Source organism: Gossypium arboreum, chromosome 11, assembly GCF_025698485.1.
Source record: "Gossypium arboreum isolate Shixiya-1 chromosome 11, ASM2569848v2, whole genome shotgun sequence".
Classification (NCBI taxonomy): Eukaryota; Viridiplantae; Streptophyta; class Magnoliopsida; order Malvales; family Malvaceae; genus Gossypium; species Gossypium arboreum.
Genome location: NC_069080.1, coordinates 2,628,193 through 2,769,760, shown reverse-complemented (window position 1 = coordinate 2,769,760; position 141,568 = coordinate 2,628,193). Strand labels below are relative to the sequence as shown.

General features: G+C 31.9%; 17 protein-coding genes and 2 pseudogenes across 22 annotated transcripts in view; 10 read left to right on the top strand and 9 right to left on the bottom strand.

Moving 5' to 3' along the window:
• Positions 1-2,193, top strand: part of LOC108464331 (serine/threonine-protein phosphatase PP2A catalytic subunit-like) — a 3,239-nt gene extending 1,046 nt beyond the window's left edge. The window contains exons 2-7 of the mRNA XM_053021113.1: positions 250-364; positions 788-896; positions 976-1,053; positions 1,410-1,601; positions 1,688-1,835; positions 1,920-2,193. Coding sequence (XP_052877073.1) covers positions 250-364; positions 788-896; positions 976-1,053; positions 1,410-1,601; positions 1,688-1,835; positions 1,920-1,960 — 683 coding nt within the window. The 3' untranslated portion in view covers positions 1,961-2,193. The remainder of the gene's footprint in view (positions 1-249; positions 365-787; positions 897-975; positions 1,054-1,409; positions 1,602-1,687; positions 1,836-1,919) is intronic.
• Positions 2,194-2,988: 795 nt separating this feature from the next.
• Positions 2,989-5,652, bottom strand: LOC108462166 (probable myosin-binding protein 5). The gene is made up of 2 exons (XM_053021111.1): positions 4,721-5,652; positions 2,989-4,075 (listed from the first exon to the last, which is right to left on the bottom strand). The coding sequence occupies exons 1-2, from the start codon at positions 5,427-5,429 to the stop codon at positions 3,174-3,176; spliced, it is 1,611 nt and encodes a 536-aa protein (XP_052877071.1). The 5' UTR covers positions 5,430-5,652; the 3' UTR covers positions 2,989-3,173.
• Positions 5,653-17,513: 11,861 nt separating this feature from the next.
• LOC108464353 (transcription factor MYB1R1-like) lies at positions 17,514-19,562 on the bottom strand. Its single transcript, XM_017764619.2, has 3 exons — positions 19,030-19,562; positions 18,721-18,929; positions 17,514-18,164 (listed from the first exon to the last, which is right to left on the bottom strand). The coding sequence occupies exons 1-3, from the start codon at positions 19,334-19,336 to the stop codon at positions 17,742-17,744; spliced, it is 939 nt and encodes a 312-aa protein (XP_017620108.1). The 5' UTR covers positions 19,337-19,562; the 3' UTR covers positions 17,514-17,741.
• A 9,433-nt stretch (positions 19,563-28,995) lies between these two features.
• On the top strand, positions 28,996-32,952 carry LOC108464616 (uncharacterized). Its single transcript, XM_017764984.2, has 4 exons — positions 28,996-29,203; positions 29,413-29,589; positions 30,253-31,539; positions 32,638-32,952. Exons 1-4 carry the CDS (start codon positions 29,189-29,191, stop codon positions 32,668-32,670), a joined length of 1,512 nt encoding a protein of 503 aa, XP_017620473.1. The 5' UTR covers positions 28,996-29,188; the 3' UTR covers positions 32,671-32,952.
• A 3,194-nt stretch (positions 32,953-36,146) lies between these two features.
• On the top strand, positions 36,147-40,269 carry LOC108461879 (MOB kinase activator-like 1A). Of its 2 annotated transcripts, XM_017761850.2 has the most exons (7): positions 36,147-36,322; positions 37,286-37,334; positions 38,295-38,403; positions 38,688-38,781; positions 38,942-39,075; positions 39,273-39,436; positions 39,992-40,269. In XM_017761850.2, exons 1-7 carry the CDS (start codon positions 36,300-36,302, stop codon positions 40,064-40,066), a joined length of 648 nt encoding a protein of 215 aa, XP_017617339.1. In that variant the 5' UTR covers positions 36,147-36,299; the 3' UTR covers positions 40,067-40,269. The 2 variants fall into 2 exon arrangements, with proteins under 2 accessions (XP_017617339.1, XP_017617340.1); XM_017761851.2 differs by lacking the exon at positions 38,295-38,403 and having other exon boundaries at positions 36,150-36,322; positions 37,270-37,334.
• A 1,417-nt stretch (positions 40,270-41,686) lies between these two features.
• On the top strand, positions 41,687-43,820 carry LOC108461580 (uncharacterized). Its single transcript, XM_017761458.2, has 3 exons — positions 41,687-42,205; positions 42,934-43,101; positions 43,423-43,820. Exons 1-3 carry the CDS (start codon positions 42,140-42,142, stop codon positions 43,627-43,629), a joined length of 441 nt encoding a protein of 146 aa, XP_017616947.1. The 5' UTR covers positions 41,687-42,139; the 3' UTR covers positions 43,630-43,820.
• Positions 43,821-45,536: 1,716 nt separating this feature from the next.
• On the top strand, positions 45,537-49,072 carry LOC108464341 (26S proteasome non-ATPase regulatory subunit 13 homolog B-like; annotated as a pseudogene).
• A 273-nt stretch (positions 49,073-49,345) lies between these two features.
• LOC108464340 (glycerol-3-phosphate acyltransferase, chloroplastic-like) lies at positions 49,346-54,132 on the bottom strand. 3 transcript variants are annotated; one of them, XM_053021678.1, is made up of 13 exons: positions 53,868-54,132; positions 53,486-53,657; positions 52,609-52,706; positions 52,113-52,199; positions 51,883-51,980; positions 51,662-51,719; positions 51,339-51,440; positions 51,193-51,254; positions 50,989-51,099; positions 50,812-50,890; positions 50,613-50,732; positions 50,438-50,536; positions 49,346-49,836 (listed from the first exon to the last, which is right to left on the bottom strand). In XM_053021678.1, the coding sequence occupies exons 2-13, from the start codon at positions 53,589-53,591 to the stop codon at positions 49,702-49,704; spliced, it is 1,155 nt and encodes a 384-aa protein (XP_052877638.1). In that variant the 5' UTR covers positions 53,592-53,657; positions 53,868-54,132; the 3' UTR covers positions 49,346-49,701. The 3 variants fall into 3 exon arrangements, with proteins under 3 accessions (XP_052877638.1, XP_052877637.1, XP_017620090.1); XM_053021677.1 differs by lacking the exon at positions 53,868-54,132 and adding an exon at positions 53,729-53,789 and having other exon boundaries at positions 53,486-53,599; XM_017764601.2 differs by having other exon boundaries at positions 53,486-54,132.
• Positions 54,133-75,480: 21,348 nt separating this feature from the next.
• LOC108464486 (thioredoxin reductase NTRB-like) lies at positions 75,481-77,276 on the top strand. Its single transcript, XM_017764812.2, has 2 exons — positions 75,481-76,727; positions 76,988-77,276. The coding sequence occupies exons 1-2, from the start codon at positions 75,668-75,670 to the stop codon at positions 77,056-77,058; spliced, it is 1,131 nt and encodes a 376-aa protein (XP_017620301.1). The 5' UTR covers positions 75,481-75,667; the 3' UTR covers positions 77,059-77,276.
• Positions 77,277-79,379: 2,103 nt separating this feature from the next.
• Positions 79,380-84,139, bottom strand: LOC108461261 (heat shock factor protein HSF8-like). Its single transcript, XM_017761048.2, has 2 exons — positions 83,550-84,139; positions 79,380-80,949 (listed from the first exon to the last, which is right to left on the bottom strand). The coding sequence occupies exons 1-2, from the start codon at positions 83,859-83,861 to the stop codon at positions 79,822-79,824; spliced, it is 1,440 nt and encodes a 479-aa protein (XP_017616537.1). The 5' UTR covers positions 83,862-84,139; the 3' UTR covers positions 79,380-79,821.
• A 6,926-nt stretch (positions 84,140-91,065) lies between these two features.
• On the top strand, positions 91,066-95,077 carry LOC108463900 (alpha,alpha-trehalose-phosphate synthase [UDP-forming] 5-like). The gene is made up of 4 exons (XM_017763892.2): positions 91,066-91,383; positions 91,847-93,919; positions 94,125-94,398; positions 94,504-95,077. The coding sequence occupies exons 2-4, from the start codon at positions 91,932-91,934 to the stop codon at positions 94,834-94,836; spliced, it is 2,595 nt and encodes an 864-aa protein (XP_017619381.1). The 5' UTR covers positions 91,066-91,383; positions 91,847-91,931; the 3' UTR covers positions 94,837-95,077.
• Positions 94,355-98,507, bottom strand: LOC108463901 (inositol-tetrakisphosphate 1-kinase 1-like). Of its 3 annotated transcripts, none has more exons than XM_053021123.1 (2): positions 96,798-98,507; positions 94,355-95,490 (listed from the first exon to the last, which is right to left on the bottom strand). In XM_053021123.1, exon 1 carries the CDS (start codon positions 98,168-98,170, stop codon positions 97,061-97,063), a length of 1,110 nt encoding a protein of 369 aa, XP_052877083.1. In that variant the 5' UTR covers positions 98,171-98,507; the 3' UTR covers positions 94,355-95,490; positions 96,798-97,060. The 3 variants fall into 3 exon arrangements, with proteins under 3 accessions (XP_052877083.1, XP_052877082.1, XP_017619382.1); XM_053021122.1 differs by having other exon boundaries at positions 94,355-94,880; XM_017763893.2 differs by having other exon boundaries at positions 94,355-94,859.
• Positions 98,508-102,035: 3,528 nt separating this feature from the next.
• On the top strand, positions 102,036-103,122 carry LOC108462164 (uncharacterized membrane protein At4g09580-like; annotated as a pseudogene).
• Positions 103,123-104,265: 1,143 nt separating this feature from the next.
• On the bottom strand, positions 104,266-105,582 carry LOC108462163 (uncharacterized). Its single transcript, XM_017762147.2, has 3 exons — positions 104,943-105,582; positions 104,689-104,861; positions 104,266-104,592 (listed from the first exon to the last, which is right to left on the bottom strand). The coding sequence occupies exons 1-3, from the start codon at positions 105,519-105,521 to the stop codon at positions 104,472-104,474; spliced, it is 873 nt and encodes a 290-aa protein (XP_017617636.1). The 5' UTR covers positions 105,522-105,582; the 3' UTR covers positions 104,266-104,471.
• A 2,728-nt stretch (positions 105,583-108,310) lies between these two features.
• LOC108464589 (zinc finger CCCH domain-containing protein 12-like) lies at positions 108,311-110,676 on the top strand. Its single transcript, XM_017764954.2, has 2 exons — positions 108,311-109,783; positions 110,191-110,676. The coding sequence occupies exons 1-2, from the start codon at positions 109,045-109,047 to the stop codon at positions 110,460-110,462; spliced, it is 1,011 nt and encodes a 336-aa protein (XP_017620443.1). The 5' UTR covers positions 108,311-109,044; the 3' UTR covers positions 110,463-110,676.
• A 134-nt stretch (positions 110,677-110,810) lies between these two features.
• Positions 110,811-112,103, top strand: LOC108464590 (RING-H2 finger protein ATL29-like). Its single transcript, XM_017764955.2, has one exon. It carries the CDS (start codon positions 111,037-111,039, stop codon positions 111,910-111,912), a length of 876 nt encoding a protein of 291 aa, XP_017620444.1. The 5' UTR covers positions 110,811-111,036; the 3' UTR covers positions 111,913-112,103.
• Positions 112,104-112,224: 121 nt separating this feature from the next.
• On the bottom strand, positions 112,225-113,501 carry LOC108463172 (E3 ubiquitin-protein ligase Os04g0590900-like). The gene has a single exon (XM_017763118.2). The coding sequence runs from the start codon at positions 113,291-113,293 to the stop codon at positions 112,358-112,360; it is 936 nt and encodes a 311-aa protein (XP_017618607.1). The 5' UTR covers positions 113,294-113,501; the 3' UTR covers positions 112,225-112,357.
• Positions 113,502-115,171: 1,670 nt separating this feature from the next.
• LOC108461896 (33 kDa ribonucleoprotein, chloroplastic-like) lies at positions 115,172-121,943 on the bottom strand. The gene is made up of 4 exons (XM_017761873.2): positions 121,498-121,943; positions 121,288-121,386; positions 115,879-116,169; positions 115,172-115,543 (listed from the first exon to the last, which is right to left on the bottom strand). The coding sequence occupies exons 1-4, from the start codon at positions 121,855-121,857 to the stop codon at positions 115,430-115,432; spliced, it is 864 nt and encodes a 287-aa protein (XP_017617362.1). The 5' UTR covers positions 121,858-121,943; the 3' UTR covers positions 115,172-115,429.
• A 4,437-nt stretch (positions 121,944-126,380) lies between these two features.
• On the bottom strand, positions 126,381-127,933 carry LOC108461730 (protein RGF1 INDUCIBLE TRANSCRIPTION FACTOR 1-like). The gene is made up of 4 exons (XM_017761653.2): positions 127,735-127,933; positions 127,444-127,641; positions 127,056-127,271; positions 126,381-126,975 (listed from the first exon to the last, which is right to left on the bottom strand). The coding sequence occupies exons 1-4, from the start codon at positions 127,735-127,737 to the stop codon at positions 126,754-126,756; spliced, it is 639 nt and encodes a 212-aa protein (XP_017617142.1). The 5' UTR covers positions 127,738-127,933; the 3' UTR covers positions 126,381-126,753.
• Positions 127,934-141,568: the final 13,635 nt, after the last annotated feature.

Genomic DNA, 141,568 nt, shown 5'->3' with positions numbered 1-141,568 from the left:
TTCAAAAATCTAGATTTGAGGCACTCGGCTGTAATTTCACGATGATGGTAATGTAGAAGATAGTGGAGAGTCTTTAGATTGAGTTTCATTAACAATCTAGTAATGATGGTTCACTGTTTGTTTTTCTCTGATATGGTCTTCTCCGGCCTTTTTCTTGCCTTACATTGCAACAAATCATGAATATTGATGCATCTTTAGTAGTTGATTTGCATGTAGCACTAACTTATGTCTTGTTCTTGTTGTATGCAGATCGAGGATATTACTCTGTGGAGACTGTCACTCTTTTAGTTGCACTGAAAGTTCGTTATAGAGATAGAATAACTATTTTAAGAGGAAATCATGAGAGCCGGCAGATAACTCAAGTGTGCGATATACATATTTAGTGTTTTTCTCCTTTTTCATTTTGTAATTGCACTAATAGTATTGTTTTTTGCCACCTTAATTGATTTCTGCATTTTGGAGCCAAATAGTATTCGTGCACATTCTCTGGGGTACTTTAATTTTCTTAGATAGCATATGTTAGTGTCGGTAAAATGAAAATTGAAAATGTAAATAATAAGGTTTTCCTGCAAGAAAGTTTGCTTGATTCGTTCATTGTAACTTTTGACAAGGCAAATTAATCACCGCTTGTAAAAGAGATTGGAGAATCAGAGCATGGACACTAGTTAACCTGCAACACATACCAGATAAACTAATGTTTCATGATAAGCTAGTATTAAGGGTTGAAGTTTTTTAGTGATTTTGCCAAATCAGTCCGTGTTCAATAACCAATTACCACTCTTTTCAGGTATGGCTTTTATGATGAATGCTTGAGAAAATATGGAAATGCTAATGTCTGGAAGTATTTCACTGACCTCTTTGATTATTTACCTCTCACTGCCCTGATTGAAAGTCAGGTTTGAATTCTCTGACACTTTCATGTTGATTACTTCCAAATCTCAGCTGAGTGCTGATAACTATTCATATTCCTTGCAGATTTTCTGCTTGCATGGTGGACTATCCCCATCTTTGGATACATTAGATAACATCCGTGCTCTGGACCGCATACAGGAGGTAAACCTGTATAAAGTTTATAGTTTTAAAAGTAGATTGTCCGCCTTGTTAAGAGCCCTATAGTCTGTGCCATAAAACATTATAATACATACATAGTGCATTATTAAGTATTCCATATAGAGTTAATGGGTATTATCTTTTGAAAATAGGTGGGTTAGACTGTTTACGAGTTAATGAATTGCTGCCTGTCTTTGTTAATGTCAATCCTAAAGATTCTAATAATAGTGTTGATGCTTATATGGTAAAGTCACAACAGCAACATCTATTAAACTTGTAGGCACTCTCTTTTCACTGTATTTTCCAAAGCCTAACAGGCATCATCAAATCAAGTATTTTCACATTTATTGGCCGTGTAGGTCCCTCATGAGGGTCCAATGTGTGATCTCTTATGGTCTGATCCTGATGACCGATGTGGATGGGGAATATCTCCTCGGGGGGCTGGGTATACCTTCGGACAGGATATTTCTGGGCAGTTCAACCACACAAATGGGCTCACTCTGATTTCTAGAGCTCACCAGCTTGTTATGGAAGGATATAATTGGTCCCAGGTTTGTGGATTCCTCATCAAAATAGAAGCATATGTTGCATAGTTTGTTTTCATAGATTGTGTATGTTAACATCTGTATTATTGTAGGACAAGAATGTGGTAACAGTGTTCAGTGCACCAAATTACTGCTACCGTTGTGGGAATATGGCTGCAATACTTGAGATTGGGGAGAATATGGAGCAAAGTTTTCTTCAGTTTGACCCAGCTCCACGTCAGATCGAACCAGAGACCACGCGTAGAACCCCTGATTATTTTTTATAATTCCCGTAGCGTACGTCCGACCAGCTAAAATTTCATATTTCCTGTTGTGTTTTTGTAGATGTGTTTTACAACAATCAGAGAGTTCTGGCATCTAGTTGAGGGAAGGACAAAAGAAACCATTGCTGTTTTTTCTTCTTTTTTTTTATCATTCTTTTGGTTGTTCTGCTGCTGCTGCATTCATATGAGTCTCTATAGGTTTCATTTGTAGAATAAGTTTTTTTTTTCCTTTAATTTTTTTTCTGTGTTTCGAGTTTAAATCATCTGGGGTGATTAAAGTGCATGTTCCATTTTGTAAAATGTTGATTATATGTGAGAGATGTTTCTTTGTGGTACATGATTTCCCAAACTTGTTAATTTTTTTAACTGAATTGTAGCTCAATTTTGAAATGCAAGCGTTAAGTCAGTTCCTTGGTGAATTGCTTTTACTTTTAAACGTTTCAGTGGGGTGTTTTGCAGAATGAAATAAAACCCAGTATTTGAAATGGATTTCTCTTTGGTTACCCCCCCCTTTTTTTGTAGCGATATTTATAAATTGTTACCTATATTCACATTGTATTTGTAGGCACATGTTTGTTTTTCCTCCCTGGTGCAACCTAATCCTCTAGTTAGGCAACGGTTTTTCTAATGCACTATATAATTATTCATGTTTTCCCATTTATTTATTTTCTATTATTTTCCAACCAAAGTCGACATCGACATCAACAGTGGAGGAGTTTTTGAGGGCGGAAATCATGGAGTTTTCTTGTTCGGGTGAAATATAACAAGGGAAGATGGTGGTGACATCATACCGAGTGGAACTACGGTAAATCATTGTATTTTCTTTTTTCTAAGTATAAAAAATTAAAATTTAATGGGTATAGCAATGGTGTTGATTGATATTTTTAAAGAGAAACAAATTTTCTTTTGTTTTAGCAAGTTTAATTAGCATCCTGTTAAGGTTTTAATTGTTGAGTGATAATTTTGATCAATTTTTCTAGCTGTAGTGACTAAATTGATAAAAAAATTAGGGTTACCAAAATAAAAATGATGTTATTTTAGGTGAACCTCAAGTATAATTTACCCAAATAATTAGTATAATGCAATAAAATAAATTAATAATTAAGATCTAAACCATGATAAATAATATATTTAAATAACGTCCATGTGATATGAGTTTAATTAAAAACATACAAAAATACTACTATCTTTACTCGATCTTAATAATAGAAATAAGAAAATCTCAACAATACAAAGGTTACAAGCAATGGAGCTCAGAAAAAGGCTCTTCCATATTACAAAAAACCAGAAACAAAAGGCCATCAAAGCCCAACATCTAACTACGCTCCTGCTCTTCATCCATGTCGTCATCATTAATCTCACTCGTATTCCTTTGAAACCTTCCCATTGATGAAATATGCATTTTCTTTTCTAGTATTTTCAACCGGTCCATTTGACGCATTGCTTTCTTGGGTAAGTCAACGGTTTCGCCTCCGGTCTTCTCTGGCGTCGGACTCGGATTCGAATCGGAAACTTTCTTGGGTTTGTTCATGGCTTCCGCACCGATCTTGTCCTGGTTGATGGGATTCGATACGGATTGATTTTGAGTCTCCGGTTTATCCCCAGCAGGGACGGTAGATTCCGGTTTACCATTGGAGGATGAAAGCGACGACGTTTTCAACACTTGATCTCCTTCAACGTTCACTTCTCCTTGCTTTTCGAAATCGCCTTCTTGTAAGCGTCCGTATTTCTTTCTGTAAGCTTCGAGTTCGGCTTCTAACTCATTGAGTTCATCTTCTCTTTTGGCTACTAAATTGATCATCTCTTCAAGTGCTTCTTGATCGTATTCGGCTTGTTCTTCCATCATTCTTTGGTACTGTAAGGCTTCCATTTGGACGGCGGCTTTCTCGGTTTGTAACCTGGTGATCATCGCCATCGCGTTGTAAGCCGCTACGGCGGATGCACTTCGTTCTTCGTCAAGCTCCATGTACAATGCCATTAGTGATTTACGATCCATGCGAGGACTGCTGGGGACTTGGCCTTCGCCGATCTCTGACGCGAACTCGGTTTTTTGAAGCAGTACTTTCCTCGGAGTTCGGGTCCACCGAGGACTGTTTGATGCCGAGTCCGATAAGGGGATCCCGAAGAACCTGTTTCCTTTCATAAAGTTGGGGGTCTTATCTTCTTCATCACCTTCTGGCATCGATGGCAGTGTACCACCCTTGCCATCATCCTTCACTGTTAAACATTCATCACCAACATATAAAACCAATATTTTCAAAATGGTTTATATATTATATAAATTGACCCAAACTGTATTATATTAATATCTTCCGAAAATATTGTATAAAAGGGTTAATTATATGAATTGGATCTTATTTTATTAATCTAACCATTAATTTAAATATTATCGATTAAATATTAATTTAGTGAACACCAATACTGCTGCAGCAATAAACAAAAAAGGGTTTAAGTAAACCTCAATTTATTATTTTTCCTATTTAATTGATGTTTTTCTTTTATAATAATAGTTTACATTAGAATCATCAACATTAAATATTAATTAAAATTCAATATTGAATACACCTAAAACACATATATCAAAATTTCAATATATTTAGTATATGATCAACTTATATATATATATATATATGTGATATATTAACACTCAAATACAAATAGTTCTTGTAGTAAATATATTCATGTTTAATATATTTTAAATATGCTAATTGTTAGACCCAAAGTTAAAATGTAATATAAAAAAGCTTACTGAAGTTTAATAATTAATAACAATTTATAATTGTTATAATAGGAAAAGTTTGATGCAATTAACCTAATAGAAACAAACCTAATGCATGCATCGTTTAAAAAGTTTAAACTTACGTGGCTTTTCAAGTCCCTTTGAGCGATCATTATCCTCCTGGACCTCTGGTTCATCCGGTTTAAGCTTGAGCTCCGTATATTTAATAGCCGGAGCCCGAGGAGATGGCGAAGGTGCTAACGAAGACATGGAAGAATTCTTTCCTTTAGAGCCATTAGAACCTATAGATTTCACCTTCAATGGTTGCCCACAACAAGTACACCGATGATCATTACTCTTCTCAAAAACCACTTCTTCATCCTTTTTAGCACCACCAGGCAAAGACAATTGAACTTCATTATCTTCATCAACCAACAACTGATCAATATCCTTATGCAAGATCCCCAACAAGGATTTGTACGTATCACAATCGGTTTCTCTCTCGGTTGCAAAAGACAAGAGACAACTCTCGCACAAGCTCCGTATGTCGGAGAGCTTCTTATGAGCATGACAAAAAGCAAGACACGACACGTTCTTCTTATGGTTGTCGCAAATAGAATCGTTGTAATAGAAATCGGTTGATCGGCCAGCTAGGAGACGGTCAAGCCTGGTACAAAGCAAGCAAGGGATCGGCAACTCAAAGAACTTGGCGAATTCATTGGCGAATAATGCGATGAAGCCGTCGATGAACAACATGAAGATCATAATCCATTCTAACAATGCGTAAATGAAGAAATTGGGGACTGCACCCAGCTGTTGTTCTACGAATTGCTTAAATGATCGCTTCGCCATCTCCAAAATATATAAAGAACCCAAAAAACCAAATATTATATTTATATAAAATGTATAATTAATTATTGAGAAGGGAGATCATGACAGGGAGACCAATATCATGAACCCCCTCTCTCTTTTTTGGTTGCGGGAGACAAAGAGAGAAAGAAAATGGAGGTTAATGTGGAGTTTAAAGGAAACAAAGATTAGGGTTGGATGAGTTTTTTTTTCTTCTTTTGACTATAAATAAGAGAATGCTTATGAGGGAATTGAGATTGTTAGGAAAATTTTGGACCTCAAAATGGGGTATTTTCATGCACTTTCCAACCAATTGTAAGCTTAATTTAAGGGTTTTTCTACATGGAAAATTTACCAATTTGTTAAAAGGGGAGGTGGGAATCATCCTAAAATGGGAAAGAATGTTGGGTTTGTATGTATGTAGTATGTAGGTGTTTATGGGATATAATAAATTTGTATTATGTATTAGTTACTTACCTATTTTCATGCATGAGTTGCATAAATCTCTACAAAGGAATTGGCCGCAAAATCAAATATTTTTTTTTTGTTTTTTTAGAAATCATTTCGTCTAAATATATAATGAACAATTAAATTAAGCATAAAATATATCTAATTAAAAGTCACACAAAATCTTAAATATGAAATGTCAAAATTTTCTAGACTCATATTTACTATTAAACTTAAATTTCATTTGCTTTAATTTCTATCATCATGTTATAACATAAATTTGTACAAAAAAAAAATTTAGGAATGTTGTTGTTATACTCTTATAAGAGAAAGACTCGTGATAGAACATGGAATAATTTGCAGACAACTTTTCAACGAGAACATACGCACATAACCCTCCATTGAGAACAATTCATAATGACTCTTTGCTCAAGACAACTCATAAAGAACCCTTCGCATATCCTATCTGAACTGACTTAAAAATTACCGCTATGCACCTCACGAGGATCACTTCATGACCATCCTCCGTGGGGACCATTGAGACCAAGTGTGTAGCCAGGGGGCTGGCAAGGATCCCAACCCCCTAAAATGGAATATTTTTCAATTAAGTTCTTTAAATTTTTAAAATTTTAAATTAGTAAAGGTAAAATTGCACTTTGACCTCTCTTAAAAATGATAAAAATTTGATTCAATCATTTAAAAATTATAAAGATATAAGCTATTAAAATAGTGAAATTGTATTTTTACTATCGTAAAATTTAAAATTTAATTTCGGCCTCCCTAAAAAAATTTTCTACCTTTGACCTTAATTGAAACTCAATAGCCTTGTATACCCTCAAAGAGGAAAATGTCAAAACAGATCACACAATACACTATATAGCAACAATTGGCCTGTAACAGACTATCATCTGATGGACCACACGATCATGCCTACTTACATACTATCAATTATGTGTCATTATATAAGATATGACCCTCTATGTATATACCCTAGAGAGACTAAAGATCCCCTTTTTCTCAAGAACAACCCCAACTAATAGTCAAGTATCTCTCTTCTTCTCCTTCTCCTTACTACTTCAACTCCAACTCTCCGCGTTATCACTGCTATGTTTTCCTCCTTGTTGAGCAATAGTATCAACTGTTGTCTTATTTTTTATAAAGATTTTTATATCTGATTTTGAGTATCCCAATCCAAAATTTATTCCAACTGTTTCGTGCAATAAACTTCTAAGAAATAAGATGTTTTAACCATGTCAATGGAGACAAGTCCAATTGCGTCACTCATTTGTCTTAATCATGTTTTGAGAGGATCGAAACAAGGATCGTATCAAACACGTGTTCGAAGTGTCCCTGCTTCGTAGACTTCCACGGTGCTGAACTCAGCCAAATCACGTTTTAATTATTCTCCAACAGTAATTAATGTCCAACGAACAACCGTTTCTACAAATGTTGTTTACTTGTACGTCCAAACATTTGAAAATTAAATAAGATGCTACCAAAAGCACTGAAGTACCTCATGCCTGGTTGCCTTGCGAGACACATCAGATTCTGTCTTAAAATTCCTTATACAAGTGATGAAGTTATAGTGGAAAGCAGCTTACCAACGAATCTCATTCCATATATATGACTTTTTATATTTTACTTGAAAACAACTACCAAAGATGCTGATTGCTCAATGCTATCCACAAATGCTTTTTTGTTGCCAAACAAGATTAGTGTCAATCTAGAATCACACCAAATCTTTCATGTAAATCATGTTGTTCAATTATGACAAATATTTTGATGGGAAGTAATTGAAATTACCGAAAATCGTGGAAGTTCAATAGGTGCTATTTTTTCCTCAATAAACACAAATAGGTAATTATGGTAAATTCATAAACACAAAATCAACTATAATAATAGCAAAATGAGACAAGAATTTTAAGTGGAAAATCTTTTAAAATAGAAGGTAAAAATCACAGGACTTGATAACACACTAAAAAGTTCTATTGTATACAAAGGTCTTGCTATAAAATCACAATATAAAATTATTATTGTTGAAATAACACAATCTCACGTCTATTATAAATAAATGTGGTTTGTCTAATTTAAATGATTTCAAATTTTGTCAACTTTTCATAAGACAAATTTTCCTTATTCCTATTTGTCTCATTATGGAGCATTTTCAAATCCAATAATCAATGCTCAAAAATTAAATCAAATTGAGACTCCCAGACCCATCACAACTGTCGTAAAGATTTTGACTTGGGTTTTTATTAATTAATTTATATCATTTGTAGTGAAATTTTAGACATGTCCATGCTTCATTGGATTCATATTAGACTACAATTGGGTACCCTTATACTCACTCAAATGCCTATAGAAAAGGACTTAATTGTCGTGGAATGAGCAAAGGGATCCATCCAACCAACTTTAACAAAGTTAATCCATAATGTTCCATGGCTATAACATAGCTGAACCCACGTAATGAATCTACTGACTCAATTCTCTCGAATTGCTTGGAAAACACGTTTCGTTCCCAGCCTTATTTATACACCACATGTTTATCTAAATTACCTTTTATCTTTAATTCAATTATAATATTTGTGAGTGGAGTCTGTAACAAATATGATCGAGAAAAGAAACGAGAGATCCCTTTGTGAGAAATCAATGAAGATGGTGGTGAACATCATTAGACTCTCATCATTTTCGATCGCCAAGATGAGTCTCGGAGAACCAACGACAGCAACAACCAAAAGCCCCGAGCCGACGACCGGTTCAGACACGTTCACCGACGGACCGTCTCGATTTTCCGGGAGCCACAAGCAGAGTAGGTCAAAGCCTTATTCGTTCATGATGGAGCCAGCTGCAAGCGAAGAGAATGAATCGAGGATGGTTCGTGAAGAAAAAGAACATAGCGATGGCCGTTTTGCTGCGTATATAAGGAAAGTACATGAGAAGAATCGAAGAAATTCGCATGAAGCATCAAAGCATTCATCCTATATACTGCCACCTCCACCCACTCCATTAAGAAGAAGGAAGTAACCTTTCCTTCATATGCACCATTGAATTTCAGTTTCTGGGCTTTTTTATATATAAATAAGAATGTTTTGTTTAATAACATGAACATGCAAAGTTTTTTTTGGTTCTTTTTTTTTTTCCTCCATGTTAATCCGTAGTCCTCAGGGCGTAGAGCTTGGTTAAATGGTGTAATATCCATTTTAGCCCCTCTTAAAGTTAATCTTTTAATTTAATTCCTTTTAGCCTTTTAATCAAATAGAGAAATTGTATTTTTGGCTCCTTTCAAAAGTTAATTAGTTTAAGTCATTTTAATAGAAGGTTTTTAGGTAGGCGCTCCAAAAAAAGGGGTTGGAAATGGAGGACATGGTTATTTAAATTAGACTAAAACAAAACCTTAGAGAAAGAGATTGAATTGATTGAACCGTGAATTGTGTTGAATCGCGGTTGAAGTATGAGTGGGTTAAACCGGGTATTTTATGTTTTAAGGCCAAAATTCTTGGCCCAAATAAGAAGAAAAACCCAACCCTAAATTCACTAACTCACTAACTCAAACCCAACCCAAATTCAAAAAAATAAATCTGTATTGTTATATAATTGATGTAGTCACTTTGTTAATGTTTTTAAAATTTTAATTCAATTTGAACCGTATAATGGATGTTTAAGTTATTATTTTTATTTAAATGTATTTATAATTTAAAAAAAAATTAATTTTTTTTAGAATATTTCCTTTTTTTTTTTAAATAGTGAACTGTCAAATTAACAGTTAGATCAATTAGATTTAATCGAACGGACGATCAAGTCAATTAAACTAATTAATCAAAAATTAATGATACTAACGATTCAACCATCGATTCAATTTTAAATAGAGCTAAGCACAGCTTATTAAAGCATTATGAATCACAAAATCTAGTATACACAGTCCCTCCAACCAAGGGTTTACATATAGGTAAAGGCCTGGATCTTCAATTGGTGCAATCTTGGCCGTAAAACCTGCTACTGAGTTCACCTCTCACGTGCCCATGCTATTAGATTTGGTCCCTTCATCCCTCATTATCAGTTTCAACCACAACATTCCTAATTTCCTATACCCTTTTGTCCCATGCTAAGAACAGGCCATTAAAGACAACCCATACTCACGGTACATGTAACAGTCTAATTTTCAGTAGTGTCGGAACAGTGATTTGAGATCACTAAATCCAACAAATGAGTAGGAAATATTATTAATTTAGTGAGTATAAGTTAAATGTGAAGTTAGGAAAAATTTTGAAATAGTGAATAGTGTACTAAAATAAATATTAAAATAATTAGAATCGAAAACGAGGTATCGAGACCTCGAGAATTTTAAATCGAGCCATAAATATTTTTATAAATATTTATGGAGTGTTAATATGTTAGTATTAAAGTTTTGTCAAGAAATTTTAAAGTTCTGATAGTTAATTGAGCAAAAAGGACTAAATTGTATCAAATGCAAAATTATCGAAAATGATTAAATAGCTTAACTGATAAAATAAAGAGGGTTTAAAAGGAAAATAGACCCAAGTTCTATTTGGACTGGACGGCAAGGGCATGAAATCAGCAAGAAAATAAGGAGAATTAAGGGCAAAATTGAAAAATTACAAAATTTACTTAATAAAGCTAGGACTAAAGTGGAATTATCTAGATTTCTCTTTATTTTTTCTACATTCTCATAAGAAAAACGCCATGGAAGAGTTCCCTTAAGCTGGTTTTTCATATTTTTACTTCAAGTAAGTTCAATTCTTGATTATTTCTTGAAATTTTTGTGTTTTTGTGACTTTTACAACTAGGTCCACTTGTTGAATTCATTAGTTTTTGATTCTATGAAAGAAATTGAAAGTTTCTATGAATATGTGCTGGAAGTATATGATGATTTGGCATGGAATTAGAGCTCTAAATTGTTTATATGTTGATTTTATTGAAAGAATTGAATAGAAAGTGAATGTTTGGGACCTAATTGTAAAAGAGTTTGAAGTTAGAGTTTTATGTGGAAATTCTGAATTTCAATAGTTATGAAATAACTTATAATGTTTATTAAAAGTATTAATTGAGAAAATTATCTTAATTGAGGGGTTAATTGAGCAAGGACTGAATTGTATGAATTGTGAAATTTGGGGCAAAATGGAAATTAACATTTTGCACTAAAACTGTTTTGGATAGCAGCAGTAGTCTAACTTTGAAAAATCACAAAAAATTGTATAAATGGAATTAGAGGATCAATAAAATATTAAATTAAAGCTTATTGAGTCTAGTTTCTTATAAAAGAAATTATGTAACCAGTGGAATTGTAAATCATGAGATATGATAAATTTTGTGAGACAAGATTAGAATGATTTCGGGTTCCCCTGTTCTGACTTTGTAAAATCATAAAAAATTGGATAAAAATAATTAGGGGCTTAAATTTATATTTTTAGGATCCTGAATGAGTCTATTTTCAATAGAAACAAACAGGAACATCATTTAAATCCTGTACGAGGAGATAATTAATTTTTAGTGAAGAAGGGTTAGAACTGTCAGACAGCAGAACAGGGGAGACTTCAATGAATAAACTGTATTAATTGGCCTAACCAAAAATAATGAAATTTTTATGGTAATAAGACATATGAGTCTAGTTTCTGGGAAATTTTATGGATATTAATTTGGAGTTTTGTAGCTCAAGATAAAAATAATTTAGTGACTATGATACGGATAGATAGCTTGAATATTTACATAAGTAAATAGTGAAAATTATGGATAATGTTACTTACAAGTGTGTTATTTATACCAAGGATGTGGATGGAGAGGAGGAGGAGGAAAAATATACAAATATATATATAAATGGCTCCTGTATAAATTGATCACATGCCCGATTATAATCGATAAGTGTTGAATTAGAAACGATATAATGTTTTATTTGGAATATTTATTATGAAATTATGATCATCGCTATAATACAAAAATCGAACTTGTGAGTTTATATAACTAAATTTAGTGATCATTTGTTAATATTATTAAATTTCAATATTATTTTATGAATGGTGATTAATATTTATGTATGTTAATTGTTGAAAATAAGTAAATTATGTACAAAAGTTATGAAATTGAACTGAGAATTTCGGAGGAACGGAACGCAGGAAATGAGTAAGATCTTTCAGTGAAAAAGATGAATTGACGGTAAATAACCCAAGTAAACTGAGATTCAGCATTTGTTGCGAATTCTCGTGTTTGCTTTCCGTTTAGCTCTTATGAGCTTCCGTTAACTCATATGAGTTTCGGTTAACCCTTTTGGGGTTTCAGTTCAACACTTATGTGCTTCAGTTAGCCTTCGGGCTTCCGTTTAGCACTTATGTGCTTTAGTTAGCCTCCGGGCTTCCGTTTTAGCACTTATGTGCTTCAGCTAGACTTCGGGCTTTAGATCATGATGTACTCAAATCCGTAAGCCGTTCCTTGAATGGACAAGTTGGTAAGTCGTAAATGTAACGTGTGGAAAAATGAATGTAAGTAATGTTATCATTATTATTATTGAGCTCAATTAGGTGATTTTGTCATTCAAAGATTGTGTTTGACAAGATATGTTAGTAAATTATGAGTATGTGAATCAAAGTGACAGAATTTAAACACCTAATGAGGTTGAGCTCATTCACACGAATTTGTCATTTGAAATTGTGATTGACAGGAAGAAACAGTGAATTGTATGCTTATCAATGGTTACACATAATTATCTAGAAAACAAGAAAAAATTACGGTTATTGATATATGAAAACGTGAGACATTGATATATGAATGTGGAATATATTTGATAAATATGTTCATTCTTAATTATGGAATTATATATTTAAATTATCTGTAAGTGTTTTGTACTCCTCAGTAATGTCTCGTACTCTATTCCAGCGACAGATACGGGTAAGGGTGTTACAGTACAACTATTTAATCATACACCATAAGTCAAGTGTCCTCGGAACAGTGTTAGAATTGTTTTGTATACGTTAAAATGTGCTTCTTTCACCTAAATTTGGATGCAAAGACACAACGAATATGGAGATTCTACTCAATATGTGTACAGTTTATGTTTCAACTATTTAAATCGTAGGATAATGAAAAATTAATAGCCCTATGATTTTTTATTTTTTTGTATTTTTTAATTGGGAATCACAATCTTTTTATTGTTTGTAAAATATAAAAATATGCTCAAACACACAATTTTTTAATAAAATTGTAATAAATTTTGTCTGTTAATCAAACATTTATCAATGAATCAAGTTTCCAAGATTCTTTTAACTTTTGATATATATATATATATATGGTTAAGGTGATGCAGAAGATAATATTTACTAATTTTTCAATTGTATCAATAATTGACTAAAGAAACAGCTTAATTAAAAGCACATCTGATTGAATCTACCTGTGTGATGTATTAAAATAATGTTTTCTTAATTAAATAATAAAAAATATCTCCATAGGGTTTGTGTCGGACTAAGTAAAAATTTTTAGGTTCGATTTTGAAATATAGGCCTAAAATTTTGTCCAAGTCCGATCCAGATAAAAATGTTAAAAACTTGAGCCCGAACCGAACGTATTAAAAATTTTATATTACCTTTTATATAATTTTAAAAATATATATAATACATCAAATATACTAAAAACATTAAAATAAGTGTTTCCAAATAAATGAGAATTTTTTAAAAAATATATTTAAAAACACTAAAATAAGTACAACTTAGCAAGCAAATACATTTAAAATAGTAGTAAAATTAATAATAAGACAATAGTTATATAATATCCGATAATAACAACAAAATAGTAGCAATATAATAACAAAATAATAGCAAAACAATGAAAAACACGACAAAACAATAAAAAAAGTAACATATTTTATTTTATTTTTTTACAAATTTAGACCGGGTCAAACCTAGGCTAAAAAATGCTTACTCAATGACTGACTTATTTAGAAAATAAATTTTTTTTGTCTAAATCTATTTTTTAAGTCTATATTTTTATCTAAACTCTTTCACTTTTTGAGCAGGCCATAAAGAAATCTACCTAAGAAGTAAAATCAAACCCATCGAATAAAAAAATTAAAATAAAATGGGGACTTGACTCATCCACTCAAAGACTTTAGGTTGGGTTAACAAATAAGAAATCAAGGTTTAGATTGACTGAATTGGTGGATTTATTTTTAAAAAAATTAAATATCTTTAAAGTAGTTTTAATATTAAATAAAATAGGTGGTGAAAGGGACAATGAATGATTAAGAAACTTGGAACCCTATACTCCATGATTAATCAATGTCTTCAAAAGGTGTGGGCATCAAGTTTTATATATATGGAATATTTGTTTTTGTTTTCTTCTCTTGTGAAAAAGGGCCAATTATCTTTAACAGAACATCCAGTGTGTTTCACATGACTTTGGTTTAAGTCAAATACGCTTCATGGTCTATATTTATTATTTATGAATAGTAAGTCTTTTGTTTTATATTAATATTTAGGGTAAATTTTAGTAAATTCTTTTTTATCACTCAGCTATAAAAAGTTATAAAATAATCACTCAATTATTTATTTTTGTCTTTTTATCACCAATTAACTAATGACAACTTTTAAAATTGACATAATAATAATTTTAACCCTTAATTTTATAAATTATATCAATTTAGTCCTGATTATAAAAATTAATCCAAAATATTTAGCATTGTGTAATTTGATATTTTTCTCGAGTTTTACTTTTCTTTATGACATTAAGGGTTAATCTTAAAAGAGTAATAAAAGATGAAAATTGTTATATTTTATTTTTGAGTGTTTATGTTTTTTGTATATTTTCAATTAATTTAATTGATAATTTTGTTTTTTAGTTTTTCAGATGAAATGGTGTAAAATTACAATAAAAAAGATCATGTTACATAATGTGTAAATGTTGAGGTTAGATTTTTAAAATCAATATTATGTCAATTTTAAAAACTATCATTGTTAGGCTATTAGTGAAAATAAAACAATATTAAATAATTAGATGATTATTTTATAAAAATATATATTAATAATTGAGTGACTATTAATATAGTTTACTCTAATATTTTATATATTATAATTGTTTAAATATGATAAATTATCTTTATTATTAAATCATAATTTAGGTGGACTAGTTCAACCCTTGGATGGCCCAATTACGTTCATCGAAAAGTATAATTTTCGATTTTTTTATGCTTGGATTAGTAGCTTTCATGGTTGTTGAAAACTATGGTTAAAGCTATTTAATTTTATAAAATTATTAAAAATATAAACGTTTTTAAAATAAAATCCATTTTAAAAAATTATTTATTAAAATTTTAATTGTTCGATTAACTCGTAACATTAACATAATAAAAATTTATAAGCAATAATATATAAATCAAAATATTAACTCAAATGAATTTAAATTAAATTTAAATGGGCGTTAAAAAATAAATTATGGGACACTCACATATAAAAATAAAATTAATAAATATATTTAAAATTAATAATTAAAATCCATAAATATATCTTAAAAAGCATAATGCATTAAGTTGAAATTATATGGTATGTATTTTTTATTTTATATAAAAATCTAAAAGTTAGAAACACCTGAGACCCAAAACCATCTCCATTCACCCAGTCACACGTATCATTTTAGTCCCGTAATTAAACAAAGCGAAGTTCACACGTGGAACTGTCTGCTTACTTTAGCATGCTTCAAGTCGTAAGGGCCACGCTTGTGGCAATCAGTGGAAAATTAAAAACAGAGTAAAAGTGATAAAATAAGTTAAATTATATTTTATTTTATATTTAAAAATTAAATAAATTAATTTTTGTGCGTTAAGTTAATGAGTAAATCGATATTTTTATTAAATTTTTTATTGTTAAAAATTTAGCTAATTGAATAATCAAATAGTTATATGTAATATGTCAAGATGTCTTATACTAATGTATATAAATCAATTTTTAACGATAAAAACAGATAGAATTTTTAATAGGATGATCGGTTTACTCTTTGATCTAACATTTATGGTCTAATTTACTCATTTCTTAAGTAATAATAGCAAAATACAATCCAACTCCTAATATAAAAATCTCCATAATACTTTTACTAAAAAATATTATTATTTAATGAATTATTAATTTGTCCATCACAAATTAAATAAAAATGTCGTTTATATTTAAAGAGTAATAAAATAATAATTAAACAAGATATTTGATCTCATTTCTAACTTTATTAACGTTGAACAAAATAAAATAATAATTCATATATTTATCATGCTCATAAAATTTTAAATTAATCTTATACTATATCGATGGAGAATATTATCTTCATCGATATTATATTTGAGGGTTCAAAATTGTTTTTACATTTTAAATGATTAAATTTAGTACTTTAAAAATAAAAAGATTAGGACCCTGAAAATTAATGTTGAATTTAGGTTATGATAGAAATTTATATCACAATCCAAGCGCGTGCGTAAGATTAGTCATTAAAAAAATACTCACTCTAAATCAAGATGACGATGATGGCTGACATGGCACCTGATCAAACTAGTTCACTAATTTAATTTCACACAACGAAAATTTTGAAATAAAAATCTTCTACTAATAATATATGTTGATATATCTTATTATATAATGCTTATGTCTAAAATATTTGTATATTATTATCATACTTTTATTTTATGTCATATTTTAATTACTTTTAATAAATCTAATTTCCAACTTATTAAGTAACCGATTGTAGATGTAAGGCATTGTATACGACATAAAATTAAATAAGAGAAATAAAAATCGACCTAAATAGATGTGTTTAGATAATACATATTAAATATCACAATTAATCAAATCAAACAAAATTCTATCCAATCGGTTTGATTTATAATTAATTTATATTTTATGGATACATAGATTAGTGAACAACTTAAAGTTCTACATAAAAATATATAATTTACAAAAATATCATATACGTGTTATTCGTTATTTACTTGAAAAATTACTTCTATCAAATAATATTTAAAATCATAAAATAAAATTTATTTTATTAAAATAAATTCAAATTTTAAAATTAAATTTAAAAAATCGAAAACTGAATAAAATTAAAAACAATATAAAATATATATCAACAACTAAGAATTGTCGTCGTCGTGATCAGATCAACCCAAATCAACTACAGACTACAGTCATGAATACCATAGAATTAAAAGCACTGTCCCTGCATATCATCTGGGCAATCCAAGGTAACATGCATGACATGACATATCACTACACTACAGGACAAAACAGGACAACCACCCATTTCTGTCTTCAATTCAATCCATTGATGCAGAAAAATAAATCCACCACAAAAGAAAAAAATGAAGACCATCCTCCTTTCCTTATCTCTTTAATAAATAAAACCAAAACAAAATAATGTTTGCTTTCATATGTAAAGACAATAAAGCCACACAAAAAAAAACTCGGTATATATATACAAATTGTCTGATATAACAAAACATTGCATATAGACCACTAATCCACCATGATATTTTTCTTTCATTTTGACCCACCAAGATTTGCAAGATCAGTAATTGAATGGAGGCTGCACTTTGTTATATTCAGTTTATTTTTATTTTCATATATATATATATATATATATATCAACTAGCATAGATCAAAAGACTAAATGAAACATTAATCTAACATAAATAAAAACAGAAAACAACAGAAACAAACAAGACATGACAGTTTTGTTCTGTTTTTAGTCTGTACATGAAAAACAAAGGGATTCAAAAACCAGTTACCTAATTTAAACTTATGTCCTTTTTTTTTTTTTCTCTAAATCCAAATTTAAGCTCTAATAATAATAAGCTTTGTGTCGCTTTTGCTTATTATATAATTATTGTCATTCTTAAGCAACACTGATGATTTTATTGTTATCTCCACTGCTAAAGTTTGGCATCACCTGAAATGGAGAATGCCTGGAAGTTGAAGATGATGATGAATCCATTTGATCGGATTGCAAAGACAGCTTGAGTGACAGCGATAAAGGATCCGTCGCCGGATTTAAGTTTGTGTTGAGATCGGATCTCTGAAGAGCTGGGAAATTTGGAACCGGACGGATGAGATTTGCCGTCGGAACATTGTTATTCAATTGATTCCCCTGTGCTATTGTGAGATTTTCAGTCGGATTCTGAATTGGAACCGGCGGAACTACCTGGTTAAAGGCCATGGGAAAAGCCGCCGGCATAATGGGAAACACATTGGTTTCAGATGGCTGAGTTGAGTTTTCTTGTCGATCAATTCGCTCTTCTTCCATTGGAATCGCCTGCACCTAATCAAATAGTAGCAAAATGGAAAAGGTCAAAATAAAGGCCAGTGAATTAAGAAAGATATTTCCATATTAAATGTCGGAATTCATAATAAATTCTAGATCATCGGTTCTTGGAGTTCTATGAAATAAAATAATGAAAAATAATGTATCTTTTATCAATTTTATCCCAAAAATATAAATTAGAGATATGAATAAATAGCTCATTCGTCAATCGCTTACCTTCGCTATGAATAAATAGATCTGCATGAATTTATCCGGTAACTACCATACATCAATCATATCATAAATACAGTTATTTATCAATTTATTAATATAATTTGATGAAATTAATACAATTAACTTATCACATCAAGTTTCTTTTAGTGGCTCAAATGATAAAATTACCCAAAAAGAAAAGAACAGAAAAATAAATCAAAATTGGTTTTGCTTATCAATTACTATAAGTCAAAGTCGATTAAATCGATCAAATTTATTTTTAAGTTTCTAGATTCATATATTTTCCGAGAAAAACAATGATGAAAAGGACGTTGAGAAAAGAAGTAGTAATTGCGAGTACCGTATCGGTGGTGATATCAAAGAGGCTAGATCTGCGACGACGACGGTTGAGATTGCTTCGTCGGAGAAAGTATTTCTGAGCATGGCTTGCTACTTGTGTCGGAGTTCTAGTCTTCACGAAGTTTCTAGAAATCCCTCTCCAATCTCCTTTCCCTACTTTCTGCAGTCCTACCAGAAACAGCTTATGCTCCTCCTCCGTCCACGGCACCCCTAAATTCATTTTAAAAAAATCGAAAACAAAAAACAAAATCAGAATCGTAAAAATCAAAGGGAAAAAAAGAGGTCAAGATGTAAAAAAACATATATAAACCTCTTTTGCGCTCTCGATTTCCAGAGGAGTGAGGAACGGCATCGTCGGCGGAGGCGTAACCGGCGGTGAGGTTATCATCGCCTTGATCTTTGTTGCTCTTGTTGTTATGCTTGTTCGACTCATGAGGTTGTTCGTATTGAGAAAGGTTGTTCATACTCACACTTTTCCTCATGGAATCAACCACCACTCTGACTCCAAAAAGCATGATCTCTCCACCTCCTCCGCCACCGCCACCGCCACCGATCGGAGAAGAGTTGACGATGGAGGAGGAAGAGGCGGAGGCGCACGTGGCAGGCGGCATCCCCATGTTTTTTCTTTCTTTCCGATTTTTCGCTGGGAAGGAATCTTTGGCCGTACAAGTTTATAGAGAGAAAAGATAAAGAACCGATACTGAAGTCGCGTGGAGAAAACATATACAAAAATATATATAGACTAAGGACAAGTATGAGGTGGCATCACGTTGTGGCGACTGTTTTTCGATCTGCGAAAAAACACGTGGCGTCTAATGGTTGGTTTCTGTATCTTGTCCGCCTATAAATCTCCAAAAAGATAACATAGTGGGCTTTGTTATCGACAAAATAATGCTGCATTGTTATTATGAAAAATTATCCCTTCCTTTTCTTTTCTTTTTTTTTTTTTTTAACCAAAAAACCAAATTTATCCCTTCATTTTCTTCTTTAATTTTAGGCGACACTTCAAATAATTAAATAAAAGCGATAATGTTTTGATTCAGATTTTTTTATAAAGTTATGATTAATTCGTAATATTTAAATATTTAAAATTTGGATTGATATTTTATAATCCAAATAATTAGAATAGAATTTCATCCATCTAAATTGATATAGTTCATTGGTTTTAATTTTTAAAAATAGAGTGAAATTATTTTTCCGATTTTCTTAATTTTTTCTCAGCTTTTTTAAAATTTTTAATATAAATGAAAATATTAGATTCTCAATTAGATTTAATATTGGAATAATTACACATGTATAGAATATATTTAAAAATTTGGACATGGCTTTTTAACAATTTAACTTCAATTATAAAATTTAAAAGAAAAATCAGTGTAGAATTATAAAAAAAAACCTATCTTTTTTCCTTTTTGTTGGCCAGCTATCTTTTCTTTCTTTAATAATAATTAGACTGCTTACATAAAAATATACCATTATAATAACTTCATCATTAAGTTTGCTACATGATATCAATTATATTTTCCCTTTCGTTACTCTGGTTTATATACATTATTAAATAAGTTAATTTGACGATAATTTTTTATTAATATAATAATTTAAATTATTTTAAATAATCATCAACATTATTTAAATATAATAATTTGATTGTTTTATTTTTAATAAAATATCTTAAAATAAATAATATTTTAGTATTAGGTCAAAAGTAATTATCTAACTATTTATTTTATTTGAAATTTTTATTAAATAAATTTGAAGAAGAATAAGAAACCAAATTAAAAAGTATATATTGAAAAATTGTGAGTCTATTTAAACAAACAAGTTGTTTAATAAATATTCAAAAATTTTACAAAATTTTATATATTTAGATTAAATCAACATTATTAAAAATAGTTATAAATTAAAAAAAAGAGGGACATAAAACTACTTTTTATTCTATAAAAAATCTTCAAGATTTTATAATTGTTACTTATTTATTACATGATATAAAAATTTCACTTCTTTTAAGAGACAATAGTACGCACCAACAATATTTTTATACTTGCAATTAGAGAAGGACAATCTGCACATGAAAGTGGTGGGAGCATTTTCCGGGAAATAATATCTTATCCAATCCATTTGTTTTTAATTAATTCAAACGAATCCAGTCAACTTAAATTTGACTTTAAAAAATTTGTCAATTTGCAATATTAGTAACATAATTTATTTTGTGATTAATCGTATTTTAATCTGTTCTTTAACTACACTAAGCAAACTCCCTTTTTTTTTTTTTTTTTCATTTTATTCCCCTAACCTGTTTGCCGACCAAATCATTTTCCTAGCAAGCTCGCTATCACAAACCCAATCTCCTTTTTTTTTAGTTAATTATTAAGGTTGTATTTTGTCAGTGCTTTTACTTTTTTTTTTATTTAATAAACATAACCTTTATTTATTTTGAATTACCTAAAACTATCTAAAACATTTGAACAAAATCTTCCGATTATCTACGGATTTGATTCTGTTCAAAATGTAACTTAACTCGGCATATATTCAATTCAAACTATCAGATTCAATGGTTAAGATTTATAGGTTGTTAATTATTTTACATAATTAATTTTTTTTTTCTACTTGTAATAAGTCAAGCTACTTTTGCCTTCCTGCTTTATTTATTCTGGCTCTCCATCCACTATCATTGGCAAAGTGAGTTCACAATTATTGAGTGTTACTTTTCAGCAATTTGAATTAGTGGTTTGTATTCAGTTTATTCCATCGATTCCATTTTCTTAAATTTAATAAGAATCAAGATAATTTAAAAATTAAATATTGAAGTTAAGTGGTAAATTTTGTTTGATATATTTCTTAAAATTAAGTTTAGAATATGATAAGATTGCTTGTTAATTTTTTTAAATTTTAAATATAAAATATTTAAAAATAATATTAAAAGAAATAAAATAAATTGAAAATAATTATATATTAAATGATAAGTTATTTCTTATCTACTTTTCATTTTTCACACTTTTTATTGAAAAAATAAAATCTATCATTTACTTTTTATTATGGATTATTAAATTGAATATTGGTTAAATTTGGAATGCGACTCAACTTATTCATAAACAAAATTGAATACAATCAATAGATAAAGTTTAACTCTACCTTTTTATATATATTTTCCTTTGTTAATTAATTATTTAATGGGTTTCCTTTGTTGATTAATTGGTTTAGGTAGTGGGTGATAAGCCATCCATTACCTCTCAATAAGTCTATATTCCTCAACTAATCTTGAGATTAAAAATAAAATAATAAATAAAATCAGACAATGAAACGGTGTAGTTCTACTGTGCAAATGTGTTGAGTTGTTGGAATGGATTGTGTTTCACCTGAGCTTATATATAATATTAGTATATTTTATATTTATAAATGGTTATTATTTTTAATTTAATAAATTTTCTTTTATTAAATAATGTAAACATATATTTTAATGTTTATATTATATAGTTATATATTATTATATATTTAATTTTATTCAATGGAAATTATATAATATGAAAAATAGAATAAACAAATATAATACATAACTAAAACCGAGTTCAGCTAAACTAGATCAATCTTAAGTCTTGAAGTCTTGAATGTTGAAATACAATTTTAGATAAGCTACTCTTTTTTTTTTTTTTTTTTTTTTGCAATGTCTATTTTTTTCATCTCATACTTTTATTTAATTTTTCATATTTTAGATAAATATTTAAATTTAGACAAATAACTCGACTATAAACATGTATTAAAACAAACATTTTGAGTCCTGTATTTATATTATTGATAGATTGAAAGTTAATTATTAACTAATTATTATTACCATATACCTCAAATTAGGGGTGAGTAAAATTTGATTCGATTCAAAAATTTGAGTTTCGAGTTACTAAATTTTGAAAATAAGTAAATTAATCTCTCTCTCAACAAAAATTACAAAAGAATAAAATAATTTTAAAATTTATATTTTAAATATTTTATAATATTTTAAAAATAATATATAAATAAAGTTAAAATTTTAAAAATTTCTAAGGTAATAATTTTGGGACCTAAATAAATTAATTAATGAGCTCCAACATGAAATTAGTTATCTTGTAACAAGATTTTAATTTGACATGTTTAATTTTTTAATTTAATTCGAACAATTTCACTCGATTTAAATTTCATTTTACTTGACTCAATTCGAATAAATTTCAAATCAAATTAAGATGATAAAATAGGACTCATCAATTTAATTAACTTGAAAAATTTTACTTGATTCGATGAAATGTTGGGCCTAACTCAAACCAATAAAACATAAATAAGGAATCCACCTGCTTCTATTTTTCCATGCAATTATGAGAAAAAAGTGAAAACCAATTTGGACGAGTCCGCACAGCACATATCAATTGTACGATATTAGTTACAATTTTTTTTATAATTAGTGATGAATTTAATTTTAAAATATCAAAATATAATTTTAGTTTACATTAATTTATAATTTCATATGTTTTAATAAATTAAAGAAAAATTTTAAAGGTCAAAACCTATTAAATTACAATATAATTTAAATTATTTATGATATGATTGAACTGTATTTTTTTTATCCCTTTAGATTCACGTATACTTATTTTAATTTTTAAATGTGTTGAAGTGTTTGTGGTAAATTTGAAAGCCGAAGATCTAAATTTTTGTTTGTAACAGAAAATTTTACTCTTATTAAATCCATTCTTATAAATAAGTTTGTTTCTTTTATAGCATGTCTTTGTATGAAGGCACTACCAAAAAGTTTGTAAGCCTATTGATAGAGGTACCAATAATTTTTGGTGGGATCAAAACAAGGGAAAAAGAAAACTAAATTTCATTCAGAAATTGCGTTTGTCGGAAAAATAAAGGAGGATATAGAATCAGGACATAGATGGAGTTTATATGAGATAACTTTTCTTTTAGCTTTGCAAGTGGTATATTGAGGTGTTTTTTCCTTGTGAATTGTATATAACTCTTGACAAAGAAATCTGACAAAGCCTTGATATGAGGATAATATCTTAATATTGTTGGGTGTTCGATCGGATTGCTCAATAGGCAAGATTTTGAAGACTTGTTTAAAAGGATTCAACCCCTTAATCAATATGAATATATGATTGACCAAATTAAGTTATTAGTCATTATGTTATGCATAAGTTGTAGATTTATTCTTTATATTTTAATTTGATCTTTATTGTATTTCTCGAATTTTGAAATTTTAGAAATGATACAAAACAATAGCAATTAAAATCTCTAGATCAAATTCTACTGGTAATCTCGTATTGTGCATAAATTGTAGATTTAACTTGGTGTTCTTTAATATGATTATATTTAGTTCATATACTTTTCAATTTTGATATTTTAATGTTGACTCAAACAATATCATTAAATTCATTAACTAAAATAATGTGATTTTTTATGTATTATGTAGAGATAACAAGTCGATATATCATTTACACATGAAAATATATTTGCCACATAAGATTTTGAAAATAATATAATTTAATTGATCAAATTTAATAGCTATCATTTAGATTAAAACTGAAATATCACATTTTCAAAAAGTTCAAAAAAAACTATAAGTAACTAAATATAAGTTCAATGATTAAATCAATAAATTATGCATAATATAAGGAAGAATAACAATATTTGACCATATTATTTCTTCTATTTACTTAATTAGTTCTTTTCACTTAAACTTGATAATAGGCTGGGCTGTTCAAAAAATAAGAGGGTTTAAACGAAAATATAAGGCTAAAAAATGGACTTGGACAAAAAATGAAGCTTATTTTCTAAACAGGTCAAGTCTCAGATAAGAGTTTTTCAATCTGAGCCCGGACCAAATAAATTAACTATTTTTCAATAAAGAAATATATATCTTTTTTTGGTGTTTTAGAACTATTTTTTTGTGCGTTTTTACTACTATTTTGCTGTCATTTTTAATATTATTTGAATATTGTAGAACTTATTTTTATTGTTAATTTTATTACAATTTTAATTATAACTATCCTATATAAATATTTTGTAATATATTTGTAATACCCTGAAAACTTTTACAGTAAGATATTATCCTTGATATAGTAAAATAAGGAAATAAAGTGACAAAAAGGGAAATTTTGAGTTATGTCAAAATTGAGAAGTATATTATGATATATTAATTCAAGAAAGGACTAAATTGTAAAAGTGAGAAAAGTTTTGTTGCACAAGAGTAAATACTCAAAATTTGAGGGGTTAAAGTGTAAATATGAAAAAGTTAAAGGACCAATAGTGTAAATATTTTAAGAGTGGAATGATCTAGAAACTAAGGAAAATGGATGAATTAGGACCAAATTGAATAGGTGAAGAACTATGAGGGACTAAATTGCAATTTTACCAAATTAAATGATGACTCAAGGATAGAATTTTAAAAGATAATAAAGGGAAAAATGGTCAATTGGAAGAGAGAGAAATCTAGAAAGCAATGATGATGTTGGAGATATTTTAGATTAAATAAATAAATAATAGTTTATTAATATTTTAATTTAATTTTTAAATGATATTTTATTATTTTATTATTATTTTATTTAGTATATATAAGGAAAGAAAGATGAAGAATCATCATATTTTTCCCATGCACCCAACGTATGAAGAGAAAAGGAAGAAAGAAACTTTCTTTTCTTTACAATTTGGTCCTTCTACCAAAAATTCACCATTTTCACCCAAAAATTAAAAGAATTTCCTTAGCTATCAAGAGAGAAAAATGTTAAGGAGGCTATGGGAAGTTAAAATATCAAGTTGGATTCAAGAAATGGAGGCTGATGGAGAGAGAAAATCAATATGAAGGTTGGAATCAATAGAACAAGGTAAGAACATCATGATTTCAATATATTTTTAAGTTTGATATTATTGAAAAAGCTTGGGATTGATGTTAATGTAGAGTTTCCCTACATATGGTCCTATGTTCTTGATATGTTAATGAAGAGAAATAAGAGAAAGTGGAGAGAAATAGTGTAGAGAAAGAAAATAAGGGTGTTATTAACATGGTAATTAATATCTTGCACTAAAACAGTTCTAGATAGCAGCAGTAATCTAACTTTGAAAAATCACCATAAATTGTAGAAATTGAATTAGAAGATTAAAAAAATATTTAATTAAAGCTTATTGAGTCTAGGTTCTCATAGAAGAAACAGTGTAAGCAATGGATTTGTAAATTTTGAGATATAATGAATTTTGTGAGACAAGGTCAGAATGAATTCGGGTTCCCCTGTTCAGACTTTGAAAAATCATAAAAAAATGAATAAAAATAATTAGGGGCTTAAATTTATATGTATAGAATCCTGAATTAGTCTAGTTTTATTAGAAACAAACTAGAACATCATTTGAATTCTGTACAATGAGATAATTAATTTTTAGTGAAGAAGGGTCAGAACTGTCAGACAGCAGAACAAGGGTGACTTTAATGAATAAACTGACTAATTGGATAAACCAAAAATTCTGAAAATTTTATGGTAAGAATATATGTGAGTCTAGTTTCAGATAAAATTTACATATCTTAATTTGTACTTCTGTAACTCAAGAAATAAATAATTTAGTGACTATGGCTTAAATGGATGACTTTGAATATACATATAAGTAAATAGTGAAATTATTGATAATGTTACTTATAAGCATATTATATAAATTTAAGGATGTGGAATGGAGAGGAGGAGGAGGAAAATATATATGAATATTCAGCAAGCATGACTAATTTACATGTTTTAGGCTTAAGGACTAAATTGAATAAAAGTAAAACTTTATGGGTAATTTTGTAAAAATGTCAAAAATGACCAAATTGCATGAAATGGATTAATTTTATTATTTAAATTACAAAATTGAATGAAATTATTAATTTAGTTCAAGATAGGGGGAAAACATGTTTTAGGGATTAAATTGAAAAGTGTTGAAATTATGGAAAAATTCTGATATTTTATAGAATTCATGGATTGTTATCAATATGTATGAGAATAATAGCTGCAAATAAGGATTAAATTGCAAGAATTTTATTTTCCTGCCCCCAAGGATGAAATCGTCATTAATTAAAAGTTTAGGGGCAAAATGGTAACTTTTTCTAGAGCATTAATTAAATGCATTAGAATATGAAATGAATGAAAATGATGATCAAATTTATTTATAAAAATCCAGACGACTCAAATATGAGACTTGATCGTGGAAAAGAAAAGATATCGGATTAATGAAATTATAAACACAAACAAGCAATGAGGTAAGTTCGTGTAACTTGAATTATATTCTTAAATGCTTGAAATGCATGTTTTTGATATGAATATGATTTGAATGTTCATTATATGAAATTTATGAAACATTGACATATTTGATGGGAAGAAATCCTGGTTGAATGAAAGGAAAATTCGATGGATTTCTGAAAAGGAATTGACGGTAAAAAGGATCTAGCCCGGACGGGTGATCCTATCTGATATAGCCCTCCGAAGAATATGTGGAAAATGGATTTAGCCGGACGGTAATCCGAATTAGGTCTCAATTTAGCCTAGACGGTAATTCGATCCAAGCTCATTAGAGTAATTGTCGTTGCGGAGATTTAGCCTGGACTGATAATCCCGACAATACTCTATGAGTTTATATTACAGGGGATTTAGCCTGGACTGGTAATCTCACTGTAAGGATGAGGTTCGCGGGAGTGTGCTCTCTGATATGAAATGTGTAAGACCATAGTTGAAAGATACCATGGCAACCTGATATGAAATGTGTAAGACCATGGTTGAAAGATACCATGGCAACGTGATATGAAACGAATAAGACCATGGTTGAAAGATACCATGGCAACGTGACGGGAAATGAATAAGACCATGGTTGAAAGATACCAAGGCAACGTGACATGAAAAGAATAAGACCATGGTTGAAAGATACCATGGCAACATGACAGAAAATGAGTAAGACCATAGTTGAAAGACACTATGGCATCATGTCAAAGATAAATAAGACCGTGGATGAGAGACGCTATGATATCTATTGAACAATTGATATTCAGGTAATACGTATTAGATGACGAATGGTTACATGAAATGGTTGTGTGAAATGTTTACAAGAACTGGTCATATGGAAATATATGTACAAAATAGTTGTATGAAATAATTATGAAGATAGATAAACAAAATAAGAATAAGTATATGGAATATAATTTATGTTAAGTTTGATATAAACTTTACGGAATAAATATACTTAAAATATATGGAAATGATGAAACATGAAATATTGATATAATGAAACGATTGATATATACTTATAAAGAAACGGTAATAAAATTAATATGTTTCATGACATGTACATATATGATTATCTTTGATACGTTGATACAAGGAAATTATGTAAGTAAAGACAATTATTAAACTCAAATGCGACATGTCGAGAAAATAAGTATATCAATGTTGAATTTATATGAAATATATGCAAGTATACTAACAATGATGTGGCTTGACACTTAGACAAAGGACAAGCTATTGATTGAATGGTAATATGTTTAATTACAATAAGCATTGAAATGGTAAGTACTTAGATGAAAATAAAATTTAAGATTTTGCGAATTTTTTTTTATAATCTCGATTTAATTCCATTTGGTTTCTAGTGTATGTTTGGGGCTTCGAGGGCCCAATAGAGAGACGTTATGATTATTTTCAAAATCTGAATAATAAATGACTCAGAATTATCTGAAAATATTCAATAAACTCCGGTAATGCCTCGTTACCTATTCTGGCAATGGATACGAGTAGGGGGTGTTACAATATTATCAATTTATTTTAACGTTTTTAAATATATTTGATATATTATATTTTTAAAATTTGTTATATATAATAAAATAATTTAAAAAATTAAAATAATTTGATAAGATCAAATTCAAATTTAATTTCTTTAATTTGAATTGAAAGTAAATAAAATTTGAGACTTATTTTTCAAGCGAAATCTAAATTTAAAAAACCGACCTAAAATTTTGGTAACACATTACCCGAATCCGATCATGAGCACTATTTTCACTTATCTGCCACAAATCCCTCGCACTTCCCAACGCAAAACCACTACATGCATTTAGCCACGTTGATCTCTCGTTCTTCCACGTCATATAAAATAATTTTTTACAAAGTGGGCCTCCCCAGTAGGAGCGCGCCAATTGTTCAATACCCTTAAGGAAGAAAAAGAAGAATAGAACAGGAAAACGATTGGACAGAAGAACCGCACCGGTTCGACCGTTGTTGTGTCAGCTGAAGTGGCGTGTTGGTAAATAAAACAGACAGAAAAGGGTAGTTTGGTAATAACGCGAAGGACTTTCAGTTCCCAACTGACAGCTGCTTCAAGGGAAAGGGAAAAAAAAAAAAAAAAAAAACTAAAAACCAAACAACCTCCCTTTTTATTCTGTTCTTCTTCTTCTTTACAATTTGGTCTGAAAGATACAGCATCTGTTCGATGCATTAGTGGCTACAATGGCCGATTCAGAGGTAAAGTATCTCTACTACTTTTCTTCATAATCTAGTTATTGTTCTTTCTTTTCTTTTTGGGAGCGAATTTTCAATATTTCATTTTTTTTCAAAAATTGCTGGATTTTGTTTTTAAGAAAGAGTTGATTTCGATCCTTTTATTAAAAAATGAGTATTTTTTTTATGTGGGTTTTGCTTCATGTTTTCTGGGTATTTTGTTTTTTGAACAGAAATTGACGGCTTTGAAAAAGGCTTATGCCGAAATAATTTTGAACACGGCTAAAGAAGCGGCGGCGAGGATAATGGTGTCGGAAAGGAAAGCTCTCCGGTACCAGCAGGAGCTGTTCGCGGCTAAAGACGAGGCATTACATATGTTGCTTAGGTTGAAACAGATGTTGGACGCTAAGGTAACTGTTTGGTTTTTAGTATTGTCTTTGTTTCTGTTATTTTTGTTCGTGTCTGATGATGTTTCAGTGCCTATGTTATAATTTTTGTTTCGTTAACTGCATAAAGTTTCATAATGTGGGTTTTCTCTGGTTAATTTGTTTTTGTATCAATTTGCTAAGTTGATTGCATAGAAGTAGTTTCCATTAAATTTGTAACGCAAAAAAGGGAATTTCATATGATTGGTTTGATTGCTTTTAGTAAAAAGCATTTCGAACATTATACACGACAAAGTGAGCTTGAAAGAATTCAACTCACGAATCCGGATTGCATTTTGGTTATGAGGTTGTTTTCTGTTAGTAACTGTATTTGCTTTCCTTTCCTTTCAATGGGTTGCTTTTATGGTGAGACTAATGTATTCATTCATGAAAATTTACTGGTATATGCGCATAAGATTGAAGCAGATAATCGAGATTGTTTATTTTGTATCTTATATTGGAGATCATTTTGTTATCTTGTGATCCATCATATCTTATAAGCTTGAACTTTTATAAATGTTCCCTTCTATTTCAAGGCCATACCCTTGTAAATGTGTGCTTTCAAGGTTATCTATGGAAAACAAATAGTTGGTCCAATTGAGCCAATGCTTAAAACTACAGTATTTTCTGTCTGCTCCGTGATTGTAGGTTAATGAAGCGGAGATGATGTCTTTGAATCAACAGAAAAGAATTGAGGAGCTCGAAGCACAACTAGGGGAAGCCGAGGATATAGTTAGAGATCTTAGAGCAGAGTTGAGAGAAGTACAAGATGAGTTGGAGAAGCTGACTAAAAACTCAATGCAGTGTTCGAGTGAACAAAAATCAGGACAAGATTTTGCTGCTTCTGATGAAATGTCCAATGTAAAAACGATCAGCGATTTCGGGTCTGTTAGATCTTCTCTGCTTGATGCACAGACTGACATTGTGACAGTTTCCGCCATCAAGAGTTCATGTCCGAGTGGAACAAATGTGGGTATTAAGTGTTCTTGTAAGGATAATTGCTACGTCTGTAACCCTGATTTTGCTTCCATAGTGATGAGACGAAAAGAGCCTGACCTGTATAGAAATGGGTGCACTCAGAGGATTCGTGCACTCGAAAGGTGTCTGTTGAATGAAAATAAAGTAGATGACGCAAAGAACGAAAACGCTGGAGAAGATGATGAAAGGAAGGATATGTGCTCGAAATCTTCTCTGAGAACTGACAATGGCAGACTCGAGGAAAGAATGAATGAGTTCAAAACGATGCAAAATGACGTTCACGACATCATCCGAGCACTTCCTCTTGGTCCTTTTCGTAAGAAAAGGAAACGATGTGCTAGATATAAGAAAAATAGAGCTACCTCGCCGATGTATATGTGTGATCAGGTCATAGCAACACGCCAAGAATCTGATCAACTGTGCGCTGAAAGTTTTTCACATGCTGCTGATGAGAATGCTCAATTCGGGGAAGATTCTAGGATCATCAATCATGATGCTCTGAAGGGTTCTCAATCTCCTCCTATCCCCAGTTCGCCTCCGAATGCAGTGAAAGCAGTTACAGAATCAGGATATGAAAAAGTTGACAATGACGAAAACAATGATAAATTGCTGGTAGACAAAAAAGAGTCAACAAGGTTAGACGGTGGATTGGTTGAGAATTTAGGGGATGCATTTTGCAAACCGGATCTTGAGATGGTTGATGTGTCTGCAGTAAACTCGGATGTTAAAGTGTCTGAAGGATCTTCTACTCAATTGGTAAATAATAAGTTTCTCATGTACACAAGAAAGCGGAAGAAGGATCCTTTGAGCAGCCCCGATAGAGATTTCTCACTTGATAATGATAATTCTAAAAGGAAGACAGAGGATAAACAAAACGGTTCTCTAGACTCAGAAAAGTCGACATTGACAACTGAATCATCTCGAGACAGTCGGCGACTGGCACAGGTGGCTCGCCAGGTTGGTTATCAATTTCCGTCAGTGCTTCTTTACACATTATATTTGTGCAGGGGTCGGTGTAGGCATCATCAAGTAGGGCATGTGTGTTGCCATATTAGACAGTGATTAGGTTTGGAGAAGCTTAGATTCTCATAACCTGATATGATAGTGAAACCATCGGTGAATTCGGGTCATAATTTTTTTTTTTTTGGACAAGTGAAGAATCCATTACTCAAGAAGCAGAAAAACCTGCTACATGAACAACATCAGTCAACAAGAAACCATACAAAGCCTATACAAGAAAACAAAACTATGCATTCATGTACTAGATAAGCCCCAATTCAAGCAAAGCTGTTCGTGTTAATGGTGTCCATCCTGTTAATCTGTTTACCATTCAGCTGCATTCTCACCACTTCTTGAATTCTTGAAAGCAAGACCACCGGATTAGAAGGTTTGCCAAAGAGTCTGCCATTCCGCTCACAACAAATGATATGTATAAATGCAGTCCATGGAAGTTTGAGAATGCAATCTATGAGAGACTTACCTTTCAAGTAAGTCATAGCCCAAGTCCCAATAGATCTTATAATACCACAGAGAACCAAAATCAATCCCCAAAACCTTCGGGAGAAGCCACATTCAAAAAAGATGTGGTCTCTTGTTTCAGTAGCTGAGGAACATAGAAGGCAACTGCTATCAGTGTTAAGATCACAAGCAATTAACCTCTCTCTTGTATGTAGCCTGTTCAAAATAGCCATCCATGCAATGAGTGTTTAGGCACATGGAGTGGAAACCAGATAAGCGTCTGCCAAGGCACCTTTTCCCCTTTCATTCGAGTATCCTCCCAGAGCTTAGTGTTAGACACATAAACACCAATAGGGAACAGCAAAATAGGTTCAGCAGCAAGATCCCTCAGCTTAAGGAGTCGCCTCCATGTCCAGCTGCTAGAGGAGTTCAAAGAAACATTCCAGAAAGAATCCCCTTTTAAAATTTTATCTCATTTGATTGTATGTTTTGAGCTGCATTCTTCCAATTTTTAATAATTTGATTTCCTTTCATGATAGCTACAATCCATTGTTTTTATCATAATACCAAAGATGTCTGTTGTTTCCTCTTTTGCAGCTCATATCATTATCGGAAAAGAAGTGGCGGTAGTAAATTGGGCTGCTGTTGGGTGCATGAATACAGGAATGCTGAACTGGAGCAGCAAAAATTGTTGCAGTCCCCGAGTCTGATGGGCTTATTGAGCTGGTGTTTTATTAGAAGAAGATAGATGGAAGAACAAGGAAGAGTTACTATATCCATTTAAGTAAAAACAACGTTGTTGTATGTTTTTGGTGTTGTTTCGGTCTCATTATTATGGAATATATCAACATCTAACTCTTTTGAATTAGCTTTACTAATATGATTGAAGTTGCAGCATTGCTATTGGTTAAAGCTAGGGATGCCAAAATCCGATCAATGTATGAATTTTGACCGATTTGCTCAATTGCTTGTTTCACTCTGCTTTGTAAAACGAAGGGTGGGCCTTGCACTCTTTAAATAGGGAAAATATTTTGTATAATTTCGATTATGAACCAGTAGAATGATTAAATTGTATTTTAATTTTTTCAAAAATTTAAAATTAGTCCCTAAAAATAATTTTATTTTTCGCGCGGGCTAACCACCCTTATTGCCTATATATTTTTATATATTCCTATTATATTTTTAATGTGTATTAGGTATATAAAAAACATCATAAATCTAGAAATATTATATATACATGCATAGTAACTTAATGACAACATCTGACTGTTACAAAGTAGGAGGGCCGGTGATTAACTTGTAATTTTCAAATAGTTCAGTGATCATATTGTAACTTTTAAAATTAAATGACTAATATAAAAACCTACTAATAATTGTGTGACATTGTGTGAAATTTACCCTAAAATCTTTTTCTACAGTTCTTATTTTTAAACAATATATAAAGCTCTTGTTTGCTTTTCAGGTGGAATTTATATCTCCTCGAGAAGTTCATAGAATACTTCGTCCCGGCGGTTTCTGGGTCTTGTCTTGGCCACCGATAAACCACGAGAACCGGTGACGTGGATGGAACACAACCATGGAAGAGTTGAAATCAGATTACGACAATGTGCTTTAAATTGTATGCCAAAAGGGTGACATTGCTGTGTGGCAGAAACCTTCGGATAACGATTGCTACGTTAAAAAACTTGCTGGATCAGATGTGTATCCGGCCATGTGTGACAACAGTCTCGAACCCGATTCGGCATGGTACACTTCGCTCCGACCGTGCGTATTAGTTTTGGACCCGAAACTTACGAAATCAGCCTTGGAATCCCTTCCGAAGTGGCCGGAGAGGTTGCAGCTTGTGGTGTATGATCGGGACCTTATTGGAAATTACCATGATTGGTAATTTCAAATGACCTCTATTATATTTGAAGATGTTGGGTGAAATTAGACTCAATTAAAACGATGCTTCACCCGGTAGACGTTTCTTAAATGGGTTATACTTCTACAGGTTGTAATTTTTTTTTAACAGAGAATTTCTTTTTTGAAAGTTTGCAAATTAATATAACTAAAATACAAATACAAATATATGTTTTAGTAAACACGAAGCATAAAATCAAATTATTACATTACAGACAGATTAAAAATTAGTATAAATTGTAAAATTAAATAAACATAAAGAAATTAAGCAACATTAAGATTGATTAACTAAAGTTCACACATAATAATAATAATTGATGAAATTGAGTCCTACACATATAATTGCATATGATATATCTCATCTAAATAATTAACACTCATGATTTTTCGTGTTTAACAATCGACTTATGAATAGTTTCAATCGAATAATTAATTAAATAAGGAAAAGGTTTTTGTTTATGGTGTTAATTGCCCCACTTGATAATATAAATCCACCATTTTTCAAAAATTACTCATATATTTAAAATAATAGGATCCACTTTTATAGTTTTATAATTTTTATATTTTTATAAAATTAATAATTTAACAATCTAACTGTTATATTTTATATTCTATTTATATAGATTATGAATGCAAAATTTGATGTAAATTTATTTGTTTTATGCAAAAAAACTTTCAGTTGTTCGATAAATATTAATATGTACACTTTTTAGATCAAGATGGTAGATATATAAGGTAGGTAAACCAAATTTTTTTTTTTGGGCTTGGAATTAAGTTGTATAATTTTATGAGAGCTAAAATGCAATTTTATTATTTTAATAATTTATATCTTTACAATTTTAAAAGACTAAATAAAAAACTTATTATTTTGAGGGCAAAGTACAATTTTATCATGTACCAACTTTAAAGTTTTATAAATATTAAAGGACCAAAAGATAAATATACCATTTTAAGGGTAGGGCCATTTCAGCCCTCTAAATTTTAAAAACAAACCAAACTGAAAAACTATTTAGAAAATTAACTATTTTGACGTTTTACATGGGGATTTCTCTGTTTAACATTTGGAAAATTATCTTTTTGAGTGAAGGTGTGATAAAATACAATCCATTAAGAAGAAGATATTATGTTGTTTTTATTTTATTAATCAATTAGAATAGATTTTTTAAATGAATATTTAAATTACTATATTTATTTTTATTTAAAATTATTTAAAATAATATAAAATATTGTATTAATAAAATTAAAATAAAAATATATTATCTTTTAAAATTAATATTTACTTTTATTAAACAATATAATTATATTAAATACTTATATTTATTAATTTATCAAATAATTTTTAATATAAATTTAGCAGTTATAAAATTAAATAATAAAAATCTAATTCTGAATTTTTCACTACTTAAAATTTCACTTTCTCAAACACCCCAAATAATCTAAAACTAATCTATTTTTCTAAAAACAAAATCTATTTAGTATATTCTTAAAGAGAAACCTACATGTTCCTACATTAATTATTTTCATACTAATAAAAAAATATAGGCTTAATATAACATTTGGTACTTAAACCTTACACTTTTTCCTAATTTAGTACTTAAACTTGACAATTTTTCTTAAGTTGGTACTTAAACTTTTTGAGGGTCCAATTTGTTACCTAAACTTGACTTTTTTTTCCTAATTTGGAACCTAATCTTTTTTTGTTCGATTTGGTACTTGTCAAACATTTTACAAACTACTCTAATATACTAACAATGTTTTCTAATGAAGTAGCAAGAATAATCAATATATGATCGACATGTGCACTTTTAGTTTTATTTATTTAATTGATTATTTTATTAATTAAAATAACGAATTTATTTTAATTTGGGTTTTAAAAATATTTATTATTTAATATTAATTGTTAAGAATAGGTCAATACTTTTTTTAACATGAATTTTCTTTAATCTTGACAATATTTTTGTAGCATAACAAAATTTTTTTAACACCGTTAGTGTTTTGCGTAATTTGTATAACATTTAATAAATTTAAGAATCAAATTGAACCTAAAAAAAGTTTAGGTACCAAATTAGTAAAAAGTGTCAAATTCAGGTACAAATTAGGCTAAAAAAAATTTACGTACCAAATTAGAAAAAGGTGTTAAGTTCAGGTACAAAATGTTATATTAAGCCAAAAAAATTATAAAAAAGACAGCTGAGCTGAGCTTACGCAAGGAATAATAATAAATTCAAAAAAAAAAAATAGTAAGAGGAACGAAAGGTGACAAAAGGAAAAATGCCTTTTCAGCTTTTCAAGTCTCCCACCTGAAGAAAGGCAAAAAAAAAAAAAAAAAAAATCAAATCCTCTCTATATCTCTAACCATGAGTCTCTTCGGTCTGGGCAGGTGAGTGTCAATATTTCCATTTTCTTTTTTTAAATTTCTCCTAAAATACTTAATCCTTTTCTATGATTTACATTTTTTTTCTTTTTTGATTTTGCAATGATGCTTTATAGATTATGTGAGATCTGTTATAATTCTATGATCTTTTTGCTGATTTAAGATCAGCAGCGATCAATTCATTATTTTTTTGGCTGCCATTAAGTTTATTTAAAAATTCTGAAAACATTTTTCTCTTTCTTCCTGATTTGTTCTCTGGATTCTTTGATTTATTTGTTTAAACTGCAATCCTATTGTTTTTTGTTAGTGCAATTTGATAATGGTTGTGGTTAGGTGCTCTTTTGATTATTATAAATTTTCTCAAATCTTAAAGCAGGTCAATCACGTCGATCATCAATATTGTATTTGGATTTTTGTATGATAATTAAATTGAAGGCTATACATAACTGATCGTGAATCTCAATGCATGTTGAACTCGCCTGTTGAACTCGCCTTCATGTTCTCATTTAATGATTTGCTCTGATAAAATTAGTTGATTCGATGTTAGAACTACGATTAAAAGCTATGCCGTACGGATGGTTTTCGTGAATGAAGATGTTAGAAAGGTAGAAAAGGTGCACATATTGATTGTTATCTTAGAAAGTATGTGGCCTTGATTGAAACAGATGAGCTTTGCATCTAGGTGCTGAATTTTATCAAATCAGAGTGTATTTTCCGTCTTATAAATATTGTTTTTTTACTTCAAAAAAAAAAAAATCAATTTGATACACCATGCTGTAGATACATGAAATATACTCAAGTTTTTTTTATATAATTCTATGGAAAAAAGCTTTTGAAATTTGAACTTACCTATATTAGATGTATGTATTTCAGACTGCCATTCTCATGTCTGAGAGTATAGCTGGTATTCATGATTTGTGAGTCTTTTCAGTTAACCATTTTCCTGATAATAGATTGCTCTAAAAACAGAAATCAGCGAACATTCCGCCCAAAAAAAAGTGCACCCTCTGGAAGTAAGGTTGGTTATTTTTGTTCCTTTTCCTTATGAAAAATAATTAATATATTTTATTTCTGCTTGTTAGAATTTGATGTGATACGTTCCCTATCATTTTGCTTGAATCTTTGGGATTGTTGATGTGACCGCTGATCACCTTCCCAATTTATTCCCTTGGTAAATGTATATATTTATTAGTAAGAATTTCTTGAGTGTGAACTTGAAACTTTAGCATACTGGTCTGGAGTATTCTACAAAGTGTCCAGATTTAGAATCAAAATAAAAGCAAGCACAGCTTAACAGTTAAGATCTAATGCATCAAAAATCTTAAACAAGACCCTGGAAAGTTGGCTTCATTTGCAAAGCATACTAAGAAGAGAAGCTCCCGAATCCTTGATCTAATTCCTTCTGCTGGCTCTTCTGCTTCTTGGATTTTTAGCTACTTAAATGGTTGTCATTAATACTGAAACTTGCTATTTCTATCTGTAAAGCAAGAATTCCCTTGACCATACCAACAGATGAAAAGAAGAAAAAAAGCTGACTTTACCATTCATATTCCTATTTGATAAATTTCATTGCTTTTGAAGTCACTAATTCAACTAAATAATTTTACACTGTGATGTTCTACTTAAAATTCTCTGTGGCAAAGTGGAAATACTACAAATTTCAATGCTTTACTGACATGCATTATGGTCCTACAGCCTTACCTGTAGGACCAACTCATGGATGTTCGAGGGTCTTATGTACACGTACCATATGCTATAATATTTTTTACTAAATGGGGATCTACCTCTAAGCATGGTTAGTTGTACTGCTGTGTTTTGAACTGGACAATGATGTATAACCTTTTAGAGGTTTCTCTCCATTTCTTCCGAACTGGCTTCTTTATAATCTATATAAATACTTTCTGGACTTCATTCTGCTATAGTAGTGGCTTAGCAGAATTTACAGTTCTCATCCTAGTACTGTAAACATGTAATGCAGGGTGCACAGCTTAAAAAGCACATTGATGCTACCTTGGGCAGTGGAAACCTAAGGGAAGCAGTAAGGTTACCCCCAGGGGAGGATTTACATGAATGGCTCGCAGTCAATAGTATATCTTGCTCCCTCTCTTTCTTTCTAACTCACACCCTGCACGCACATGCAAAGAATCAGAATAATTCCTTATTTATTTAAACTTGTGTATAATTTATCCATGAATATTCGACTTTTGGTGTGGCCATGCTGTAAGTTACTTTCATGAGCTCATTTATTTTTATTGAATTTATTAGCTGATTTTTGATAGAATGTTTTTGTACATTTTCTTTCCTATTTCTAGGTCACTACCTAATTTCATTGGAACTCATTGCTTAAATTTAACTGTTGGATCATTTTCAGCTGTGGATTTCTTCAATCAAGTGAATCTGCTCTATGGCACCCTTACAGAGTTTTGTACTCCTGAGAACTGTCCTACAATGACTGCAGGCCCTAAGTATGACATATTGAGCCAGATTCCTTTTGCCTTTTTCAACAAATTAATCATACAAATCCCAGTCTTAAACTTTTCATCATGCTGTAATACTCTGTTGTTGATTGATTATTTGCTGCTCAACAAAACCCTTGATTATTTGCTGCTCAACAAAACCTTATAGGTATGAATATAGATGGGCAGATGGTGTGCAGATCAAGAAACCTATCGAGGTTTCCGCCCCGAAATATGTTGAATATTTAATGGACTGGATCGAATCACAGCTTGATGATGAATCCATATTTCCTCAAAAGCTTGGTAAAAATTTTCATCATTCATGTGTTTAGTCATCTTTAGTTCTTTGTGATGAAGTCTGACATACCATCATCTAGAGAAAGCTGTTTATCTATACACGATGACAACAATGTTGGATAACATACTCTCCTCTTTAATTTTTTGATTGTGTCTGTGCTAAATACTTGCCTATGTTTAACTGCATATTTCAAATTTGCTAGGTGTAGCATTTCCTTCCAACTTCAACGAGGTCGTGAAGACAATATTCAAAAGACTGTTCCGAGTATATGCCCACATCTATCACTCACACTTCCAGAAAATTGTGAGCCTTAAGGAAGAAGCCCATTTGAACACATGCTTCAAGCATTTCATACTGTTTACTTGTGTAAGTCTTCTTCTGCTTAATAATTAATATATATATTTTTAATTCTCTACCCTCTTTTCCAAGGCAGGCCTTTACCACTATTTGCCCATTTTATACAACTAAATAGAACCCACTTGTTTACCTACTAGTGCTACAAAATAACAGTCATCATGTTGAACAATCCTGTTCAAATTTGTTGCAATATGGATAGAGCTAAACCTTTCTCCTTTTATATGTATATTTACTTATTTATTTTTGTAGTGGGTGATGTTTCGTTTACTATATAATTTGTGAGAACGAAATGCATGCCATATATGTTTAATGGTATTTGTAGAAGAATCTCTTATATAGTCAAGAGACAAGAATATAGGTTGTGGAATGAGAAATCGGCATGTAAATATATATGTTCTTTTTTTTTTCATTTTAAGTAGCAAGACGGCAAACTATGGATCTAGTTTAATTTAAGTGTTGAAATGTTCTCTTAATCTCTGAAACATTCATTAGAAGATACAAGAAACATGCATAGTTGATTAGAAAGTTATTGGTTTAATTCTATTCACGGTTTTGCATCTGCAGGAATTCGGGCTGATCGACAAGAAAGAGTTAGCTCCACTTCAAGAGCTTATTGAATCCATCATAGTCCCTTGCTAAATATATAAGGGTTTAATTCAATTCCAAAATCTCCGTTTTTCTTATGATTTTACATTTTTATCACATATTTTTTATTCAAGCCCTGACAGGCCGGCACCCCCTTGTGTCATGCCAGCTTGATGCTTGCATCGGTTGGACCTAAATCTTCAATATTCTTTTATTTAAATTAATCAAAGGAAAACCAATATGGACATGTCACATAATATGCATACATTACTCTAAAACATGCAATTCTTGAAAAATTCTCTCCTAGTTTTAAGGATTTAATTTTTAATCACTCATACTATTAAGAATCTAATATTCTACCGACTGATTACATGAATGTTGACTTTTAGAGTTCTAGTTTTATTATATATGAATACAATAATCTTGGTAGATGTTGAAAACTGTGGCACCGATCGCCATGTATAGTGATTTGGTCAAAATTATGAGTAGTTGGAAAGGAGTATCTAAGATAGGTCGGGCTGGTGTGGGACAATTTTAGACATTAGGTTATTGGACAGCAAGGCTGCTGCCACTCCATGACCATGACACAACCAGCCCTTCATCCATCGTTTAGGGATGTGATCTTTTTCTTGACATTTCAACTATAGCGAAGTCAGAAATTTTTTTAAGGGAGGTTAAAATTAAATTATAATTTTTATAATAGTGAAAATATAATTTTATTATTTTAATAATTTTTGTTTTTATAATTTTTAAAGGATTAAATTAATTTTATAATTTTTAAGGGGTTAAAATGTTATTTTATCTTTATTAATTTAAAGTTTTAAAAATTTTAAAAGATTTAAATGAAAATTTTCTATTTTAGGGCCAGTGCCCTTCCACCTCTGATATTTCCTATTCCTCTTAACTTAATTAACAGCTTTTTTCTATAGCGACTACTCCCAATCCCATACAGGCTGTAGTAGTAAATTTTAACAACAATAATACTGTCATAAATACTGGTTTAAATATAAAAAAAATGCTTCTTTTTTTCTTTTGAGAAAGGAACGATTCATTAAACCAAATAAATTAGTGCGATACATAGGTAGTTTGTCTATGTCATCCATAGCTAGAGTTGACATGAAGTTGGGAAGTTCAAAATGCACAACGTAATTATCATAGTTTCTAAAAAAGACTAAATTTAATGCCTTTGCATTTAAGGGTATTTGCACAATGGTTGCCTTTTCGGAAAATAATTTGATTATTTTAGGTCTCCAAAAATGTCTTTCATCAATAATTTGAATAAGAATATAGTTTTCGGAGGAATTATTAGTAATTCAACCTAAAAGAAACAACTCAAATTTGGAATTCTGCATTTGTACTTTCATTTGATATAGTTTTATTTCTTTATTTTTATAATATTATCAGTTACTCTAAATAAATAATATCTTTAACTATTCCAATTAAATGCTAACCTTTTCAAAATAAAATCTCAAAATTTTTAAGTGCATAATAAAGGGATTGAAACAATAATTCACAATTTTTTGAGTAAATTAAGATAAAATTAATAATTTCTGATAAAAGAAATTAACGGCTAATTTAAGAATTGGGGATAACTTAGAGGCTAATCTACGCAAAATGCCAAATTAAGAAATAATAATAAATGACAGAATCTTCAAAAGACTAAAACCCGGTACACAAAGCAAAACGAAAACCGAGCCAAGTCTAACCATTATCCCTCGTTCTTATCATCTTCTCCCTCTTTTCTCTCCTCCATACTTTGAATTTATATTCCCAGTATATAGCTATGGTTCTTAGCTGACTTTTATTTTCTCCTCTACAACGAATCTAAATCGAAGGACCGTTTTGTCTAAATAATAGTTTCCCAGATTTAATATATATATATATATATATATATGATACAGTGAACAAGAAGATAAGATGAAGAAATAAAGGACGAGTGAAGAGTGGAAGAATAGAGTTTTTGATATTTTTCTTTAGTAGCTTCTCATTGAATATATAAATATCTCCCTTCTAATCCATTGTAAAAGTCATAACGTAACAGGTTACTGACCACCAAGTTAGGCCCACCTATTCTGAAATCTCACTAATGCTATATCGGTTACCCACAATTTGTTCGTAACGAAAAACATGGTGGGTATTTTTTCCAGATTTTCTGTTGGCAGGTCTGCCCATCGACGCTCCAAGAGTGCCTTTGTAAGTTTCTTTTTAATTTTTTTTCCTGTTTCTCTTTTTTAGAAGTTTATTTGGGTGGATTCTGTAACATTCAAATCTGAATATTTGGGTTTTTGTTTCCCTTTTGGATTAGTTCATTGAGGTTTCATCGTTGATTGGGTTTTCGAATTTTAAATTTTGTTTAGTTTCTTGTTTCTTATTGCTTTGATTTGGTCGAAATATCCCTTTTGTTTATGTGTTGGGATTGGTTGATTTACTTTTGAGATATCATGTCATTATGGTTCTGATCTGACTATATCTCTTATTGTCTTTCTTATTTAAGAACCATTTCTTTTTGAAATAGGTAATTTTGTTGCTGTGGTTTTGGGTTTTCATAATAAAATTCATTCATCATGTTCAAATTGTGTATCTAATTTGATGAAAATAATAGGAAGTAGTACTGCAGCTGAAACCTAGAGATTACCAATATGAGCAAATCCAGGTTTTCAGATCAACAATCTGTTTTCTTTCATAGTCTATAAAATTATAGATGCCTGGTATAATCCGTATATGCTTTTGGGGTTTTTGATCTCTTCTGTTATTCAATTCAAAAGCCCTTTTTGACTAAGGTCTGATATATTTCTTGTTTTTGCAAATAATTTTGTTGGAAACCCTGCTACTAGTATTAACCCCGAATTTTTGCCCTTTTAGACTAAGGTCTGATATATTTCTTGTTGCATGTGACCAATGATTCCCCTTCAACGGTGCAGGTGGAAACCAATGTTATGCCCCAAAATGCCGATGTAGTTGATGCTGCTACAGCTACCGCCCATGGAATTGAAGTAGCAGTTGAGTTCAAGCCTGTCGAATGTCCAACCGAGCCTTTGGACAATGACCGACCAATTCAGTGCCCCCTACCTGAACCTTCAATTCTAAACGTAATCTTTCGAGGCTCGCCCTTTGTGTTCTTTACCATTGATTGCACTAGTTTAGGGTTTAGGCTTTTTATTCTTGATTAATTCGGTGCAAGGAAAATGGTTCCTCTGAACTGCATCTTAAGAATTTGGTGTTACTAGTATATAGGCTTATGAGAAGCTTTTATTTTCATAGGTTATTATCTTTCTGGTATGCATGGTTTATATAATGATTGACCTCTTTGTTCATTTTTTATGTTGGTGGTAGGGAATTGTACAAACCATTACTTATGAGCTTTTCATCTATTTAAATTAAAATATCATGTACTGCTTTTCTGTAATCAGGATGGAAGGATCTGGAAGGAGCGAGTTTCGGCTAATGTAAGGAGAACTGAGTTGCCGGTTATGAAGGACGGAAGCACCCTTGAATCTGAGGCTACTGGAATGAAACCCCAAGCAACCCGCTCAAATCGCTTGATTTTACCGTCTCTAAGTGCCCCAGAACATAATTTATTGAATCTCCTTGAAGAATGCAATGCATCTGGGATCTAAAGTCTGGCATCAAATCTTGATTAGAGCTCAACTTGGAATAATTTGCATAATATAAGTTCAAGGTGTTTTTATTATATGTAGATCATGAAACCGTTACCCTCATATGTACTGGATGAAATCTTTCATTATTTGTATTTATTTCATTTGTTTCAACACCTCTGCAATGAGATTGTCATAAGTCAGTTCAAGTATCATGGCATCTATGATCGAACCGGTCATGCTTCTCGACTTCCTTTCAGGTTCCTGAGAAATTGTTAAAGTGCTTTAGGTAATAGACATGTTGTAGGGATAGCAATCCGATGTGAAGTCTTTGAGCAGAGACCTGTTAGTTGCATGACTCTTTCAGGTCAACAGGTTCTTTGGATGAATTTATCAAGGCCTAAAATGGTAGGGGTGTTCAGTTGGTTAATCAACTCGAAATAATATTAATCAAATTAATCGACCCTTCAAAGTTTCTATAATCGAACTGAATTTTTTTCAAAAAAATTAACCGAACTGAAATTTTTTCGGTTAATTCTGTCGGTTAACCAAATTAATTGAAAAATATTTTTTTTGGTTAAAGTGAGTATAAAATTAACCGAATTAGTCGAATTAACCAAATTACTTGAATTACTCAAATTAACTGAATTATTTGTATAAAATTATATGTTTTTATTTTATTTTTATTTTTAGTTTTAGATTTTTATTTTATTTATTAAATTATTTGTAATTTTTATGATTGTGTTAGGTACTTGGGTTAATATATATTAGATCGAATATTTGGGTTTATGTTGGATTGGGTTTGAATGAATAGTGAGCTATTAATATATTATAATTTTATTTATTATTTTTCAGTTAAACCGAAAAAATTCAGTTAACTAATCGGTTTCGAATCGAATTAACTGTTAACTAAAAATTCAAAAAATTATTATCCAACTCCCAACCAAATTAATTCGTTTAACAGACCAATTAACCAAATTCGATTGGTTAACTGAATTTTTTCGGTTTTACCCGAATTTTGCACACTCTTACTAAATGGAGGAGTGTTAGGGTGAGCTTTCTAGAGTCTGCTTTTCATTAGTTTTAATTAAATATAAATTATTAAAACTTTTGTAAACTATTATTCAATTACAGAAAATTATTAAAAGAAAGGAATTGATATATTTGATTTTTTTGAGCTCACAGTAGAATTGCTTTTGTTCAACACAAATTAAATAAAATATTATTGAATTACATAAATTATAAGGATTTTTAAAATATTTTTGTGTAACATTGAAGCTTATTGAAAGCTCATTCTAAAGAGTTTTTAGACTTGTTTTTAATAAATGATAATTGGCATCTTTAGTTCTTGAATTTTATCATTTTAATAGTTTATATCTTTTAATTTTTAAAAATTAAATTAAATTTTATTATTTTGAGGTTAAAATATAATTTTATTATTATTAATTTAAAATTTTATAAATTATAAAATATCTAAATGAAAATTTGTTCACTTTAGGGGTGTAGCAGGGCTAGACCCTTAGCTCCATCATTGTTTTCTTAATAAAAAGTTGATATGTTTTTAATAAATGGTAGTGTAGATTATACTCAAAACCACTAAACTATCAATAAATTTATGTTTTAGTTGTTTAATTTTAAAAATTACAAAATAATTATTAAACTATTTAAAAATATTTAATTAAAATTATTAAAATAATAAATAATTGACTAAAATATAAATTTATTAATAATTTAATAACCTTGTATAGAAATTTACCTAAATAATAATTGAAATTTTATTTTCTCCTTATCTATAAATAAAAAATAATACATTTCAACACACTCAAACTTACATCTTTATCTATTGACAATAATATTCATATTTTACATTTTTATCTATTGACAATAATACTCATAAAGTAAGATTCATCTCCACCTTGCTTGTCGTGATAAAACGATAATGTCATGATTTCCTTAGGAATTTAAGGAAAAAGAAAAATGTTTTCCGTTTGGTAGATTATCAATTTACCTTATCCTTTAATTTTAAATTTTTGTTAGTGAAACCCGACCCGTATATAGTCAAAATTCTCGGGTTTCCTAGTCCTCTGTGTCAGTGTCTTTGCTCGAAGACGGGGAAAAATCAAAGCTTTTGGTATTTATAATAGAGAGAAAACTAAGTAGACAAGAAAGGAAATTTTCTCTCATTCGACATTGTTGAGGGAAATTGAGGTAAATGGCGGCCTTGCAATGCCTAGACTCTCTTCGAAATGAACATCCAGAGCTATCCGACTGGTATAGTTCTCTTGCAGATCTATATCAGAAGAAGCTTTGGCATCAACTTACTCTCAAGCTTGATCAATTCGTTGCTCTCACCTTCTTCCAGGTCTTTATCTCTCGTTCTATTCCGTATTGATTGGGTCTGGGGTTTGTAGATCTCCATACTAGGGTTTTAAGATTTTGGGAGTTTGGGTTTTTTGAACGGAGGAGCTTTCCTTCTTTTTTTCCTCTTTTTGTTTTTCTGTTTTAGCTTTTGTTCAGTTTTACGAGACAGGATTGTGTTTTTACTTTTTAATTCTTCTCTACCATTCTTTTCTTTTTGTTCTAAATTGGAAAGAAATAAATTGGATGTTTATCGCTCTTGATGATCAATGCCTCAAAAGATTATTAAAGAAAGTTTTTGGTCAGTGTTATGAAATGGCATTTTTTATTTACTTTAGAAGAATTGGGTTTATACTTGAATTTATGGATACTTATAAATGCATTAGAAATGAACAAAATGTAGGCTATGTGATAGATCTTTGCTAGTCATCCAACCTCTTATGATACTTGTTTCTTAAATTTCAGGCTGGAGATGCACTGATCAAGTTGTATCATAATTTTATCACTGACTTTGAGACCAAGATTAATCTTCTCAAGCTCGCACATTTTGCTGTTATAGTGTCTCGGCAATACTCAGAGAAAGAAGCTGCTATTAGTTATCTCGAAGGGGTTATTGAAAAGCTTCGAGCTACTAAAGAGAAGCGCATAGAAGAACCTATTCTTTATATCGAGATGCAAGTCGCCAAATTCAAGCTTGAGCTGGGCGACCAAAAGGAGTGCAAGAAACTTCTTGAAGATGGAAAGAGTGCCCTTGACAGTATGGATGGCGTAGATCCATCTGTGTATGCTAGCTATTATTGGGTTTCATCTCAATACCATAAATTTCGTCAAGAATTTGCTGAGTTCTATAAAAGTGCTCTCCTTTATCTTGGGTACACATCGGTGGATTCTCTCTCAGAATCTTTTAAGTTGGTATGTTTTTATAGGCTTATGTGTTTTTTTCCATGCAAACATATCACCTCGTGATATTACTGGAACTCATTAATATGTTTCATTTATCAAGCTTTAATGTTACAAATTTCTTGTTATTCAGAATCCTCTCTAGAAATTATTTCTTTTCATAATAATTATTTTATTATCCAATCCATGTGCAGCAGTACCTCTGAAGTCTAATTTCAAGTCTGAATAGTTTGAACCTTTTTCTTTAATGCTACATCTCCTTATATTATCTCCAATATCCAAAACTTTATAATAACATGGATGAGTCGAGTTGCCAGGCATACACTAGATATAAAACTGGCATAGAAATGGGGATACCTCAGTTTGGAAGATAAAACTGACTGTGAGATGACTGATATACTTGGGTATTCTTTTTCCAGCTGGAAAGACTTAGCTAGTACTTCCTTTGCACTCGAGTCATAAGGAATAGATGGACAAATAGATAATCTAAAGAAATTTTACTGTTTTTATTCGTATGGAAGATACTCTTATCACTTCATTTCATTTTATCTTTTGTATATGTAGGATTTGGCATTTGATCTATCCCTTTCTGCTCTTTTGGGAGATAATATCTACAACTTTGGGGAACTGCTTGCTCATCCTATTGTAAGAACGACTTTGTCATGTTTCCTAATTTATAATATATGTTGTGTCTGAATTCTTTTACGGGTAATTATTGGGTACATAGGCGGTGGAAAGTTTTTATTCGACAAGCAAGGTTGAGATTTTGCCTCATGTCTTATTTATTTAATTTTTAAAATGCTACTTAAGGACACATAGCAAAATCTTAACTCCGCTTGTCGAATAAAAACTTACCATCGCAAGTGTACTAAATAATTATCCATTTTTTAACTGGCAGAATATTTCTCGATGCAACAGTTATTCATGCTTGTTGTTGCTTTTTTTTTAATGAGTTAAGCACATATACTTCAACTTTTTGTGGCTGACACTGCAGTTTGCCTGATACAATAGTGTTCCTTAATGCAAATCATTATGGTATCAGTAGAGAGCTTGTAAAAAATGGTGCCAGTATGGGTTTTACTTTCTGGGGTTCCTTTGCATTAATGTTTTTACTTGATTTCATTATGTTTGAGACGTTGACATCCTCGACATCTTTTACAGGTAAAGAGTCTTTTGGGGACCAGTGTAGAGTGGCTTTACTATATCCTCCTAGCCTTCAATTCAGGGGATTTAGTTCACTATCAAGAATTGTGTCGCATTCACATGCTGCATTGAGGACTCAACCAGCCTTGGTTGAGAATGAGAAGAGGCTCTTGGAAAAAATTAATGTTCTTTGCTTAATGGAGATTATCTTCAGGTGTGTCAGTTTACAGTGTCCTCTAGTGGATCAGGTCGGAATAAATTGCTGCTATCTGTATGTGTAGTTAATAACTAAACTACAATATGTTTCCATGCAGCCGCCCGGCTGAAGATCGAACCATTCCTTTAAAAGTTATTGCTGAGCGAACAAAACTGTCGATTGAGGATGTTGAGCATCTTCTCATGAAGAGCCTGTCTGTAAGTTCAAACATTCTTCAGATATGTTTCACCCTTTCTGTTTTCTCGCATTTTTCTTTTTCCTTAATTCTTCTTATTATTTGGTCATGACTTCGAACATGTAGAAGCCCTGTCTCAACATTTCTTTGAAATGGGCTAAAAATCCTGAAGATGACTTGTATAACCTTTTACGAGTCACACTATACAGGTGCATCTGATAGAGGGCATAATAGATCAAGTTAAAGGAACTGCCTACATCTCCTGGGTGCAGCCGAGAGTTCTGGGAATCCCACAGATCAAAATCCTTGCGGGATCGGTTGGATAATTGGGTGGGCAAAGTACACACTGCTTGCTTATCAATCGAGGCTGAAACACCCGACCTTGTCGCACCATGATCTTTTTTCCCTTTCTGTCCAGTATACGAAAAGGAAACAAAAGGAAAAGGCAATGGCAAGCAATGAGGATATTGCTTGATCCTTAAATCGTTCTTTTGAAAGGAGAACGGCTCAGACCTTTTGGCATTTGTTGGATTTCAATGGCAATGGCAATGGTAATATGCCTAAGGATACAGTGTTAAAAATTGAAAAGAGCGTCTTTTCTCTTTAACTTTGTATTAGGAATTTTCATTAGAAACAATAAGATGATCCACTTTCATATGGGATGATGAAAATGCATTTTCATTTGTTTGCGTTCCTCGTGTATTATACTAGAAATTGAGTGGGAGGAATTGGAGCATATGAAAAATTGAAAATTATGATGCGTAACATTATAAAAAAAAGAGAAGAAAAAAAAAAAAAAAGACATTATGATTCTTAACATCATACAGAGGAGGCGATTAGAACTGGGGTTTTGATTACTGGATCAGTAATCGAATTGGTTAGATTACCAACTCAAATGTAATAATAAAATATTTTGTTTTTACTATTTTACTAATTATGAGTGGTTTATGATTCAATCAGTTTAATCTCATCTATCAATCGGTTTTGATCAAAGTAATTCTATCCAATTCAGATAAACAATGAATAGAACCCAAACGACATATCTTAGTTTAACACTAAATCCAAGACTATTAACACAATTTTAATGCATCTCTCTTCTCACATTGAAAAGAGAGCCATAACGATTAAAAGAAAATGAATAATTATTGGACCTCGTCACTCCAAAATACGTCATGACGTAAAACATCAAATTTGAATAGGCACGTAGGTCAAACATGATACACACGTAATGTAAGAATTGCCTATGGCTACCGCTTTGGGTGCAGTTACGTTGATAACTTGACATGGTTTCAACTATAAACTAGTTCCATGGCTGAGACAAAGCTATACCTGCAGTGGATGCCTCTAACCCTTGTTTTCCATGTATGGCTGATTTGAGGACATTGTATTGCTCTGTCACAGACTTGTATAGAGCTTGTGTATATACATCCTTAACCTGCTCATCCCAAAAGGAAAAGGAAAAGGAAAAGCCAACTCTCAGCCCGCAATCACAGATGCTGTTTTCAAGCAATAAGTGTAACACACACAAGATGCATGTAACTCAATTTTGATATTAAATAAATTGATTTTTCAAAAAAAATCGATACAACAATTTAGTCCTTGTCAATTTCAAAAGTAAGAAACTAAGAACAATTAATAAGAACATTTATTTTTTCCGTCAATTTATCCTAATTTTGATTGGTATACTAATAAATTTAACCATCAATCTTTACAAATTTTGTCAATTTAGTCCTGGTTCTAAAATATTCACTACAAACTGTTTTTAGATTTCTAAAAAAATTGTTGAAAATTTTAAAATCAGCATCAAATTGACAAAATATATAAATATTTAAGGCAAATTTTTTATTAGTAAGATAAACTAAAGGAAAAAATAAACAAAGATATTAATTATCTTTAGTTACTCACTTTTAAATTTAACAAGGACTAATTTGTTCAGCTTCTTTTGAGAGGGCAAATTTGCTCAATATCAAATACCATATTCCAACTTCTATAAACCATATGTATAACATAACGTAACACAACCCAATGCAACCAACCTCTTCAGACTTTTCACAATTAGCAGCAATTTCTGGAGCTACTGATAATCCAGCCCCATGAAAGCTTATGATTCTTCTTTCTCCAATTTCTTTTTCCACCTTTAAAAAGAAACCCATTGAATCACAAGAGAAAACATAAATATTATGAACAAAACTGGCAAAGCAAAATACACACCTTGGATGGAGGGGGCATAATGTCATAGCACAATAGAGCCAAGGGATACATATGCCCTGGAGCACCTGAACTTTCTATCAGCCTTCTCATATTGTCCACTGATGAAGAATCAAAGGGTGCCTGATTCATCCTTATATTAGTCTGTCTATAAATGGAGCAAGCTGATAATGAAAGCAGCTTTTACCCATTTCTCACTTACTGGATTCCATTCTCCTGTAACAGGATCTGGACGGTCCCGGCCGCCACTTGGTGCAATCCATACTAATTTCGAGCCAGTCCTATAATGATACGAAGTTTTTGGTCTTAGGCTACATATTTGTTGTAAAAATCAGAGCGTAGATTCAAGGATGTTAATATTACAATGGCATTAAGGTACCTTAGCAGCAAAGCCATCTCTTTTAAACTTCGTATGTTGGCTTTTCTTTTCATATCAGCAAGCTCAGGAACATCAAACATGTGCTTTTTGGAGTACACACATATAAGGTTTCTAAAATGAATTTGGTACAAGTTTTTCTTTTGTCAGTGGTACTTTAGCATATCTTGACAGAATCAAGTGAAAACTCAGTAACTATTTGAGTACCTTCCCATGCTGAAAGGCTTGCAAAGAGGATCTGTTATGACTCTATCTCCTGCAACATAGATCTGCGGCATAAACAGAAATTATGATTAAACACAACGATAACGACTACTATGGAATGCTTGGAATGGAAATTATGGGGGAATCACCAGGTTCTCGGCAATATGTGGATTTGTTTTCTCAAGCAACAGTGCAATGACGGCTGGGTCAGCTTCAGTTTGATGATTTGAAAAAAGTACGACATTGTGACCCTGCAAGCAATTGAACAGTTAAACCCAAAAAGGTTAGCTAAAATGGAAAATATATAACTAGTAGTACTACACACATTCCAAGTCCCAGCTGCATATTAAAAACTCTTATCACCACTTTTACTTGTGCCAAAAGAAATTGCAATTAAGACCCATAAAACAGTAAGATATAAGTCCAGAAGTAATTGCAGAAGAAACTATGAGGGAAAACTGAGCGTTATCACCTGCTTAAGCTTCTCCTCTATTTCATAGAAAAGAGAATGATTACCAACGTATGAATTTCTGCAACGAACGTAATAGATGAATGTTATGGAAGGTAACAAATGCATCCTTGTGTGATCAGAATATGAACAATATTATTTTACATAATGAACAGGACTTACTAGCAATGAGAAACTATATATTCCTTCACAATTAGAGGACAGTATGGAAGTCGTCCACTTACCTGAAATCAATCAAAGGCCGAATATAATTTTGACCAAACATGTAGTAGTCAAATGGCTCCCGTAAAGCTTTGTGGTAGGGTTGAAAGACAAAAGGATCCTGAAAAGCTACCGTCATATTTCATGTAGAAGTTCATAAAAACTTATGATTTGTATGCAGTATCTGAGAAAGGAAGTTCATATATGTTACAAACTGTAGTCTCATCTTGAAAGAGCATCATAGAACAATTACCTTTACATCCAAAAGCATCAGGTCAAGTGCTACAGCCATGTTCGACAACACAGTTTCAGCAGCAGCAGGATCTCCACTTTGGAAAATCTAAATGTTGTGACGTGCAAAAGAAAAAAAAAATGGGTTCTCTTTTAAGTTTCAGATATACAGGTAAAAGTCAAGCATTGAGTCAACATGTTAGCCCAAATATTGCAATCATTTAAGGGATATACTATTGAAAACATATAGTTTGACTGGATACACTTCCACCAAGATTTTCAAAGTGCAATGAAAAATTTGTAAAGAAGTTAATATCACATTATGAATTATGAAGTTCAAGTACCTGTTCTCATAACACAGTGTAGCTTAAGCCAGTATAAATAGTGCATTTGGTGTAAAAGCACAACGCTAACATATGATGTTATATCTGCCAACATTTTCTAGACCAACATATTACATGCAGAGTAGAACATACATTAATGTGAACTGAAGTAAGAGTTCCAGTTTAGCAGTTTACAGCATTTTTATAATTCCGATAGAATTCTTCCATTCCTGCTGCAACATTTGGAGGTAACCTTCCTGCTTCTACTTCCTTCTTAATTCCAGATAGGAGTTCTGTAGACAAATAAGCAGTATAAGAGAATAAAACCAACACTCTAGTTCAATTTTGGAACCATAAATAAATGTAGTTAAAGTTAATTTGGCTAAAAGAGCTTCTTATAATACTGGAGTATGTCATTGAATAAATAAAAAGCTATTATCAATAACAGAGCGTGTAGTCCAATGAATTTTACTTCCAACCATCTTACTCATATCTAGACATCCTTTCATATAATTCTCAAATCAATAAAGACTCCTACGAAGCAAATTCTGGCATGAAGCTAAGAATTGCTTTCGAGTGTAGCTGTTATTTTCTTTAATCTTTGCATAATCTCTGCATCAAATTGTTTTACTTCCAAGCTTCTTGGAAAGACATTAAAAAGATTTATATTACAGCTGCATGAACTTAATCCATTTAAGTGAGCAAAAAAAAAAAAAAAAAAAAACAAAAACAAAACAAAATGGACCTTTTCTTAAAGGCTGTTTTTGATGCAAGCAATTTAGAATTTGATACATTCTTCTATACTCCAAAAAACAGGTCAGTCATCACGTAATCTTTGAACAACTCAAAATAGAACAAATTTTACTTTCACAAGTTTTTATGACTAATTCCCTTTCAAACCTCATAATATATATTTATTTATATATGTTTCCATTCTTCGGAAATACACAAGAATAAAATAAATAAATCATGCTGTATTATTTAAAATATTGGAAACTTCATTTGCTTAAACAAATAGAAAAGCATTATTTTAAAATCACAAAAGGGGGAGAGAGCTAAAAAGAAAGCAGACCTTCCTCAGAGCAAGCTTCAAGGAAGGTACGGGAATGCTCAATGTCCATCTCGCCGCCTCCAGCAGCGGCGACACCGGATTCCTTATCTTTAACGAGCTCAGCCATTGCCTTAGCTGTCAAGAAGAAACTCCTGGTCGTTGCTTTAGAAGTAGATCCAAACAGTTTCACTCGCTGAAACGGAATTAAAGAAGAAAAAGAAGAATTGAGTGAAATGGAAAATGGATAGGTAGAAGAGGAAGTACAGCTTAAGGATGGGAGAGACAAAGCAGACATCAGAGTTGTGGCATTTTGATTTGATCCAAAAGAGATAACACGAGATTTAATTTATATAAATATACACAAGGTGAAGGAAAGAGACATCTGTGATGAGCTGACGTGTACCGTTACGATAGGAAAAAAGTCACGGGGACACGCGACATCCAATGACTACCTCTATTTATTTATCTATTGCTGCTTGCTGCTGTTTTTTTTTTTGAATTACCTGTCTTCAAATTCCTATAAGACTTTTCTAAAAATAATAAAATAAAACATTTTGACGACTGAGGCTATTTCATTATTTTATTCCATTATGAGCTTAAGCCAATCAAAAGTTCTTTTTCTCTCAAGTGGGTCGCTTACACATGGGAAACCAAATATTAACTCTAATGATTTTTTATTTGTCTTTTTTGAAGTATATATAAATTATGAGAATTTGAACCGTGCAAAACTAGATGAATGTACGCATGAGATGTGTGATATTTTATTCCGTTAAATGTCCATGAAAATGAATTTTGCATGTTCTTCGTTTTCTAGAATACGGTTTAATCGAAATAAAATCAATGGAGAGATTGGGGGTTTGCCCAATTTGAAGCTTCTTAGCAATTTAGCCCAGTCTAGCAACGCAAATTCGAAATTTAGGCCCAATGGAGTAAAGTTTTCCAATGACCTTCCCCGTAGATAAGGATATTCAAATGGTCGATTCGGTTATTAATTGAATTGAACTATCTGAAATATAAAAATATTTAATTGTTAACTGAATCGAAATCTATATATATATATATATATATTTTTTTTTTGGGTTAAAATGAATATAAAATATATTAAAATATATATCGCTAATGATATTTTTGTAATAGTTTAAAAATATATTATATATTATTTATTTTGATTAATATAAAAATAATGGTTCAAAAATATATTGCTAATATAAAATATATTATATATAATATATATTATTTATTTTGGTTAATTATTCAATTTTGAATCGAATTAACCGATAACTAAAACTTTAAAAAATCATTAATCGATTAATTCGGTTTTAACCGAACTATGAATACCCCTACTAGTAAGAATTTTTTTTTTCTATATGCGCAAAAATTAAATTAGAAATTAACTAACATAGCAAAGTCAGGAGTTGGCAGATGTTCGGACCTCAAATGAAAAAAAAATTCATTTACACTCTTTTATAATTTATAAAATTTTAAATTAATAATAGTGAAATTATATTATAGTTCCTTAAATATAAAAAAATTGATTTAATGTAACACCCCTAACCCTTATCCGTCGTCGGACTAGGGTTAAGAGGCATTACCAAACCATTCACCACATATTACAAACATATCACATACATAGCTTACACATTATCAAATCACATCCAATCATATTCACAAATGTCCCTTAAATAGGTCTACGAGACCTTAAGTATACTTTGGAAAAGATCTTGGATTAAACCGATCTCGTATAAAATTTCTCGAAACTTAACAATTTTTTTCTAAGCTACAGGGGTCACACGCCCGTCTGAACAGGCCATGTGCCTCATACGGCATTAGACACGCCAGTGTGTCTAGGTCGTGGCAAAACAGGGTATACATACTAACTTATCCACACAGCCACATGACACGCCTACATGCCAGACCGTGTGTCAACAAGGGGGTATACTAACTTATTTCGAAAGGGTACCTCAAGGGACACACGGTCGTGTATCAAGACCGTGTGTCACACACGGCTGAGACACACGCCCGTATCTCTGCTCGTGTGGACAAAAATAGGCGATTTATAGTGCCAACATGCCACCTAAAAAGGGTCATCCCTACAAGTATCAATCAAAGCATAATTCATGACCAAATTGCAACCAAAACCATAACCAAAACATGCATAATTCAATCCACCATATCACTTATCAATTTCATACTCAATTTCATATCAAAGCATACCATTTCAACTACCAAATTATACCAAAATGCCCATTCACACAAGACCATATATATATACATCAATTACATCATTTTTTTTTTCATCACATAGTCTATACCAAGACAAATCCTATAGTCTCAATCATATTCATGCCATATCACATAGTTAGAAATACACATAGCACATATCATAACATCACTAGCCTATACATGCCATATATTAATATTTACAACTTCAAAAGTACCAAAATATCGTTTGATAGTGTGACGACAATCCTTGATGATCCCTGAGCTCACAATAGCTTCGATAATCTATAAAACAATTGAAAAACACACAAAGTAAGCTTTCCAAAGCTTAGTAAGCCATATACAAATAAACTTATCACATAAACAATTATAAACCAATTCATACATATGAATCATGGCAAAACACAATTGCAATATCATATTTCTCATATAGCTTAATTGTTCATAATCACTTGCTTATAAACACATCACATTTTCATATAGTTCACATCTCAAATGATCATATTCATTCTTACTTCTCATTGCCAAATTTTATATACCTTTCGTACGTACTTGAATCGGATACACATTTACTTGATTATTTATTTCTCAATAATGCACGTTGAACCGTTCGAAAACAATAAGGATACTCAGATAGCTCGGAAAGCTCGTACAATACCAACATCCCAGACGTGGTCTTACATGTAATCAAATATCGATGCCACTGTCCCAGACAAGGTCTTACACGAAATCATATATTATGTCGATGTCTTAGACATGGTCTTACATGTAAATCTCAAGTCAATGCCAACGTCCCAGACGTGGTCTTACACGATATCACACCTCAGAATCCTATGTCATGACATATGTATCCTATACTATTCCTATGGTTCGTACGGGGCTTTCGGATGTCGTAACTTTATCGATACTTTCTTAGATTCAATTATTCAGCTCTCATAGCAATTCAATACATTTCCACAACAAAAAAACATATATTATTCAATTGAAATACGTTTATTTGCATATGAACTTACCTCATACGGAAACAAACGAATCGAAGTGACTATTCGACAACTTTTGACTTCCCCCGATCTAAATTCGATTTCTTTTGTTCTTGATCTATATAAATTAAAATTTAACTAATTTAATCACACATTCATTCATTTCAATCCAAAAACACATAAATGGAAATTTTGCACATTGGCCCCTAACATTTTACATTTTAACAGTTCAGTCCTGTGACAGCCCTAATTTGACCCTAGTCGGGAAATGGTTTCGGGACCACAAAATTGAGTCACAAAAATAATTAAATGTTATATTCTGTGATTATTACATGTGAAAGTGCATGTGTGAAAATTTCATGCTTTGATTTTGTCATTTGTGAGTGAAATTATGAAATAGGACTTATGTGAAAATTTCTGAAAATGCTATAGGCTAATTTGTAGTAGCCAAATAAATAGTAGTGCAGAATAGGAGGATTTGCATGTCAAACCTCCCATTTTATGTGTAGTGGCCGGCCAAGGTGATGGGTATTAGATAATATATGTATTTTAGCATTATAATAGTTATAATGGATGATGGTCATGATGAACAACATGTGCAAAATTTTTTATTGAAGTTATGGCATAGGTATGGCACAAATTAATATATGCCATTTTGTGTCATAAAATGTTTAGGAATAAAGAATAATAAGAATAACAAAAGGGAAGTAAAGGAAGGTTTTTGTTCATTCTTGGTTCTTCATAGCCAAAAATTGAGAGAGCAAATAGGGGAGGGAACCCTTGAATATTTGATCACTAGGAGGAGGAAAATTGAAGGTAAGTTCTTGGTACTTTGCTTCTATTTTGATGTTCATGGGTTCTTCTTGATTATACCTTAACTCATGAAGCATATTTTTGATTTTTAGTTGTGTTGTGAGCATTCGTGTAACACCCCCTAATCCTAAACCATCGCCGGAATAGGGTTTCGAGGCGTTACCGAACATATTGGTTAATTTACAAACATGTTTATGAATAAACAACAAATATATTAAAATTAAATCATTAAGTCTCTTTTATGAACCCTCGAGGCCTAAATCATGTATTATAAATGAATAGGGACTTATTCAAGTACTCCGAATTTTTTTCGTAATATAATGATAATAATTATTTTTTTTAAAAAAAATTTCAATATAACCCCTTTAGAAACATCTAACCTTCCCTGCAATTTCAAATTTGCAACTAACTCAACACAACAACAACTCAACAAATACAATCTTCATCCAAATCATATTCGTCTTATAACAAATCACTAATCCTTATTTTATCTAACATTATATCCATTCATACTTTCAAGTAGTATTTAAACATCTTAATTAATTTCCATTCATATCATATATCAACTTATATTAACTTAACTAATATATTCATGAGTTGATACAAAACATAGTCACATCAGCTCCTATACATGCCATATAAACCATTTAAAGTATTTATAACAAAATCTACCGGAAAATCGAGATAGTGTGACTTGAGCGTGATGATTAGATCCTCTGACCCTCCCGTTAATCTACAAAGAGAAATAAACATTACAGGTAAGCTAACTATAGCTTAGTAAGTTCGTCGGCTTAAACCATAAACCTTACCAATATTAGTTTCAAAAATTCAAATCATATGGACATTTCAAGTAAGATACTTTCATCCTGTAAATCATAATCTCATTTTAAAAATAATTTACTTAATTGAGCTCAAAAATAATGATAACATTATTTACATTTCTTTTTCCACACGTTACAATTACGACTTACTGACTTGTCAATTTAAGGAACGATTTATGGATTTGAGTACATCGTGATCTAATACCCGAAATCTAACTGAAGCACAAAAGTGCTAAACGGAAGCCCGAAGGCTAACTGAAGCTCATCAGAGCTGAACTGAAACCCCAAAAGGGTTAACTGAAACTCATATGAGTTAACGGAAGCTGTCTGACAGTTTATTCTTTAAAGTCACCCCTGTTCTACTGTCTGACAGTTCTAACCTTTCTTCACTAAAAATTAATTATCTCTTCATACAGAATTCGGATGATATTCCTGTTTGTTTCTTTTGAAAATAGACTCATTCAGAATTCTTGACATATAAATTTAAGTCCCTAATTATTTTTATTAATTTTTTTATGATTTTTCAAAGTCAGAACAGGGGAACTCGAATTCATTCTGACCTTGTCTCACAAAATTAATTATATCTCATGATTTACAAATCCTTTGCTTACACCGTTTCTTCTATGAGAAACTAGACTCAATAAGCTTTAATTTCATATTTTGTTCATCTTCTAATTCGATTCCTACAATTTATGGTGATTTTTCAAAGTTAGTCCACTGCTGCTGTCCAAACTGTTTTAGTGCAAGCTGTTTATTACCATTTTTCCGCTAATCTTTTAATAAATAACAATTTCATCCCTACTCAATTAGCCTCTCAATTGAGCTGATTTTTCTCAATTAACACTTTATTCTATCACCTTTAACTAGTTTACAACCTTTAGGAATCAAAATTTCAGAAATAGACTTTAATTCCAAACATTTCACAATTAGGTCCTAAAAATCAATTTCTATTGAAATTACCTAATAGAAGCATCTCATAAACAAATTAATGCTTTAATTTCATTCTATTTCATCATAAAATTATAGCACTCAACCATGGTGACTTTCAATTTCATCCATGAAATCAAAAACTAATGAATTTAATAGTAGGACCTAGTTGTAAAAGTCTTAGAAACACAAAAATTACAAGAAAAAGGTAAGGATTAACTCATTTGGTGCAAAAATTATGAAATACCAGCTTATATAACCCTCCTATGGCGTTTTTAGCTGCTGGAATTGAAGAGAAATGAAGAGAAATCTAGATATTTCCTATTTAGTCCTAGCTTTATTTAGTTAATTTTGCAATATTCCAATTTTTCCCTTAATTCATCAATTTTCCTGCTGATTTCAAACCCCTTGCCGTCCAGCCCAAATAGACCTTGGGTCTATTTGCCTTTTAAACCCTCTTTCTTTTATCATTTAAGCTATTTAATCATTCTTCATAAATTTACATTTGTTACAATTTAGTCCTTTTTATTCAATTAACCATCGGAACTTTAAAATTTCTTGACGAAACTTTAATACTAACTTATTAACACTCCATAAATATTTATAAAAATATTTATGGCTCGTTTTAAAAATTTTCAAACTCTCGATACCTCATTTTTTATTCTAAATTTTTCTTTTAATATTTATTTCTAGTACACTATTCGCTATTTCAAAAATTTTCCTAACTTCACATTTAACTTATATTCACTAAATTATTAATATTTTTCTACTTATTTGTCAGATTTAGTGATCTCGAATCACTGTTCCGACACCACTGAAAATTTAGGCTATTACAATTCTCCCCCTCTTAAGAAATTTCGTCCTCGAAATTTGTTACCTGAAAATAGGTAAAGATATTGTGCTTTCATTGATTCCTCTGTTTCCCAGGTTACTTCCTCCACACCATGTCGATGCCACAACACTTTAACTAATGGTACCTTTTTATTCCGCAGTTCTTTAATTTCTCGAGCTAAAATCTTTACTGGTTCTTCTGAATAAGTCATATCTGACTGAAGCTGAATTTCAGTATGCGGAATCACATGTGAAGGGTCTGATCTATAACGTCTAAGCATAGACACATGGAATACATTATGAATCTTCTCAAGCTCTGGAGGTAAAGCTAACCGATATGCTACAGGGCCGACTCTTTCAATAATCTCGTATGGTCCAATAAATCTTGGACTTAGTTTTCCTTTTCTGCCAAATCGTAATACTTTTTTCTACTGCGACACCTTTAAGAACACCTGATCACCCACATTAAACTCTATTTCTCTTCTTTTTAAGTCAGCATATGATTTCTGACGATCTGAAGCAGCTTTCAGACAATCTCGGATAATCCGAACCTTTTCTTCAGTTTCCCGAATTAAATCGACCCCCACTAACTTGGATTCACTCAATTCTAACCAATTCAATGGAGTCTTACATTTTCTTCCATATAAAGCTTCAAATGGCGCCATCTTTATACTGGATTGATAACTGTTGTTGTAAGCAAATTCGGCCAGTGGTAAATACTTTTCCCAACTACCACCAAACTCAAGTATACAACATCTCAACATGTCTTCCAAAATCTGAATTACCCGCTCTGATTGCCCATCAGTCTGAGGATGAAAAACGGTACTAAAATTTAGCTTTGTACCTAAAGCTTCTTGTAGTTTGCTCCAAAACCTCGATGTAAACCTTGGATCTCAATCCGTAATAATGGATGTTGGAACCCCATGTAACCTCACAATCTCAGAGATATACAATTCTGCTAACTTCTCCAAAGGAAAATTGCATTACGACCGGAATAAAATGTCTGATTTTGTCAATCTATCGATAATTACCCAGATTGAATCTTTCTTTTTCGGGGTCACAGGTAACCCGGATACAAAATCCATCGTAACATGTTCCCACTTCCACTCTGGAATCATAATAGGTTGTAATAAACCCGTTGGTACCTGATGTTCTGCTTTCACCTGTTGACATATTAAACACTTTGCTACAAACTCACAAATTTCCCTTTTCATACCAGGCCACCAATACATCTGTTTCAAATCACAATACATTTTTGTACTTCCAGGGTGAATAGAATACCTACTACTGTGAGCTTCAGAAAGAATATCATTTTTCAAGTCTGAATTATTTGGAACGCAAATTCTTTTACGATAGTATAACATACCATTCTCATCAATGTTATACTCTGAATGCTGCTTGTCTCGAGCTATTTGTTTCTTTTAATACCAACTTTGAATCTTCATCTTACAACTCCCGAATTCGTTGGAGAAACATAGGTTTGGCTTTCAATTCCGCTATTACAGATCCATCTTCACTAACAGACAAATGGGCATTCATTGACCGGAGTGTAAACAAAGATGATTTCCGACTGAGTGCGTCAGCAACTATATTAGCCTTCCCCGGATGATAATCGATAACAAGGTCATAATCTTTTAATAACTCAAGCCATCTTCTCTGTCTCAAATTCAATTCTTTCTGCGTCATCAAATACTTCAAACTTTTATGATCTGTATACACATAACATTTTTCACCATATAAATAATGTCTCTAAATTTTCAAAGCAAAAACAATTGCAGCCAACTCCAAATCATGCGTAGGATAATTCTTCTTGTGTGATTTTAGCTGCCGAGAAGCATATGCCACCACTTTTCCCGACTGCATCAGCACACAACCTAAACCATTTAAAGATGCATCACTGTATACAACATATGGCACACTTGATTCTAGTTGAGTCAACACTGGAGCTTTTCTTAACATATTCTTCAACTGATCAAAACTTTGCTGGCATTCGTCAGACCACACAAACTCAACATTCTTCTGTAGCAATCGTGTCATAGGCGAAGCAATCATTGAAATTTTTTTTAATAAAACGGCGATAATATCCAGCTAAACCCAGAAAACTTCGTACTTCCGTTACATTCCTTGGAGTTTTCCAATTTACCACTGCAGATACTTTATTCGGATCTACTCGAATCCCTTCGGCTGAAACAATGTGACCCAGAAATCCCACCTCATGAAGCCAAAATTCACATTTGCTAAATTTTGCATATAATTGCTTTTCTAGCAAAGTTTGTAACACTATCCTTAAATGTTGAGCATGCTCAGGTTCTGTCTTTGAATAGATCAGTATGTCATCAATAAACACAACTACAAATCTATCCAAATAAGGCTGAAAAATCCGATTCATTAAGTCCATAAATGCAGCAAGGGCATTAGTTAAACCAAAGGCATTACCAAAAACTCGTAATGACCATACCGAGTTCTAAAGGCAGTTTTCGGCACATCTCATTCTTTAACTTTCAGTTGATAATATCCGGATCGAAGATTTATTTTTGAAAACACGGCAACGCCTTTCAACTGATCAAACAAATCATCAATGCGAGGCAAAGGATATTTATTTTTAATTGTAACCCTGTTTAGCTGCCTGTAGTCTATGCACAGTCTTAGAGATCCGTCTTTCTTTTTCACGAACAAAACTGGTGCACCCCAAGGTGACATACTCGATCTAATAAACCCTTTGTCTAGTAATTCCTGCAACTGTGTCTTCAGCTCTTTTAACTCAGCTAGTGCCATACGGTATGGTGTTATTGATATATGAGTTGTCCCCGGTACTTCATCAATTACAAATTCAACTTCCCGATCTGGTGGTAAACCCGGTAATTCTTCAGGAAATACGTCAGGAAATTCATTAACAACCGGCAACTGTTCTAGTTTTGGTTCAGATCCTTGAGTATCAAGGATGTAAGCAAAAAATACTTCATTACCCTTCCGCATTAACTTCTGAGCCGAAAAAGCTGAAATAACTTTAACAACATCATTTGAATTCTCAGGCTCTATAGAAAGTATATCACCTGTCCGACATTTCAAACTGATCCGCTTCTCACGACAATTTACTACAGCATCATATTTTGTCAACCAATCCATTCCCAATATAACATCAAATTCCCGAAAGGGTAGCAACATTAAATCAGCAAGGAACTCACAACTTTTTATTTTCAGTGGACAATTTCGACACACTAAATTTACTATCACCTTTTGTCCTAACGGATTAGTAACTTGAATATCATATTCAGTTGGTTCAACAGACAATTTCTTTTCTAATGCTAATACTGTGCAAATATAAGAATGTGTAGACCCCGGGTCAATTAATGCATATACAATAACATCAAAGAGATAGAAGGTACCAGCAATAACTTCTGGAGTCGTGGCTTCTTCTCTAGCTCGGATGGCGTATGTACGTGCTGGTGCTCTAACCTCTGACCGAGTAACAGAATCTTTTGCACTCGAGCGAGTAGCTCTTGCAGCATTGCTTTGACTCGCACGTTTACTTCTCTGAGAAGTAGTCATCTGTTTCTCCTTCTGTTCTTTTTCATCTTTTTCTAACAGAGGACAATTCCGGATAAAATGATCAGTGGCTCCACATTTGTAGCAAGCTCCTGTGTTACCTCTGCATTCACCCAAGTGGTATTTTCCACAATGTTGACATTTAGACCTGGGAGTATTTTGTACACTGGCTTCACTAGCAATTGATCTGATTGATATTCCACGATCAGATTGAGTTACTCTAGTCTTTGATCGTTCAGGTACCGATGTAGCTCTAATGGAATCCTCCTTAAACTTTTTAATCGGAAATGCTGAAAATGTTTTGGAGGAGCTTCTTTTATAAGATTCTTTTTTTCTTCTTTCTTGTTGCATCTTTCTGTTGTACACTTCTTCTATTTTTTTGAGCTCGATCGGATAAAACCACAAATTCTCGAATTTCCGTACCGCCTATCATCATTTTGATTTCATCATTCAGACCTTCTTCAAATCGAACACATATGTCTTCTTCTGTAGGAACAATCTCTTGAGCATATCTGCTAAGGTATACAAACTCCCTTTCATATTCAGCTCCTGTCCGATTTCCCTGTCGAAGATCAAGAAATTCTCTCTTTTTCTTTTCTAAATATCTTTTACCAACATATTTCTTTTTAAATTCAACTTGAAAAAATTCCCAAGTAAGTTTATCGGCTGGTACCACAGCTTCTATTGTCTCCCACCAGTGATATGCTTCTTCTTTTAACAAGGAAACAGCACACCTTAAATAGTCATCTGGAGAACAAGCCATTTCTTTAAAAACTCTTATCGTGCTATGCAACAATACTCACTTTTCTTTGGATCATCATCGACACGCTTGAAATTCTTCACCCCAAATTTTCGAGTTTTTCTACGGAGTTCTCTTACTTGATTCAGATTCTTGGGAGGAGGTGGAGCGACAACCGAGGATACCACTGGTGGTATCTGTAGGGGAGGAGGTTCTTGGTCCGATTCCTTTCTGCATCCTCTCATTATACCATGATTCATTACTCCAATAATCATGTTTCTAAGTTCTTGTTCTCGCATCAAGGAAATTGGAACATCGCTACTTGTCCTTTGTTCAGATGTCTGTACTCTACTATTTGCTTCTTCCTGTTCAGTATGTTCAGGTCTATCCGACATCTTTACAATCTATAAAAAAAACAAGGGTTAAATCGGATCATACACATCACACTATCACAGATTTATATGGCATGTATTTCTAAACATTTTACGTATAATGTCTATTTCGAGAATCAACTAAACCGGACTCTGATACCAATAAATGTAACACCCCCTAATCCCAAACCGTCACCGGAATAGGGTTACGAGGCGTTACCGAACATATTGGTTAATTTACAAACATGTTTATGAATAAACAACAAATATATTAAAATTAAATCATTAAGTCTCTTTTATGAACCCTCGAGGCCTAAATCATGTATTATAAATGAATAGGGACTTATTCAAGTACTCCGAATTTTTTTCGTAATATAATGATAATAATTATTTTTTTTAAAAAAATTTCAATATAACCCCTTTAGAAACATCTAACCTTCCCTGCAATTTCAAATTTGCAACTAACTCAACACAACAACAACTCAACAAATACAATCTTCATCCAAATCATATTCGTCTTATAACAATATCACTAATCCTTATTTTATCTAACATTATATCCATTCATACTTTCAAGTAGTATTTAAACATCTTAATTAATTTCCATTCATATCATATATCAACTTATATTAACTTAACTAATATATTCATGAGTTGATACAAAACATAGTCACATCAGCTCCTATACATGCCATATAAACCATTTAAAGTATTTATAACAAAATCTACCGGAAAATCGAGATAGTGTGATTGAGCGTGATGATCCGATCCTCTGACCCTCCCGTTAATCTACAAAGAGAAATAAACATTACAGGTAAGCTAACTATAGCTTAGTAAGTTCGTCGGCTTAAACCATAAACCTTACCAATATTAGTTTCAAAAATTCAAATCATATGGACATTTCAAGTAAGATACTTTCATCCTGTAAATTATAATCTCATTTTAAAAATAATGATAACATTATTTACATTTCTTTTTCCACACGTTACAATTATGACTTACTGACTTGTCAATTTAAGGAACGATTTACGGATTTGAGTACATTGTGATCTAATACTCGAAATCTAACTGAAGCACAAAAGTGCTAAACAGAAGCCCGAAGGCTAACTGAAGCACATAAGTGCTAAACGGAAGCTTAGAAGGCTAATCAAGCTCATCAAAGTGAACCGAAACCCCAAGCGGTTAATCGAAACTCATATGAGTTAACGGAAGTCTGTCGACAGTTTATTCTTTAAAGTCACCCCTGCTCATTCGCAGTTCTAACCTTTCTTCACTAAAATTAATTATCTCTTCATACGAATTGGATGATATTCCGTTTGTTTCTTTTGAAAATAGACTCATTCAGAATTCTTGACATATAAATTTAAGTCCCTAATTATTTTTATTAATTTTGTTATGATTTTTCAAAGTCAGAATAGGGGAACTCGAATTCATTCTGACCTTGTCTCACAAAATTAATTATATCTCATGATTTACAAATCCTTTGCTTACACCGTTTCTTCTATGAGAAATTAGACTCAATAAGCTTTAATTTCATATTTTGTTCATCTTCTAATTCGATTCCTAAAATTTATGGTGATTTTTCAAAGTTAGTCTACTGCTGCTGTCCAAACTGTTTTAGTGCAAGCTGTTTATTACCATTTTCCCCCTAATCTTTTAATAAATAACAATTTCGTCCCTACTCAATTAGCCTCTCAATTGAGCTGATTTTTCTCAATTAACACTTTATTCTATCACCTTTAACTATTTTACAACCTTTATGAATCAAAATTTCAGAAATAGACTTTAATTCCAAACATTTCACAATTAGGTCCTAAATATCAATTTCTATTGAAATTACCTAATAGAAGCATCTCATAAACAAATTAATGCTTTAATTTCATTCTATTTCATCATAAAATTACAGCACTCAACCATGGTGACTTTCAATTTCATCCATGAAATCAAAAACTAATGAATTTAATAGTAGGACCTAGTTGTAAAAGTCTTAGAAACACAAAAATTACAAGAAAAAGGAAAGGATTAACTCACTTGGTGCAAAAATTATGAAACACCAGCTTATAGAACCCTCCTATGGCGTTTTTAGCTGCTGGAATTGAAGAGAAATGAAGAGAAATCTAGATATTTCCTATTTAGTCCTAGCTTTATTTAGTTAATTTTGCAATATTCTAATTTTCCCTTAATTCATCAATTTTCCTGCTGATTTCAAACCCCTTGCCGTCCAGCCCAAATAGATCTTGGGTCTATTTGCCTTTTAAACCCTCTTTCTTTTATCATTTAAGCTATTTAATCATTCTTCATAAATTTACATTTGTTACAATTTAGTCCTTTTTATTCAATTAACCATCGAAACTTTAAAATTTCTTGACGAAACTTTAATACTAACTTATTAACACTCCATAAATATTTATAAAAATATTTATGGCTCGTTTTAAAAATTTTCAAACTCTCGATACCTCATTTTCGATTCTAAATTTTTTTTTAATATTTATTTCTAGTACACTATTCGCTATTTCAAAAATTTTCCTAACTTCACATTTAACTTATATTCACTAAATTATTAATATTTTTCTACTCATTTGTCGGATTTAGTGATCTCGAATCACTGTTCCGACACCACTGAAAATTTAGGCTATTACAATTCGGTCATGAATTGAAATGAGGGAAATGGTTGTTGTTTCATGTTCTTTTGATGAATAATGGAAGATAGGTGAAGTTGAGCCAAGCAAATGAGCATGCATGTGCCTTAGATGCTAAGGGGGAAAATCGGCTAACATATTGTGTGTGAACTTGGATAATATTGAGTAATGTTTGTACTTTAAAATGATGAAATGGAGTTTATGCTTAAGTGAAATTATAGGTATGTGATGATGGATTTGTGATATGCATGTTTAAATAACATGCATGTAAGGTATGTGTGAAAGAGTGATTTGGTAATAAATCTGCTTGGGACAGCAACAGTAACGTGATTTTGGAAAATCACCATAAATTGTGGGAGATGAGTTAGAAGCATAATAAATTATGTAATTAAATCTTAATGAGTCTAGTTTCTTATAAAAGAAACCGTGTAAACAAAAGAATTTCCGATAATGAGATATTTGAATTGATGTGGGACAGGGTCAGAATGACTTCTAGATCCTCTGTTCTGTTTTTATAAAATCATTATAAATTGTACAGAAATGGTCCTGAGATTAAATTTATATGCTTAGACTCCTTAATGAGTCTAGTTTCAAATGAAATAAACGAGAACATATTTTGAATTCTGTACAATGAGAAATTTGATTCATAGTGAAGAGTGGTCAGATTAGTCAAATAGTGAAACAAGGGAAACTTTAAGAAAAATCTGGTAATGATTGGCCAAACCAAAAATTCTGAAAATTTTATGGATAAAATATATATGAGTCTATTTTCATAGAAAATTAACGGCACTTGATTTGGAGTTTCGTAGCTCCAGTTATAAATGATTTAGTGACTGTTGCTCAGGAAGACAGCTTGCAGTAGAATTATGATTATGTGGTAAACATTGACAAAAAAAAATTTGTTAATGAGTTGCTTATTGATTTCTTATAAGCTTACTACGATCAGTAGGTATGAAAGTCGAATGTATATATATATTATATTTTGAAAGTGATGCTTGAATAGTTGAATAATGACTAGTTTAAAATCTTTGAATTTAAGCTCAAGAGCATAGAGGGGCAAATTCGGATAAGGGAAAAGAGAAAGTAATCGAATAGCCGTTGTAATCGTTCGGCAACCTTCAAGGTAAGTTCTTAAGTGTTTAAGCTTGATTCCCTTTTATATGCCTAAGAGTTAAATTAATATGGCAAGGAGAATGTAAATTTTATTTGGTTAATGTGCCGAATATGTAATGATTTAAGGCTATAAGCCGATTATGACTATTATGCTTAAGTTGAATTGGATTTGGAAATTTGATGCACTAAATGAGTGTTACAATGAATAAACTATGCCGTATATGTACTGGTAGAGATATCATGATTTGTGATTATTAAATATCTAAAGGAAACCATGATGTGTATAAAATTATTATTATTAGTCCTTTGTGGTAGTCGAATATGGCTTGGCACTAAAGTGATTAAATGTGAACTTCGATGAGGTAAACTGTTAAGAGTGTGGTGCTATAAGACTATGGGCTAATACGATATATGGATTCATTCCGTAAAGTAAATTATTCAGGTACTAACAACCTAATTAAGTAAATGTGAATTAAATGAATTTGATGATTGGTGTGAATCGAAATGTAAATGATAGTGTTCATATGAAGCTTATATCCGAATGTAGCAAATGACTACTAATGTGATATGTTGAATGGGATGTGTTAATACATGATTAAATATGCATGATGTTTGATGTGTATCCGGGCTTAGAGACCCGCAGGCTATATGCTAGAATTATATCCGGGTTAAATCCATGAGCTTCGTCTTGGTATTATATCCGGGTTAAATCCCATGAGCCTAGTCTTGGTATTATATCTAAGTTTAAAGTCCCGTGAGGCTTCGTGCTGGTGTTATGTTCGGTTTTATACCTCGCAGCCAAGTGTTAGTGAATTTGATAAAGTATATGACTACGAGATCCTATGCTAAGATGATAAATTGAACTCAGATACACATTAAGTGATTACGGTATGTGATACATATATATATTATATGTGAGATTGATCTGACGGTGAGAAGCATATGAAAAGATGTTGTAAATTCATATGTATATTTGTATATGTGTGCATTTAGTTATTATGTAAAGTTACAAGATAGTTTTCGATATGCCATTTAACTATGAATGTTGAAAGTAAGTGTGGGTAAGAAATGATACACTAGTGAAATTTGAAAGAATTAAAGTTAATCCGGAAGCTTGTAAATACTATGTTTATATGAGTTTGAGTATAAACGGAGTAAAATGATATGTGTTTGTGCATAATCGGCCAAATAGTATTGTACTCAGAAAGTGTTATGTGATTTCGAACATTTGGTTTGTTTTTAAGTTCAACTGTTTAAATTGCTTAAGACTTACTAAGCTTATGAAAGCTTACTTTGAATGTTATGTTTCTCTGTTTATTTTTGTAGATCGTTGACTCTTACTATTAGCTCGGGGATCGTCAGCACTTCGTCACACTATCTACTATTGTAGTAATCATGTGATTTGGACTTAGCTTATGGCATGTATAGGATAGACTATAAGTAGAATGATATTTTGACTATTGTATATAAGCCATGCGAATATGGCATCTTATGGAAGTTTACTTTTATAAGTTTTAAATTCGATCTTTGTTTGTGTCTATTAGTTATATAAATAAATGATCTTTTATTTAAGAAAGGGTTCAAAATTTTACCGTTCTGATCCGATTCCTAATTTCTGGTAACGTCTCGTCCTATTCCGGCGACGGTTACGGGATAGGGGTGTTACAAGTCCTTATTTCACAAAACACCAAATACACAAAATTCATCAAAACCATGCCTTAGCCGAATCTTCCTAAGGTCCTTAACAGCCCATGTATTTCATTTATTTCATATTTTAACCCCTCAATTTCTCATTTTCACAAATTAGTCCATAATTAGCAAATTTATTAAAAATCTCAATACAAAAATATTTATCTATCATCAAGCTTTTATATTTCACCATTTAACATCACAAAGCTTACAAAATTAACAATGGCATAACTCAAATTCATCATCAAATTCTGAAATTTAAGCATGGGTTTGATAAAACACAAAGCAACGATCTCAAAAACATAAAAATTATCAAAAACCGAACAAAAACGGACCTTTAATCAAGCTTGGAAGTAGCCGAATATCAAAACATATGAGTCCTAGCTTTTCTTTCTTCAATTTCGGCAATAATAGATGAACATAACACTAAATCCATGTTTTGTTTTATTTAATCAACATTATTTAACCATTTACCATATTAACCTTAATATTTTAATAAGAAAACCATATATGATAAACCCAAAACCGTCCACTCAAATAACCAAGGGTCATATAACCACTTAAGGGCTTCACAATTAATTAATCATAGCAAATAAACACTTAAACAATTAGTATGCTACTTTTGCATTTTACGCGATTAAGTCTTTTTATCAAATTAAGCACTTAAACAATAAAATTATTACACGAAATTTTCACACATATATAATCACACACTGTAAACACTAAAAATAATATTAAAATAATTTTATGACCTTGGATTTATGGTCCCGAAACCACTGTTCTGACTAGGGTCTGAACCGGGCTGTTACATTTAATCTTTTAAAAATTATAAAGATATAAACTATTAAAATAATAAAATTACATTTTAATTTAAAAATATATAATTTAATTTCAACCCCTTCCAAAAAAAATTCTCAACTCACCTACCAACATACAAAATATCCTCACAAGCATCAGCCATCAAAAGGAAAAAAAAAGTTCGAAACATGCACATTACAAACACTAATAAAACACATCCAAAACATTAGAAAACGTGAAAAGTTACTTCTTAAACGGAGAAAACAACTATGCACTTATCTTTAGAGATATATGCTTGAGTGTCAGGCCTTTCAATTTTAATTTGTTATTATTTGGAGCATTACAAATCAAGCTTATAACAATCAAGGGTGTATAAAGGGGTTGGCTCCCAAAAATGGTAAATATATCTTTAATCCCTTTGAAATTTATGAAATTATAGATTAGTATAATGATAATTTGCATTTTGAACTCTTATCTTAAAGCAATTTTGTGACTTCGTCATCAAGTTCAACTTCAAGCTTTTGCAAATTAACTCTCTCTGTTAACTTTATATCGTTTGTAAATCTCCTTTTACATGTGGTATGTGTTGATAATATCTTAAGAGCATCTACCACTCTCATATTGGATGATTGCCCAACACCCACCATTGTTGGCATGATGCCCTTAATAATGAGTGCATGGAAGACACCTACATGCTCGAGGGAGCACCGGATAGCAGCAGTGTTGAAGCCTTTTATGCTTCAACAACTCTAGCTCATTTGTTAACTCTTTGGACAGACACACCCTTCCTTCCACCTACCAAAAGATATAGAGAAACAAATTAAAAAGAATTCAGACTTTAGATGTAACATCCTTAAACTCCCTTGATCGTAAATAATATGAGATAAAATCTTATCAAAAAAAGGTATAAGATCAAAGAAAATGAAAATTACAATATATCAAAAGAGAGTTAAATCAAGAAGCATGATATGATGTATTAAGGAAGGGAATAAATCGTAAATATATGAAAAGTTTTTGGCTTAAGTGTAAATATTCAATATTTAGAGGATCGAAGTGTAAAAATATGAAATTTGAATAACCAAAAGTGAAAATAATCCAATTTACTAAGATATGGAATTGGCATACGATGACCAAATTGAATAGGTGAAGAATTGTGAGGGACTAAATTGTAATTTTACCAAATTAAGTGATGATTCAAGGATGGAATTTTGAAAGATCATGAAGGGTAAAATGGTCAATTAGCAAGTGGGAGAATTCTAGAATGTAATAATGATGATGATATTTTGGTGATTTTTAAATTAATTAGTTAAATATTATTTTATTAATATTTTACTTAGATATTTATTATTATTTTATTTAGAAAATGGTAGTATAAAAAGAAAGGAAGGATGAAGGAAATTTATCATCCTTCCAATGTGAGTGAAAGGGTGAGAAAGGAAGTTTTTTTTTTTTTTTACAATTTAGTCTTTTGCCATAAAAACCTACATTTTTACCCAATTTTTTTTAAAATTTCCTTAGATATTAAAGAGAAAAGATGAAGTATAGATTCTAGAGAATATATTCATCAATTTAGAAGGACGAAAATAGTAGATGAAAGTGGAGAAAATGAGAAGAAAAAGGGAGGAAAGTGGTGAAGATGAGAAATGCATGGAAATGAAGAAGAAAATGAAGAAATTCTTGACAAAGGAGGTAAGTTTCATACTAAACCTACTTGTATCTCAATAGATTGAGTTAAAGATGTTTTTAGTGAGATGTATGAAACATGTATTTAATCTAAATACTAGAAATAGAAAGTATTTGATGAAGAATAGAGACTTAAAACACTAAATTGGTAAGAGAGAATGTGATTTGTATGGTGAAAAGTACTAAGATTAAGAAATGAATATGTAATCTACACATAAACATAAGTGACAATTGTATAGTAATCAAACGTATGACAATTATGTGTGATTGAATGAAAGATAGTGCAAAGAACCTTGAAAAAGAAAATATTTTCTTTAAAATAGTTTGGACAGCAGCAGTGACTTAACTTTGAAAATTCACCTAAAATTATAAAAATTTAGTTAGAGATTGAATTAAATATGGAATTGAAGCTTATTGAGCCTAGTTTCATATGGAAGAAATGTTGAAAGAAACGGGATTTTATAATTTGAGATATATTAATTTTTGTGAAACAAGGTCGGAGTGGATTAGAGTTTCCCTATTCTGAATTTGGAAAATCATAAAAAATTGTAAAAGAAAATTATTATGAGTTAAAATTTACATGTTTAAATTATTAATGAGTCTATTTTCAATAGAAACAAATGAAAAAATCATCCAAATCTCGTACTAAGAGATAATTATTTTTTAGTAAAGAAAGGTCAAAGCTATCAAGCAACAGAATAGGGACAACTTTGATTAATTTACTGTACTAATTGGCTAAATTATACATTTTGGAATTTTTATGGTAAAAAGATATTTGAGTATAGTTTCAAAAACATCAACCGGATCTTAATTTCGAATTCTGTAGCTCAAGATATAAATAATTTAGTGACTATAACTCAAGTGGACAGCTTTGATATGAACATATAAGTAAATAGTGGAATTATAGACAATATTACATATAAGCATGTTATATACTAAAAGCTAAAGATTCTAATAAATATTTACATAAAGGATGTGGAATGGAGAAGAGGAGGAGGAAAAATATATGAATATATATATATATATATATATATATAGTAAATGAATTTGAAATGTTTGAAATGATTGTAAATGATGGAATGATTAATACATGTGGATATGTTTAAACGAATTGATAAAATAATAAATGAATAATTGTTAATTGATGTGATATTGAATTATTGTTAAAATTTTATGAAGAATTAAATTGATTGACACAATTTAGAAATAAATATAAAATATACATAAATTGGGTAAACTACTTTGAAAGTGCAAGTCCTCATGTTATCTTTAATATTTGTGTTAATTTTATAAACTTTGTTATCTTTAATTGAATATCATGTTTTTATGAGGACTTAAGATTAGAAATAGATATAAGTGGATGATATGTAAAATGGAGTAGCAGTTATCACATTTGAATATGGTTCAAGTAATGATATAAAAAAATAAATAAATAAAAATAAAACATGGAACTTGTAGGAAATGGAGACATCACGATGACAAATTCGCCATGTCACAACGTGGAAACCCCAATGTCGCAACAACAGTTCAAATTTTTTTATGAACTATACAATTTGACCTTTGATCAATTATAGATGTTTTAATGAGCTCCTTTAACTCATAATTAGTTCTATCGTAAATTCAATTATTACTGAAATGAGTTAATGATCTATATTAATTAAATAATATGATACATTGATATGAAATTTTTAATAGTTGCTTCGGTAACAAATGTAATATCCTGATACGTTGACTTGGCGAATAGATTAAGTACGGAGGTGTTATATCAGATAACATGTAATAATAATACACAAAAACAGCCGCCAACATTCCCAACATGCAAAGTTAAATACTTGCAGTTTTCCAATGTATAAGCACCTAATTGCTATCTACATGATCTTCTTACATTTTCATGCAGCTAGAACATACAACAAACTAGAGAAAGCATTTTAAATCCGTGTTTCAATCACCATCAGCAGGCTAGGCCCTCCATCTAGTAATTATGAAAGACTAAAGCCGAAAGGATACGTTCAAAATCTGATAGACGAAGTCATCGTACGTAACATATACCTCAAGTTTTGAGTAATTACAGAAAGGCGGTGCAATATTTGTTACAATGAATATATCCTCCATGTCGGATTCATAAAGATTAATATTTTGGGGGATTGTGGTTGAATCCGGTGGTTATAATATCTGCCAATGGCTATCGCAGCTTTGTTGTCGAAGTTTCATGGGTTTAGGCAACAAAGGCCCAATCTAGAAGGCTTGTGGGTCGCCCTCCATTAGCACTTGGCAGATTCTAGAAAGTCCAATTATATGACTTTTCTAATTCCACAATTAATATTTCAATCCCTACGAATAAAATGCCATTGGAGAAAGAGGGATTAAGATTTATTAGATTATGTGACATCTGAATTTTTCTAAAACATATATGTTTATAATTTTATTTTTTAAAATTAAAATGATAATATATTTTCTGAGTATATTTTAATTTTTATATAAAAATATAAATAACCTCGGAATAATATTTTTATTTGTTAAAAAAATTAAAATAACATTTAATCTTTAATTTTGGTATTTTTTTGTTTGCAATATTTAAGGATAAATTTTCTTAATTTAATCTTTAAATTTAAATTTAAATTTCATTGATACGTGAAAATTTTAAATTTTTTATAAAACTAACTTGATTGGTTGTTTTAGCATATACTCGAAACAAACCAATGAACAAAGCCTAGAATAAGTATAAACTAAGGCCAAGAATATGAACTTTATGTTTTTAACCCTAAAACAAGCAAAATAATTATTAAATTTTAGATTTTCTTTAAATTATTTAAATCTAAATGCTACTATAGTGACAACAACAAAAACATCAATCCACGAATTACACATTAATAGAAATTTCAAATGTGAACCCAAAAGTGTTTGTACATTTTGATTTTTGCGGACTACTTCACATTTTAATTTCATAAGAGCCCAATTCATACAATCTTTCTCAAATTGTCATCATCAATTCATACACGAAAACCAACCCCTTTTTCAAAATAAAAGGGGGAAATGTGCAAATCCAACCCTAGTGCCTGCTTGAAAACTTTGTTTGCAAAAGCCAGCGCCCTCTATTTCCAGCTCCGTTTCTCCAACAGTTCCGTTCCCACCGCCGCACCGTCGATTTCCACCTCAGTTTCTCCGTCCATGGCTGCAACGGACTCTCCTCTAACGACCAAGGTTTGTATCATTGGGAGTGGCCCCGCCGCTCACACGGCCGCTATCTACGCTGCTCGTGCTGAGCTCAAGCCTATTCTTTTTGAGGGATGGATGGCTAACGATATTGCGCCTGGTGGTCAGCTTACCACCACTTCCGACGTCGAGAACTTCCCTGGATTCCCGGATGGTATCATGGGTTCGGAGCTTATGGAGCGGTGCCGGAACCAGTCGCTTCGGTTTGGTACTACTATCTTTACCGAAACTGTTGACAAGGTTGATTTTTCTTCGTCTCCGTATAAGATCTTCGCCGATTCGAAAACTGTTTTGGCTGACTCGGTTATTGTGGCCACTGGAGCCGTAGCAAAGCGGCTTAATTTCCCCGGTTCAGGGGATGGGTTAGGGGGGTTTTGGAACAGGGGAATCTCGGCGTGCGCTGTGTGTGATGGGGCAGCTCCGATCTTCAGGGAGAAGCCCTTGGCAGTGATCGGTGGAGGTGACTCCGCCATGGAAGAATCCACTTTTCTCACCAAGTACGGTTCCAAGGTTTACATCATTCACAGGAGGGATACGTTCAGGGCATCCAAGATTATGCAGAACAGGGTTATTTCGAACCCTAAGATAGAAGTCATATGGAACTCGGTGGTCGTAGAGGCCTACGGCGATAGGGTTTTGGGAGGGCTCAAGGTGAAGAACTTGGTCACCGGAGAAGTTTCCGATTTGAAAGTCAATGGACTATTCTTTGCCATCGGGCACGAGCCTGCCACCAAGTTTTTGGGAGGTCAGCTGGAGCTCGACTCAGATGGCTACGTTGTCACTAAACCAGGTACAACTCAGACCAGCGTGCACGGCGTTTTTGCTGCCGGAGATGTCCAGGACAAGAAGTATAGACAAGCTGTTACTGCGGCTGGCACCGGTTAGTCCTTTTTTCCTTTTTTAATCATCATCAAGCTGCCTTCTGAATCTGCAAATACTTGTGTTGAGAACTATATAGTAAGAAACTTAGGCAATTAAATATGCAGTTTCTCAGTTTATCAGTTTTTCATGATAGATAATGGTTCATATAGCAAACCCGAATCCATTTCTTTTGAATCTGCAAAACATGCATATTGCTATGCAGTGTTGCCATGAAGTTGTAGTTTACTTGAACTAAAATCTGTGTTTGCAACAATGCAGGGTGCATGGCAGCCTTGGAAGCCGAACATTACTTGCAAGAACTTGGATCTCAGGAGGGTAAGAGCGATTGATCATTGTTCTACCAAGGATTTAAAAGCTGTTTGCTTCGGATTGCGATTGTTTTCGGTATTCGTCTAGACGTAGATTTATCCTTTGTTCTGGATCAATATTAGAATTGCCATTGCCATCTATATTCAATATCTGTTTTAATGGGATTGGCACAGCATTGACTTTTCTGTTACTTCACTAAAGCTTAGTGAATAATATATTGCTATTTTCATTTGATCAATTTACTGAGTATTTTTCGATTATGTTTAAGCAATGCTTTGTTGAGATTGGATCTGCAAAATTGTGGATTGAAAACCAGATTTGGAAAGTAACAGCACAAAGTCAGAGAAAAGTTCAATGGAGATCTTTGTACTAAGAGTCATTGCATTTTGCCCCCTTTACTCAAAAGATGGGCAAATTAGTCTCTATATATTAGATCAAAGAATAATTGATTCCTTTCGTTAAAAATTTCATCTATTTCTACTGTTAAAAACTGACATAGTTGGCAGAATAATCAGATTATTAAATGTGGCGTGCCACGTGCATTTTATGTTGATGTACAGCGATCAGCTTTTAATAGTAAAAAAATGGATTGAATTTGTTACAAAAGGACTAATTTGCTCTCGGATCTAATGTACAGGGGTTAATTTATCTATTTTTGTCTATTTTTGAGTAAAGAGAGTAAAATACAATGATTTCTAGTATAAGGGCAATCATGGTATTTTGCCCACAAAATTACAATTTTAAGACTGAATTAGGCAATTACATTGTATTGATTTGCAGGACTTCAAAAGCATTCCTTTCTCAAGTCTGCTGTGTGAAGCAATTGATTGAAACCAAGTTGCTCTTTACTAAGTAAATGAGCATATAATTTAGTTTTCATTTTGGTTCAAGCTTGAGCTTTGAAAATGAAACTCAATCCATTTGAAGTTGAATTTTTGAGCCGAGCTTGAGCTTTGTATTGCTTAATCGAGTTAAATTTAAGCTCGGATATTCATATAATGTTTTAATGTTTGTAATTATAATCGCCAGAATGGTTGACAAATAAAGTGCTTGTATATTGCATTTTGCATATTATAGGAAGATTTAAACGATTGTTGGTGAGATAAGTCCCCATTAAAAGTGGATACATACACACTTTGGATCCAATATTTCCATTAACTTGTGTAATACAAATTTATTAATTTTAGTTAGGGGTGAGCAAAATTTAATTCGATTCAAAAAAATTAAATTTCAAGTTAATTGAATTGAGTTATTTGAGTCAAGTAATTTGGGTTTTAAGTTTGAGTCAAGTTAAACTTTACAATTCAAACGACATATTGATGTGTAAATATTTTTTGATCCTTGTCTATTTTAAAATGAGTAAATTGATATTTTTTCAACAAAAATTACAAAATCAAAATCAAAATAATTTTAAATTTCAAAATATTTATAAAATTTCAAAATTTATATATATATTTTTAAATTATAAAAAAATTTAAATAATTTTTGGACTTAAATAAATGGATTAATACTTCAAGTTTATCATTTATCTTCTCTTTTTGCTTTGAACTTTTTCAAATATATATAGTTTTAAATTTACGTCCTCTAACATAGAATTAGTTATGTTGTAACAAAATTTTAATTTTTTAATTTAACTCAAATAATTTCACTCGATCCAACTCGAACCAAGTTTTATTTCACTTAACTCGGATTCAAAAAATTTCAAATAAAATTAAGAAAATAAAATAAAACTCGTAAATTTAATTAACTCAATTTTTTTTACTTAATTTAATCGAATGCTCACCATAACTGTGGTAACAGGACAGTGGCAATGCGACTACCCACGGAGATTAAAACATTATTCGAGTCACCGGTACACTCATAGACATAGATAGATATCTCATTCCTTAACCTCGACTCCTCTCACAAAGAAGATTCTTATGATATTATTATTTTAGGGCTGAGAACATGTACAAATGCCGTTAGCACCACAGCTATGGTCCAATTGGCATGATTTCAATTTAAGGGTTTCTTTTACTTATTTGAAATCTAGCTGTCTATCTCTCCTTGTTGTTCCTTTTGTTCAGTTCCCTGGGTGTTTATGAGTTTCTATTTTTTTTTTGCCTACTGGTGTTTATGAGTTAATTCAAGGAGCTTTTACTTGGTTGTAAATGGATTTTCAAAAGGCTTTTAAAATTTATGGATAATTTTACCTTTTAGTATAAGTACACTTTTGTACTATAAGTCAAATTAAATTTTATCATTTTTACTCAAAAAATGAACAACTTTATAAGTTAGATCAAAGAACAAAATAATCCTACTGTTAAATATTCCATCCATTTTTACTAGTAAGAACTGATCCTTATACGTCAGAATAAGATACACGTGACACGTCACATGTAACTGTTTGATTATTTTGTTAGCTGCGTCAGTTTTTAACAGTAAAAAAAAAATTTACAAACATGATAAATTTGTTCTTTAATATAATATACAGGGACTAATTTGTCTATTTCTTTAGTAAAAAGACAATTTAATCTAACTCGTAATAAAAAGGCCTTCATGGTACTTTTACCCTTTTTTACGGCAGTTGAAAACAAAATTGTGTGTGCATCATGAAAGGCATTGGTCATTTCCCAATGGCTAAAGATGGAGGATAATGTGAATATAAGTCGACAGATAAAATTTCAGGCTTACCTCAAATGAACTGAAGGCCATGTACATTTTTGTACAAATGTGATTAGCCAATCTTGTTATCAAGAAGACTTATCCGTATGCCAAGATTTGTCCATCAGCTGCCCACTTCCCTAGCCTTTATCATCCATTGAGATTGTTTCAATATCCTCTGGCACTGGACCTTGCACAATAAGGTCATCCCAGAAACTAGAACTATCCAGTAAGGCATCTATGTCGGGATCAGGAGCAATGTCATCAAGTTCTAAGGGAACCAAACAAATGGGATCAATAAATCCCCCATTCCCAGTTTCAGACTCCACGCAGTCTTCGGTGGGGATATCAACAACACTTTCCGGGACCATTTCTGGTATTTGAGAAAGCTCAGGCATAATTGTATTTGTTTGAGGAATGGAAATGGATGGGACCTTTTCTCCTCCAACCAGTGCACTCGAATCGGTAAATTGTGTTGTTGTAATCTTTTCAGAAGATGTTGTACATGGGGAAGATTGAATCTCAGATATGGCACTTGAGAGGCGACCCACCGAGATCCCTGAAGTTGGTGGGACCTCTTGAAGAGTCATTCCTGATGCATGGCTTGAAGATTTCCCACCATCCAATCCACTAGATGATGACAAACCATCACCAACCAGGAAATTATCATGATAGTTGTTAATGGAGTCAAGCCTGGTAGAAGTATCCCCTTTTACAATCTGCCTGAGCATTGCTTTAGCATCATTCGTCAAAGGCTGATATTTAACAATCTGTCCATCAGAGGCAGCAGAATGCTCATTATCAACAATACCATCCTGTTTTAGTCTCCTTTTCTTGTTGGCTTCGGTTATGTGCCTATTGCTCTCATTTTTCTGCTGCATAAATTGAGCCAAAAATCCAGGGCTCTGGACAGCCTTTGCCAAGAATGACATCATCTGCAGCTGCCACTGCTCCATCCCATGAAGTTGTCGTGCCATGGTGTGCATTTGGTTATCTGTAGACTGTTGCTGCTGCCTCAACCTAACAAGTTCCTGCATAAGCACATTCTTGTCCCGCTTAAGCGCCTCAACCTCTTCCTCAAGCCCAAATTCCCCAACCTCAACACAAGCACCCCCAGATGAACTCTGTCCATGTGCTTGCTGTGTCTGCTGATGACCATGGCCCTGGGCAGGCTTTCGGCGGCTAATGTTTAGAAGCAGGTCTTTCTGGCCTCTTAAAAATCCCTCATTTGCGAATTCCCATCGGTCTGAATCAACCTTCCGGAAACCCTATCAAAACACAGGCAAGAAAAGAAAATATGGGGGGAAAACGAAAACAGATCACTCAGCAGAATTGTTACTGACAAAATACAAGAAATTATGTAAATATGACAGTCCAAAGCAAATTATGCAAAAGAAGTTCATAAGTACAGACATAAAACATCCATCTGTTAAAAGCATTATAATCACTGGTAGGATGAACAGCTATTTCATACACGATAGGAACTAGTTTAAATAATCCCAAGGCAAACCTTATCAGGAAACCTCTTACACTGGTCTAACCTCAAAAGAAGGTACAGAGTAACAAATAAGAGCTCAAACTGCGCTCAGAAATTTGACTCAATTACAGTACTCCTGTAGAGATTATATAGGCAAGCACAAGTAGGAGGTGGAAGCTTGAGTCAACTAATTCAACTACATTGAATAACAAATGAGCAAGCCTTCCCAAACGTCACTTGAAATTTAATTTTAAGATAAGGTTCTAACATTACTATGACTACCAAATTTGAAATTTCAATTTTTACTGACAGCTGAAGTAATAAGGAAAATCACACATCTTCCAAGGCAATTCTAGTTGCGGAAGAACAATATATCCATGTTATGCAAAAAATAAACTTTGCAGAAGGCAAATAAATACAGTACTGCGAAAACTAATACAAAGGCCACTGTGGCTGGAAATTGGATTCAAAGGAACCTCAAGAAACGGTCCAAACATGTTTACACAATAACACTAAGAAGTTAATAACAAAAAAAAAAAAAAACACTAAGAAGTGCCTAAACTCGGTACAAAGAAATTCACAATCAATTAGAAGAAAGCTTTCCAAGTCCATGTATGATTTTATTCTCCCTTAAAATGCTAAAGCTTTCAAGGCAAAGCCACATCAAACGAAAGCATAATTAGTCTCAGAGCAGCTGCACATAGTTCACCTCAATTTCCCAGTAACAGATGAAGTATTAGACAATTAATACCATTTTATGTAAACTTTAACCTGTATCTTTTAAGTTAAAAAAGTATTTTGCAGAGACATTTACTTCTCAGTTGTTGCTGGTTTCCTATCACCGTTATCCCAAAATGGCTGAACCCTCAATCAACACCAGTATTCCATTATTATTTTTAAAGGTACATGTATTTGATGCGGACCTATATCATGAACATCCTAAAATATTTTTAAAGACATTAACTAATAAACAAGCTTACCTGAATACATGCGTCTATAATGTTAAGCAATATTTAATGAAGAAAGTGATGATATGCAACGGCCAACCTACAAAGATGCCAAAGTAACATATATCCCACTCCAAAGGAAACCTGTGCAGGATCATGCGATAAACAAAATGCAACACCCACAGTTCTAAGATGCCAAAGTAATATACATCCCATTCCCTAGCAAATCTGTGGAGGAGCATGGATAAACTACAATCAAATCCAAACAATACCATAAGATTTCATTTAACAATGAGAAGAAACAATTCTCAAACTACAGTTTACAAGCACCAATATTCTTGTTTTCCAACAAAGATACATACTGCTCAAAAGTAGCTCTTGCATAATAAGAAAATATAGAACATATAATCCATTTTGATAATCTGAGTTCCGAATCTCATATTTATGGAATGAAAACCAATATCAAACACCTAGGATCATGCATGAGCAGAATAGAGTATATATTTATGATGTACATATATATAAAATAGAGGAATTTGAATATTACATGCAACATACATAAAAAAAAATACAAATACAGTTTGAGAATTGCATTTATAGCAGAAAAAAAAATACACAAACATCTAACTTATTCTGCAGTTTTTCCACTTTCTTAAGAGTGGTATGGCACAATGATTTATTAAAAGGAAATTCAACTCTGATCTTAGAATAATGAAGTATGTGTTTTTGTGATAGATTATCAGGATATGAACTGGATGATTATCTTGGTCACACATTCATATGCACCCCTCAGTTACTCACCACGTCTAATATTAAATGTCCTTCAAAAATGTGTAAACTAGTGACAACAAACAAAGACATATAACAGTAACTATCCTTTGATAACCTTTGTGACCACGTCATGATCAACATTTGACCTGCTATCTTTCCGAACTTCCCCTTTTCTACTCCATTTAGTTGCTGAGAAAATTCAGAAGGAAGCAAAATTAAAACTTCAAATCACAAAAACCATGACTAGGGAGAAAATGGAACAAAGCCATCAAGTCCCCAGTATAAACATAACATTTAGTTTAGATAGGGCCCTTATCAAAACCAATGCAACTAAAGCCTAACCCAGAACACAGATTTGCTGCCACCAATACAATCATATACTCCTGAACGTGTTCCTATAAATTTAGCTTCACATGGACGATTTCTCAAACTCATCCTCTATGGTTTTTGTTTTCCTGAATCTTCTCAGCAACCATAAATGGATTTTATTTGAGCTGATCACTTCCAGGACAATTAAATCTATTCAGAACAATCCTAATAATCAAGTAAATCAAATAGAATTTAACACATCCATTTGTTTTTTCCTAATTAAGGCTTTGAAACACTAACTGCAATAACTATATATGTTAAAATAATAAAGCAAAAGGTTTAAAAAAATGAAAAGGGGACGTACATAGGTATTCAGTTGCCTGACGAAGCTGGAGAAGTTGTTGTGCTTGAAATACTTGGGCAAAACATCCCGTGCGAACTCCGGCGGGTTCCAAACAATGAAACTGTTATTGGCTGAGCTCCAAGAAACGACGGCATCGGTGGCGGGATCATCCACCATATCGTAAGTCTTGCTCAAGAAAGGCGGTGGCGCGTTCGCACTCTGCACCACGACCGGCTTCGGCTTTGGTTGAGGTTGTGCAGCCGTTTGAGCTCCTCCGGTGCTAGTCGATGCATCATCTTTTTGGATATTACTACTGCTATTCACTCCATCCATTTCACTTCACTGATTCTCAAAACCAAAAAAAAGAAGAAGAAGAAGAAGAAGGGTTTTAGGGTATTGAGGGTTTAAGGTTATTTTGCGCCATCAGAGACTCGCGGATTTTTGGGGATTTTGAAATTGCAAAAGAGAATGTGTGTGCGAGAGCGAAAGAGAGTGGTGACTGGTAACAGCTGAGAAACCGACAGGTGGCCGGTTTTGGGCAAGGGACAGGGCAGGGTTTTAAGGGAGAGAATCAGACTATGATCACTTATTACTTGTATTGTATCTGGTAATTAAATTTATTTTAGATTTTAAATTTTAAAAATATGAAAGCTTAAATATAGTTTCACATTATCATTTAAAAATTAAAATTTATATAAATTTTTGAATAAATTGTACCGCTGAATCACTTTAAAATGGTATCTAAAATAGTATCGTCTTTATTTCAGTCAGTTTATTTTTTTGTTAATTTAATCATTCTAATTAAGATAATTATTCGAATTAATTATTATCAGTTAAAAAATTTACTAATCCATTAACAGATTATTTACATGAAATTTTTGAACTTTTAACTAAAATTACTATAATTAATTTAGAACACTTTTTCTAATTTATTCGCAACAGAACAACCTAATTATTTTCTTATTGCCTCATGCGATTAATGGATTTTTAGAGCATTGCTCATTCTTATCTTCTTGCTGACAATCGTCACTATACCTTCTATCTTTGGTGGAAGATCATCAAATTTCATTGGTCAATGAAGTATTTTCTAGTGCCATTGTATGTGCATTCAGGGTTCTCGATCTTCCATTTATTGGGTTAGTACATATCACTCCTATATTTTGCTGTACTTGATTTTCCTGAATTTTTCTGAGGCTAAAACAATATTGCATTGGCAAAATAAAGTCAGAGGAGGATCTGGATATTGGGGTATTTCTTAGCTACTAGTGTTGCTTTTGTTCTTGCACCTCTAATCGATTTCAGATACAATACAACACCTTTCTACATTTTCATGCTTCATTCCAATATTAATGACAGTCGAAGAAGTTAGTTTCTAATGGATATTCTCTGTAATTCATTCAGTTACTCTGTGTTATATAAACAAATTCTAAGTGTTAATACTTTTTCGAATTTTCTCACAAGCAATTGGAAAGATAACTAGTTTAGTTTCAATGAATAAAAAAATTATTTGGAAAATTATCTTATAGATGGGAAGTAAAAAAAACATGTATTTTCACGCAGTTCAAATATAAATATGAAAAGCTAAATGTTCAAATGGGTCAAATATTTCAACATTGTTATATAACGACTTAAATTTTAGAAAAATGCTTAAATAAGAATTTTCATGTACTTCAATTTAATTTAAAATAAAACACATGCTAATAGAATTAGATATTACTTGAAAAAATAGAAAAAAAAATGAATTGAAGCTTGATATATAACATTTGAAAAGCCTTTGAGCACTTTAAAAAAATTTTGACCTTTATTTGGCCATTTTGAAAGATTTTGCCTTCGCTTGAACACTTTTGTAAATTTTAAGCCCTATGTAACCATTTTGATACGTTTAACCCTCATGATTAACCCCTAAAAGGTTAGGCCTCAATTTGAGCATTTAGTCTAAATAAAAATACATATGATAATTATAAGCATAATAACCTTTTTAGCCCTTCAATTTTATAAATAAAGTCATTTTAGCTCTCCATTTAAAATTTCGCCTCTTTTAGTCATTAATTTGTATTTTTTGTCAATTCACCAAAAATAGATGGAAAGCTTAACATTTGTTAACTTTGTTGATGTGACATACACATAAATTTCCATGTGGGTGATACATTTAAATTTTTTTAAATATTTAAAACATTTTTATACTTTTTAAACAATTTTAAGGATTTTAAAAATTACTTTTATAACTTTTTAGATTTGTATACTATAATGATTTTTATACCGAAAAGATCGAGGTTGGGCAACACAATTTAGATGGGCTTAATTGATTTTTTTTTATTTAGTAATAAGACTTTTTTGACCTTTTAGCCTTATTAGTTTTAATAATTTTTAATTTACCTCTAATAAAAGAGTAGGGTCAAACTGAATAAATGTGTAAATATTAAGGGTTAAATTTGTTATTATACTTTATATATAAACATCAATGTCAAAACCATTTTAATTTGAAAAGCACGGGAGTCGACTTAAGAACAAAAATAGAGTCGCCACCGATCTTTTTTCTGAGGTGTGATCGGATCACCTTGAGATTGGTCATTTTAATAAAACATTTTGATTTATTAAAACAATAATTTTGGTCTGCGAAATTCGAGAAAAAAGGGTTCGGGGGTCGGTTACGGACGAGGAAGGGTTAGCACCCTCGTAACGCCCAAAATTGGTACCTAATTGATTAATTAACGTTTTAATGTCGAAAATTTGAAAAAATTTTAGAATACGATCCTCCTAAAAAGAACACTTGAATAAATTAAATTGGATGCTAAGACTCTCTTATTTCGAAGAAATAAAATGTCATACCCAGTGAGTTAGGATACGACATTTCACATTTTCGAAACTAAGCTTGTCTTTTGATTTTTAAAACTTATGCAGTGAAGTTTAAAAATGATATTAAGTTATTTGGGTCAAATGAAAAAAATCGGAACCCAGTAAGTTAGGGCACAACCTTATCGAAGATGCCAAATACCGAGTATTGCCTTATTTTGAAAACTTTTGAATAAAATAATTTTAAAACTTGAACGATATTAAAACACGACCTTTTAAGCAAATAAAATTTGATGGAATAATTGAATAATAATGTACAACAAAATATTGAATGAAATAGTTTAAAAATACGACGGATAATAAAATGATAGTAATAATAAAAAATATAATGGTAATAATATTAAAAATAGTAAATATAATGATGATAATAGTGTTAAAAAATAATGATAATAAACAAATGACATATTAATGATAATAGAAAATAATGATTAAAATTATAACAATATTTTAATACCTAAATACAACCGAAATAATAGTATAGCAATAATTATAAAGATAATAATAAGACATTAATTACAACAATATGCTAATAATAATAATGGCGGTTATAATGAACATAATAATACTAATAATAAATAATATAATAGTAATAAACAGCCAATACAATAATAATAAAATTAAAATAAGTCAAATTAATCAATTTAATAACAAAATAGCAAAATTAGCTAAACAGGGATTAAAATGAATTAAAAACAGGATTTTGGGGCGAATTTGAAATAAATAAAAGGTAAGAAGGACTAAATCAAACACACGGGTAAAGAGGAAAGAGCTAAAAAGGAAATTTCCCCCTCTTCCCAAGACGCACAGCATCAAGGGGACCAATTTGAAATCGGGACAAAGCCATGGGGTCAAATTAAAAGGAAAAAATAAACTTATTTGAAAACCATAAAAAGGCAGAGGGGCTAAAAGTGAAATTAGCCCCTCCCTAGAAAACATGCGAACCTCTGGTCGGGTCGGGTCGCGCACAAGGACTGTGGTAAAATGGCGTCGTTTTTGGCCCATGCGCACTGGCACCAAAACAGCGCCGTTTAAGGCCTTATATAAATAACAGAAGTCTTTAAAAAAAATCATTTTCTCTCATTTCTTCAAAAAAACAAAACTCTTCTCTCATTTTCTCTACAGGCCTGAAGTCCAGCCAGGCTCCAGCGTCGACCACCGTCGTTCGCCGCCGGTCGCCGTCGCCAGCGTCGCCTTTTTTTGTATTTTTTTTTATATGTAATATGTGTAAATAAAAATAAAACAATAATAGTAAAAGGTTTCGAAAATGAAAAAAGATAAGATAAGAAAACAAACTCAAAGACCTTTGCTCAATTGTTGGTTTTTTGTTCTGCAAATATTTGTTGCTGTTTTTTTTTAGAAAAATATATTTAAATCTCTTCTTGCCTTCCTTTTCTTAAATTCGAATCCCCCCAAAACCTCTTACATTGTGGCTTTATATAGCCAATTTTACACTGTTTGGTAACTAGATATTTAGCCCTTTTTTGCAAGTACGTGGGCGGACACGCCTCTGACGTAGCGTGGTGGAGTAGTGCACATCGTGAAGGAGTGGTGTGCAACATGCGGCGCCTAGAGGCTGACCTGGTTGCGGCGGCTGAAGCACTTAGGACTAGGGTTTTCAGTTTTTTTTGTGTTTCTTTTGTTTTGCTGGGCTTTGGGTTGTTGGGATTTGCTTAGGTAGTGTTTTTTTATTTTGAGCTTTCATTGGTTTTGGTTTTTTAGTGGTTTGGGTCGGGTAATTTTAGTTCATTACAACTAAAACATACGTTTAACGGTTAACAAGGGCGTTGTTTTGCTCACTCATCTAACAAACATTAGCTAATTTATCCATTTTTTAAATAGAATGTTAAAATGCAATTCTAGTTATAAAATAAAAAAATTTTGTGATACTTTTATGCGAGAATTATTTGATTATAAAATACCTACGTAAGAAATTGTATAATAGAATAATGTATATTGTAATCAGATCACGCAAGATATTACGAGACATGTAATTATAATGATATAATGTCTTTTCAATAATCCTAAAACTATTAGGAGGAATTTTTGCTATTAAAAAAAAAACGTAGGTCATAATAAAATTGTGTGTTACAAAGTAATATTATTATATGTAATAAATATTGAAATATGGTAATATATATTGTAATCGTTGTTATTAAAAATATTACAATAAATGTAATAAATACTGTAATTGATAAAGTATATTGTAACAACATAAAAACTTAACGAAATGATCGTAAAAATTGTGTAATAATATAATATATATGAGAATTGTTGTATTACAAAATATATAAAATAAGTGATAAAATTATATAATTGAATAATATATATTGTAATTTGTGTTAAATAATATATCTTAATAGTATATAATAAAATAATATTTTTGTAACTTCTGAAAATGTCCGTTTAATGTATCGGAAAAAATTGTCCGTTTATTACAGTGAGTGAGACAATAATGTTGTAATAAAAATGAACGAACCAGGTTTTAAGTTTGGACATTGGAGTGAGTGAAAGCATCACCGTCCAACCTTAAATGATTGCGATGCTGATTTGCTTGTCTGTCTCCAAATGGCCCAATCCATTCAAACCCCACCATTGTTTACCTCTCCCAATTCAGAAATAATAATAATAATAATTCAACACCCATCATTGTAAAACATTACCCTTTTTAATTTATTTTTAGGTAAACTACTGTTAATGTCATTAAAGTATCGATAAATTTATATTTTAGTCACTAATTTTAAAAAATTAGAAGATGATTGTTGATTTGTTTAAAATTTTTGTTAAATAACTGAAATTATTTGAAATTTTTTATTTTAGTCATTATATTGTTATGTCTTTTTCTTTTTAAAGTCTTACAAGTAAATTTATGCAATGATTTAATGATCGATATAGTGGATTAGTAACTATCGACGAATAAAAGAATATACCTTAGATTTAAGTTGATTTGACGGTTAATGTTGGAGATTAGAAAAACAAGTTGTTTAGACTTTAATTCAAAGATTCATGACGTTCAAAAATGTTTGATGAAAAAATTTGAGGTGCGAACAATGAAAACCATAAAACAGTGATTTTAACAGTAAGTTAACTTAAATAAAAACTTACAAATAATTCAGAGACCATTTAATAACTTTTTTAAATTAAATGATCAAAACATAAATTTACTAATAATTTAATGACTTTAAATAAAATTTACCCTTATTTTTGAAGAACCTTCTTTCTTTGATCTTTATTTTATCTTCTTCCCATCATTTCTCAAATAGGAAAATTCGGTAGCGTTGGGCACACGATAACATATCATAATCCTATTTTTATTTTGATATTTTATATTTCAATTTTGATGTAATTACTTTTTTAAACAAGTTTTATGGAATTAACATGCCAGAGACAAGTGTAGATGAAAGAAAATATAAAATTGTTCAAGTATTTATTTTAAATAAGTGTCTCATGTTTTCTTCTAATCAAAATGATTATTTAACAAAATTTTTGACGAGATTATCACATATGAAAATTTATTATTAACAACATTTACCAATGAAGCCTCGATTTGGTGGTTAAGATAGAAACTTTAGATCATTAAATATTCAAATTTGAATACTATCATTTGTAATTGTTATATATAGGTATTTAACCTCACAATAGGTATGCGTCACATACTGATTTTTTTTTCAGTTCATCATTTACCGTATTTTATATTAATTTAATTTTACATTATAACTCGATAAATATTTGTATTAAATTTTGTAAATTTACTTAAATCGTAACTCAAATAGCTATTGCTTTTAAGACATTGACTAAATCTTTAATCAATGTTTGTGTTTACTCCAAAATCCTAATCATTATTTGCCCCTCTAATAGTACGAGAGTGGTCATGGCAGTTGGCTTAGAGCCTCTACCATTAAAAAAGGGCTAATATTACTTATTTATTTATTTAAAGTGGCTAATGTAATAATTACCTTTAAATGCTTTGATTTAGTTATGCCTTCTAGAGGGGAAGGTCAAGTGTATGAGAATATGGGTCATTTTATAAATAAAAAATTTAATTTATTAAAAAATCCTTAAACCACTACGTTTTATCTAAATAAGTTTTAAACTATTTTAATAAGTTAAATAAACACCTATCTTATAAGAGCTCTTGATTTTCATGTGAAAGTAAATTTATTTTGAACTTTAGGTCCTTAATTTATCGTTGATGTAATAGAAATTCTATACACTTTTAACATTGGCGTAAAATTTAAAAGAGTGATTAAACTATTCTCGTCATATTCACATTAGTATAAAATAAAAATTAGTTTAAAATTTAAAATATTTTTACTTTAATATTAAAATAAAAGGCTTTCATGGGTAAAAATTATAAATTAAGGGGCCTATTTAACTACAAAAATAACATAAGGACTTGTTTAAACAAGGTATAATAGTTTAAGGGCTTTTTAAATATATTAGCCAAAAAGAAAAAGTGGGCGAGGATCATAATTATTAAATGAATATTGGGTCCGTGTAACACACGTGCTATGGAGAGCGTTTGACTATAGGATATCTTACACTGTCATCATTGTCAGGAGTTTTTGGTGCGGGAATCAATTATAAGCAGTTAATCTCAGTTTAAACTAAAATTAAGTAATTAACCATGGTTTAATTTAATTAAGTTAACAAGCCCCCTCTCACTGTTTTTTTATTGTTGGGTTTCACTGTTACCCTCCCATCACCACTCATCAAGCCATTGACAAAGAAAGAATCAAATATGCTTTTAATTTCTACAAAGACATCTCATTTGTTGCTTTATTGTTTCACTGTTCATACATAAAAAAAACAAAAAAAAAGGAGAGAAATTCTCATCATCTAAAAAGCAAACAAAAAGGGTCCATTTTATTTATTTATTTATAGCCTTTAGGCTACTACTTCATGCCTTAGTTACAAAGAGAAAGGAACAGCAGCAGCAGCAGCAGCTCTTGTTCCTATTTCACTTCGTTCTCTTTCTTCTTCTTTTTCTCGTATCATTCTAAGGGTAAGCCTTTTTCTCCTTTTCTTCTTAACTGCAACAATTTTTTTTTTCTTTTTCACATCGAGAACCTTTTTTTTTAAATGTTTTTGAAGTACCTGTTTTTATCAACTTGGCTATGTGTTTTTAGTTGGTTTATGTAGGCTCACGGTTAATTAGAATGTAGAGTTAAATTTGTTACTATAATTCAAAAGGCTTGTTAATGGGTACCCTGTTTTTTGGGGGTGGGGGGTAGATCAAAACTAGTGTCGGTTGCTACTAGCAAAATTCGTTGTTTTTTTTCTTTTTTTTTAGAAGTGACAAAATCCAGTTTGCTAAATTTGGAACTTGTTTGGTCTATTCATGTTTTGAGCATCATTTGTCACTTTTGGCATTTGAAACTTGAAGGATATACGGGGGTGAATTCATATGGCTTTTTGTTCCTGTTGCTGGTTCTGATTGTATTTATTACTATGTTTTTTCTTTGAAGATTTTTTCAAACAGTCGGTGGTGTTCTGCAATTATCGAGGGCAAAAAAGGGTGTTTGTTTGTTTATTTATTTGCTGTTTCCTGTCATGGTTTCGAGGTCTTATTCTAATCTCTTGGACCTTGCCTCCGGTGATTCCCCGAGTTTCGGTGGGGAGCGAAAGAGGTTTCCTCGAGTAGCGACCGTCCCCGGGCTATTGTCCGAGGTTGACGATGAGACCTGCAACAGTGTTGGCTCTGAGGCTCCTTCTTCTGTTTCTCAAGAACGGATGATTATAGTAGGGAACCAGCTTCCACTGCGAGCACATCGAAACGAAGACAATGGAGACTGGTGCTTTAGTTGGGACGAAGATTCGCTTCTTTTGCAACTCAAAGACGGGCTCGGGGAAGATGTAGAAGTCATCTATGTAGGTTGTTTGAAAGAACAAGTTGCTCTGAACGAACAAGACGATGTCGCCCAAACATTGCTCGAAACTTTCAAATGTGTCCCTGCATTCATACCTCCCGAGCTTTTTACCAAATTCTACCATGGATTCTGTAAACAACATCTGTGGCCTTTATTTCATTACATGCTCCCTTTATCGCCAGATCTCGGGGGTCGATTCGATCGTTCCCTGTGGCAAGCTTATGTTTCGGTGAACAAGATTTTCGCTGATAAAGTGATGGAAGTGATAAGCCCTGATGATGATTATGTTTGGGTTCATGACTACCATTTGATGGTTTTACCAACATTTTTGAGGAAGAGGTTTAATAGGGTGAAACTCGGATTCTTCCTCCATAGCCCGTTCCCGTCATCTGAAATATATAGGACACTTCCTGTGAGAGATGAAATTCTAAGAGCATTACTCAACTCCGATCTCATCGGGTTTCATACTTTTGATTACGCTAGGCACTTCCTCTCATGTTGTGGCAGAATGCTTGGTCTTTCTTATCAATCAAAGCGTGGTTACATAGGGCTTGAATATTATGGTCGCACGGTCAGCATTAAAATACTTCCGGTCGGGATTCATATAGGACAACTCCAATCCGTGCTGAACCTTCCGGAGACTGCAGCTAAGGTGGCTGAGTTGCGGGCTCAATTTAGGGGTCAAACCGTTATGCTTGGAGTTGATGACATGGACATTTTTAAGGGGATCAGCTTGAAGCTTTTGGCCATGGAGCAATTGCTTATGCAACATCCCGAGAATAGAGGTGAAGTCGTATTGGTTCAAATCGCAAATCCCGCGAGAGGCCGAGGAAGAGATGTACAAGAGGTCCAGTCCGAAACTTATGCCACGGTGAAGAGGATTAATAATAGGTTTGGAAGACCAGGATATGATCCGGTTGTTTTGATCGATACCCCACTCCAGCTTTACGAGCGAATTGCTTATTACGTTATTGCTGAGTGTTGTCTGGTTACAGCAGTGAGGGATGGGATGAATCTTATACCGTATGAGTATATTATATGCCGACAAGGAAACGAAAAGCTAGACGAGACCCTAGGGCTCGATCCATCGGCACCAAAAAAGAGCATGTTGGTTGTGTCTGAGTTTATTGGATGCTCACCATCTCTGAGTGGGGCAATCCGAGTAAATCCGTGGAATATTGATGCTGTGGCTGAAGCTATGGATTCTGCACTAATTGTCTCCGAGGCTGAAAAGCAACTGCGGCACGAAAAGCACTATAGATATGTGAGTACGCATGATGTGCCATATTGGGCACGCAGCTTTTTGCAGGATCTCGAGAGGGCATGTGGGGATCATTTGAGGCGGAGGTGCTGGGGAATCGGTTTTGGTTTAGGGTTCCGAGTAATAGCTTTGGATCCGAATTTTAGGAAGCTTTCTGTTGAGCATATTGTTTCAGCTTACAGGAGAACCAAGAACCGAGCAATTCTTTTGGATTACGATGGCACCTTGATGCCGACCGGCTCATTAAATACTACTCCCAATATAGAGGCTGTCGGAATCTTGAACAATCTGTGCCAAGATCCCAAGAACCTTGTTTTCCTTGTTAGTGGAAAAGATAGAAAGATTCTAACCGAATGGTTTTCCTGTTGCAAAAAGCTCGGACTTGCAGCAGAGAACGGTTATTTTATCAGGTGTGCTTCTTTGATCTCGTCATTCATTCTTTGATTTGCCACTGCTAATGTAGAAAATAGATTTGGTTCATTCTTGTTGCCAACACGCTCGGCTTATTTTAGGTTTTGCAAACTATAACATAGCTAGTCTTAATTATTAGTCCGATTCTTTGCAAACTATAATTGTTATTAACTTATCCTTTTACTATTTGTTGTTTTTCCCCAGGCCGAACCATGATTCAGATTGGGAAACATGTGTCTCGCTGCCTGACTTTGATTGGAAGCAGATTGCCGAGCCGGTGATGAAGTTATACACTGAAACAACAGATGGTTCTACCATTGAGACGAAAGAGAGTGCGCTTGTGTGGAATTACCTGTATGCCGATCCTGATTTTGGATTTTGCCAGGCTAAGGAGCTTTTAGATCACCTCGAAAGCGTTCTCGCTAACGAGCCGGTTTCAGTTAAGAGTGGCCAGCATGTTGTAGAAGTTAAACCTCAGGTTAGTAAATACACAAAGGCATACCAATCTCAATTATTCTTACAACGTAACTGATCAGGTCAGTATTATTCAACTTGTAATTGCTTCGTGCTGTTAATTTCGCAGGGTGTGAACAAGGGTCTCGTCGCTGAACATCTTCTCACGACAATGAGACAAAAAGGAAAGCTTCCGGATTTCGTTCTTTGTATCGGAGACGACCGGTCAGACGAGGACATGTTCGAGGTGATCATGCATGCAAAGACCAGTCCCCGTCTCTCCCCAGTTGCCGAGGTGTTTGCTTGCACTGTCGGCCAGAAACCGAGCAAGGCCAAATACTACGTGGAAGACCGAAGCGAGATTTTGAGAATGTTGCAGGCTTTAGCCAATGCTTCTGAACAGGCTGCAAAGACCGCTCCCACCCCAGCTTCTTGCGGTGGACTAATTATCAACAGAGAGTGACCAGCTCCGGTCTTTCGATCATCCTACATGGTTTTCATATCAAACTGTACATTGCAGTTATCAAATGGTAGAGTTTTTTAGTAAAAAAAAAAACAAAAACAAAAACAAAGAGCATGAAAAGATTGAATTTCTGGTCGTTTCTTATATGTAATGTCGAATAAATGGAGATAATTTTGTCAAAGATGCCTTTTAGATCGTGCTTGTTGTAGCTTCTATTGTGAGTTTACAAATTTATCCCTTATGTTTTCTCTCTTTTCCATCTCCTTTGTTCTCGGTTACCCTGCTTTCTGCTAGTTTATTAATATAATTTTTTTCAGGTATTTTTTTGCCTGTTCTGATAATGGCATTATTTTTAGAATATAATTTTTTTAAAGAAATTAACCCTAGTAGGCAAAGACTTGATTTTAACAGCTAAAAATATATGTTCTTTTTCCTGTAAAGGCCTCAACAGAACACAAACAATCCAAATTCACATCAATTACAGCAGAAAAGAAAAAAAATTACACATCAGCTAAAACACAACTTCATTGGAACAATGCTCTATTTCAATGTCCAAGAAGCAAATATTGTGGATTCATCAAAGCAAAACCATTTAAAAAGTTCCCTTTGATTGTAAGACTCGGCAGTGGCGACAAATCCGGAAAGACAATAAACCTAGAATTTGGCACTTAGAATTCAGAAAGACAACAAACTAGACCATTGTGTCACTGAACATACATACATACTAACATGCAAGCATTAGCATTATAAAGCATCACAGTGAAAAACAATAATATTATGAGGAATCCAAACAATGGAAAAGGGCTGAAGATGGAAAACATCACAGTTGTTGCAATCGGCAGCCGTACAAATGTGGGATTTGAGAACACTAGTAGAGATACACAAAGCATGAGCATTTCTATATAAGGTTACACTTCAAACATCCACGTTACGAAAACAAGTGTTCATATATCCCTAGCCAAAACTTTTTTGCTGGAACCAGCTTGCTGAAAGTATGATTATAAAAGCTTTCACCATGACCAATTATGGTGGAAACATAAACTGCTAAAAGAGGCATTCAGATCCAAAAAAAAATACAGGGTTTGTCATTTTTGACAGCAGTAGAAACTGTTGGCAGTCATAACAAACGCCATAAATGCCATAAAAACAGGATGCGGAAACAGGACAAACGAAAACACAGTTATGTAAAACCAGCATGATTTTGCATAAGGTTTACGTGTCAACAGATTTCATGTTCCCCAAATCCTTTCCAGATATCAGGCCATGCAACAAAGATAACCCTAATCCCATGTTAGTAAACCCTAAAGTAAATCAAAACCTTTCCTCCATTCTAAAATTCTCATCAAACATTAACGGTTATCTGCAATTAATCCAATAAGTGGAAATAAATAATTCACTTGGCATGCAAATCTAAAAAGTTTTCCTTACCAAAATTAATCTTTAAGGGAAAAAAAGGATACCCTGTTCAAAATAGATAATGTTTCTAACGAATCATACCCGATATTCAACATACCTATTATTCACAAACCATAGAAGTGAATATGAACTATATCTTGAAGCTAAGCTTCAGAGTGTGCCAAATTATACAGCAAGTTTACAAAAGCTAATAGGGGACTGCAGTTGCATTGCTTTTCTTATAATCATTTTAGGCAAAGATTCAGATCACACCGTAACGGACTACCAAATTGATACTTCAAAGAAGAAAAACCTAATGGAGTCGTAGCAATCAATTCTTCAAACCTAAGATCAATCAAACATGTAAAGGAGCAAATAATTTACGCAATGCAAGTAAAAAGTAAAGGAAAATTGAAATGAAATTATCATTGGTAAAAAACAAGAAGATTAAAATGAAACTATTTGCCAAAGTTCAAATCTATAACGATTACTGAGAAAAAAAAAACTTAAAAGCCTCAAAGTACAACTTAAGTTCCCTAAAACGTCAAAGAGTTTTCGAAAAGTACCTATCTCCAGAAGTTGGTGGACAGAATATACATGATTAACACTTCATACCATGTAACTGTTGTCAAGAAGCTACAACTAAACTCAAAAGTTCCCAACCTAGCTTTTTCAACATTGTATCAAACTGATGTCTAAAAAATGGAAGATGTGAAATTGGCTTTGCCTCCACGAACCACTAGGATCCCATTTCTTGTACAATTGCAGCAACCCTCTGAAAACGGACTGAGCTATGCCTTTATCATAGTCAAGTAGCCTAAAAGCTGTGTCAAACTTGGATAGAGTTCTCCATTTCTTCCCCATCGCTACAGCAAGAATTGGGCACAATTTTCCTTATTTCTTTCTCACAACTAAGAACCAGCCTTCCATCATTCCCTACCACCGCCTCCTGGAGATACTCCTCAACTGAATCCTTCTCCACTACCACTTGTCTTTCCTTACTATAGACCATATCACAAAAGAAATCAGTCAAAACTGTTTCATATCCTGGCATTTTTGCATAACCCGGAAAATAGTTGATGTCGATAATGAGATAACGATTTCCGAATCGGGTATCTCTTATCACGTCAAAATTAAACAAGTTCAAGTTCATTGCCCTTCTCAAACCCTTAGCAATATCCGTCATGAAACTCTGTGGTGGCAATTCAGTGTCCTCCAAATGCATCATCTTATAGTACTTATCATCACTTTTCTGATGAGTAGCCAAATTGGATACTTGAGAGAACGACAGAGAGCCTTGTAAACTATTCAATTTCTCCTGCGAAACGTCTGGTAATGACTTCCTTTTAACACATTTCACATATTCCCCAACCACATAAACCTTGAAAATAACCCCTCCATGGTTAATAAACTCCTGCAAAACAATCGGGGGTTTAAGCTTGTTTAACCCTTCATGGTTAAAAACGAGAGCCATTTTGTGCGATTTGGCACTCCCATCAGCTACCAAGGGCTTCGCAATAACAGGAAACTTGAGCAATTCCCAAGCTTGGTTATCAAACAAGGTTTCCCGATCGTAAATCACGATCTGTTTAGGGATCCCAAAGGTTTCGCTTTGATTTTCGATCTTGAGTTCGGACACCACCTGGAGCATCGAAATCCTATTGTGGAGCCGTTCGATTGCAGCAGGAGAATCAATGATTACAGCATTAGGGTTTTGAGAACGGAAATCCTCAAGCTGACTCCTCCAATCCTCACCGTACAACTTGTGAAGCACGCAATCAAACGGTCCTTGATCAGCCAAAGGACGTCCCATATCGATCTTAACCAGATCGATTCCACGTGACCTCGCTTGCTTCACCAACGATTCTCGAATGAAACTGTTCTCTTTCTTCGGCAACAACGCGTAACCAATCTCGAATCTTCTCCCTTCTCCCGCCATTGCTCCTTTTTTTACCGTTTTCTCTGTTTCTCTCAGTTGAATAAAAATCTCTCCTTCAGCTTCTTTGTCTTTAACCTTCGATCACTCGATTCAGAAAATGAAACGCTCGCTTCTTTCGCATTTCGAATTTTCTATGGATCGAAACAAAACCAAATCATGGTTCATGAAAAGACTCTATTTTTTGGAATTGTTTGGGTGGGTTTTTCTCTTCCTCTTCCTCTTTTTTTTTTTTTTCTTTTAAAATATAAATTAATTTTCTTTTGGTTTTTTTATAAGACCTTTGGAAAAAAAATAAAATTTTTTCGCGGGGTTGAGTTGGGTACAGCAAAGGAAGAAAATGCGGAAGTATATATAGGTTCGACTAGGGTTAAGTAAGGAGAGAGAATGATAACGTAACCAGGGTTCGTATACAAGTAATAGACACGTGGCATATTCTTTTAGGTGATATGCTGATTCGCGCCGCACAATTAAAACATTTATAAATGGACGGTAGTGATGATGGTCAACGTTTGATTGACGTGATTCGGTGTGGAGGAATTTTTTTAAAGTTTCCGAATACATTTGAAGTACTGGCCAAATTAGATTCATTGAATCAAAAATTGATTGGTATATAACAACTCTTTTAAAATATAAAGGAATGAATTGGTTGAATATTTTTATTTTTATTCTTAAATTTTTTAATAATTCATTTAATTAAAATGAAATTAAGAGATTGAATCGATCGAACTAAAATTAATAGTCTAATTAATTTAATTTTATCTAAAATATAACTACTAACTATAAAATGCAAACAAAATAAGAATTGAAACAAAAATCTAAAATTAAGCAATTATACTTATCTAAAATTATTGATCGAAATAAAACTTACATAATAATAAAAATATACATATAATTGTATATAACTGAGAGTCAGAACTTGAATATTCAAAGGATTATCTCATTTGCAATGGAGAACTTACCTTAGGCTTTGATTTTTATTTGGTGATAGGAGGGAATTTTAGCTCTTTATTATCATGGAATTTTAAATTTTAAGCCAAAAGCTTAGCGTTAGCTTTTACAATATTAGTTGTTTTATTATTATTTTTTAAGAATTTCGTGATAGATTGTAATTATATTTGTTATTTGTAATATAATGTTTAGAATTACTTATAGTCACTCCTTAATCTATAAATTAATAAAAGCATAATACGTTTTAGCACATTTAAACTCATATCTTCTTATATTAACAATAATATTCATATCAATCAAGTTAATGCTTAATCAACTATTACTTGTTTTATATTTGCATGGGATGTATTTAAATTATCGACTCCATACCACATTTATATGATATTTTTAAAGATGTGACTTGTTTTTTATTTTATTCTCACGTGGCTGAATTTTGGCACATTTTTTTAGAGGTGATGTGGATAACATTATCACGTGAGCTTTTTTTTCCCTTCATTTTATGATTAAATGATTTCTTTTGGAAAATAAAGGAAACTATATAATCCGGAACTTGTAATTCGTAACCACCTATAGAAAATTTTGGGTTTTATTTAATACTTCAAATGAAAAAAGAAAATTTTAGATTTTAATAGTTTATACCTTTATAATTTTAAATGATTAAATTAATTTTTTTATCATTTTTAAAGTTAAAATGTAATTTATCATTACTAATTTAAAATTTTTTAAATTATAAAGAGTCTAAGTGAAAAAAAAATCATTTTAAGAGAGTCAAGGCCATTGCCAAACCCTCTTACCTTTGTCACTGAACCTAATCTTACAGTGAATTTGAATTGTTTGCGTCTATTTTGATAATGGTTTGGTTCCAGCTGGTGAGTTGAGTTGAGAAATATTATATAAATAAATTATTTGTTATTTGAGTAAGAATACTTTTAAATTGTAAAACATATATATTAAGATAAAGAGAGATACATCTCGCAAGGCTAATATCGTGAATTGTAATTTGAGATTAGAGAGAAATTATTAATATTTATCAAATATAAAATGATAAGTCCCACATCTTATGGAAGTCTTTATAAAAAAAAGTATAAAAGAGTTTAAAAGAAAAATTAAATAATTTTTTAATAATCTAACCCCCTTTTCTTTGAATTTCCCAGAAGAAAAAAAAAAAAATCGTGTCAAGAGATGGTGTGGTTGGTTGGAGGGCGTACTGTGGAGGACGAAAACCCATGCAAAGACAATTTTTTTTTTCTTTCTTTTTGGGTGTTTTGTCGAGAAGATGGAATCAACCTTCCCTTAAAGTCTTAAACTAAAACATGGATTGATTTTGACTCGAACAGTTTTTTTTTTTTTTTTAAGCACATGAAAATGAAGCTTTTATCTAAATGCATAAAATTTTAAACGCAGCTTTTAACCTCCAAACATATGTGGCTCTGATGCCTCATAATTTCACTTTTTCCTTGATATAGATTTTGAGCACAACCAACTTGCTGTAGCAAATTCATTGGCAACATTGAAGTGTGTTAGTTTAGAGTTGTTCACAAGTCGGATCACTCGAAAATAAGAGAATTTAGATAAAAATATAAGTCTAGATTATGAGCTTAAAAAAAAAAAGAAGAGAAAACAGGCTAAGCCTCGCATAAACTTTTTTGGCCTGACCTCAGCCCAGTCCGAATATATATCCTTTAAAATTTGTTAGGAAACATTTGTTTTAATATTTTTAATGTATTTTTAATTTATTGAGAGATATTTATTTTAATATTTTTAATATATTTGATATATTATATATTTTTTAAATTTATTTTATATAATAATTTTTTAAAAAAATAATACGAATCAAATCGCATCTAAAATTTTGTTAGGGTTAGATCCGGACATTAACAACCCAATTGAGCTTTGGTATTTTATTATTGGGTTGGTGGTAGTGGAAACTCATAACGAGGAGGTGGCTACCTTCTTAAGTGGCCTTTAAAAAGGTCTTTCATTAAAATATTCTAAGCCCAATTCATTGAATTACTTTGGGCCATAATAATCTATAGTGAAATGTTATTGGTAAAAATATGCTTTCGAAAATTTAAATTTTATTTTTATTTCAAGCGTTTTAGATTTCAAAATTTAAATATAATTATTAACACTATTAATTTTTTTGTTAAATTTATTGGTGTAATATTTTGAAATAAAAAAATTTACGTAGTAACTATGTAACTAAAAAAAGTGTTGTATTGAACCTAAAAAAAATGTTAATTTTTACTTGAATTTTAAAATCTAAAAATAAATGAACTAAATTACTAGAAAAAGATTAAATTTTAAAATTTCAAAAGAAATTGACAAATTTACAAAGAATGGTAAGTAAAAACATGAAGAAGCATAAAGGAAAAGATGGTATGAAACAATGGTACATCAAATCCAAATGAAAATTTTAAAATTTAAGATAAAATTAATGATGTGTCATTAAATTATAGTATAATTCTTTTTGAAAAGCAAATACAAAGAATGGTAAGTAAAAACGTGAAGAAATAAAAGGAAAAGATGATATAAAATAGTGGCATATCAAGATAATATTATTGATGTGTGATTAAACTATAGTAGAATTCTTTTTCGAAAAGCAAAGACGGTGGTTCTTGAGTTTGCAGAAGATTACTAAGATGCTTCTTACATTCTTAATGTTCGATACGCCACATATTGGTTTTTGTCGACGTAGGGTAATAATCATTTGTCTCTATGTGTATCTTACCAAAATTTCAATATTTATCTATTTATTTTTTCAAAATATTTTTCTATTTATAGATAGGGTTTATTTTTCTTTTATAATTTTTATTTTTTAAATAAAAATATAGATAAAGATGTCAAGAATTCGACAGTAAATACGATAAAAAAATAATTGAGAATAAAATTTCAAAATCTCATGCTACATAGATAAATGGGTTATAATCGAACCAAAAGAAATGATGAAAAGGTTGTCAGCTATAGTTGCGTTAATATGTAATAAACCATGTATGATTTTTGGGAGCTGACGGTTTCCCAACGAGCTTTTGGGAGCTGACGGTGGTTATGGGATTCGTTTTGGGGTTTATCGGCGTTTATTTAACCATGCCCCCTTCTGATTATAGCTTATCCTCAAGTTACCCAGGAGCCTTGAAGATCTTCATATTCTCAGGTTTCCTAATTTGTTAGCTCTCTTCTTAATTTCTTTTTCTTCTGTAAATTCATTTTTGAGATGTATTTTGTGAGATTCTGTTTTTTGCATAATGTTACCCTGTAGAGATCACCTTGAAAGCTACACAAGCGACTATACCATGCAAGTGTTGGTGGGATATAGTGTAGTCCATATTTTCATGTAAACTTTCATGATACCGGGGACTATTTTCATGTCATTGCTCGCCGGAGCGTTGCTCGGGGTCTTCAAGGCGTAGTCCTCGTTGTGTTCACTGCCACAGCCGGTGCTTCTTCTTGCTATTTCTTGTTGACAGCGATCGGTCGGCCCCTTGTCTTTTCCCTATGGCCTGACAAGGTAAGCTTCTTCCAATACCTATATACGTAACCCCATTTTTTGCTTTCATTGAACTGAAAAGTGTAACTTCTTGCAGGTTGCACAAAAAAGGGAACGACTATTGAACTATATGCTTTTCTTAAGGCTTACTCCGAGTCTCCGACTCTACCGAACACATTCAATAACGTCGCTTCGCCTATCGTCGACGTGCCTTATCATATCTTCCTCACCGCAACTTTCATCGGACTCATACCTGCTGCTTACATAACTGTCAGGGTATAGCCTAAACTTCTCTCTATTCTTTCTTCGATCGACATGGCAATGAAAACCCTGCTTCGATTCCGTTCTTCTTACTTCGATAATGCGTGCTTGTTCTCTGTTTCTTCTTTAGGCAAGAATAGCTTTGTGAGAGTTGAAATCAATAGGAGATCTTTACGACTTCAACTCGATTGCCACTCTTTTCCTTATAGGACTCGTCTCCATTACGCCTACGCTCATTAGCAAGACCAAATCGTAGCTTTTAAACGCAACATGATGTCGCTGTGTCTCGGGTTGATGAAACTTCACACCGATCCTACCGATGGCTAAGACGAAGAAGGTGTGATCCGGGAAGTTGCTATTCATCAAATTCTTTTCCATGCATTGTATTTTGCTTTAATCAATTCTCAGGTTTGAGTCTGTATAAGGAAAGGAGCATTCAGTTTCAATTTATATAATTATTGCCAACAATGATTTAATCCCTTTGAAGAAGCTAAGTAACTTCCACAAGCAATTAGTTGTAATTTTCTAAAATTCTTTAAAAATTACAAAAAAAAAAAAAAAAGTTTAAGATCCCTTAAAACAATAAAAAAAACGTAGATATAGAAAAGGGTAAACTATTAAAATAGTCACTTTTGTTTGTCACATGTTACATTTTAATCAATTATGTTTGAGATGTTACGTTTTAGTCATTTATGTTATCGTGTTGTAATATTTTAGTCACTGAGCCGTTAATTGCCGTTAACAGTGTAACGGTAAACTGACGTGACACGTTAAATTATAATTTCAAACGAAAATTTTAAGTTAAATTATACTATTGGTTCATATACTTTTTCTCTCTAAGCAATTTAAGTCTTTTTTTTTTAACTTTTTTTCTTTATATTTCCATTCTCTTCTACTTCTCTTTCTATTTTTCTCCCTAACAAATGAAAAACATAGAAAAACTGAATTAAAAGAAATGGAAAATGGAGGAGAACAGAGAGAGAAGTAGAAGGGAATGGAAAATAAACAAATTTTAATAAATGGAAAACATAAAAAAATTGTATTAAAAGAAATGGAAAATAGGGGAAAATAGAGAGAGAAGTAGAGTAGAATGGAAAATAAAGAAAAACAAGTTAAAAAAACATAAAAGAAGAAATTAAATTGCTCAAAATGAAAAAATAGAGGGACCGATTTTATAATTTAACTTAAAATTTTCATTTCAAATGATGATTTAAGGTGCGGCCTCACCTTACTGTTATATTATTAACTGCAATTAATGACTCATTGACTAAATGTTACAACTCGATAATGTAAGTGATTAAAACTTAATATTTTAAACATAAATAATTAAAATATAACTTGAAATAAACAAAAATATCTATTTTATAATAGTTTACTATATAAAAAATTACTGATAATAAAACCACATAATAAAATTAACATTTAATGTAAATACATATTACATGTACAGCAAAACAGCTGAGATATGATCAAAATCAACTAATCACATATATTTCTTGTAGCATCATTGATAGCTTAGTAAATAAAGTTAGCATTGATGTAATAGTATTACACAAAAACATTATCTAATGTCTACTTAATTTGAAAGAATCCTTTTTTTTCATTTTAAAATACTGGAACCAGAGGAGCGGAAATTCCAAAAATGTCATCCATTTCGTCTTCTTCATTATCACCATCGTCTTCCTCTGTTTCCCACATGAAATGTGCGTAAGATCCAAGCACCATGCTGCAAAATAATATACACCAAGAAACTGAGTTTGGGTTTTGCAATTATAAGGATATAAAGTGTGAAAAGAGTTTTTTTTTTTTTTTCTTAGTTTACCAGTCATCGGGAGACGCAGACATGGCTCGGTCGAAGTAAGATCTCGCTCGGCTTTTGTCTCTGTGTCTTTCCCATATTAACTTTGCGTACAATGATAAAACCTCTCCGTCGCCGGGACTCACTAAAATGGCTCTGCCGTAATAATCCTCGGCTCTCTCCGTATCCTTTTCGACCTTCGAAAAACCAAAGAAAATCGGGTTATTTGTTTAAACCTCGTAGTCGATTAATGTTATTGTTGATGTTAAATCTTTTACCTCGTGCAAGAATCTACCGTAGTTTCTTAAGAGAAGTGAATCGGCGGGATTCAGACTCAACATTCCTCGATAGTAATCGCTGATCTTGCTCTTATGATCGAACGAATCATCTCCGTGATTGCCACCATGTTTCCCGCCATTTCCTAATCCGTCACCTGAAAAACCGATTTCCACCTTTGGGATACTGGATTCCTGCCAAACCGGCGCGAAAGTCGCCGCCCTATCGCTTCCTTTTCCAGTCACCAACGCTCGGAGTTCCCTATCTACTTCGCCGTCCGACGCACACTCTTCCTCCGGTATCCCCGCCGAGATACATCGAGATCCGACGGGAGACCGAGACACTGACCTTGCAATATCGGAATCGGACAACGCTCGCCTTATATGCGGGTGAGTTCCCTTTGGCTTCCGTTTATCCATTGGGGAAAGCAAAGATATTAAAGGAGAGCTAAGGGTTCTCTGATCGGCGGAGTAAATACCGGCGAAAGAACTTTGACGTGAAAGAGAAACCTTCGGTGAAGAAGCGGTGAGAGCCGGTGACGTGACCGGAATCGATCCCCCTCTCAAAATCACAGCTTTCATAGCTGAAGAGCGTTTGTTTCTCGGAAAAAAAAAAATGTTTTACAGTTTCAGTTACTGTTTGGCCTTTGAAATGGGAGAGCTTTACGTCGATATAAATAGTTGCATGTTACAGAGACACGTGGTGAGTTAGTTGACTTTGAAAATCAAGGATATTTCGACACGTGTAAGAAAACACGTCGGTGCCGGCTTTGCCAAAGAGTGATGACCGGTAGAACCCCACTTTCTTTGTGGGGTCATGAGAAATGGCTGATTCGATTGCGTAAGAAGGTGCTGCCACGTGTTTAGGATAGTTCCAGTTGCATGAAATTTGTAGTTTCTCGAAAATAAAAGGCTTAGTTATGTACATCTTTTTAAAAAATTCGATTTCACCGTCAATTTTTTAAAAAAGTTCAATTATTTTTAATCAAAATACTAATTAAAAGATTGAGTTTTTAAATATGACACTTAATAATATAATTTACGTGTACTTTATTATAATTATTTTAAATTTTATATACTTTTAATTTTATTTTAAATATTTTTATAAATTTTAAATTATTTATTAATATATTATCCAAGATAAATAATTTTATATTAATATAAAATACAAATAAATTATCATATTAACATTTTTAACGCTTTAGTAAATATTCGTTTCTATTTTGATGTGTTAATATGTAAAGAGATGCAACCATAATGTAGGAACATAAATATTTTATGCCATGTTTTAAGTAATTAATTAATTTATATTTATATTATATAATTATATTTTTATAATTTTTAGTTAGTAAAGAACAACATAAAAGTGAAATAATGTTAAAATAACTCAAAAGCGAAATAAAAAGTTTAATTAAATTTATTATTTTATTTAAACTAATAAATAATTATACTTAAAATACTCATCTTAAAAACATTTTAATTTTAATTTAAAACATTTATTTCAATAAATATTATAAAACCACGTTGCAAATGAAATGTAATATAAAGTCCAATCTCAGCCCAAATCACAATCCCTTCCTAAAACTTGCCTTGCCGTGGGCTTAAGCCTACTTGGTTTATTTTATTTATTAGGAGTAAATATAAAAATTGGAATTTTTCTTAATGAAAAAAAAAAAAAAAGAGGAAAGAAAAAGCTGTTTTTGTTAAAAGAATTCGAGGGGTTGAGTAAGCAAGTTTGGGTATCTTTTAGTTGATTTGAAAGTTGAAAATTTGGATAGTCAAACTCTTTAATTATAATCTTTGGTGAATGTAGGTTTATAAGAGTTTATTGAGCTAAAACCTCCAAAATAAAAAGCGCTCAGATAAACAATTTTTTTCAACAACTGATTGAGAATGAGATATGAAATGACATATCTAACCACGCTTACTCAAAAAATACTCCTTATATCTCGTGCCCGTAAACCTAATAGGGGTGTCAAGATACCAGTAGCCTTCATTTTCTTATTTTCACTTTCACCTTTTCAAAGTAAATCTAAAAAAAAAAAAAAAAAACTCTACCGTGAATCTATAAAAATCAACATTGTCACGAGAAATTTTTAATCGAGCCCATTCATCATTTAATTGAAATACGTTATTTGACAAATTTATTCAGAGTATGACATAATTATCAACTGGTTTACAAACTAAGAACATGATATAATTTATCACTAACAATATAATTTATAATTATATTGATACACTATTAATATTTATCATTTTCTACAAAGGTTAATATTTGCAATTAAGGAACTTAAGAAATTTATTTGTTTAAAATCTCAAAATTATTCACTAATTAATTTCCACAATGGATGTTTTGATTCATTTGTAATAGTGTTTTGTTTCATAATTTCACCCAATAAATACTAAAGTATTATAAACAAATAAATAATTAACAAAAAATGTGTCATGCATTTATGTATCATTTTACATATATCAAGTTTCAAATATCAATTAAGTTTTATTAAACACTTTTGAATAAACAATTAATAAAATCAGTTAATCAAACCAATTTAGCAATTAGCCAATTGTCAAATTATTTGTATGTAAATATTGATTAATATGGATGTTGTAATAAATGATATAATCACAACGAGAATACCAAAAGGAGTTATTCGTGTTCAAGCAAGTTTCAACAATACAATTGTTACTGTTACAGATGTATGTCGTTGGGTAATCTCTTAGTCCTCCGCCTATACTTGTGGATTCAAGCTTACAAGAAGGGGGACCCCTTTTTGCTGCTTAAACTGCAGCGAAAAATGCTATTCGAGCAGTAGTAGACCAAGGTATGCAACGAGCATAAGTTGTGATAAAATGTCTTGGTCTCGGAAGAGATGCAGCATTACGAGCTATTTGTAAAAATGATATACTATTAAGTTTCGTATGAAATGTTACCCCTATGCCACATAAATTTCAAGAGAAATAAATAATTCAACTTAAATAATGAATACATACTTAAATTTAATAGTCATTAATTTAAAACAAAGGGATTTGTTTTTGTAAAATACCTAAAAATAATAAAATAATCCATCTCCACTTCAATATATTCAAAAATATTGTGAAATACCTAAAACAAAGAAATTAATAACTTCTATTAAGAAATTGAAGGTTTAATTAAATATTTTAAAAATATTGTGAGATGGATAAAATTTTCAAAAACTTTAAAAATACTTAATTAAAATTTTCAAAAAATTAAAAGGCTTAAAGTTCACAAAATATTTCATCCAATCCAAATTGGATTTATATAAACTCAGTATGAAATCCAAAGGAAATACTTTTGTTATTTTTACTGAACTACGATATAATTCAAGTGATGTACTTTAATTTTCCACGAAAATCGGCACGAGAAAAAAAAAAATCTTTTCTTGAATTGTCTGAGAGAGAAAAATCAATCACTTTTAAGATAAGAAAAGGACAAAAAACTACACACTCAGGAAAAAAAAAAATGGGAAGGTAAGCAACAAGTTTACGCATGGTTTCTTTGGCAGTATCAACACTGTTTATCTCTTCTCCAAACTTGCAGTGAGACAGTTCAACAAATTTTCAATCTTTTTCTCCAGAAAAAAAATAAGAAAAAGAAATATCTGAAAAAAAATTATTTTGTGTGCTTTGTTGATTTTCTTTTGTTTATGATCTTTAAAAGTACAAATTATCTCTAAATTTCATTCCACATATAAAAGATATATCTATTTCTGTATTTTTCCCACTTTCATTATCCTTAACAAATAATATATTTTTCCAACATGTCTAGACTATTTGTTTTTTTAATTTTAAGGTCGTAGATCTAAATCCAAATCTTTCAACTAAAATTTCCTTTTTCTTCGTTTGTATCTTTGTTTGATCTGTTGTGTTGTCGTCTTGAATATTTTTTGAAATTTTTAGTTCAAATTTAGGTTCTTTAGATGTATACTAAAATACCCATTTCTCAAATCTCTAGGAATCTCACTTTTTAACTTAAATTTTTCTTCCATTTTCATGTAATTTTAGTTTCTGGGTAGTTTCCTCTTCCATGTTTCTTACTTAATTTAGGGTTTTCTTGAAAAAAAAAATTCCTTTCTTTTTTCTACTCATGGATTACAGTAGAGAGAACGTAGTTCATGTAATTCCGACAAATGATAATTGGGTCCCGAATTCAAGTGACCCATCAGTTTGGGCAACAGAAGAAGATTATCGTGTTTGGAACAACCAAGAAACCTCCACCGACACGCTTCTTTCCAATTCCGACCAGGCACCGAACAAGAAACCAAGAAATTCCCAGGATTTAAACACTAGGTCCAGAGCCATAGGCAAGATGTTCTTCAAGACCAAGCTTTGTTGCAAGTTCAAAGCCGGGACTTGTCCTTACATTTCGAATTGCAACTTCGCTCACAGCACAGAAGAGCTCCGCCGTCCACCTCCTAACTGGCAAGAAATCGTGGCCGCACACGAAGAAGAGAAAGGGATCCTGTCGGAGCCGAGGGAAGAATTTCAAATCCCATCTTTAGGGTCTACCAGTTTCTCAGGAGAAACACAGAGGTCATATAAAGGAAGGCATTGCAAGAAGTTCTATTCGGAGGAAGGGTGTCCTTACGGTGATAATTGCACCTTTTTGCACGACGAGCAGTCCAAGAATAGAGAGAGTGTAGCTATAAGTTTGGGTCCCGGAGGGTACGGTGGTGGTGGCGCCGGCGGAGGAGGAAATGGTGGTGGTGGTGGGAATGGATCAAATGCAAAGCCGTCTAATTGGAAGACAAGGATTTGTAATAAGTGGGAACTTACTGGTTATTGCCCTTTTGGAAATAAATGCCATTTTGCTCATGGAGCTGCAGGTATGGTTTTATCGATTGCTTGGTTTGCCATTTTCATATAGATTATGGAAAGTATTTATGGGTTTCGATTGTTCGTAATTGGTATTAGTTATTCAGTTAAAAGAAACTAGCATTTAGCAAGGAACAGGATTACTTTTCTTCAATTGTTATGAGTATACAGGGATTGTTTGTTTGGTGGGTATGCTATTGTATACCTAAATGATATTTGAGATTACTGTGGTAGTATGCAATAATTTGTTAAAGCAATCCTCATTTGCAGAACTTTGATCTTTTACTTATGATTTAGCTTAAACCGATGTGTGGGGTGATGCAAACCAGATTAGATGTGTGTGTGTTTTTTCCAGCGTATATAGGGTTATTTTGCTGTGTGTCAAGGATGAATGTATACATATTTCTTCTTATTGCAGAACTACACCGATACAGAGGGGGCCTTGGTGATGCAGAAACTAAGGATACTAATGCTACCCTGCCCGACTCGAAGCAAGGTGGAGGAATGCCTTTGAGAACTCCTTCAGACCCCGCGGCGGCGTCAGTTCCCCAACTTCCGGTTTCAGACGTTTACCACTCACAAAGGACATCGATTGTACTCCAAAGGCCGGGGCAAAGAACTCTTCAGAAATGGAAAGGTCCAGATAAAATCAGTCTAATATATGGTGACTGGATCGATGATATTCAATAAACTCATTTCTTTCGAGTACCGTGACCCAGGACGGTAAACAGCCTTTCTTCGGGGACAATGAATAGTCGATAGGGTCGTGCACGTAGGCCGTGGGGGGTAATCTTTTTTTCTTTTTTTTCTTTTGCTCATTTCATTTCAAAGTCTTTAATGGATCCTTTAGCTTATGTACGAGGGATTTTATTGAATGGCTATAGACTTTGCCCTTGTTATCAAATACCCTTTTTATTTCATTATTTTTGTTTTTTTCTTTAAAAAATTGATCTAATTGGTGTGCAACAAATAGTAAAGAGATCAAGGGCTGATATTAAATTAATCACAAAATGGTCCACATCATATTTTCACCGAGGAGGACTCGTTCAATAGCCAAAAATATGATGCATTACCAAGCATTAACTTTCCAAATTAAGCTTACCAATTTTTCATACTCCAAAAACACTTTGACAATGTCGCCTTGCTTTTCTCTTCCCTCTCAACACAACAAAGAAGAAGAATCTATCTCGTTTTTTCTTTCATCAATGCGAAAATACTCGGCCGGAACCATCTATACTCCGGCCACCAATACCCAGTTTATTCAATGTCGACGTCGACGTTTTCTAGTCATGCGCAAGGACCCTCGTCAACTGCCAGCCCGCCATTGGCGATAATTATATCAGTAATTTTGCTTGTTTTGTTTGCCTTTGGTTTTCTTACCATATTCTTTTGTAGGTGCATCCTGCAAAACCTTGTTAGTATGTGGAGTCGACGGCAGAATCCTTCAGGTGCCGTCGATGCTGCCGCAGGTGCAGATATGAGTAATGGCCTCGATCCAGAACTAATACAAGCTTTCCCCACGTTTTATTATTCCACTGTCAAAGAGTTTCGCCGCGAAAAATACGGCCTAGAATGCGCTATTTGCTTAGGAGAGTTCAACGATAACGATATGCTTCGACTTTTGACAATTTGTTGTCATGTTTTCCATAAAGAATGCGTTGATCTATGGCTTGAATCGCATAAAACTTGTCCGTTTTGTCGCGGGGAGCTAGACGAGCCTAGGCAGTCGTTAGACAAATCACCTATGATTGGCCGTAGCAATTCCATGCATGAAATCGGAGCAAGCCGAAGTCCATTACAAGATGCTGTTTGCATCGACATTAGAGAAGATGACGATGACAAGGACACTGTTGGTGAGCGAGAAAATGAAGCACAAACATCTTCTAATACAAGACAAGAACACCGTAGGATCCAAAAATTTTCGAGATGGAATTCAACCGGCCACTCCATACCTAGGACTAGAGAAGAGGATAGATATACTTTGAGATTGCCTGAACATATCAAAAAACAATTTGTAAGGGGACACAAGATTGCAAAAAGTTGTATTACCTTTGGTGAATTCACAAGCCCTTCCGACTACCGGAATCAAGGCTCCGGTAAACCATCGGAGACACTCCAAGGAGACATCGATAAAGTTTAAGTTTTTAGGAACTTTTTTTTTCTTTTATTCTCACAAAAGCTCAATTTTGATATTATGTTAGGAAAATTCTTAATAGAGTTTATATTACAAGTAATATGTGACAATATTTTTCAGTTCTTATCGTTTTTTTTCTCACAAGAATTTTTATTAATTTGAATTGAGAGAACCGAAATATACTTTATTTTTTCAAATTTAAAGTCTCCGCCCATGATATTCATGCACAGTATATTAAATGTGGAAGAAAATTGTGAACAACTTAAACGTGTTTTTCTTTTTTATGATCTAATCAATGAAGCAGAGGCAAATGACAGATAGATAATAAAAAAAGCATTGAGATATCTTTTGATTTTCACAGGATGACAGTGATACAAAATCTCTCTTTATCTCTAGATGATTATACTGCTATGAATATGATTGGATTATGTAAAAAGGGTTTGCTTTAGATTTATAAGGGAATAGAAGGATCTCTTGATCTTCCTTGGTTAGCAAGAAAGAATCTACCACTCGAAAAGGATCGCTTCATTGCAACAGGGTTCATCACACAGTGCAAGACCCTCGTTTTATTGCTATTCTTACTGGCTTCTGTGGATTGTTTCGATGATCCAGCGATAACCGATGCAAACTGGCACGCTTCGTCTTGATTCATAAGCAAAATATCAGCAACTGAAAGTTGGGTTTGATGTAAATGATCCATGGAAACTGATCTTCTCATATGCTGATGACCTTCGTCTCGAATCTCGATCACGGCGTTCCTTCCTTGAGCGTTGCCTACATCATTTGCGGCGGCTGCTACGTTTTCGTCCTGCGAAAGTTCATTGCTGGGAGGGGGTTCCGTCACCGGTGGAGCGCTAACAAAGGTTATACTAGCACGGCACAGAGGGCAATTCGAATGAGAACTAAGCCATGCATCAATGCAATGGACATGGAAAGCATGGCTGCATTTAGGCAAGAGCCTTAAACTTTCGTCTTGTTGGAACTCGTTGAGGCAAACGGAGCAATCCGTTCCTTCGACCGAGTTATCGCCCTTTCTGTATTTGCAAACCGTAATGGAGTTGATGAGAGCCTCATCCAAACCGGTAGATGAAGCCTGCCATGGCTCATGAGTAGATGGGTTGTGATTGTCGTCCAACATTTCACCACCACTTCCATGAACCTCTCTCCTCCTCACATTTTTCCCACAATATTTATATATTATGGTATAGTAACTTAGTAGAATAAAAGCACAGGCTAAAATGCCAATGATTGTAATCATAAGAGGGGAGAAATTAGAGGCTGAATCATCATGAGGGAATCCCATAGGAGGTGGAGGAGAGAAGACGATATAACACCATTGTGGACAATACAAGCTACAAAAACCTTGAGAACAGTCTTTGGTGTTCATGTATGGCACCCAGGTTTTTTTTTCTAGGGAAACAAACAGACCCCTTAACAACAAAGACAAAAGCTGGAAGATAGCCCTTTAGATCGATTAGAGAAACCACAGGAAAATAGGATGGTCTAATAAGGATGAAACTAATGCTTTTCCAATTGGACACTACATGTGCAAAAGAGTGCTAACACAGAACAGAGTGCATGGCAATGAAGGGCGCCTCCTTAAATGCATTTCTTCAAGACATAAAAAAGAGTGCTAAAAGCAGCCAAAGCCCAAAGGGGCTGACATGGAAAGCAACATAAGGACAAGAAAGAAAAACATCAAGAGAGGAATACTAAGAGTGTTCTCTTTTGCTTCGTTATTTTTTATCTTTCTTTTTCCTTTTTCTTTAGCTATCTTGTGTGTGACTTTTCATTCCTTGCATTGCAATAAACAATACTAACAAGTGTTAGGTGTAGTGTAAGTTTTTACATTAAGAGTCGAATTATATTTTGTGCATCTACTAAAAAAATAACAAATTAATCTCTATTTGTTAGATTAAATAGTAAACAGATTGTTTTGTCAAAAAAATTATCCATTTCTATTATTAAAAACTGGTCCCTATACATCGACACGAGATACATGTGACACACTATGTGTAATTGTTTGGTTTTTCTATCAACCACACTAGTTTTTAACAACAGAAATTAATGAAAATTTTAATTAAAATGACCAAATTACTTTTTGATTTAATATATAATGACTAATTTACTCTTTTTTTTTAGTAAAGGGGACAAAATATAATCTGATTACTAGTACACAGACTTTCATGATACTTTTACCGAATTCAAACACTAGAGATAACCTTATTCGAAAAGATATTTATAAGCCTCAAAAAGATTAAATTTCATAAATACCTTAATCATATATTAAGAACAGAATTTAAGATAAATTTATTATCCTTACGATTGAAGCAAAGGACTTTAGAGATTTTCCCTACTAAGAACAAAAAAAAGAAAGGCTTAAACACAAGCCAAGCACCTATAGAATGTTTAATCAAGTGACAATTATTTTCTAGGATAATGAAATGACTTACTTTATTGCAGGGCAAAGTTGTTGTCAAAACTTTAAAATATATGCAGTGGATCAATGGATTGGGCAGTTTTTAGTCAAATGAAGAAGCTTTATTGAGTCAAGTGCTATGACCAAGAAACCCTCTTTCTCTCTAACCAAACAGCATAGTTGTGTTACCTTTTCTCTTCTTTTCATTCCTACTTTTTTTTTTTTCAGTGCTCTCTATCTCTCTCCCCAGAATCAGTCCAATAGTCTAAACCCCTTAGTGACCTATTAACTTTAATGATCTTTTTTTGCACATTCCAAAGACCCATTTAGATAAAGTATGAGAATGAGATCATGATATGTTTAATCGATTCTGGTAAACATGATCATAACAAGAATAATGCTAACTAATAACACGGTAATAATTACCCATTTAGAATATAGATATCTTTTAAGCATTGGCACATTCCACCCAGATATATTATTTGAATTTTAAGTAAATATAGATTAAGAATATATTAAGAGAATTTTTTTTACTTAATTTTGTTAATTAGACTCATTTTGATACTTGAAAGCCTTGAAATTATATTCGAAGATATAACTTGTCAAACTGAACATTAAGCCTATAACATTTGGATCCTCAGCTAGGTAACTAGGTTTGCTTTGATTTTAGTACTTTTTTTATCCACTTTGATACTCAAACTTGACAACTAAGTTTATTTTGATTTCTGAATTTAGGTTCTATCAGTGATGTGATCATATCATCAAAGTTTTACATTTTTCCAAGTTTAGAGACCAGAATGGACTTGATTGCTAAGTTCAAATACCAAAATAGACATAACTACCAAGTTTAGGACCAAAAGTTTACATTAATCCTTTTAATAATCACCAGAGATATAACATAATTCCCATCCAAATGAATTGAATGCATGTAATATAAATAATAAGTTACACGAAAATTTATCAAGACACAAATAAAAAGAAAATGTAAACATTTAAAGACCACCTGTATAGGCATGTGACAAAACTTTCTAGCTTAAAGTCTCATTTTTGTACACTAATCTCAGAATGATGGAAAGATGAGGTCCAAGTGAACTCAATGCTGATCTAAGCCTCTTCATTTTGATCATCAGGCTCATCCTTTTCCTCTTTCTTTTCACCTCCAGATTCATCATCTTTCCTTTCACTGAATTTTAAACGTATTGGTCGGTCCATCAATTCCTGAAAATAGAAACAGAACAACGAGTTCATTCAAACCGTTTCGTTTTAACAATTATTACAGTCATGCTGACGACGAAGTTACAAAAAATCGAGCAAGAATCATAAAAAGGAGACAATTGAGTGAAGGGAACATCAAACTTATGTCCAAGGCAATTTTATCATACAAAAGAGTTCTACACAAATCACCATCATAAGCCTTAAAACCAGTTTATTTAGCCTGGTAATCATCATATTAGCCATGCATTATGGGCTTTATGATAGTGCCTTCCAAACACAAGCAGAAACGCATAGTGAAAATATATATATACGTGTGTGTATAAATTAAATTTGATTACCTTCCCATCTAGAGTAGAAACAGCAGCTTCAGCTTCCTCCATTGTGGCAAAAGAAACAAAGCCATACCCGGCAGACTGTCCCGACGGGTTAGAAAAAACAACCCTAACTGAAACCGGATTAAAGGCAGAGAAAAATTCTCTGAGGTGAATAGACCTAACTTTCCAAGCAAGATTAGAGACATAAAGCTTATGGCGTGTCTCACGGGAAGGAACGATTGGCTCCGAAGATGGCGGCGAAGGTTTCTTCAGTCTCCTTGAAAACTCTACCCTAATAATTCTCCCCGACACTTCCTGCACCATGAATCATTACTTAAAATATGCATAGTGAGATGATCGAATAATGTGTTCTTCCTTTTTGATATATAAATTTCAGCTCCATGCCTCCATCATGAGCTCATATACAAGGAGGGTAAGTGATAACCCCTCAAACATTTCAAACCAACAATGAACAATCTGTTAGAATTAAGTGACCCAAATTCTTATTTAAATAAAATACGATGGAAAATAAAATAAAAGTAAAATCCATATAGAACTAGACTTCTTTTATTTTATTTTAGAATAAGGTTTTAAACCTTATTAAACTCCATCTATTTTATATTGATTAGGATAAGGTGTTTCAATCCTACTAGAATATGGCTTTGCAAGCCTATAAATAGACATAGTCTATTCCTCTTGTATTTGTGTAAAAATTTTTCGACATAGTGAATTTTCTTCTCCTCCGCCTGTGGTTTTTTTTTCCGAAAGGATTTCCACGTAAAATTTATGTGTTCTTTATTTTTATTTATTTTATTCTATTTTATTTTTCACAAATTGGTATCGAGCTTAGGGTTATTCATCTCGATCACGGTAATGGCGTCTTTGAAGTATGAAATTCATTGTTGGATCGCAACACCGATTTGCGTTGTGGCAAATTAAGATGCAAGCGATTCTTGCAGATGGATCTAGAGGATGCCTGCTAGGATAGATAAGATGCCTTCGACATTAACGGATGAAGAGAAGAAGCGTAAGGATCGAAAGGCATTAACACAATTACATCTGCATTTGTCCAACGAAATTTTGCGGGATGTGATGAAAGAGAAAGCTGCATTGCATTATGGAAGAGGCTAGAACAAATATGTATGTCGAAAACTCTAACAAGCAAGTTGCATATGAAGCGGCGTCTTTATGCTCATCGTTTGGAGGAAGGTGCGTCGTACGAACACTTAACGGTGTTTAAAGAAATTCTCTCAAACTTGGAGGCCATGGAGGTTCGAGATGATAAGGAAGATCTAGGGTTGATTCTACTTTGTTCGTTGCCCGTCTTATTCAACCTTTAGAGACACGATTTTATATAGCCGCGAGTCTCTCACGGTTGATGAGGTTTATGATTCTTTAACCTCGTATGATAAGATGAAGCATCTTGTGGTTAAACCCAACTCTCGGGGAGAGGGTCTCATTGTTCGTGGGAGACAAGACCTAATGTTGATGATGATCGTGGTAGAACACGAGAACGGAATCCTCGTGGTAAATCTAAGGGTAGATCGAAATCTTCAAGCAGAGGTAAAACTTGCAACTTCGCAAGAAGAAAGGGCACATTAAATCTGAGTGCTATAAGCTACAAAATAAGATTAAAAGGAGGCTGCGAATCAAAAGGAAAACAACGGAAAATTTGGTGAAGGCGATGTTGTAGAAGACTACGTGATGGTGAACTTCTAGTTGCTTCATCAATGATTCTAAAGTGGCGAGGAGTGGATACTTGATTCAGTTGCACCTTCCACATGAGTCCCAATCGGGATTGGTTTACAACTTATGAAACGATGTCTGAAGGTGTTGTTTTGATGGGAAATAATGCTTCATGTAAAATCGCGGTGTTGGAACAATTAAAGTTAAGATGTTTGATGGAGTTGTCGAACACTTAGTGACGTGCGGCATGTTCGAATTGAAAAGAAATTTAATTTCGTTGAGTACTCTTGATTCAAAAGTGCAGATACACAATGAAAGTGGGGTTTTAAAGATTTCAAAGGGTCCTTGTTGTGATGAAAGGGCAAAGAAAGATTGCCAAGTTATATGTTTCTGAGGTTCTCTTATTCTTGGTGATCAATTGTCGCTTCTCTTCCTTGTCGATGATGATATTACTAAACTTTGGCATATCGCCTAGGGCATATGAGTGAGAATGGCATGGCGAATTAAGCAAAGAGGACTTCTTAATGGGCAAGGAATTTGCAAACCGAATTTCTGTGAGCCTTGTGTTTTGGGAAGCAAAAGAGAGTTCGATTCACTAGAGGAATCCATAACACGAAGGAAGCGTTGGAGTATATCCATTACGATCCGTGGGGCCGTCCGAGTGCCTTCGAGAGGTGGAGCTAATTATATGCTAACCTTTATTGATGATTTTTCCGAGAAAAGTTTGGGCGTTCTTCACGAAGCGAAAAGCGATGTGTTTTCCACATTTAAGTCTTGGAAAATTATGATTGAAAAAGCAGACGGAAAACAGATAAAATACCTCCGTCATGCACAATGGCTTAGAGTTACATTACGATGAGTTTAATAGATTGTGCAAGTCGAAGGGATCATGAGACACTTGACGATTCGTCATACTCCACAAAAAAGCGGCGTTGCGAGCGAATGAACGAGCGATCATGGAGAAGGTTCGATGTATGTTGTCAAATGCCAACTTACAAGTCATTTTGGGCGAAGCGACTCTCTCTGCATGTTTTTGATCAACCGATCTCCATCCGTTGCCATTGAGAAAAAGACTCCACAAGAGGTATGGTCCGGTAATCCCGCTAATTATTCGATTTAAAGATTTTGGGTGTCCTGCGTATGCTCATGTTGATAATGGAAAATTGGAACCGAGATCCATTAAATCGTTTTCTTGGTTATAAAGTGGTGTAAAGGCTATAAGTTATGGTGTCTGAAAATAGAAAAGTTGTGATTAGCGAGAGATGTTGTTTTGATGAAACCTGCTATGCTACCTAACTTATCTCTTAAAGACTCTTCCAATAAAGAAAACCAAAAGCGGTGGAGCATCGTTAATACGAATCAACTCCTCAAGCCAAGACAAAAATTGAGAATAGAGTTGCTTCTTCACCGCAATACTCTATCGCCAAAAACAGACAAGAAGAAATTAAACCTCCAAAGAAGTATCCGAGGTTGATCTAGTTGCTTATGCTTTAAATGTGGTGAAGATATAGATGCGAATCAAGAGCCATTTAATTATTACGAGGCGATTAGTGTGAAGACTCGAAAAAGTGGATGTTTGCTATGCAAGAGGAGATGGAATCACTCCACAAAAAGCAAACATGGGATCTTGTAAAACTTCCTAAAGGTAAAAAGGCATTCGTTGTAAATGGGTGTTTAAAAGAAAGAAGGACTCAGGGAGTTGAAGAACCGGATATAAAGCAAGGCTTGTTGCAAAGGGTTACTGATCAAATTCGAGTGGACTTCATGATTTGTTCTCTCCAGGTTGTTAAGCATAGTTCGATTCGAGCTTTGCTTGGTATTGTTGCCATGCATGATTTGGAGCTTGAGCGGTTAGATGTAAAAGCGCATTTTGCATGGAGAACTTGAGGAAGATATTTACATGCAACAACGGAGGGTTTTATAGTCTCGAAAAAGAGGACTATGTTTGCTTCTTTGAAAAAGTCCCTTTACGGTTTGAAACAGATCACCAAGACAATGGTACAAGAGGTTTGATTCCTTTATGACTTCTCATGATTTCAAAAGAAGTAGTTTTGACAGGTTGTGTCTACTTTAAGAAAAAGCGGTGATGGTTCTTTTGTGTATCTACTTCTTTATGTTGATGACATGTTGATAGCAACAAAAGATAAAGAGAGATAAAAAGGTTAAAGCCCAACTAAGTGAAGAATTTGAGATGAAAGATTTAGGACCAAAGAAAGAAGATACTTGGTATGGAGATTCTCGAGATAGAAAAGCAAGTAAATTGTACCTAAGTCGGAAGGGTACATTGAGAAAATTCTTTGCGAGTTCAATATGCAGAGTGCTAAGCTCGTTAGTACTCCTTTAGCGACCATTTCGGACTTTCATCTACCTTATCTCCTCAATCGATAATGAGATTGAGTACATATCACATGTTCCATACTCTAGTGCGATGGGATCTCTCATGTATGCTATGGTTTGTTCACGTCCGATTTATCATATGCGATCGGTCAGATTAGCGATACATGGCGAATCTGGTAAAGAACAACGGAAAGCGATTCGATGGATTTTAAGATACTTACGAGGCACTACTAATGTTTGCTTACAGTTTGGAAGAACTAAAGATGGAGTTATAGGGTATGTTGATCTTGATTTTCTTTGGAGACCTTGATAGAAGAAGATCTCTCACGAGTTACGTCTTTACAATCGGAGGTTGTGCAATTAGTTGGAAAGCCACTTTGCAAACTACGATCGCTTTGTCTACCACCGAAAGTGAGTACATGGCGATTCATGAGGCTTGTAAAGAAGCTATTTGGTTGAAGGACTATTTAGTGAACTCAATGAAGACCTTCAAATCAAGACAAGATTTTGTGACGGTCAGTGCCATCTTTCTTACAAAAGATCAAATGTTTCATGAGAGAACAAAACACATTGATATTCGGTATCATTTTGTTCGTGATATTATTGCTCGTGGTGATATTGTTGTGAGCAAAATTAGCACTCATGAAAATCCTGCAGATATGATGACTAAGTCACTTCCTATAACCAAGTTTGAGCATTGCTTAGACTTGGTTGGTGTTCATTGTTGAAGTTAAACCCTTAAGGGTTTTTTGGAAGAGGTGAAGAACTTGTTTATTGAAAGTTCGCGATAAAGAACTTGTTCATTGAGAATTTGTGTCAAGGTGGAGATTGTTAGAATTAAGTGACCCAAATTCTTATTTAAATAAAATACGATGGAAAATAAAATAAAAGTAAAATCCATATAGAACTAGACTTCTTTTATTTTATTTTAGAATAAGGTTTTAAACCTTATTAAACTCCATCTATTTTATATTGATTAGGATAAGGTGTTTCAATCCTACTAGAATATGGCTTTGCAAGCCTATAAATAGACATAGTCTATTCCTCTTGTATTTGTGTAAAATTTTTCGACATAGTGAATTTTCTTCTCCTCTTGCTGTGGTTTTTTTCCGAAAGGGTTTCCACGTAAAATTTATGTGTTTTTATTTTATTTATTTTATTCTATTTTATTTTTCACACAATCCAATGACACAGGCTCAAACTGAGTTCAAATGTATCTCTCTCAATTAAAAGAAAAACAGAGGCTAGCTAATTCACAGGACATAATTGAATATCATTAAAAATGACAAGCATTTAGTCCAATCTAACAATCAAAGTGTGTAAAAAAAGATAGGAAACAAAATACCCTTTATTCAAACAGACCAAGCAAAAGAGTAAATAAATTTAAAATGAAGAAAAAGAGAAACTTACAAGAGAATCGAGTTTATCGATAGCAGCCTGAGCTTCCTCACCAGAAGCCATTGTGACAAATGCGAAGTTCCTACTTCTCCCATCTTTTTGCTTTATGATCTAAAATGGAATCCGCAAAGCAAACCAAAAAAAAAAAACCGTAATGTAAATAATTTTAATTTGCTTTGGCAAAAGGAGGAAACTTTAGCTTTATAGAGAAGGGCGTATAACCTCAACGTCTTTAACAGTCCCACATTGGCCAAAGAGGTCTTTGATATCAGCAACCGTATAAGACCAAGGCAAATTCAACACAAAAAGCTTCCTTTTCACATTTGATTTCTGGGTTTTATCTGTTTCAGCTTCTAAGCTCACCTCTTGCAGTGTAGAGCAGAGTTGAAAACTCAATTTCTTTTGGGTGCTGATTAATGGCGAGATGGAGATATTGTGGGAAAGTAAAGGAGTAGACTTGGAAATGTGGGAAGTTAAGGAAGAGAGTCTACTGGGTTTGGCATATAAGAGGAATTTAGAGGAAGAAGAAGAAGAAGGGTAACATGAAAAGGATAGTGCTGCTATTGCTTCAACAGTGGCCATTGTTTTTTGAGCTCTGGTTCACAGCGAAAGCAAAGATTTGAGGCTTCGTTTATGGTGGAAAATACCTCCACATACAATTGACGTGGACTGTGGATAAGACTCGGAGGAGCCATTGGAGATTTGGGCTTCATTGTTTCATCATAAACTCAATGTAACAGCAATAGGCCCAAATCTCTAAAACTAGACTAACTCATTTTTGTTTGCAATTTTCAGCTAAATTAATCTCAAAGCCCAATCTCTACTGTTAAAACTTAGAATCCTTATATCGGTGCAAATTGTAGAAAAAAAAAAGGTAAAAGTATCATGGAGGTCCTTGTACTAGGAGTCTGGTTGCATTTTTCTCCCCCTACTTAAAATTGGGTAAATTAGTCCCTATACATTAGATCAAAAAGTAAATTAGTCATTTCTATAAAAATTTTCGTCCACTTGTATTGTTAAAAACTAGAATAGATAACCGAATAAACAAACAATGACATGTGACAAGTCATGTGTACCTCATGCTAACGTACGAGAACCAAATTTTAACAATAGAAATGGATGCTTTTTTTAACATAAGGACTAATTTGCTCTTTGATCTAATTTATAGGGACTAATTTGTCTTTTTTTTAGTAGAAAGAGAAAAATGCAATTTAACTCCTAATAAAATAGCCTAATGGTACTTTTACCATATTAGATGTGGTGGACATGGTTTTTGAAACAATTGATAGTTAAATCCGTTAGATTATCGATTTTCGATACAATTGTCATCCGATTTCAATTAAATTTATAATTAAAATTTATGAAAATTTTAAAATATACATTAATAATTTAACCACCAATTTAATCAATTTTATCTTTTTCAATCTATTCATATTGATTTAGGAATCTCCATATTACTTTGAACAAATGTATAGTAAATTTCAATAAATATAGCAATGAATTACACCCTTCTGTGCCCTTATGGAATGATGCAAAAGTGAAATAATTTTGTATTAATTAAAATAAAGAAGAAATTGATTTCCAATCCTAGCCACACACATTCAACGACAGGCTTTATTTAGAAGCCAATTTTATAATCATAAGATAATCAGGGTTTGAAATGGACATGCACCCAAATTTCACAGACACAGACACAAAAAAAACAAGTTGGCTTACCTAAATCAAGGTGTTTAACATCAAAATTAATATTAACAACGTGAAAACATCATGATAGTATTATAATAGCTAATATCATTTACATATATTATAAATTATAACACCCTTAAATTTCTCACTTAACCATAATGAAGAAGAAGTATTTCAACATTAATTTTATTATAAATTTTTATTATATTTGTTCTTTTTTTGTTATTTCAGCGTATTCAAATTCACGTTTCTTTATACTGATAACAATACCAATACCAATCAAACTAATACCTAATCGGCATAATGAAGAAGTTATTAATCTTATACAATATTTTTTAATTAATAACTTGTTGGTATTTGTACCTTTAATTAAAATCAGGACTATAATTTAATATCATGATAGTATTATAATAATAGTAGCTAATCTCTTGCAGGTTCAGGTAATTGATTAGATAATTCCAGAAACCCTTGTGCACTGAAGTCCTAAAGTGCCAACACAAAAGCTAAAAAGCCTTGAAAATCCAAATAATGAAGAACAAAGGACTGTTCAGTGTTCCAGAAAATCATATACAATTCCAAAAGGGGTTCCATTTTTATAGGGTTGTGTTCCATATCAACCCTAGCCAGGGTTAAAGATGATGAGGGATTGCATCACAAACAACTTTGGCATTTCTGGCATGTCGATCCGTTCTTATCCACTTAATCAACTTGCATAACATTATTTTAATTGTCTTAGCTACAATCTAATATTTACCCTAATTCATGTCTTTGTCTTCAGCAACTTGGTTTTGGTAATGGATAATCTATACGACTTACTCACGTCAGTATAAAACTATTATTCCCATAATTCAACCCTAATATTATGTTTTATATATATATTAATACAAACAATATTTCTATATTGATATGATAAAAATATTAAATTAATTTAAAATTTTACATATATATAACAAATACACAACATATGTATTGTAATTTATTTTCTTTTTTATCTGTCGTAATTAAATATTTAATTGAAATAAGGGTTTCTGGCTTTTACAAAGCAAATCAAGCCATTGATCATCATTGACTTCATTGCATACGATTACATGAGAAAATTAATTAGGTAATATTTTGGTGAATTCATACACGGCGAAATTTAATTTAATGCACGAATCAATGTGAAGGAATACGATGCTAAATGGACCTACAATTTGGAAAATTAAAAAGAAAATCATATATAGTGTGCGCATGATAAATATGATAGATACATTTTTGCTAGCCAATAAGCCTCAAATTAGATAAAGATATTATTGAACTCTAAATGACATCATGGCTTAGACAAAGTTGAACAATGGCGGGTCCATCTCCATAATCACTTATAGAAACACCCAATTTCATTATTGCATTAAAAGGGCACTAATAGCATCACACATCATGCATTTCGTGTGTTCAATAGAAAAGCTCGTCAAGTTACTTTATAGTCACTTTTGATCTATTTTTTGAGATATGGATAAATAATATAAAATAAAAGGAAAATAAATTATTAATAATTTTAAAAATTTATAATATGATTATTGAACTATTAAAAAAAGTTTTTATTTAAGTTTTAAGTAACGATTCGGCGATTGACATAGTGGATTGGTACCCATCAATAAGTAGAAAAACATATATTAATAGATTCAAGTTAATTTGATTATCTATGTTGAAGATCGAAAAAGAAGCTGTTTGAATTTTAGTTCACAAATTCATGACATTCAAAGATGTTTCATGAAAAAAATTGCATTGTGGAAGAGAAGGGGAAGGAAATCTTTCAATTGGTACAAGCAATATAAATAGAAAAAGTCATACAACAACGATTTTAACAAATCTAATTACTTAATTAAAAACTTTTAAATAATTTAATAATTATTTTGTAATTTCTTAAAATAGAATGACTAATATATTAATTTATTAATTATTTAATAATTTAAGAGTAATTTACCTTAAAATAAAAGAGGTATGGAGATTTCATATCAAAACCAACATGGATCGAATCAAAACTCAAAAGAAAAAAGTTGGTCAAGTGATATTAACCCCATTCACCACTTGCTTTTAAGCTTTTTTTTTTTTTTTCCTTCTCGTCAATGATGTGATTATCCTACAATGCCTCCACCCACAATCACTAATAAAATATATTTTTTATGTTTATATATTAGAATATACCTGTTGTCTTCTTGTTGAAGACAAGACAATAGTACTGATACCTGGGGTTCAAATACAATTGTTGATTAATTGAGTTATCCATTTAGAATTTAAGAAAATTTGAGTAAAAAAATTAGGCTTGAAAAATAGGTTTGAACTTAAACATTTAAGATTGAGCCTGATTCAATCTATTTTAAATTTATAATATTTTATATTATGCTATTTTTATATATTATGTAATTTATAATAGATTAAAAATAAATATATATTAAATATATAATATTATTTTAATGTAAATATTAAAATAATGTTAAGATAATTATATTAAAAATTTAATAAAATAATTATTAATACTAAAATAAAATAATTACTTTAAAAATATTTAAAATATAATATTAAGTGACTTAAAATGAATTTAAATTCATTTTTTATAAAAATTAATAAATTTAAATAAAATTTTAAACTCATATCTAAGTAAACTTTAAATAAACATAAAATATATTAATTTAATATTTAAACTACACTATAACCATCTCTAAGTTCAAATGTCTAAAACATGAAAGTAAATGCTTTTGAAGTTACTTTGATTTATAGATGAATATGTACTGGATATGTATAAATAATATTTGAAAATGTTATTATGCAATTTTCTTTTCTTTTTTGAAAAATATGCGATTTTCATTTCATTAATTTTATTTCAAAATTTTTTATAAAAGAAATACTAAACCAAATCGCCTTTCAGACACATATCCCTTAAGAAAGACACATTGACACATAACTAGGGACAAGAGGCAGCTGACCCACTTTGCTGATTCCGAGAATCAGGACATCCGTTACCCCCAACTACATCCCATTGCGACTTGGACACGTGCGCCTTTTTTTTTTTTTCCTTAAATAAATTTAATGATATTGTGCCGGTTCACTCCAACGGCAAAACGTCGTAGTAGTATTAGGATAACCGTCATGTAAGTTGCCTGAAAAGATTAGAAGAGTCTGTTCCCTCTTGCCCTGATGTCTATAGGCTTACAAAAGTACAATCTTAATCAGTATCGATGAATCACATGACATTTATATATTGATTTCAAACTCTTTTATAATTTAATCAATTTATCTATATCAAGAATTTGATACAAAATTATGTAAATTTAAGTTGGTTTACATAATTTTGAGCTCAGTCAATGGGGTTTGACTTAAAAAATGGGATATGGATAAAACAAAATTAAAAATCTTCAATAAATAAGCAGACAAAATACGGCTTCTTTAGATTAGAACTCAAAATTCATATATAGGCAAAAGATATAAACACTCCCTTGGAAAAGGAGTACAATACATGATGTTTTCCCTGTCTTTCACATTGCTCTTAGTCTTCTTGCCCTAAAACCAGAAAGACCCTATTTACAATTTAGCATTTGCCAAAAACTTATGTCTATAGTCACTCACTTAGAAAAGCTGGCTCATTATCATTATTACTATTTCCACTTCTATATTTTGCTTCTCCTATATATATATATATATCATATAATATACATAATAGTAGAGAGAGGTATGTATGGCGTAACACTAATACTAACACTAACAGGGTAAATATAAAAGGATATAAGCCACTATCTTTTATGGCATTTCTTTGGCTTAATATTCTATGATTAATCCTCCCATTGGTGCTCTGTGGGGAATCCCTTTTCTTCGTTTGGCAGTTCGAGTTGGAGGTGGTGTTGATGGTCTAAAGCTCTGCACTTTGTTGTTAATCTTCTCATGGCAACTGCTACTGTATGAATCCTCAGAGTCTAATGCTGCCATGTTCATACCTGGCTGCCTTTTCTTCTTGTGGAAATTCTTTGATGTTCCAACAATCTGCATACACAACCAACACTTATTTCCCTTATCCTACAATTTCTCACCTAGAAAAAAGAGGAGGGAAAATATATATATACCTTGCAGCCAAGAGAGCAGAAACGGAAGGAATCGACAAGGCTGCGATCACAGACCTCACAAGTGTTGGTAACACCTTTTCCTGGCCTGGGTTGTGGCCTTTCATTAAGAAAAACGATCTTAGCACTGTTGATTATATAAGTTTGGACTCCAGATATGTCTAGGTATTTTTGTATCTCAGATACTCTTATCACATCATGGTATGAAGACCTCCTTATCTGTTAACAAAACAGAGAAAGTGCCGAGAAAATTTAGTCAATGCCTGTTTGGATGCTGAGAAAATTAATAAAGATGCTTGTAAAAAGTACAAACTCAAAATGAAAAAAAAGGGTAAATAGTATTTGGCAAAACTTGAACCATGAAAGCAATTTAAAGGGAAAATTACTGAACCTGGATATAACGATGATCCTTGTGATAAGCTAAGCAGAAAGAACAGAGAGCGCCATTAACGCAATCCAAGCAGAACATATTGCATTCACTCTTGTGAAAATCAACATGATGTTTACACTGAACAAAGAACTGTTCTTTCAGCAAAGGTTTCAACCATGGCGGCCACCTGTTATCTTCTTCATCAGGCCCACCAGCTCCCTAAACAAACAATACCATTCCAATTAATCACACATAACAATGAGGGGGAAAAATGAGTAAAAGCTTAATAGAGAATGTTCAAAAAAAAAATACCATTATCCTTCTGTTCTTGGGCTTGATTTCACGAACAGTGGTTTCTTTATTTTCGATCGCCAGCTTGAACTAATTTACAAAGGAAACTCAAGAAAAAAAGAGTGGATGCTCTGTTTTTGTTTTTTGGTTTTGAGTGAGAGATTTCGGGAGAGAACTAAAATGTAAAAACAGAGAAGGGGAGGTATGTCGTTCTTATCTAAATAAAAAGAAGTCCACACCGAACCTAAGTCCGAAGCTAAAGCCTGGATGTGTTGGGTGCATGGAACCTGCCTCCTTTTTTTTTTTTTAAAGGAATTTCATTTTCAAACTTGCCCTCATCATATTATTTTTCTTTTATTTTTCTGTAATTATTTGTGGGTTAATATATATTTTTTATTTTGGTACTTAAATTTAACAATTTAATTTATTTTGTTCATTTCACTTAAAAAATATAAAAGATTGATGATATAGTATTGACACTCTAAAATTATTTCATATCATCACTTAAAAATAATAAACTAAATGACGTAGCATAATTTCAGAATCACATAATTAAATTTTTATATTTTCTCGAATTTAAGAATTTAAATAAATTAATTTACAAAAATTTACAAGTTTTAATGTAAAATTGCATTTTTTTATCTTATGAAAGATTATTTTAATGCTTTGATTGCGTCAACATTGGCAATTGATTCAAAGTAGTGCTTTGTGATATTGTACTTAGTTTTTTGTTTTCTTGTGATGGATTTAACCATCTCTATATATAATGTCCATGTTCTTTGTTTCTACCATTTGGCTCATTTTTACTAATTTAGTTTGTCTTACTTGGTATTTTCTTTTATTGTAAATAAAATAAATTTTAAAAAAATTATGTAATTCACAGAGGTGGTAAGATAAAAAATGTTTTAAAAATTAATATAACAGTAAAATGCACATAATTTCTAAAAAGTGTAATTGGTTATTTATTTTATTTGTGTTTCATAAATTACATGTCCTCTGTCAATTGATGGGCTATCACTAAAGTTTTGTAGTTCAAGGGTGACGTTAGAGGCAATAACCTCCTATAATGGAAGATTTCTCCTTTTAAGTCCTTTAAATTTGATATGGTAAATTTGTATTTTAACATTTAAAACTAATAAAATTATATTTTAACATTCACAAAATTTATAATTTAATTTAGCTAAAATATCTAATTCCATCCCTGTTATTATTATGTCCACGATGTAATTTGGTGAGGTATAATTACAAAAATATGTGAATAATAAATGAAAGTAAATTTATCGTATGAAATCTGTGAGCTTGACTTAACGTAGCAATGTCCTTTAACGAGGCGTATCTTGACAAAGCTCGGCTTAGTGAAGAATGCTCAACACTTTCAATAATTATATAATCAATATTTGCACAATTTTTATTTTTATTTACAAAATAAAAGGGAAGAGTTGTATAAAATAATGGCAAGTGAAGACAAGTTGGATAGAGAATATATATATATATATATATATGGGTTAAAAGGCTAGGCTATGTTGAATATAGATGAGACAGGCTGATATTTAATTAAGTTGGCCATAAATAAGGAGTTAGGTTTTTATTTAAAATTTATGCATTTAATAAAGTTGGGGCTCATCCTAAAATATCACCAAAAAGTAAATTCTATTTTATTTAATTTTATTTAATATTTTAATTATAGGTTCTAATCATATTTATTTTTATACAATATTAAGAATTATTCATAACCTATTTCCAACTCGTAAATAAGAGGATAATGCGCTTCAACATACTCAAATCTACGTCTTTCTGTATTGACAACAATATTTATACTAATTTAGTTAATACTCAATTAACAACTCCACTTACTTTTCTAGGAAGAAAATCTGCATTTTCTTTAGTTTATTTTATTATATATAAATAGATACACATATAATATATAAATTTGATTTGTAGCCTAAAAAACAAAATATCGAATAACTCTTCTCCCAAATAATTTATCTAAATAACTAGTTTGAAAAATGATGTTAAGCATGTGAGTGCAAAATCACCAAAAGCTTAGAAGAAGATCTTTTGGATTAAATTGGGATGCTCATCAAAGATCTTTCATTAGATTTATGTATAATCCTAAAATTGGGAAAGAAGATGGGAATTTTATTTTATTTTCCAAAGAAAGTTTCCAAAATTCGATAATTTTTCTAAATGTGTGTTAAAGATAAGTTGAATTATTAATTTTAAAAGGGGTCAAAAATGTAAAATTTTATTTGATTTAGGAGAAAAAAATTTAAATTTGATTAGTTTAAAAGGACAATTATATTTTCTAATTAAAGAGTCCATGATCCCTACTTATCCCTTATTCCGCTCTTGATTGTCCATAAGAGTGCTTCAACACTACAAATGGTATTTGGAAATACATACCAAAATGATAATAATAACGATAATAAATCTTACTTTTTCATATTAAAAGATATATCTAATTTGATAAGTATTGTATAGAAAAAAAGGATAGATTTGATTAAGAAATAATTTAATTTGTACGAATATATTTTGTTCGTTTGACTTTTTAAATAATAAAAATTATTTACTTTATTTATTTATGTTAAAATTAAGCGACCTAAATCCTTATTTAAATAAAATACGGTGGTAAAATAAATTAAAAGAAGAATTCATATAGAATTACACTTCTTTTATTTTATTTTAGGATAATGTTTTTAAACCTTATTAAATTCTATCTATTTGATATTGATTAGAATAAGGTGTTTTAGTCTTACTAGAATGTGGCTTCACAAGCCTATAAATAGATATAATCTATTCCTCTTGTAATAATTCAAATTCGACATAGTGAATTTTTTTCTCATCTGCCCGTGGTTTTTTCTCGAAAGGGTTTTCACATAAAATTTTGTGTGTTCTTTATTTTATTTTATTTTATTTTCACAAATTGATATCAGAGCTTTCGGATTGTTCATCTCGATCACTGTAATGGTGTCTTTAAAGTATGAAATTCCGCTGTTGAATCGTAAAACCAAATTTGCAATGTGGCAGATTAAGATACAAGCAGTTTTTGCGCAGATGGATCTGGAGGATGCCCTGCTAGAGATAGATAAGATACCTTCGACATTAACAGATGAAGAGAAGAAGCGTAAGGATCGAAATGTGTTAACACAATTACATCTGCATTTGTCCAACTAAATTTTGCGGAATGCGATGAAAGAGAAGACCGCCGCTGCATTATGGAAGAGGCTAAAACAAATATGTATGTCGAAAACTCTAACAAGCAAGTTGCATATGAAGCAGCATCTTTATGCTCATTGTTTGGAGGAAGGTGCGTCTGTACACAAACACTTAACAGTGTTTAAAGAAATTTTCTCAAACTTGGAGGCCATGGAGGTTCAGTATGATAAGGAAGATCTAGGGTTGATTCTACTTTGTTCGTTGCCCCTGTCTTATTGAACCTTTAGAGACACGATTTTATATAGCCGTAAGTCTCTCACAGTTGATGAGGTTTATGATTCTTTGACCTCGTATGATAAGATGAAACATCTTGTGGTTAAACTCAACTCTTAGGGAGAGGGTCTCATTGTTCGTAGGAGACAAGATCGAAATGCTGATGATGATCGTGGAAGGACACAGGAATGATGTAATGGCCTAAATTCAAGGTTATCGGAACAATGGTTTCGTAACCATAGATCCGATTTAAAGAAAAATTTATTTTAATATTTTTGCTTGAAAATTTATATGATAGGAAAATCGTATGAAAATATTGATAGGAAAATTTTATCGATTTAGTGATTAGTTAGAAAAAGAAATTATTGAAGAAATTGGGTAAAATAAGGTATCGGGACCTCTATCTCGTAAAACCGAATCAAAAATAATTTTATAAATATTTATGAAATGCTATTAATGTGGTATTAAAATTTCGTTAGGAAATTTTAATGTTTGGGTAGTCAATTAAATGAAAAGGACTGAATTGTAATAGGTGTAAAAGTTGCTAGAGTGATTAAATAGCTTATTAGTCTAATGAGAAAGGATTTAAAAGGCAATTAGACCCAAAAGTTATTTGGGCTGGCCGGCAAGGGTATGCAATCAGCAGAAAAATTGATAAATTAAGGGCAAAATTGGAATATTGCAAAATTAACTAAATAAAACTAGGACTAAATAGGAAATATCTAGATTTCTCTTCATTTCTCTTCAATTCCAGCAGCTAAAAACGCCATAGGAGGGTTCTCTAAGCTGGTATTTCATAATTTTGCACCAAGTGAGTTAATCCTTGCCTTTTCTTGTAATTTTGTGTTTCTAAGACTTTTACAACTAGATCCTACTATTAAATTCATTAGTTTTTGATTTCATGGATGAAATTTAAAGTCACCATGGTTGAGTTCTGTAAGTTTATGATGAAATAGAATGAAATTAAAGCTTTAATTTGTTTATGAGATGATTTTATTAGGCAATTTCAATGGAAATTGATTTTTGGGACCTAATTGTGAAAATGTTTAGAATTAAAGTCTATTGCTGAAATTCTGATTCCTAAAGGTTGTAAACTAGTTTAAGGTGATAGAATAAAATGTTAATTGAGAAAAATCAGCTCAATTGAGAGGCTAATTGAGTAGGGACGAAATTATCATTTATTAAAAGCTTAGGGGAAAAATGGTAATAAACAGCTTGCACTAAAACAGTTTGGACAGCAGCAGTAGACTAACTTTGAAAAATCACCAAAAATTGTAGGAATCGAATTAGAAGATGAAAAAAATATGTAATTAAAGCTTATTGAGTTTAGTTTCTCATAGAAGAAATATTGTAAGCAATGGATTTGTAAATTTTGAGATATAATGAATTTTGTGAGACAAGGTCAGAATGAATTCGGGTTCCCCTATTCTGACTTTGAAAAATTATAAAAAATTGAATAAAAATAATTAGGGACTTAAATTTATATGTATAGAATTCTGAATGAGTCTATTTTTAATAGAAACAAACAAGAACATCATTTGAATTCTGTATAAAGAGATAATTTATTTTTAGTGAAGAAGGGTCAGAACTATTAGACAACAGAACAGGGGTGACTTTGAAGAATAAACTGTACTGATTGGCTAAACCAAAAATTATTAAAATTTTATGGTAAAAATATATATGAGTCTAGTTTCAGGGAAAATTAACGGATCTTAATTTGGAGTTCCGTAGCTCAAGTTATAAATAATTTAGTGACTATGACTCAAGTAGACAGCTGTGAATGAACTATAAATGATAGTTGAATTATAGAGAATGTTGCATATGAACATGAAATGTATTAAATTGATAATTAAATTTATTTATTTAGATCCAGAAGATTCAAATCTGAAGCTAGATCGAGGAAAGGAAAAAGTTCGGGATTAATAGATTTTTCTTGTTTACAAACAAGTATCAAGGTAAGTTCGTGTAACTTGAATTATATTCTTAAATTACTTGAGATTGTATGTTTTTGATATGAATATGATTTGAATGTTCATTGTATGAAAATTTATGAAACATTGATATATTGGATAAAATGGGAAGAAATCTCGTTTGAATGAAAGGAAAATTCGATGGATTTCGAAAAGGAATTGACGGTAAAAGGATCTAGCCGGACGGGTGATCCTATCTGATATAGCCCTCCCGAAGAATATGCGTAAAATGGATTTAGCCGGACGGAAATCCGAATTAGGTCTGAATTTAGCTTTGGATGGTAATTGAGATCCAAGCTCATTAGAGTAATTATCGTTGCGAGGATTTAGCTTTGACCGGTAATCCCGACAATACTCTATGAGTTTATATTGCGGGATTTAGCTCGACCGGTAATCCCGCCGCAAGGTTGAGGTTCATGAGTGTGCTCTCTGAAATGGAAATGTCGCACATGAATATGAATTGACGGACCGAATTGTACACTAAAAGTGTACCTCTGAAAATCCATTGAAATTCGATAAATTCAACGGGATAAATATGAAAAATAATAAGGAATGAAAATCATGGTATTGATGAGTACATCAATCATGGTATATATATATATATATATTATTGATACATGGAAATTATTGTACTAACTTGAATGTTGAGTTTGTGCATGTTAGGGTAATAATGCATTGAATGGATATATGAATGTTTATTATATTGTATTGAAAATATTAGGTAAGTATAATTCTTGTTACATGAGCTTACTAAGCAAAAAGTGCTTACCCCGTTTCCTTTTTCCCTGTTTTGTAGTGTTAAGAGCTCGGAGGTCGGATTTGGTCGAGACACATCACCTTTATCAACCTCGAGATTTCGGTATATAAAGAAACTTTATTTTGGAAATCAATGGCATGTATAAGCTAACAAAGTAAATGTTAACGTGAAATGAATGTAAAGTTAGCCATTAGTATGGTTAACAAACACAGTTATAGATATGTGATGATGTTATTTTATATAAATGCATGAATCTATCATGAAAATATGTTAAATTGATTTGGTTGATGTGGATTGGTCTCGATTTAATATTACAGGAAGGTTAGATATTTATAAAAGGGCTATATTGAATATAAAAAAAATTAATTAGTAAACTCCGGTAATGCCTCGTACCCTATTCCGGCAATGAATACGGGTAGGGGTATTACAAATGAAATCTTCGCGGTAAATCTAAAGGTAGATCAAAGTCTTCAAACAAAGGTAAAACTTATAACTTCTGCAAGAAGAAATGGTACATTAAATCTGAGGGCTATAAGCTACAGAACAATATTAAAAAAGAGGCTGCGAATCAAAAGGAAAAACAACCAGAAAATTTCGGTGAAGCTGATGTTGTAGAAGATTACAGCGATGATGAACTTCTAGTCGCCTCACTCAACAATTCTAAAATGAGCGAGGAGTGGATACTTAATTCAGGCTGCACCTTCCACATGAGTCCCAATCGGGATTGGTTTACAACTTACAAAACAGTGTTTGAAGGTGTTGTTTTGATGGGAAATAATGCTTCGTGTAAAATCGCAGGTGTTGGAACAATTAAAGTTAAGATGTTTGATGAAGTTGTCAAGACACTTAGTAACGTACGACATGTTCCAGAATTGAAAAAAAAATTAATTTCATTGAGTACTCTTGATTCAAAAGGGTAAAGATATACAGCTGAAAGTGGGGTTTTAAAGATTTCCAAAGGTTCCCTTGTTGTGATGAAAGGGCAGAGAAAGACTGCCAAGTTATATGTTTTGCAGGGTTCTACTGTTATTGGTGATGCAGCTGTCGCTTCTTCTTCCCTGTCAGATGATAATATTACTAAACTTTGACATATGCGCCTAGGGCATATGAGTGAGAATGGCATGACAGAATTGAGTAAAAGAGGACTTCTTGATGTGCAAGGAATTTGCAAACTGAATTTCTATAAGCACTGTGTTTTTGCGAAGCAAAAGAGAGTTCGATTCATCAGAGGAATCCATAACACAAAGGAAACGTTGAAGTGTATTCATTCTGATCTGTGGGGGCCATCCAGAGTGCCTTCGAGAGGTGGAGCTAATTATATGCTAACCTTTATTGATGATTTTTCTAGAAAAGTTTGGGCGTTCTTCTTGAAGCAAAAAAGCGATATGTTTTCTCATTTAAGTCTTGGAAAATTATGATTGAAAAACAGACGGGAAAACAAATAAAATACCTCCGCACAGACAATGGCTTAGAGTTCTGTTTTAATGAGTTTAATAGATTGTGCAAGTTAGAAGGGACAGAAAAATGGCGTTGCAGAACGAATGAACAGAACGATCATGGAGAAGGTTTGATGTATGTTGTCAAATACCAACTTACCAAAGTCATTTTGAGCCAAAGCAGCCTCTACTGTATGTTTTTTTATCAACTGATCCCCATCCGTTGCTATTGAGAAAAAGACTTCGCAATAGGTATGGCCTGGTAATCCTGCAAATTATTTGATTTAAAGATTTTTGGGTGTCCTGCGTATGCTCATGTTGATAATAGAAAATTGGAACCGAGATTTATTAAATATGTTTTTCTTTATTATAAAGCTGGTGTAAAAATGTATAAGTTATGGTATCCTGAAAATAGAAAAGTTGTGTTAGCAGAGATATTGTTTTTTTATGAAACTGCTATGCTGCCTAAAGACTCTTCCAATAAAGAAAATCAAAGCAGGTTAGATTAATATAGATTCGACTCCTCAAGTCAGTACAAAAATTAAGAATAGAGTTGCTTCTTCACCACAATACTCTATCGCCAAAAATAGAACTAGAAGAGAAATTAAACCTCTAAAGAAAAATGCCGAGGCTGATTTAATTGCTTATGTTTTAAATGTGGCTGAAGATATATGTGCAAACTAAGAGCCATCTAATTATTCTGAGGCAGTTAGCTGTGAAGACTCAGAAAAATGGATGTTTGCTATGCAAGAGGAGATGGAATCACTTCACAAAAACAAAACATGGGATCTTGTGAAACTTCCTAAGGGTAAGACGACTGTTCATTGTAAATGGGTGTTTAAAAAGACGACTGTTCGTTGCAAAGGGTTATAGTCAAATTCCAAGAGTGGACTTCACAGATGTATTCTCCTCGGTAGTGAAGCACAGTTCGATTTGAGCTTTGCTTGGTATTGTGGCCATGCATAATTTAGAGCTTGAGCAGTAATGTAAAAACTGTATTTTTGCATAGAGAACGTGAAGATGATATTTACAATCAACAATCAAAGGATTTTACAGTCTCAGAAAAAGATGACTATGTTTGCTTGCTAAAAAAGTCCCTTTACGGTTTGAAACAGTCACCAAGGCAGTGGTACAAGAGGTTTGATTCCTTTATGACTTCTCATGATTTCAAAAGAAGTAGTTTTGACAGTTGTGTTTACTTTAAGAAAAACAGTGATGGTTCTTTTGTGTATCTACTTCTTTATGTTGATGACATGTTGATAGCAATAAAAGATAAAGGATAGATAAGAAAGGTCAAAGCACAACTAAGTGAAGAATTTGAGATGAAAGATTTGGGACCAGCAAAGAAAATACTTGGTATGGAGATTCTCAGAGATAGAAAATCAAGTAAATTGTACCTAAGTCAGAAGGGGTACATTGAGAAAGTTCTTTGCATGTTCAATATGCAGAGTGCTAAGCCTGTTAGTACTCCTTTAGCAGCCCGTTTTAGACTTTCATCTGTTTTGTCTCCACAATCAGATGATGAAATTGAGTACATGTCACATGTTCCATACTCTAGTGCAGTGGGATCTCTCATGTGTGCTTTGGTTTGTTCACATCCAGATTTATCATATACAGTTAGTGCAGTTAGCAGATATATGGCGAATCCTGGTAAAGAACATTGGAAAGCAGTTCAGTGGATTTTAAGATACTTACGAAGTGCTACTGATGTTTGCTTACATTTTGGAAGAACTAGAAATAGAGTCATTAGGTATGTTGATGCTGATTTTGTTGGAGACCTTGATCTCTCACAGGTTATGTCTTTACAATCGAAGATTGTTCAATAAATTGGAAAGCCACTTTGTAAACTACAGTCGCTTTATCTACCACTGAAGCTGAGTACATGACGATTACTAAGGCTTGTAAAATAGCCATTTGATTGAAGGGACTCTTTAGTGAACTTAATGAAGACCTTCAAATCAGCACAGTGTTTTGTGACAGTCAGAGTGTCATCTTTCTTACAAAAGATCAAATGTTTCATGAGAGAACAAAACACATTGATGTTTGGTATCATTTTGTTCGTGATATTATTGCTCGTGGTGATATTGTTGTGAGCAAAATTAGTACTCATGAAAGTCCTGCAGATATGATGACTAAGTCACTTCCTATAACCAAGTTTGAGCATTGCTTAGACTTGGTTAGTATTCATTGTTGAAGTTAAAACCTTAAGGGGTTTTATGGAAGAGGTGGAGAACTTGTTCGTTGAGAGTTCGCGATGAAGAACTTGTTCATTGAGAATTCGTGTCAAGATGGAGATTGTTAGAATTAAGTGACCCGAATCCTTATTTAAATAAAATACAGTGGTAAAATAAAATAAAAGAAGAATCCATATAGAATTCTTTTATTTTATTTTAGAATAAGGTTTTTTAAACCTTATTAAATTCAATCTATTTGATATTGATTAGAATAAGGTGTTTCAGTCTTACTAGAATATGGCTTCACAATCCTATAAATAGACATAGTCTATTCCTCTTGTAATAATTCGAATTTGACATAGTGAATTTTCTTCTCCTCTACCCGTGGTTTTTTCCCGAAAGGGTTTCCACATAAAAATTTGTGTGTTCTTTATTTTATTTTATTTTCACAATTTATTTTCTTTACATAGCAAGATTGAGATTAATAAAACTTGTGAACATGATATAAACTATGGGATATCGAAGTTTGTGCTGCAGAGCATTCTTTGATGCTTAAATCAATAAAAGTTATTAAGGCAGAGTTGGGAGCTTAAGGGAAAACAAGAGAGTGATAGTGTCAATGAATGAATCCTATAAGATAACTATACCTCTCTCTTTATATGCTTAGGGTTTCTATAACAAGATGAAAAAGGATAAGAAAGAAGAATCAATTTAGCTTGGTGTTTTTATTTTTTTAATGTTTCCTCGTTTCTTTTCTTTTTAGTTAATACATCTAAGTTGAGTGAACCGATTTTCATACAAATTATTGATACACAAAAAGATAAAAAAGAAGAATTAATTTAGCTTGGTGTTTGCATGATGGTGCTAAGAGCCGAATAGAGGAATTCTAATGGTTAAAGAGAAGTATGAAGATTTTCCAAGTAATAAGGTAGAGTTTGGGTATGAAAAGGGTGTTTTAGCCATACAACAAGGAAGGTTCATATGTTTTGACACGAGTTCTTCTACTAGGAAAAATAATCAATTTGGTGGTTCGTTGTCTTGGTGAAGGACCCTTAAATGGGGCTAATGTAACTTAACTTTTATCTGCATATTATACATGTAAGAGATTGATATCTATCAAGAAATCAACATAGACCCGATAAATATAACCACCTTATATTATGCGATTTTTCTCTTCCGAATAAGATTAATTGTATATCATGTGATTAAATTAAATTACACAGTATCCCATATTATTAAGTGTAAGATTGAACTATAAAAGTCAAAAAGTAACTAGGTTTGAAATTGAACCCACGGACACGGCACACCATTCACGACTAAAAAGAACTAAAGGAATAATGCTTGATGCAATGGTTTTTTTTTTTTTTGACACCTTTTAGACCGTGTTTTAGGTTGTTTGACTCGTTTAACAAATATAAATAAATATATGAATAATTTTAAATTTAATCCTAATAGTTATCTCTAATGTCATTATAGTCCTCACTTTAGCCCTAAACCTCTAATATTTAGTCAATTCAAATTTTTAGATGAAAAAATTTCTGGACCATTAAATTTTAATATTACTGTCATGAAAACTCACATGATAATCTATATATACTTTATAAAAATTCAAAAAATTATTTTTAAAAATAGGAAATTTTAGAAAGTTCATAATTTTTGTTTAAAAATTATCTACTTCAGTAAGTTATCACATCCATACCATTAAAACTTTAATAGTTCAACAAATTTTTTGTTAAGAAAAGCAACTTCACTAAAATTTGAAAATTAAATATCAAAGTGATTAAGAATTAAGACCAAAATGTTAAATAAGTAAATATTAATAGCTAAATTTATAATTATATAAATAAAGAGAGTAACATATACGGCCTTTTGGCTGCAGTCCCCTAAGGCTGAATGGAAGAAAGGGACCCACTCGGTTATTGCAAAGCAAAGGTTATGTAATAATGTGAGACCCCACCATCCTCTTTTTATTTTTATTTTTATTCATCGAACCTACATGTCTTCATATTTCTACATTTAAATTTGCGACACCCAAATAACAACAACAAAGCATTATTACACGCAAATTGTTCTAGCCACTGAAACTATGCCACGTCATTACGTGTGGAATTTGACTTTGACTGGTAATAGTTGACCTTGTCTTTTCTGCTTGAATCAAAATTGCACAAAATAAGGGAACAATTGAAATAGTATCGAAATTTTCTTTTTTATCTACTTTGCCTTTATTTGTTTAGATTAATCTTTGAGAATTGGTCAAGAAAAAAAAACTTTAAAACTACTCTCAATTTTCATATCGAAGCAATTTAATCTCTAATAATTTTAAAAGTAAGTATTTAAAGATAATTAATTATAATATTTTTATTTTTATTAAAATTTAAAATTTTATACTATTTTATATATTTTTAAAATTAAAATTAAATTGATAGAATATGTAAATATTGATAGTTTAATTTGTTATTACATCAATCAAAATGACATAAATTGATGGAAAATATTAGTTTTTGTGGTTAATACTTAATTTTCTTTAGTTACTCAATTTTAAAATTAATAGGATTAAATTATTTCAACTTTTTTAAAGGGATCAATTAGTTCTATTTTAAAATTGGAAAGGATTGGAGAGGTGTTTTTTACCAAACTTTAATTTCTTTTTATTTTCTTATAAATTGAGGAGTGTAAGCTTCACCTTTAAAATAGTTTCATAATGGAAGGAAACATTACATGAAATCATGAAGATGAAGATTAATTCTAGGGAAAAAAAAGAGAATTTATAAATGTGGAAGACTTGAAGTGCAATTATCAAATATGTTCAACTATTAGTGGTTTAGAGAAAAACTTTATTTTTTTTAGTTGAAAATTGTGTATATCTTTTCTAGAACTTTGGCTTAATTCATGTTTATTTTGTATCTAACAAGTGACAACTTTACATCAAATCTTGTGATTTTAAGGGTTTTTTAATAATAATTTTTATACAAATTTTAGATAAATATATTTAAATTTATATTTTTTATAAAATAATAGTACTGATATTAATCGAGTTAACACTAGAAATCAGATTTGATTCCTTTAGATTGAAATACTAATTACTATTATATGATTTGTTGATAAGGTTTGAATTTTAATGGTCAAAATTTAATTCTTAACAAATTTCAAAATAAATTGAAAGTTTATAGACCTTTGATAAGAGAAGCGTGGGAGGTTACGTTATTCTTTCTTTTGGAATAAGGTACGATTACATTATTTGTTTTGGGAAAATTATACCAAGATCACTAAATTATTAGTGACTTTGTGTTTTAGTTACTTAACTTTAAGTAGTTACAAAATAGTCACTGAACTATTCAAAAGTTTTCATTTAAGTTATTGAGTTGTTAAAATCGATGTTGCATGGTCTTCTCTGTTAGCACAACCTATACCAATCAAAAGTTCTCCTTCCCTTTTTTATAATTTTTTTTCATGAAACAACTTTAAAAGTCACAAATCCGCAAACTAAAATCCAAACAATTTTCTTCTTCGATCTCTAACACTGACCATTTGATCGACTTGGATCTACTGTACTAGTTGTCGAATCGTTACTTAGAGCTCTCTAGTTAGACTTTAAAAAAAAAAAACTTAATTATCCATTGACTTAAATAAAAACTTTTGAATAGTTCAGTCATTTTAATAAAAACTTTTGAATAGTTTAATAATTATTTTATAACTTTTTAAAGTTAAGTAACTAAAACATAAATTTACTAATAGTTTAGTGACCATGGGTGTAATTTACCAATTTGTTTTTTATATATGAAATTGGAGTAGAAATTACGTTTTGAGGAGTTTTGTTTGTTTATAAAGACCTTAGAAAAGGGAAGTCAAGAAAGTAGCCAGCAGTTGGGGCACCTTGGCGCATTTGCTTCTGTATGGGAGGCCAAATTTCCAAGCAATTTCCGATTTCCCACTATAAAATAAATATTATTTTATTATTATATTAGCTTACAATTTTATAATTTTTGGATTTTGGAGGGATTAAATTAATATTTCACTCTTTTTATTAGGTCAACGCTGTTAGTTGCATTATTGATAGAGTCCCTAATAATTATTCACTTTTGATTAGTT

What these genes read in the sequence shown, in the direction of transcription:
- LOC108462166 (XM_053021111.1), bottom strand. Translation starts at nt 5,429, where the DNA reads ATGGCGAAGCGATCATTTAAGCAATTCGTAGAACAACAGCTGGGTGCA. An exon ending in AAAGGGACTTGAAAAGCCAC is followed by an intron (nt 4,076 to 4,720) that starts GTAAGTTTAAAC and finishes AATGTTTAACAG; the next exon opens with TGAAGGATGATGGCAAGGGT.
- LOC108464353 (XM_017764619.2), bottom strand. Translation starts at nt 19,336, where the DNA reads ATGGGGATGCCGCCTGCCACGTGCGCCTCCGCCTCTTCCTCCTCCATC. An exon ending in AAATCGAGAGCGCAAAAGAG is followed by an intron (nt 18,930 to 19,029) that starts GTTTATATATGT and finishes AAATGAATTTAG; the next exon opens with GGGTGCCGTGGACGGAGGAG. An exon ending in TTGATATCACCACCGATACG is followed by an intron (nt 18,165 to 18,720) that starts GTACTCGCAATT and finishes CTATTTGATTAG; the next exon opens with GTGCAGGCGATTCCAATGGA.
- LOC108461261 (XM_017761048.2), bottom strand. Translation starts at nt 83,861, where the DNA reads ATGGATGGAGTGAATAGCAGTAGTAATATCCAAAAAGATGATGCATCG. An exon ending in TCAGGCAACTGAATACCTAT is followed by an intron (nt 80,950 to 83,549) that starts GTACGTCCCCTT and finishes GTGTTTTGATAG; the next exon opens with GGTTTCCGGAAGGTTGATTC.
- LOC108464486 (XM_017764812.2), top strand. Translation starts at nt 75,668, where the DNA reads ATGTGCAAATCCAACCCTAGTGCCTGCTTGAAAACTTTGTTTGCAAAA. An exon ending in TGTTACTGCGGCTGGCACCG is followed by an intron (nt 76,728 to 76,987) that starts GTTAGTCCTTTT and finishes GCAACAATGCAG; the next exon opens with GGTGCATGGCAGCCTTGGAA.
- LOC108463172 (XM_017763118.2), bottom strand. Translation starts at nt 113,293, where the DNA reads ATGAACACCAAAGACTGTTCTCAAGGTTTTTGTAGCTTGTATTGTCCA.
- LOC108461730 (XM_017761653.2), bottom strand. An exon ending in AGGATCATCGTTATATCCAG is followed by an intron (nt 127,272 to 127,443) that starts GTTCAGTAATTT and finishes TTTTGTTAACAG; the next exon opens with ATAAGGAGGTCTTCATACCA. An exon ending in TCTGCTCTCTTGGCTGCAAG is followed by an intron (nt 126,976 to 127,055) that starts GTATATATATAT and finishes TTGTGTATGCAG; the next exon opens with ATTGTTGGAACATCAAAGAA.
- LOC108464616 (XM_017764984.2), top strand. An exon ending in AACAGATGTTGGACGCTAAG is followed by an intron (nt 29,590 to 30,252) that starts GTAACTGTTTGG and finishes CCGTGATTGTAG; the next exon opens with GTTAATGAAGCGGAGATGAT. An exon ending in TGGCACAGGTGGCTCGCCAG is followed by an intron (nt 31,540 to 32,637) that starts GTTGGTTATCAA and finishes CCTCTTTTGCAG; the next exon opens with CTCATATCATTATCGGAAAA.
- LOC108463900 (XM_017763892.2), top strand. Translation starts at nt 91,932, where the DNA reads ATGGTTTCGAGGTCTTATTCTAATCTCTTGGACCTTGCCTCCGGTGAT. An exon ending in GAGAACGGTTATTTTATCAG is followed by an intron (nt 93,920 to 94,124) that starts GTGTGCTTCTTT and finishes GTTTTTCCCCAG; the next exon opens with GCCGAACCATGATTCAGATT. An exon ending in TTGTAGAAGTTAAACCTCAG is followed by an intron (nt 94,399 to 94,503) that starts GTTAGTAAATAC and finishes TTAATTTCGCAG; the next exon opens with GGTGTGAACAAGGGTCTCGT.
- LOC108463901 (XM_053021123.1), bottom strand. Translation starts at nt 98,170, where the DNA reads ATGGCGGGAGAAGGGAGAAGATTCGAGATTGGTTACGCGTTGTTGCCG.
- LOC108464590 (XM_017764955.2), top strand. Translation starts at nt 111,037, where the DNA reads ATGTCGACGTCGACGTTTTCTAGTCATGCGCAAGGACCCTCGTCAACT.
- LOC108464340 (XM_017764601.2), bottom strand. Translation starts at nt 53,759, where the DNA reads ATGTCTGCTTTGTCTCTCCCATCCTTAAGCTGTACTTCCTCTTCTACC. An exon ending in TAGAGGAGAAGCTTAAGCAG is followed by an intron (nt 51,441 to 51,661) that starts GTGATAACGCTC and finishes AATTGCTTGCAG; the next exon opens with GGTCACAATGTCGTACTTTT. An exon ending in CACATATTGCCGAGAACCTG is followed by an intron (nt 51,255 to 51,338) that starts GTGATTCCCCCA and finishes TTTATGCCGCAG; the next exon opens with ATCTATGTTGCAGGAGATAG.
- LOC108461879 (XM_017761850.2), top strand. Translation starts at nt 36,300, where the DNA reads ATGAGTCTCTTCGGTCTGGGCAG. An exon ending in ACAATGACTGCAGGCCCTAA is followed by an intron (nt 38,782 to 38,941) that starts GTATGACATATT and finishes AAAACCTTATAG; the next exon opens with GTATGAATATAGATGGGCAG. An exon ending in ATTTCATACTGTTTACTTGT is followed by an intron (nt 39,437 to 39,991) that starts GTAAGTCTTCTT and finishes TTGCATCTGCAG; the next exon opens with GAATTCGGGCTGATCGACAA.
- LOC108461580 (XM_017761458.2), top strand. Translation starts at nt 42,140, where the DNA reads ATGGTGGGTATTTTTTCCAGATTTTCTGTTGGCAGGTCTGCCCATCGA. An exon ending in GACGCTCCAAGAGTGCCTTT is followed by an intron (nt 42,206 to 42,933) that starts GTAAGTTTCTTT and finishes TCAACGGTGCAG; the next exon opens with GTGGAAACCAATGTTATGCC. An exon ending in CTGAACCTTCAATTCTAAAC is followed by an intron (nt 43,102 to 43,422) that starts GTAATCTTTCGA and finishes TTCTGTAATCAG; the next exon opens with GATGGAAGGATCTGGAAGGA.
- LOC108461896 (XM_017761873.2), bottom strand. Translation starts at nt 121,857, where the DNA reads ATGGCCACTGTTGAAGCAATAGCAGCACTATCCTTTTCATGTTACCCT. An exon ending in GGACTGTTAAAGACGTTGAG is followed by an intron (nt 121,387 to 121,497) that starts GTTATACGCCCT and finishes ATTCCATTTTAG; the next exon opens with ATCATAAAGCAAAAAGATGG. An exon ending in TTTCTACTCTAGATGGGAAG is followed by an intron (nt 115,544 to 115,878) that starts GTAATCAAATTT and finishes TTCTATTTTCAG; the next exon opens with GAATTGATGGACCGACCAAT.
- LOC108462163 (XM_017762147.2), bottom strand. Translation starts at nt 105,521, where the DNA reads ATGAAAGCTGTGATTTTGAGAGGGGGATCGATTCCGGTCACGTCACCG. An exon ending in ACGGTAGATTCTTGCACGAG is followed by an intron (nt 104,862 to 104,942) that starts GTAAAAGATTTA and finishes GGTTTTTCGAAG; the next exon opens with GTCGAAAAGGATACGGAGAG. An exon ending in TCTGCGTCTCCCGATGACTG is followed by an intron (nt 104,593 to 104,688) that starts GTAAACTAAGAA and finishes ATTATTTTGCAG; the next exon opens with CATGGTGCTTGGATCTTACG.
- LOC108464589 (XM_017764954.2), top strand. Translation starts at nt 109,045, where the DNA reads ATGGATTACAGTAGAGAGAACGTAGTTCATGTAATTCCGACAAATGAT. An exon ending in TTTTGCTCATGGAGCTGCAG is followed by an intron (nt 109,784 to 110,190) that starts GTATGGTTTTAT and finishes TTCTTATTGCAG; the next exon opens with AACTACACCGATACAGAGGG.